Source organism: Pelobates fuscus, chromosome 12 (genome assembly GCF_036172605.1).
Source record: "Pelobates fuscus isolate aPelFus1 chromosome 12, aPelFus1.pri, whole genome shotgun sequence".
NCBI lineage: Eukaryota > Metazoa > Chordata > Amphibia > Anura > Pelobatidae > Pelobates > Pelobates fuscus.
This window is the reverse complement of record NC_086328.1, coordinates 63,098,988-63,243,166: the sequence shown is the minus strand read 5'-3', so window position 1 is coordinate 63,243,166 and position 144,179 is coordinate 63,098,988.

Here is a 144,179-nt window from a genome sequence, read left to right as displayed (position 1 = left end):
GGTGTTATGGAATCGGCTAGCTGGATTCGTGAATGTGGATTGGAGCAAAAGGCAGACTCAAAAACATGCGCTGAGAATCTGACGTCAAATCGCAAGATACAAGATGGCCAATGCAAGCACCGGTTTGTCTGATATGTTCTTCCGTGGGCCTGGATGGGGGGGGGAGGGGAAATAGGGAGGAAATACCTTAATGCTCCCTTTACCTAAAATAAAAAAACAAATGAAAAATTGCAGAGGAGGAGGCTGAAGAGGAATAGTTGGCAGAGAGGTAGCAGAATGTCAAAGCATAGGAGAAGAACAGTAACCAAGAGTGAAACACAGAGCAGAAAAGGGTGGGGAAAACAATGCAAACAAAACACATTCAAAGGAGTATAAGCAATATATTTATATATATATATATATATATATATATATATATATATATATATATATATATATATATATATATATATATATATATATATATATATAAAGGGGAATCAAGAACAACCCACAATTGATGCAGGAAGCAGTTGTATTCTGACCTGTGCTGGTGAGGAGCAGCAAAGAAAAGTGCTTGGTAAGGGATTGGAGCTTATATTGCATTTTCCTTGTTTCTGATTGGTTAAAGGTTTTATTGTATAACTGTGTTGCTGTGGCTTAAACAATATAAGATGCCTCCTGTTATGTGATACTGTGTTTTGGAAAAAATCCAAAAGGTAGCTGGACAATAAGAAACAAGTAAGATTCACAAGGGCCTCTAAATCTGAAATTATTTCTTCTTGAACTTTCTTCTAAGTCAATTTCAAATTATAGACATCTAAGGGAGTTGCAAACACTTAAGGAAAACTACATGAATTCACCACAATTTTGTCCTAAATGAGACTGGTGTGGCTAATCAGTAGGATATTACCAGATCTATCCAGGGCATGTTCCCTTATTAGTATATAAAATGAAGTATAATATTGTTTTGACATAGAGACCTTCAAAGCAAAAGTCAAAGAGATGCAGAATTTCTTCAGAGAAAAAGGATAGGCTAATAGGTGTCTTAAAAGAGTTTATAATAGAGCACTTATTATAGATAGAGAGATCCTTATGCATGAACATCTAGGGTCATCAAGTCAGGACCACCATCTGAGAAATAAACTATCCCTACATGAGGCAATTACAGTTAGAAGGGTCAAAAATTGAAAAGATCTATTTGCAGATAGCCATTTTCAGCCGAGGAATCCTCCAAGAGCATGGCTCTCTAAACTAATTGCAGGCACATATTGCTGTGGGAAGTACAAGGCCTGTAAAATTATCCCAAAAAGATATCTAGCAGTGACAATATTAAGGTCAAGTCATTTTTTTTTAACTGCAAAACATTGGGAGTGGTATATTTACTTACATGTCAAATCTGTGGGCAAAACTTTCTGCCACTTTAAACACCAGATGAAAGAGCATGTCAGTTCAGTGAATGGAACCAGATAGATAAATACTCCAATATTCAGACATTTGTATTTACAACATGGGGCTAACCCCAAGTATTTGAGATTTGCCAGAGTCAAGTGAAATTAGACTAAAGTCAAGTGAAATTAGACCAGAGTCAAGTGAAATAAGACCAACTTGGATAAGAAGCTTAGGAGGAGATAATCCATCTGGATCAGTAGATATCTATCTCTCTCTTGGGTTTCAATTAAGAATTCACATTTGCAATACTTATTAATGACCATTAATGACATAGTGGTGTTCCTATTGACACAGCTATACAATTACCATTCACATACTAATTTGTATTAGAGGTAATGGATTAAGTTTATTTTTTAATCTTGATTTAGATGCAAACATGTGTCTGTATAAACTTTATATTCACACTAACAGTACTAGAAATCAGAATTCCAAGATACATTGGGTACACTAATATTCTATCTAGTTATAATTTTATTTAAAAGCATACAATTGGATGTATTTTTTCATTGGGGATATATCTAAAAATCAACTTGCAAAACCTGCAGTTCTCTTGTATGGTGCCTTTGCAAGCTCTCTTCTTCTAACCCCACTCAGACGTGCTGCCAATCACACACTTCCCAATACAGCTCAATGAGAAGTCTATGTAAGTCAACTGTTATGCCACTTTGGCAATACATCGTTTTGTGGCAATTAAAGTTCTTATTGCCAGACATTGGAAACAAATAGAAGTTCCATCTAAAGATCATTTTATAAATCAATTGCTTTAACAGCTCAAAATGGAGAAATGGATCAGTATATCAAATCCAAGAATAAACCGTAATCAAATATCAAAGTACGAAGAAAAAAAAAATCTAAAGTTGGTTAAGAGTTAACAGAACAGATTATCTGTTGGGCAGGACCAAGACCCACAAGTACTAGAGTGTTGTATCAATGAAAGGAAATTTAGCTCCACAATCTTGATGCCTAACCCGAAGGGAAAGTTAAAGATAACAATATTATAAACTTCTGGGAAGATATGTAGAATTAATGATTTTGTTATATGTATGATATATGTCAGTATTTAAAGTTTTTATATGTCTGTTATCTATTTAATTGTGAAAAACAATAAAGAATATAAACTTAGTAAGGAAAGAAAAAAAGGTAAGAAAAAAAGGTAAAAAAATAATAAATATGACTGAGAGGCTGAATAACGACTAACATGATTAAGAATCAACTCCTCAGTGCTGGATACTCCCTAAATAGTTAAATATATATATATATATATATATATATATATATATATATATATATATATATATATATATATATAAAAAAACACACACACACAAATCCAAACAATTCACAAATAAAAAAAAGTAATGGAAAAAGTAGCACATTTTTCAAAAAAAGTAATAGAGATAAATACACATGGCATCACACTGTAACAACAATCCTTGTGTATGCTAAGGTAGTTCCAATATCATATGTACAAAATAGTATCAAGTGTGTAAAATAACACAGTATCCAAAGAAAAATTAAATCTAACTACTGAGTGAATGATTTACCAGCAGCTACTTTTCAGGGGAGAAACCACCTAAGAAGACCACCCAGAAAATGGTAAGTGACACTCTGGACGCATTTCACAACCCACCTGGTGCTTTCTCAACAATTTCCAAAAGTGCCAGTTTCTATTGAAATCTGCACGTTTTGCAAAATTACAGAATAGGCTGATGAACATTAGTCATTTAAATCTAGCAGTGACATTGCATTGCACAACTGCAATATAGGATATAGGATTACTGTAACAAAACCCCTATTTGGCTTGCCTCAGAGTCATTTTCCTACTCAGTTCGGATATTTACCTAATAGTTTATTCCCCCATTTTGCTATCATTCGAGGATATTAAGTACCAAACGTCAACCACCCCCCTGGCTCATTAAGTTCAAAGAAACCACAAGAATTCAGTGCTCTCTTTGTGTGGCCGGCCATCTTGTAAAACAAAAGCAGGCAGCGGGACTTAGTGGTCGATTGTGAAACCCTTCGAATGCCAGCTTCTGTTCGTGGCAAGCCAGGAGCGCGCTGTTCGGCAGGTTTCTTCAACTGGATCTCCCAAACAAACACTGCCCATGAGCCAGGGGACCCGTTCACCTTTTATTTGGCTAATAACTCTCAAACTAGACCGACCGCTACCTCTGAAACTTTGGAACTATTTTGGGCAAACATCTCAAGAGCGGTTGGTCAAATCTTCACCTCAGTGGCAATTTGACTATGTTCGTGGGATCTGAGTGCTTTTCGGATATGTTGGGTACTCAGATCCAAGCTATCTGGGGATGTGTAGACTATGGGGGTTCAGTTATGCGAAATATGACCTTATGTATTTTAAAGTATGTAACAGACCGTTTTGCACACAAGAGGTTAAAAACAGTTTAGGCGATATTCCCCTTTTCAGATGCACAGACAGCTACTGCAATCACCAATCTCCCGAACTGCAAACACATGAATTCACCAATCTCCCGATCTGCAAACACATGAATTCACCAATCTCCCGAACTGCAAACACATGAATTCACCAATATCCCGAACTGGAACCAGGGGAATGCTCCAAACAGGAAACACACGAATGCTGTAAACAGCCGAACAGGAAAAACCATACGAACAGTTTACACTCCTGGCAGTCACACTGTAACAGCATACAATCCAATTCCCCCCAAGAATGAGACGACACTTCATTTGAGGGACAAGCAGAACTGATTTACTGGGGCTACCTGCCCAGGTTTTTATGCAGGTCTTCCACCTGGTGGACACTCCCCTAGGGGATCAGATGGAAGACTGGGAAACATATTGGACATTGACCAATCACAAGCTTACAATCCCACAATGCATCACAATCCCTCCTCTCTGTCCTGGAGATAATTGGGAAGTAATCAAATTATCTCCAAGGACAGAGGCAAAATTCCATTAACCACATGGCAGACAAAGGACAATAAAAGACATTAAAATGCATACTGTTACATTTATCACATAGAGCATACACATTCTACCTATCCCCAGATAGCTTAGATCTGAGCGCACATTATTACCGAATGGCGCTCAGATCACATACATACAGTTCAATCGCCATGGAGCCAAAGTCTTTCATACAGTCTTTCAATATACAGCTGGGCTCCATGGCATAGCTATCTGGGGTAGCATGGGTTAAACAGTATAGTACCGAATGGACCATTGTTCGGATAATTGACTGCAGGTAGGAGAAGGGAGGTCGGCGGCTCAGCGGCGTTCGTGATTTTAACAGTCCGCAGAAAGGCACGAATCAGCCGTTCTGCAGGGAAAAAAGAACAGTGTTAAACATGGGGCCATAGTCCAGCAGCAGGAGGCGGGCGACCATGCTCCTCCAGTGGCCAGTGGCGAGGTTGGTTCTGCCACAAAGTATTTTTTGAGTTTTGTGAAAAAGTTAATGTTTTCTGTACCTGGAGATAATTGAGTTTAATACAGTACTTAACCCAGTTATCTCCCAGGTACAGAGGAGGGATTATCCTATGTTATGGGGGAGTGTCCTGAACCTGAGAGCCAATGTCATTGGGTGATTGTTTTGTACTGTTGTCCCCTTTCAGGTCCAGAGGGCAGTGCCCCTTGCATGGGGACCTGCATAAAAGGCCAGTTGTGGCTACCATTAAACACATTGTTTTACCCCTTCATGAAGTCTTGGCTCATGTTTGGGGGATTGGGAGTTATAATCACTACAACTTCTTCTATGCTTGGACTTCGGGAGATTCTTCACGGATATACTCAGTCGGAGTATAGGGGATCCGTTACAATTACTTCTATAATATACTGAAGCATATTTACCAATCCCAGTGAGGTTACAATATGATGATATTGTAACCTCCCTGGGATTGGTAAATATGCCACAACCTCAGACTACAATATATAAGAAGGGATTATAGCATACGCCCTGTGGCAGACTACTGTAGTATCACCGCCAAGGATTCCCTTTTCCATAGAATTATAGCTCCTTCTATATGAAGTAGTTATTATTACTGGTGTAGCTTGCCCCCATACATTAGTTGAGACCTAATGCTGGGAGTAGATCTGGTTTTATTAGGTTCAACAGGGTCATTTATATACGAACCCACAGCATGGGGTCTCTATTCACAATACAGTAATACCACCCTCGTGCCTCTGAGTCTGGGAGATAATTGAGTTGAGGCTTTTTAAACTAATTATCTCCCAGATCCAGAAAGCACAACACAACACAAAAACACTACCAAAACATCATAAAGCTTACAGGAACCCCACACACTATACATCCCTAGATAGCTTGGATGCAAGCGCTCATGTTGGCAAATAGCGCTCAGATCCATGGAGAGATGACAAAATGTCACCAAGGTAAAGTTTTGACCGGACGCACAGCTGGTTCATGCCCAAAAGAGTTGGAAAGCGATTAGTGCTTTGGCCGGTCAAATGTCGGGAGTTCTTGTGGGTGAATTAAGGGGCACTCCCCCCAGCTCCCAGGGGGCGATTGTTCCACATAGTCTGAGGCACGTTCCCTCCAAAAATTCCCCTTGTAGCTGGTGTGGAAATAGGGAAAAACTGGGTTACAAGTTGGCCGGGAGTTAGGACTAGCCGCGCCCTGACCGGAGTTCCAAACAAATTATACATAAGTCCTGCAACAGTCCTTGCGGTTCTCTTTTTCCTTGGCTTTGCTTCTCTATTACTTCCTGGGGAACGATTGATTATAAGGAGTTTGTCATAGATGTGTAACCCGAGGGTCAAGTACAATCACAGCTCAGAAAAGTGTAGCAGTAGATCAGCTTAATACAGCACAAGGCATCTGAATTTCAGTACTAAAATATGAATGACAGGGATCTAGAGTGTGTTGCAGAGAGAGAAATTTTATGTGCTATCTTGTGTCAAGACTTTTATAAAAGGCTTGACACAAGATAGCACATAAAATTTCTCTCTCTGCAACACACTCTAGATCCCTGTCATTCATATTTTAGTACTGAAATTCAGATGCCTTGTGCTGTATTAAGCTGATCTACTGCTACACTTTTCTGAGCTGTGATTGTACTTGACCCTCGGGTTACACATCTATGACAAACTCCTTATAATCAATCGTTCCCCAGGAAGTAATAGAGAAGCAATGGGATTGGTTGGGAAATAGTGTGTGGGTGGGATTATGTTCTGTGTAAATTAGTGTAAATTAGTGTGGGGGTGCCACTTGGGATTCAGGCCAGCAAACAGCTTCCCTCCCGTATATTTAGTCACAGCTTGGCGGGGGTATGTCCTTGCCAATTGAGTTTGACGGGTTACATTTAAGTATATGGAATGAGATGAATAAGTTTTAAGGTCTCAACCTCCCCTGCTTCAAACGGTTAACATTAGGTTGCCTGAGGTGTCGTGCCCATCGAGCGTGGATAAGGTCGGCTGATGGCGGGCATTGGAAAGATATGATTTTTATGACGAGGGGGGAGGTGAGAGGAAGTGGTGATTAGGAACCACTGTATGTTTGTTGGCAAGGACGGTTGGGTCACTGTACAACACTATGTGTCGAGTCATATATGTATATATGCTAATTTATGCCTATTTATGTCTTAACGTTTTTGGTTACAGAAAAAGAAGAGATTTAATAAATAAAGTTATGGATGTGTTATGCAGTGTTAATTTAGTTTGTGATAATAAATGCTGTGGCCTGTTTCATCCATACTAAGTGGTCTGTCGTTATTGGGGGGTTGAATGGGGTTAGTTTATGTAATAGGCTGCATTGCAATTCCCCACTATGTACATACATGGCTGATACACTTATACAGCAATTTGAGCACGACTGGGAATTATCTTACTCCATATCATGCAGGCATGGATGTGCACACATTAGGCCTCTTGCCCTTCTGGGAGACTTTCCATTGTGTGGTATCAGGAAGTCTAATCTAATGTCAGCCTTTTTTTTACAGCTGAAGCTCCTCCACAGTGAATTTGTAGTGAGATTAAGATTATCCAGGATCCTGGGCAGGATGCCAGATTGAGGCCCCCTGTAGAGCCCTAGACACTTTTCTATTAATGTTGTGTGCAATGGCTGAATTATATATGTGTGTGTGTGTGTGGGGGGGGGGGGGGGGGGTTGGGGGGGCTGAGTGTTGTGTGTGAATTTGTGTAGTAGCTGACTGTTGTGTGTGTAGGTGGCTGTGATACATGTATCCACGATAAATTCATACACTATCCAAATCATTGTGGAGCTGAATAATACTTTGCAGCATTATAATACTTACTGCACAGTGTGGGGCTAAATAACACACATATACAGCAGTGCATATTATACCACTCTACTTATATAACACTCGAAACAGTATTAAACCCATTGATAATTCCTTAATTTAAAAACCAATGTTGAATACTCTCTTCCAATCTGCCAATTGTGCATTTTCCCAATTGTAAGAATAAATTGGGGTTCGAGTTCGGTGTTCGGCGATTTAATGGCGCATTTTTAAATCAACAAGCATTTGACTTGTGTGCCCTTAGAAGCCATCACAGCCATGCCTACTAATGGCATGGCTGTGATTGGCCAGCATGTGAACCAGCCTCTATATAAGCTGGAGTCACATGAGCTCTTATTAAACATGTCTAGTAAACAGTGAGCAGCCAATGGCTGCTCACCGTAACCCCCCCCAAAAAAAAAAAACAAAAAAAACTATTGGCCCCCACCCCTGAATGGCGGGTGGGGGCCCTGAAGTAAAATAAGGGGGGCGGGACCTATTGTCCTCCCCCACAGCCCCCACCTCTGAGTGGCGGGTGTGGGCCCTAAATAACAATGACTCATAACACTCTGATTGGTAGATTAAGTAACCCTCAGGGGTGGGGGCCATGGGGAGGACATTAGCTGCCCCCCCCCCCAATTTTTATTTAGGGCCCCCACTCACCACTCACAGTTGTTCTCAAGGGTGAGAACATTGGGTCCCCCCTTATTCTAATTTAGGGCCCCCACCCACGGGGGAGGACAATAGGTCCCCCCCTTATTCTAATGTAGGGCCCCCACCCACTGCTCAGGGGTGGGGGCCGGGGGGGAGGTCAATAGGTTCCCTCCCCCATTATTTTACTTTAGGGCCTCCACCCACCGGTCAGGAGGGGGGACTTTTTTTTTTTTTTTAACAGTGAGCAGCCATTGACTGCTCACTGTTTAATAGACATGCCCCTACTCACGGTATAGCGAGTTGGTGCATAATTTACTAATACTAAGTAATCTTTACTTAGTATTAGTAAATTTGTCTGAAAGACCAATTCAGGTCTTTCTGCCTTTTAGTATATAGCTCTCTAATACCGTGAGAATTAGGGAGTTATCTACTTATTCATTCCTGTCATTACATTGACTGGCCAAGTAACTTACAATATATATGAATGTGAGTTACTTGATTGTTGTAAGTTTTGCAAATGCTTACAGCTGAATCCTGGCTGTGGCGAAACCAACCTCGCCACTGGGCCCTGGAGAAGCCTGTTTGCTAGCCTCCTACCTGCTGACTATGGCCCCTGGGTTATTTGGGGCATATTGTACTTTATATTGCTGCTACTGGCCCTTTAAAATCATCGATGGACATATTGGGACTTTTGGGATACTGTACCTTTAAGACTGTGGAGCATATTACAGTAATACTGCCTTTAGTCCTTTAATATCATGTATGCATTTATGTGTTCAGTTAACCTGGGTTATATGTATGCAGCATTCAGCTGATTGTTCGGTAGAATCACTCCATTCAGTATATTGAGTGAAACTACCGAATAACCAGACCACCCAGGAATAAGTGTGCCTCCAATTACCGTTTGCAACAATGTTTCAAATGGGTAATTGGCAATCAGTGTAATGTATTCTTTGTCCTCTGGGTGGCCGCCATTCGGGAAACGAACACGTGGTGGCGGCGGCCATCTTAAACTCCCGAACAGCGGTGTTTTGCCGTCGAGTGTCTGGAACTAAAATCGGACACTCGACTAGGCAAACACCGCTGAGACCTCCATACTTCCAGAAATTCGTATAGAAACTACCGAATGGCCCGCCGTTCAGTAGAAAGAACCCCACAAACAAGGGAATTCATTCAAAACCTCTCCAGGCTCTATAACACAGGCAATTCGCCTGTTTTCATTCCCTTGTCTGTGACCGACCGCAGGGCCAAAATGCATGGAACTGTTTTCGGATACTTTACCCATGCGGTCGGTCAAATCTTTGGAACCCTATATCTCCCGAACCGTTTATCCGAATGAACTGATTTTTGGATATGTTGTCCCCCTGAATCCCCTGTTTTTGGGGTACATCCAGAACTTGGTTAAAAATGTGTACTGTATAATTGGGTTTACTGTTATCTGAGGGGAAGGGATGTGTGGGCTGAACCATGTATGTGATTGGTTATTTTATGCCTCCCCCTGGGTGTGGCCTGTAAGTGTACAAGTGTAATAAAAGCCAGGCTGGATGAGCCAGTCGAGAGTTCCTGTTTTACCCTCAAAGTGAAGTGTTGTCTCATTATTGGGGGAAGGATTGATTGCATGCTGTTCCAGTTTGACTGCTAGGAGTGCAAACCTATTCGTATGGTTCCTATTCAACTGTCTACAGCATTCAGAGGCTTGAGAGGATTCATATGCTTCTCTGATTCGGTGATTGTGGTGTCGGCTAGAGTGCTTGGAGGCCTCAGGAAGCGCTAGGAGCATCCATTAACGGAGGTACCAAGTCGGGGTGCCAGGCGATCCGTTACACTGGCTATGTTTGTATACTTTTTATTTAAAATTGTACACAGTGTAACATTCTTCTTTTTCCACCGGGTAAGTATATTAGTAAGATGTCTGCTTGTTTTGGGAAGATAGGATTTTATAACATGACAGGAGGCTTCGTATTTGCTTAAGCCTTTCTTTACTTAAGCTTCACAGCAGCCCTTTTTTAACATAGTAACAGGGTAACCAATCAGAAAAAAAGATAACAAGGTATAAAACTCCCTCCCCGTGATGCCACTTCCTCTTTCTTTGCTGCTTCACACCAGTACAGGCCAGAGTGCCACTGTCTCCTACTTTCTGTGGGTTTCTGTGGTTTATTTATTGATTTATCTGTTATCTGTTTTCATTCATATTTATTTGCATATACATTCGTATTATATCTTATCCCTTATGGGTTTTATTTACCTATTTCCTTTCCTAAACTTTACTCACAACTGATATTTATATGTTTTCCCTCATCTAAATTCAACTCATTGGTATTTTATTACATCCTTCTTCTATTCTGTTTTCTTTCTGTTTAATATTCTTTTCTACCTCTTTTTAGCCCGGTTTGCGAGCGGCATTTTGTGCCCTGTTTTCCCGGGCTTTTTGGGCTGTGGAGAACACCTCCAACGGCTCTGAGTGCACACGGCGGCCATCTTGGATCTCGCGCTCCTCCGCAAGATCCAAACGGCCTCCTCCTTTCGCTCGTGCGCATGCGCGAGATCGTGGTGGCCATTTTCTTGGAGCCACGATCTGCACTTACTCCGGCCGTGCGGCGGCCATTATACCGTTTATCGTGGCAGTTAATTCATTAAATAATCATTAAATAATAATTTTTGTTATAATTTTTAGTGACAATTATATAGTATTCTTTATACTTTCCCTCCATTCCTCACTCACCAAAAGGAGTGAGTTTAACACCAAGATATCAATTACATCTCTGTCTCACACTGCCTCCCCCTGGTGGGGAATTGTATATACTGCATACAAATTACTCTTTTCCATTGAATAAACAGTACATCATTCTAATAGTGTTTGCTTGGGTATACACCCAATATCACTCAACCAATAATTTGAGTCACATTTCTTTAGACATTTACCGTATATACTCGAGTATAAGCCGACCCGAATATAAGCCGAGGCCCCTAATTTTACCCCAAAAAACTGGGAAAACTTATTGACTCGAGTATAAGACTAGGGTGGGAAATGCAGCAGCTACTGGTAAATTTCTAAATAAAATTAGGTGCCCAAAAAATTATATTAATTTAATATTTATTTACAGTGTGTGTATATAATGAATGCAGTGTGTGTATGAATGCAGTGTGTGTATGTATGAGTGCAGTGTGTATGAATGCAGTGTATGTATGAACGCAGTGTGTGTGTATAAGTGTAGTGTGTGTGTATGAGTGCAGTGTGTGTATGTATGAGTGCAGTGTGTGTATGTATGAGTGCAGTGTGTGTATGTATGAATGCAGTGTGTGTATGTATGAATGCAGTGTGTGTGTGTGTGTATGAGTGCAATGTGTATGTATGAGTGCAGTGTGTGTGTGTGTGTGTATGAGTGCAGTGTGAATATGAATGCAGTGTGTATATGAATGCAGTGTGTATATGAATGCAGTGTGTGTATATGAATGCAGTGTATGTGTATGAGTGCAGTGTGTGTTTGTGTATGTGTTGCAGAGCCTTGGTGGGGGGTGGGCATTTTTATTATTATTTTAATAAAAAAATTGTTATATTAATATTTTTTATTTTATTATTATTTTAAATATTATTTTTGTGGCGAAACCAACTTCGCCACTGTGAACTGGAGAAGCCTGGTTGCTAGCCTCCTGCCCTGCGACTACGGCCCCTGGACATATTGCTCTATAAACACTATATTTGGGCATGTAATAATTTATATTGCTGCTACTGGCCCTTTAAAATCAGCGATGGACATTTTGGGACTACTGTCCCTTTAAGACTGTGAAGCATATTCTATTGTACTGCCTGTATATTGTATATGTATTTATGTATGCAGTTAACCTGGGTTATATATATATGCAGCCTTCATCTGATTGTTCGGTAGAATCACTCCATTCCTTGTATTGAGGAAACTACCGAACAACCAGACCACCCAGGACTAAGTGTGCCTCCAATTACCGTTTGCAACAATGTTGCAAACGGGTAATTGGCAATCAGTGCAGTGTGGTCTTTGTCCTCTGGGTGGCCGCCATTCAGGAAACTAACACGTGGCGGCGGCCATCTTAAACTACCGAACAGCGGTGTTTTGCCGTTGAGTGTCTGGAACTAAAATCGGACACTCAACTAGGCAAACACCGCTGAGACTTCCAGAAATTCGTATGGAAACTACCGAATGGCCCGCCGTTCGGTAGAAAGAACCCCACCAACAAGGGGATTCATACGAATCCCCCTTAGTCTCTATAACACAGGCAATTCGTCTGTTTTCATTCCCTTGTTTGTGACCGACCGCAGGGCCAAAATGCATGGAACTGTTTTCGGATACTTTACCCATGCGGTCGGTCAATACTTTAAAGTCCCATAACTCCCGAACCGTTTATCCGAATGGGCTGATTTTAACATATGTTGTCCCTCCAGACTAGGGCTATCTGGAGATATTGGATTTGTGGATGTACCCCAAGTATTTAGGGTACATCCAAAACTTGGGTAAAAATATGTCCCTGTTAATTGTGTTAACAGATATGTTGGAGGGAGGAGATGTGTGGGTTGTACCTTAGACTGGATTGGTGTACTGTAAACCCCTCCCTTGCATGGGAGAATCTCATATAAGCCTGTGTGTGAATAAATCAGTGTTGTTGCTGTTTAACCCTGAAGCTGGAGTGTGTCTCTTTCTTGGGGGGAAAGGGGACTGTATGCCGACTGCCAGGAGTGTAAGCTGTTCATATTGCTTTTCCTGTTCGGCTGCTTCCAGGGTTAGTGTGTCTGCTGTTCAAGAGTTGGTGAATTCGTGCAGTTTGGGAGTTCGGGAAGTTGGTGCTTATGGTAGCTGCTGGTGTATCTAAAAGGGATTATCGCCTAAACGGATTTTTCCCCTTTTATGCTGAAACGGTCCGTTACAATTTTATTATTATGTATATATATTTTTTTCGTCCCCCCCCTCCCTGCTTGATACATGGCAGGGAGGGGGGACTCTCACTCCCTGGTGGTCCAGTGGCATTGGCAGTTCAGTGGAGGGGGGCTGGCAGAGAGCGCTTACCTCTCCTGCAGCTCCTGTCAGCTTCCTTCTCCTCCGCGCCGGTCCTGTCAGCTCCCTCTGCAAGTCCCAGTGTAAGTCTCGCGGCCGCACTATGACCCCGCGGCTCTCGCGAGACTTACACTGGGAGCTGACACAGGAGCTAACCGGACCGGCGCGGAGGAGAAGGGAGCTGACAGGAGCTACAGGAGAGGTAAGTAAGCGCCCTCTGCCAGCCCCCCTCCTACACAGCCACATTGTCTGTATTATGGCAACGTAAATTGCCATAATACAGACATTGACTCGAGTATAAGACGAGTTGGGGTTTTTCAGCACAAAAAATGTGCTGAAAAACTCGACTTATACTCGAGTATATACGGTATATTGAGTAAATTCTCAAATATAATTTATGATTGATACAACCCATGTTTACACTCTGCATGTGTATAAGGTAAAATACCTAAATATAATATATGATTGCTGTTAACCTATACAGCCCATGATTGGCCCGCTTTGCCTGTGCCACTATACCTCTATACAGCTTTTAATAAGAGTTCCAGGAGGTGATTTACATTGGGTGACCCCCAATTACAGCTTGCACTGTGGAATTATAACATATTGTAATATATGATATGGCCTTAAAATACATTCTAATGCTGGCCTATTCTGCCCCATAGGTACCAACACTGTTGCTATGGAGGCTTCCAACAAGACCAAAACTTGAGGGCAATTAAAAATGCGGCTGTTGCCGCTTCACTAGAAAAGGCCCTGGCTTGGGTGCTGCCCATTGAGCCCAAGGATCTTAACATTTCTGAACCTCCACTTTCTGAGGAAGACGCGGATGATTCCGATTCCACAAAAATAACCTTTCCAAATCCAATAAACGATATTGGAAAGGGGATGGGCCAGAACCATTCAAACGCAAGGGGAAAGAACCGGCGAAACGCCCTAAACAGGCGGACGCTAAAGAGAAACACTCCGTCCAGCCTACTCTGTCGGAAGAGGAGAAAGACTCTTTCGACTTACACCCCTTGGCCATTCTAGATGAATGGCAATCTGATCACTCTTCAGAAGACGAAGAGGACTGGCCTGAGGCATCTTTTAGAAGAGCACCTCTTCCTCAAACTACAATAGGAGACCTCACAACCAAAGATACGGTACCCGGATCTAATCCATCTGGGGAAGCTGAATCCTTTCTGGATACGCTTGGTCAACCTCTATTTGACCTGAGACAGATTAGATATCCTCGGTCATCTGAATGGTCACTCCCAGCCCACCTCTCCCAGTATATCCATTTCTGGATCAGGAGACCCCTAGACCGGGAGGTCGCAAACGCCTAAGAGCCGAATGTCCTAGACCCACTCTGCCGGACAAGGTCGCTGTGACCCCGGAGTTTGATACGCTGCTCTACACATTTCTAGCCAGATCTGGCCGTGACCCAAAAAAGGGCATTGAACGCAGCCTATGCCTCACCAAGGACAAGATGTTAGATATCCTTGGGCCCCTGGCTAAAATTCTGCTACTGGCTGATGAAACCCTCTCTAATGAAGGTCCTTTAGACCCATCTGTGATCAGAGAATGGGCACTACGCTCCATTTGCATGCTGGGCAACGCAAATACATCCCTCTGTACGGAGCGTAGAAAATCAGTGCTGCTGCGCATGGATGCCAAGCTAGCCGACCTGGGAACTAAAGAATTGGGCCCCAAGGCTAAGGGTCTGTTATTTGGAGAACCCTATATTAAAGATTTACACAAACATGTAAACTTATACGCCACACTAAACAAGGTGCAGTCATCCATGAAAAGAGTTTTTCATCATCAACCCTCACGCGTTTTTGGCAGGGCTGGCCATACAAGGGGTCGTGCAGTCAGTCGTTTCTGGGCCACAAGCCAACGCCAGAGAACCCCCACTTCATAGTTTTTTCCCAACTATCAATCAAGGGGCTTTTACACCCAAAAGGCGGATAAGGGACGAGGATACAGAACCCATGGACGCAACAGATACCAGACAGGTGAGATTTCCTACCTTTCACCTTTCTACTGTTTATCATGTGGGCAGGTTGTCGCATTGTGTAGACATGTGGAAGACGCTGTCGTCAGATACCTGGGTTCTAGACACAGTTCAGGGTTATTCCATAGAGTTTTATTCTCTCCCTTCTCAAACAGGTTATCCTCATTATCCGACAATGTCAAAATCTCAGAGTCTCCTTCTCGATTCAGAACTACGTTCACTACTAACAAAAGGAGCCATTCAACTCTCCCCACACGACAAAGGCTTTCTCAGCTCCATCTTCTTGGTCAAAAAGAAATCAGGAGAATTCCGCCCGTTGATCAACCTTCGTCAACTGAATACCTTTGTAATTTACAGACATTTCAAAATGGAAGGATTACATTTGCTCAGAGACATTCTCCGACCAGGCGATTGGTTCACCCGACTGGACTTCAAGGATGCTTATCTCTCTGTACCAGTATACCCATCCAGTCGGTGTTTTGGCACCACCAGATTTTCCAATTCACCTGCCTTCCATAGTTCTGCCCCTTGGTGCTTCATCAAACTGCTCAAGCCAGTCACTGCACATCTTCGAACCAGGGGCATTCGTTGCTTAATCTACCTCGACGACCTCTTGCTACTCTGCGAAGACGCATCCAGACTGCGATCACAGACCAACTACGCATCCTCATTGATCGAATCCTTGGGGTTTGTCATCAACCAAGAGAAATCATCACTGTCTCCATCCCAAGTCGTACAATTTCTCGGCTTCGAGATCAACTCCTTTGCCTGCCTCAGTCCAAGCTAACTGCGATCAGGAAGGAGCTACTCAAGACTCTTCGACAAGCAGAGGTCTAGCTCGAATCGTAGGCCTGTTTTCGGCTTCCATTTAGGCAATCTACCCAGGTCCCCTACACTATCGAGCCATGCAACGCTTGAAAGCTCAATTCCTCCGGACCCATCCATCATACGACCAGAGGGTCCTGATCACTACCTAGGTGAGGGAGGAACTCTGCTGGTGGCTCCGCCACATGTCGGCCTGGAACGGCAAAGCAATTTTCGGTCCCACTCCGGACTTTGTGGTGGAATCAGACGCGAGCCTCCAGTTGCACACCAGACACTGGGGTGCAACTTGTCATACAACCTCCACCGGAGGACCATGGACCGCCACTGAACACTCTCTCCACATCAATTGTTTGGAGTTAATCGCAGGCTCGTTTGCAATCCGCAGCCTGACCAATCACCTCTCAAACTGTTGTATTCTCCTTCGAATGGACAACATCTCAGCCGTCCAATACATCAACAAATTGAGTGGGGCCAGATCCCGCATCCTCTCCGAAGTGACAAAGGACATCTACAGATTTTGTTTCCAACGCAACATTACACTTCGAGCAGAATATCTTCCGTGAGAGATGAACATTACCGCAGATTGGTTCTTCCGTCATTGAAGAGACGGCAGCGACTGGCGCCTACACAGATCAGTTTTCCTCCACATCTCTGAACTCAGGGGCCGTTTTTTTGGACCTGTTCGCCTCCCAGACAAATTTTCAAGTCCCACAGTTCTTCAGCTGGCTTCCAGACCCAGAATGCTTGGCAGTAGATTCTTTCCTTCAGAGGTGGCCGGCGACAGGAGCCTATGCCTTCCCTCCATTTGCGATGATTCCCAGAATCCTTCTTCAGATTCGCAGAAAACAGGTCACACTTGTACTTCTCACCCCACTCTGGCGGGGCCAGGCATGGTTTACGGATCTTCTGGACCTCTCCTGCCAACATCCTCTCCTTTTGCCCCCATGGCCCAATCTCCTAGAGGACCCTCAAGGGAACCCTCATCCAATGATAATACAAGGCCACTCCACCTAGTAGCTTTGACTCATTCAGGAGAACCTGGCATTTTGGAGAATTATCGCTGAGATCTAATGAACTCCTCTGGAATTCGTGGGCCCCTGGAACCAGAAGATGCTACCTTTTCTCCTGGGGTACTTGGTGCAATTGGTGCCTGGAACGGAATACCGATCCCCTTACAGCCCCTAGACAATTCATATTGAATTTCCTCTCATCTATTCGACCTAGGCCGATCCTACCGATCCATCAACGTTGCCCGGTCTGCCATTTCGGCAGCCCATGTCCCCCCAGACGGTGCTCCAGTTGGCCAGGACACGCTAGTTTGTAGACTATTACGGGGCATCAAACTGGCTCGCCCTCCAACACAGAAATGCCCCCACCTATGGGACGTTCAGGTCATGATTCGTTTCCTGGAAGATTGGCTGAGCAACAAAGTTCTCTCCCTTCGCCAGCTCTCAGCGAAATTAACCCTGTTACTCTGCTTAGTGTCTTTCCGACGAGTATCGGATGTTTGAGCTTTTGACCATGATGCCATCAACTTTTCCCCAGAAGGTGTCACCTTCGAACTCCTCTTCAGTTTTCTACCCTTATTTCACTAACCATCCAAAATTGTGCATGGTTTCACTCGTTTCTCGTTATTTATTACTCACCTCCACTCTCCGTTCAACCTCTTCCAGCCAACTATTGGTCTCATATGTCCGACCACATAACCCGGTGTCAACCACGAGCCTTGCCCATTGGGTCAGATGGTTACTCTCTCTGGCCGGGATTGAAGCCTCCTTCGGAGCCCACTACATCAGAGGAGCGGCAGCATTGGGAGCGCTCAACGCTGGAGCCTCACTTCGAGACATTCTTCATTCAGAAGACTGTTCCCGGGAACAGACGTTCTGCAATTTCTATTTTCGTCCGACTGTGCATGCTTCCTTAGCCCTTCTAGGGGAGCGTTAAAACAGCAAATACAAAGCCTCCTGTCATGTTATAAAATTGTAGATTATGCTAGCTTTAGTGTACCTATAATCTTAATTTTATTGACAGGAGGCGAGTATTTCCCACCCTCTGTTTCGTTTTTTCCCCCCCTAAGAATGCCTCTGTAGGTAAGTTTGTCTATGACAAGAGTAAATACACAATGTTTTTTGTTTCTGGGTTCCTGGAAGTTACACCCTATGGGGGATGGATTAAGGCTATGTGACAGTCGGGCTATAATATATGGGCTTTTTTGTCTACTGGAAAACATGATTTTAAAAGTCCAATTCTCAGATTAATCTCTGGTTTCGACTCTGCTCTCTCGTTTCAGCATAAAGCTCCTTCAAGAGGACAAGCCTAGTTGCGGTTCCAACTCAAGCATCATCTCTCTCAAGTGGACATGCTTAACTACCGTTAACTCTCAAGCATCAACTTTCTCATCTGGCATTCTGAAACTGTCATCTGGATCATGTACCATTCACTGTTCCTGTTTGTTCGCAGCCAGAAAGAGGAAGTGACATCACGGGAGTTTTATACCTTGTTATCTTTTTTCTGCTTGGTTACCCTGTTACTATGTTAAAAAAAATTAAGATTATAGGTACACTAAAGCTAGCATAATCTACAATTGTTATCCCTATTGTGTTACATACAGATTCTTGATGTTTTACAAGCAGGTCATCCTTGCATAGTACGCATGAAGCAGAAGGCAAGAGGTCATGTATGGTGAACAATCATCCATGATGATATTGATCATTATGTTTTAGGTTGCACTGGCTGTCCACAAGCACAGTGTGACTTGCCACATGGTGCAGTACAACCTGGCCTCTATCACCTCTGTGTATGAGTGTGGGCCTGTGAGTGTATGAGTTTGCGTATTGTGATGTATGGGTGGATTGGTGGTTGTTGGCGGTGGAAAATGCATTTCCTTTCCCTTGGTTCCCCACTTCCTGTTTCTGCCTGTTGGCAGCTGGTGGAATGTTCTAGAGATTTGAAATGGTGGCTTAAGTACCTCTGTGTAATAAGGAAGCAATATAAGGAACGAGTTGTATATGTATTAATAAAGTGAGTTTTGGTTATACAGAAATAATTGACTGTTTTGTTCAAGGAACATTGATGCAATTTACTAAACATCACACTTATCATAGTAAGCATAGTGTACAATAGCAATCACATAGTAAACATAGCCAAAGTAGAGGAATTTGACAATTGACAAATGGACCAATTTGCTCAGGCTTTACAGACTGTGTTAAAATACAGCTAATTTGTCTCGAGAGTCAAGCTTCGGTGCCACCTACTCAAATAGCAGTCATGGGGAACCTTCTGTGTCTTATCAGTCCACCTCTCACTTCCCAGATTTATTTGTGATATTATGACCATCAGGTTTCCTTAATCATGTAGAAAAAAAAATTCAAAAAAATATCCTAGATCCTTGTAACAGATCACCTGGCACCCAGACTGGGTACCTCTATTGAAGGATGCTCCTAGCGCTTACAGAGGGCTGCAAGCGCTCCGCCAGACACCACAACCACCGTAGACCCCACAAACCGCCGCAGCTTGGTTGGGGTCTCGCCGTCTCCTACCCACCCTAGACCTACGACAAGGCTCCAGGTTCCAGTGGGTGAACCTCTCCTCCAAGAGAGTGAAGCAGGAACAAGCTCTTACAAGAGCTCAGTGATTATAGCAAGGGAATATGCAGAGCATAGCAATCCCTTGTAGCAGATTCTCCCAATAAGAGACAGGACTCAGATTGAGGGTGAAGTAGAACTGACTGTACTGGCACATACAGCCTCTTTTATTCACAATCCACAAACATTAGAGATGTCCCGAATAGTTCGCTGGTGAATAGTTCCTGGCAGTGTGCCAAAAGAAACCCAAGCCCAACACCCACCTAAGTACAACTGCTTTGCGAAGGCACATGATCGCACATCACAAACGCCTATGGGATCAACACATGAGTACAAGCAGCACACAATCTCAAAGCCACCATCCTCCTCCTGGTCCAGCATCTTCAGCCACGTCAACCACTGCTTTCCTCCTTGCCCCCTCTCAACCATCCGCCACTCCGTCTCTCGCCTTGAGCAGTTCCTGTTCATCTGCTTACAGTCAGGTGTCTGTCAAGGACATGTTTGAGCGTAAGAAGCCAATATCATAAAGTCACCCCCTTGCCCGAAATTTCTTTGCACAAAAGGCAATCCCCAACCTGTACTCGATTCTGCAAAAGGAAGTAATGGCATGTCTGGCACACAGTGTTGGGGCAAGGGTCCATCTGACCACAGATACCTGGTCTGCAAAGCAAGGTCAGGGCAGGTATATCACCTACACTGCACATTAGGTAAACCTGCTGACGGCTGCCAAGCATGGAATGCGTGGCTCTGCAGAGGAGTTGGTGACATCGCCACGACTTGCAGGCAGGCCTGCTGCCACCTCCTCTACTCCTCCTACTCCATCCTCTTCCATAACCTCCTCGGCTGAGTCCTCTTCTGCTGCTGCGTCTTGCTCCACATCAACGGCACCCCCCCCAGCTCCCCAGGTACTATTCCACATCCCGGATACGGCAGTGTCACGCCGTCTTGGGGTTGACTTGCCTGAAAGCAGAGAGTCAAACGGGACCAGCACTCCTGTCCGCCCTGAACGCACAGGTGGATCAGTGGCTGACTCCCCACCAACTGGAGATCGGCAAAGTGGTTTGTGACAACGGAAGAAATTTGTTGGCGGCATTGAATTTGGGCAAGTTGACACATGTGATGTGCATGGCACATGTGTGTAATCTGATCGTACAACGCTTTTTGCATAAGTACCCAGGCTTACAGGACGTCCTGAAGCAGGCCAGGAAGGTGTGTGTCCATTTCAGGCATTCCTACACGACCATGGCGCACTTTTCAGATATCCAGCGGCGAAACAACATGCCAGTGAGGCGCTTGATTTGCGACAGCCCGACACGTTGGCATTCAACACTCGTAATGTTCGACCGCCTGCTCCAACAAGAAAAAGCCGTTAACGACTATTTGTATGACCGGGGTGCTAGGACAGCCTCTGCGGAGCTGGGAATATTTTTGCCACGTTACTGAATGCTCATGCGCAATGCCTGTAGGCTCATGCGTCCTTTTGAGGAGGTGACAAACCTAGTCAGTCGCACCGAAGGCACCATCAGCAACATCATACCATTTGTTTTCTTCCTGGAGCGTGCCCTGCGAAGAGTGCTGAATCAGGCCGTAGATGAGTGTGAAGAGGAAGAGGAAGAGTTGTGGTCACCATCACCACCAGAAACAGCCTTATCAGCATCGCTTGCTGGACCTGCGGCAACGCTGGAAGAGGATTTGAGGAAGAGGAGTCAGAAGAGGAATGTGGCTTTGAGGAGGAGGAGGAAGACCAACCACAACAGGCATCCCAGGGTGCTCGTTGTCACCTATCTGGTACCCGTGGTACAGAAAAATATATTAAGTGGAGCGCTGATTAAAGAAATGTGAGAGGGGTTGACGAAATAGGATACCTAACTACCTATCAAAATACAATATAAATACATAACGAGACTACCCCTTCTCTAGTAGTAGATCAAGAACTGACCTTACTAGCAAACTCAAAATTAAGTATAAAACAATTTATTGTAAAATGCAGAAAAAATATAAAAGAAAGTAATTACTTATACATAAAATATTCCTGGTTCAGAAAATTTAAAAGAAAGCCTTAACAGAGTCCAGACCTTATTCAGATGCTCGGCGTCCCGAGTTAGAATATATGGTGTTGAAAAAATATAGATCGAATAAAAGTCCTTTTATAATCCAAGTGGTGGCTTGTGGTGTTTGGAGTCAGACCTCTCCAAACACAGAGGTCTGACTCCAAACACCACAAGCCACCACTTGGTACCCGTGGTGTTGTACGTGGCTGGGGGGAAGAACATACCTTCATTGAGATCACTGAGGAGGAGGAACGGGAAATGAGCAGCTCGGCATCCAACCTTGTGCAAATGGGGTCTTTCATGCTGTCGTGCCTGTTGAGGGACCCTCATATAAAAAGGCTGAAGAAGAACGACCTGTACTGGGTGTCCACGCTACTAGACCCCCGGTATAAGCAGAAAGTGGCGGAAATGTTACCAAATTAAAACAAGTCGGAAAGGATGCAGCATTTGCAAAATAAATTAAAAAGTATGCTTTACACAGCGTATAAGGGTGATGTCACAACACAACGGGAATCTAACAGGGGAAGAGGTGAAAGTAATCCTCCTCCTCCCACAACCACGCCGGCAAGGACAGGACGCTTTACAGACGTGTTGTTGATGGAGGACATGCAGAGCTTTTTAAGTCCTACGCATCGCCACAGCCCTTTGGGGTCCACCCTCAGAGAACAACTCGACCAACAGGTAGCAGACTACCTCGCCTTATCTGCAGATATCGACACTCTGAGGAGCGATGAACCCCTTGACTACTGGGTGTGCAGGCTTGACCTGTGGCCTGAGCTATCCCAATTTGCGATAGAACTTCTGGCCTGCCCCGCTTCAAGTGTCCTGTCAGAAAGGACCTTCAGTGGAGGTATTGTCACTGAGAAGAGAAGTCGCCTAGGTAAAAAAATCTAGATTACCTCACCTTTATTAAGATGAATGAGGGATGGATCCCGAAGGGACTGACAGTGGGCAATACATTTGACTAAAAAAGGCCTGATGAGGGGGACGTAACAGGAATTAAACTGATAAGAATAGTACTACTTAACACACCACTCCTATGTGGTGGCACATTAGATTTCAAGCGCAGTGCCCCAAATTTGAAGTAGGTGGACCGACCAAGCATCTTTTTCCATCTCCCGGTTCCTAAAATCGATGCCATATACACGTCCCCTGATAGGGGACGTAACAGGGATTAAACTGATAGGAATAGTACTACTTAACACACCTTATAATAATGCAGAGAGAGGCAACACAGAGAGAGGAGTCTGAAGAAGAGGAGTAAGGTGGCTTTGAGGAGGTGGAAGACCAAAAACAGCACGTGTCCCAGGGGGCTTGTTGTCACCTTTTGGGGACCCTTGGTGTTGTACGTGGCTGGGTGGAGGAAGAGACCTTCAATGACATCAGTGAGGAAACGGAACGGGACATGGCTAGCTTGGTATCCAACCTTGTGCAAATGGGGAGTTTGCGGTTGTGCAAATGGACTGTTTGCGGTTGTTTGCGGTGCGTTTGCGGTATGTAATTTTCCATGGGAGTTTTGCCATGGATCCCCCTCTGGCATGCCACAGTCCAGGTGTTAGTCCCCTTGAAACAACTTTTCCATCACTATTGTGGCCAGAAAGAGTCCCTGTGGGTTTTAAAATTCGCCTGCCTATTGAAGTCTACGGCAGTTTTCCCGGTTCGCCCGTTCGCGAACATTTGCGTAAATTTGCATTCGCCGTTTGCGAACGGAAAATATTATGTCCGCGACATTTCTAACAAACATAGTACGGCCCACAGGGTTTTGAAATACAACCATTCAATCCGTACAATACACACAGACACTCCCACCCCAAATCCTCCCCTCTGCCTGTGATATGATTACTGAACACAATGGGTAATATAATTATCACAGGCAGAGAAGTACAGTTTTATAAAACATATCACAGGGACCCCAAAACATGCAGTAACCCATTAAATATATCCTCGGAACCGGGGGATCTGGGTGAACCACATATCCAAAATTCACCCAGATCCTTTCAGTAGTTTGGAAGATACAGTTTAATGCAGATTCCGCAGAACATATACAGGCTATATATATATATATATATATATATAGTTGTATAGTTTAAAACTACTGCACAATGTCTTTGTGCACCAAATACCGGCGAGATGGCACCATGTAGAAAAGCCAAACAGTGTCTGTGAGTTAAAATGGCTGCCATCCATTGTTCTCACCATGTGCTTCATCCATTGTTCTCACCATGTGCCTCTGATACATGAAATGGTGGCCACCCAGTAACTCCACAGTATGTCCCTAGATGGTTCTTAAAGGGCCAGCAGCAGCATAATAAAATACAATATGCCCAAATACTGTACTTAAAGGGCCAAATCTCCCAGGGGCCATAGTCAGCAGGCAGGAGGCGGGTAAACAGGCTTCTCCAATGCCCAGTGGCGAGGTTGGTTTTGCCACAGTACCCATTGAGCATTGATGCCCCTGGTGCTTTGCTTCATGCAAGTAGCAATTAAACTCAAGCCTCCACTGAGGTGTTGAAGCCAATATGTGACGTACCACTGGTCTCACGGGCTCTGACACAAACCATTTTTTGAACCTCAAGCAGGAGCTTCCATGGTGGTAGCACAGAAAGTGCTGTTGCTGGTGGCTAGTACCTCAGCAAGGTGAATGTGTGAACTCCAGGCTTGATCCTGTGAACCCCCATTCACTAATTTTGAACAGGATATGGTTGACTTGCATTTGGCACCTGAGATCCTGCAAAAGGGGAAAGCTTATTAATGCCATTCTCTACCTGTGCCGAAGGGTATCAGGGCACTCTCCACTCATGCTGTTGCAGCATCGTGGGCTTCCATGGCAATGGTTTCTGCTGACACTTTTTGTAAAGCTAGCATTCGAACCTCTTTAGACACGTTTATCCGGCATTTCATACGGTTCGTTAAAGCAGTCAATGAGGCACAATTTGAACTGAGTTAAGTACTTGACGTCCAATCTTCTATGTTGAATTGTTCTGATTATTTGATTGACAGTTGTGTATGTTTCTGTCCCTCCCTTTGTTAGCTTGGGTATTCCCATGTTGTATATACTGCCATGATTAGCCAGCAAAGTGGAAAATGTATTCATACTTACCATAATTTTCTTTTCCTGGCTATTATTCATGGCAGCATATACTACTACCCACCCATCAATGTCTCTATTTATCTACTGTAGAGCTTGTTACTGACTGAGGACCTTAGGAATGGAGCCTCCTTTTAAAGCCTTTTCTGGTTTTCCTGTCCTATCGGCTGTAAGGGATGGAGCTAACCCATGTTGTAAATGCTGCCATGAATAATAGCCAGGAAAAGAAAATTACGGTAAGCATGAATACATTTTCCACTATAGTTATTATATATATTGTATATATACGTGTGTAATTTTACTCTAAGTGAATTTTAAATTAATATATGTATATATTAATAAAAAATACACTTAGTATGACGTTATATATAAGATATATATATATATATATATATATATATATACTGGATTTGATTTGGGGGGAGATATGTGATGAAACGCTTTTACGCCGTCACTTGAGCATTAAGGGCTCCTTTGTTTGGGTGGACTCTGGTGGGAAGCAGCCATTTAGACCACACAGACTTAGACCTAGCCACAACATGGAGAGACAAGTTGGCGCCGAACCAGAGACTGTGTGACCACGTGGGTGGGGGCTGGGACTTTCCACTTTGTGACTCAGGGAGCTGAGTCACCTATTGTTGACTGTGTGTTAATCCCTTTACCTAATGCATAATGTTTCCTGTGTATGCAAAGTACGTGTTCTATGATGGGTTGTCCTATTAAAACATAGAAACATAGAAACATAGAATGTGACGGCAGATAAGAACCATTCGGCCCATCTAGTCTGCCCAATGTTCTAAATACTTTCATTAGTCCCTGGCCTTATCTTATAGTTAGGATCAGGGCCGCCATCAGGGGGTGACAACCGTGACGATTGTCATGGGCCCGGCGGCCCTGGGGGGCCCGGACTGCTCTGGCAGTCCTGGGCCCCACTTTCCCTCCCTGCACACATAGATAGGGAATATCGCGATCTATCTGTTCAGCCGCGGGCCCCCGGCTCCCTGTTACCGCAGAGGGGCCCAGGCAGCACACAGCCTCTTCTCCTCCCTGCTAATAACTCTCGCGAGACCCGGTTGCCATGGCAACGTTCCGCGGGTCTCGCGAGAGTTTTTTGAGGAGAGAAGAGAAGAGGCTGTGTGCTGCCTGGGCCCCCTCTGCGGTAACAGGAAGCCAGGGGGCCCCACCATGCCACCGGACCACCGGGGATGGAATCTCCCCCCTCCCTAGACACAGGTAAGCAGGGAGGGGGGAGAAACAATTTAATTAATTATTATTTTTTTAAAATAATGTTAAAATGCCCCCCCTCCCCCTCCTCATTGGACATTTACACACACACACACTACATACACTGACACAACACACACACTATATACACTAACACAACACACACACACACACACTACATACACTAACACAACACACACACACTACATACACTGACACAACACACACACTATATACACTAACAACACACACACACACACACTATATACACTATCACAACACACACACCACATACACTGACACAACACACACTACATACACTGACACAACACACACTGCATATACCAACACAACACACACTGCATACACTAACACAACACACTCTGCATACACTGACACAACACACACACTGCATACACTGACACAACACACACACTGCATACACTGACACAACACACACACTGCATACACTAACACAACACACACACTGCATACACTAACACAACACACACTCTGCATACACTGACACAACACACACACACTGCATACACTAACACAACACACACTGCATACACTGACACAACACACACACTCTGCATACACTGACACAACACACACACTGCATACACTAACACAGCACTCACTGCATACACTAACACAACACACACTGCATACACTAACACAACACACACTGCATACACTAACACAACACACACTGCATACACTGACACAACACACACTGCAAACACTAATACAACACACACTGCATCCACAAACACACACACTGCATACACTAATACAACACACACAGTGCATACACTAATACAATACACACACTGCATTCACTAATACAACATGCACTCTGCATACACTACACACTAACACACTCACTGCATCCACTATACTGACACACACTCTGCATTCACTACACATTACCACACTCTGCATTCACTACACTAACACACTCTGCATTCACTACACTAACACAGACTCTGCATCCGCTACACACTAACACACTCTCTGCATTCACTACACATTAACACATTCTCTGCATTCACTACACATTAACACACTCTCTGCATTCACTACACTAAGACACTCTCTGCATTCACTACACATTAACACACTATCTGCATTCACTACACATTAACACACACTCTGCATTCACTACAAATTTACACACACACTACATTCATTACACTGACACACACTGCATTCACTACACCCTAACACACACTCTGCATTTATTACACACTAACACACACTCTGCATTCACTAAACTATGCACACACTCTGGATTCACTATACTGACACACACTCTGCATTCACTACACTAACATACACTCTGCATCAACTGTACACACAGCATCCACTACACAAACATCCTGTATTCACAGTACACACACTACATCCACCACAAATTTAAACATTCTGCATTCACTATACACAGACACTGTGTCTAATACACACACTACATCCACTACAGACACTGCATCCACTAAACACATTTCATCTAGTACATACAAACACTACATCCACTACACAAACACACACTACATCACTGTACACACACTACATCCACTACTCAAACACTCTCTGCATTCACTACACATTAACACTCTGCATTCACTACACTAACACACACTCTGCATCCGCTACACACGAACACACCCTCTGCATTCACTACACATTAACACACCCTCTGCATTCACTACACATTAACACACACTCTGCATTCACTACACATTTACAAACACTCTGCATTCACTGCACTAACACACACACTACATTCATTACACTGACACACTCTGCATTCACTACACACTAACACACACTCTGCATTCATTACACACTAACACACACTCTGCATTCACTAAACTATGCACACACTCTGGATTCACTATACTGACACACACTCTGCATTAACTGTACACACAGCATCCACTACACAAACATCCTGTATTCACAGTACACACACTACCTCCACCACAAATTGAAACACTCTGCATTCACTATACACAGACACTGCGTCTAATACACACACTACATCAACTACAGACACTGCATCCACTAAACACATTTCATCTAGCACATACAAACACTACATCCACTACACAAACACACACTACATCACTGTACACACACTACATCCACTACTCAAACACACTATGCGTTCACTATACACACTGCATCCGCTACACTAACACACTCTGCATTCACTGCACAAACAGTATCTAATACACACAAACACTACATCCATTACACATATTCTAATTCACTTCCACTATACACACCACATTCAGTCCCGCATCGTCAGCAGACTAGGTAGGGAGTGGGCGGGCCCGGGAGGGAGGGGTCGGGGGGGGGCAGACCTAGTGCTTTGTCAGGGGCCTCAAAATTTCTGATGGCAGCCCTGGTTAGGATAACCTTATGCCTATCCCACGCATGCTTAAACTCCTTGTGACGGTAGTAGAAAATATCCCCGTCAAGCATTCCCTTCTTCCAATAAAAGTAAAATCACCCAATATTCCACAAGTAGAAATATCCCTGGAATCGCCGAATAATCCACACATGAGCCAAAACTTCATGCTGGAACAAGACTGATTTACTGGCACACAGAACTCACAATTTATGCAACACAAAACTCCTCCTCTGGGCCAGGCTAGATAATTGAGTTTTAGCAATATACATAGCTCAATTATCTGCTGGCCAGAACATTTACAGTTTAACATACTTTTTACCTAACATTCATAACTATAAAACCATACATCACATTCACATTCACAAAAATATTACATATTCACAATCAATCCACTCAGGGGAACAACATATTAAAAAATAGCATGAATCAGACCAGGGGTTCAAAAGTTACTAAAAGTATATTTTGGTCCCTGGCTGGCAGCATGGCACTGGTTTAAGCAGGTTTTATAGAGGCCTCTATCCTGGAGACAAAGGGGAAAGTAATCCAATTATCCAGGGCTAGAGGCAGACTCCATTAACCACATGGTTACAAAAAGACATAAAACACTTTAAAATACATTCATTCTTGACATTTGGAACCGAACAATATAGACCTTAAAATAGCAGGGAGAGAATTAAACTGAAGCATATAGGCAATTGCATAAAAGTCCTTCACAATGGCCCCCCTTTTTCTCCCTGCTCCGGCAACTCGGTTGGACCTTTCCTGGTCCAGTAGGGTTGACGGGTTCAGAGCTTTTAGTCCGAGGTTAAATCCGTTTGGTGTGACAATCCATCGGCATTCCCGTTTTGCTTGCCTGGGCGATAATGAATCGTAAAGTCATAGGGCTGTAAGGCCAAGCTCCAGCGTAGCAACCGGGCGTTGTCCCCTGAAACCCGGTTAAGCCACACCAAGGGGTTGTGATCGGTGATGAGAGTGAAAGCCCGGCCATGAAGGTAAGGTGTGAGTTTTTTGAGTGCCCATACTAAGGCCAAACACTCTTTTTCAATGGTGGCATAACTGACCTCCCTTGGTAACAGCTTCCGACTCAGGTATGCCACCGGGTGCTCTCCTCCATCCTCCCCGATCTGGCTTAGTACTGCCCCCAGTCCAAACATTGAAGCGTCTGTGTGGACAATAAATCTTTTGTTAGGATCTGGGGTAACCAACACCGGAGCATTAACCAGAGCAGTCTTTAGTGCTTGGAAAGCCACCTCGCATTCCGGGGACCACAGGACTTGTCGGGGTAGCTTCTTTTTGGTCAAGTCGGTCAGGGGTTTGGCCAGGGCGCTATAGTCGGGTACAAAGCATCTGTAATAGCCGGCTGTGCTCAGGAAAGCCATGACTTGTGTCTTGGTATGGGGAGTGGGCCAATTGGCAATGGCCTCGATCTTAGCCGGCTCCGGCCGTTGCTTACCACATCCTACTCGGTGGCCCAAATATTGTACCTCCGCCATACCCAAATGACATTTGTCGGGTTTCAGGGTCAGCCCGGCCCCCCTGATCCTATCTAATACTACCCCTACGTGCTCTAGGTGCGCTTCCCATGTATCGCTGTGGATGGCGATGTCATCCAGGTAAGCGCATGCGAAGCTCTGGAGACCCCCAAGTAACTGATCCACCATCCGTTGGAAGGTGGCCGGGGCGTTCTTCATCCCGAATGGCATAACCCGGAATTGGTATAGACCGAACGGGGTGATGAAGGCCGACTTGGGTATGGCATCTTCTGCTAGGAGAATCTGCCAATATCCCTTGCATAGGTCTATTGTGGTCAGATACTTCCCTGCAGAGATACGGTCAAGCAGCTCGTCCATCCGTGGCATCGGATAGGCGTCCGTAACTGTCTTGTCGTTGAGGCGCCGGTAGTCTACACAGAAGCGGGTTGTCCCATCCTTCTTTGGCACTAAGACTACCGGCGAGGCCCAAGGACTTTCTGAGGGTTCGATTACGCCTAGCCGAAGCATCTCATCTATTTCCTTTCCGCATCCCTTCCCGGACTGCTTCGGGGATACGGTAGGGAGGCTGTCTCAGGGGTGCCTGTCCTGGAGTCTCTACCTTGTGTATGGCTAGGAGTGTGTATCCAGGCTCCTGAGAGAATGTGACCCGTTTTGTTTTTAGTAAGCGGACAGCTTGAGCCCGCTCTTGCGGCTCCAGCTGTTCACCTAGTTGGACTTTCTCTATCTGGGTCATCCCTTCGTTACTGCCCAATAGGTAAGGAAGGGGTAGGGTCTCTGTGTCTTCTCCTGCTGGTGCACAGATAGCGGCTACCTCCTCTGCCCGTTCCTGATAGGCCTTGAGCATGTTGATGTGAAAGGTTCGTTTCACATCTTCATCCTCGCAGCTGGCTATCGTGTAGGTAGTGTCGCATATCTGTCCTATAACTTTATAGGGGCCCTGCCAGGCGGCCTGGAGCTTGTCTGTTCGGACCGGCCTTAATACCATGACCTTTTGGCCTATCTGAAAGCTCCGGTGCCTAGCCCGTCGGTCATACCATACCTTCTGGCGCTGTTGGGCCGCCTGGAGGTTCTCTCGCACTGTCTGGGCTAATTCCTCCATGCGGTCCCTCAGCTCCAGGACATAAGGTACAACCGGGGTCCCCTCAATCTCTGTCTGCCCCTCCCAGTGATCCTTGATGAGATCTAAGGGCCCCCTCACCCGCCTCCCATAGAGAAGTTCGAAGGGTGAGAATCCGGTTGATTCCTGCGGCACCTCTCGGTAGACAAAGAGAAGGTGTGGCAGGAATCGCTCCCAATCCTTGTACGCCCCGTGAACAACTTCAACATTTGCTTTAGCGTTCCGTTTAAGCGCTCGCACAGGCCATTAGTCTGGGGGTGGTATGGGGAGCTAGTCAGGGATTTAACTCCACAGGTTTTCCATATCTGCTGGGTTATCTCGGCCGTGAATTGAGTACCTTGGTCGGACAGAACCTCCTTGGGAAAGCCTACTCGGGAAAATACGTTAACTAGGGCCTCTGCTACGGTCTCAGCCTGTATGTTCGAGAGAGCTACCGCTTCGGGGTAACGGGTGGCGTAGTCTACTATGGTGAGTATATTCCGCTTGCCGGAACGGCTAGGTTGGGCCAGGGGCCCTATAATGTCCACGGCTACCCTTGTGAACGGTTCTTCAATAATGGGCATGGAAACTAGTTTAGCCTTTGGGTGGTCTCCCTTTTTACCTATACGTTGGCATACCTCGCACGTTTGACAATACGCCCTGACGTCGTCGGATACGCCAGGCCAGAAGAAGTTCTGGGTTATCCGATACCCTGTCTTGCGTATTCCCAAATGGCCTGCCAAGGTTACGTCGTGCCCAATCCTCAACAACTCCTGCCAGTATTTCCGGGGAACTACCAGCTGGCGTTTTTGCTTAGGCCCTGGTGCATTACCCCGGGTCTCGGTGAGCCTGTACAAGCGGCCTTTCTCCCAGATAAATTGCTCCTTCTCCAACCCCCCTTGGCCCCTCCTGGCTTTCTCTCAATACTTTCTGAGGGAAGGGTCTCTGGTCACCTCCCGCCCAAAGTCTTCTGGGGTGTCCCAGGGTAGGGGTTCTACAGTCAAGGGTAGGTTGGGTTGGCTTACCTGGGTCTCAGTAGGAAGCGGATGGCTCTCGGCAGCGCGACTTTGTGCTCTGGTGGTTACTGCGAACGTCGAAGTCAGGGGGCCAATGTCGTTGCCCAAGATGACTTCAGAAGGTAAGTCTTTCATGACGCCCACATGAACATTGCCAGCTCCCGCACCCCAGTCTAGGTGTACCTGTGCAGTAGGAATACGGTATACTGCCCCCCCTGCCACTCTCACAGCAATTGATTTCCCCGGTCTTTCTGATGCCTTAATACGGTGTCTTTGTACCAACGTGATGGTCGCCCATCTGTCTCTTAATCCCCGGGCGTTTTTTCCGTTAACCATGACCAGCTGACAATGGTGTTTCCTGTTGTCCGTAATAACAGATTGTACCATGAGGGCTTCATAAAGGGTGCCCAATGGTTCTTCCTGACCCAGCTCCTGGGGATCCCAAGCCGAGTCTACACAATGGGCTGCTGCTGGTGGGCGGTAACCAGATCGAGACCAATTTGACCTGGTGTTGTTGTCCGTGGGGCAATTCTGCTTGATGTGACCCACCTTTTGGCACCGGAAGTAGCGTTGTTCCTTGTCCTCCTGGCGTGGATAGCGAGGGTTAGATGTCACCGGTCTGTTAGGAGGTCGGTATCTAGCGGCTGGTGGGTGGTAGGGCACCGTTGGTCGTGGAGGTTGTACCCGTGGCGTGACTGGTAGAGTCATGGGCCTGCGATCTCTCACCCAGTCTTTGACATCCGTCTGGATGTTATCGTAAAATTGCTCCAGGAGCATTAGTTGCAAAATGTCCTCTGCGGTGGTGGCCTGGCTGCTGTTAACCCAGTTAGAGGCCGACAGGGATAACTGGCATGCCCATTCCACGTAAGAGTCTTTTGTGGTTTTGCGTGAGTCCCTGAACTTTTGTCGGTAGGACTCTGGGGTTACTGTATAACGAGCCAGGAGCACTTCTTTAACCCTGGCATAGCTATGGATCTCCTGCTCTGGCACGGTCCGGAAAGCATCAGAAGCTTTGCCTGACAGTTTGCCGGGCAATATTGAAACCCACTCTCCTCTATCTATTCGGTGCAGGTTACATTGTCGCTCAAAATCTGCCAGGTAATTATCAATTTCACAGTCTTCTTCATTAAAAGCTTTAAAAGCGCTAAACGGAATCTTCCTTGTGTCTGCTGTGCTGTACTCACTGTTTGGAGAATGTGTGGCTGCTTGTTGGACTGCTGCCAGTTCTAACTGTAGCTTTGCGTCTCTTATTTGTTTAGCCTCCTCCGCTAACAGGTTCATCACTTTCAGCACCACATCCGCTGTTGGGTTCGGACCGAACCATGCTAGCTTCTCTCTCATTGCCTTGTTGGCTGGTGATTCCTCCTCCAGAATCACTGGTGTCTCCATCTCTTGTACTGCTGGCGTTGCTGCAACCAAGTTCTCCTGGTCTAGCTCCATTAATTCTGCTATGACGACCCGCTTGGTTTTGTTGCTAGCAATCCTTCCACGGACTTCCAGTAGTTCTTTCAGTGTATTTCTTTTAAGCAGGGTGTACCAGCCTTCCATTCACTGTTCCCAGTGTCTGCTTGGAATCCGCTGCCAACCAGTTGTGACGGTAGTAGAAAATATCCCCGTCAAGCATTCCCTTCTTCCCATAAAAGTAAAATCACCCAATATTCCACAAGTAGAAATATCCCTGGAATCGCCGAATAATCCACACATGAGCCAAAACTTCATGCTGGAACAAGACTGATTTACTGGCACACAGAACTCACAATTTATGCAACACAAAACTCCTCCTCTGGGCCAGGCTAGATAATTGAGTTTTAGCAATATACATAGCTCAATTATCTGCTGGCCAGAACATTTACAGTTTAACATACTTTTTACCTAACATTCATAACTATAAAACCATACATCACATTCACATAAAAAATACATATTCACAATCAATCCACTCAGGGGAACAACATATTAAAAAATGTCATGAATCAGACCAGGGGTTCAAAAGTTACTAAAAGTATATTTTGGTCCCTGGCTGGCAGCATGGCACTGGTTTAAGCAGGTTTTATAGAGGCCTCTATCCTGGAGACAAAGGGGAAAGTAATTCAATTATGCAGGGCTAGAGGCAGACTCCATTAACCACATGGTTACAAAAAGACATAAAACACTTTAAAATACATTCATTCTTGACATTTGGAACCGAACAATATAGACCTTAAAATAGCAGGGAGAGAATTAAACTGAAGCATATAGGCAATTGCATAAAAGTCCTTCACACTCCTTTACTGTGTTAACCTCTACCACTTCAGCTGGAAGGCTATACCATGCATCCACTACCCTCTCAGTAAAGTAATACTTCCTGATATTATTTTTAAACCTTTGTCCCTCTAATTTAAGACTGTGTCCTCTTGTTGTGGTAGTTTTTCTTCTTTTAAATAAATTCTCCTCCTTTACTGTGTTGATTCCCTTCATGTATTTAAATGTTTCTATCAGATCTCCCCTGTCTCGTCTTTCCTCCAAGCTATACATGTTAAGATCCTTTAACCTTTCCTTGTAAGTTTTATCCTGCAATCCATGAACCAGTTTAGTAGCCCTTCTCTGAACGCTCTCTAAAGTATCAATATCCTTCTGGAGATACGGTCTCCAGTACTGCGTACAATACTCCAAGTGAGGTCTCACCAGTGTTCTGTACAATGGCATGAGCACTTCCCTCTTTCTACTGCTAATACCTCTCCCTACAACCAAGCATTCTGCTAGCATTTCCAGCTGCTTTATTACATTGTGTACCTACATTTAAGTCATCAGAAATAATCACCCCTAAATCCCTTTTCTCAGATGTTGAGGTTAGGACTCTATCAAATATTCTGTACTCTGCCCTTGGGTTTTTACGTCCAAGATGCATTATCTTGCACTTATCCACATTAAATGTCAGTTGCCACAACTCTGACCATTTTTCTAGTTTACCTAAATCATTAGCCATTTGGCTTATCTCTCCTGGAACATCAACCCTTTTACATATCTTAGTATCATCAGCAAAAAGACATACCTTACCATCAATACCTTCTGCAATATCACTAACAAAAATATTAAAGAGAATGGGTCCAAGTACAGATCCCTGAAGTACCCCCCTGGTGACAAGCCCAAGCTTCGAATATACTCCATTGACTACAACCCTCTGTTGCCGGTCACTCAGCCACTGCCTTACCCATTCATCAATATTGGAATCCAAACTTAAATATTGCAGTTTATTGATAAGCCTTCTATGTGCAACAGTGTCAAAAGCCTTACTGAAATCTAGGTAAGCAATGTCTACTGCACCACCCTGATCTATAATTTTAGTTACCCATCAAAAAAATCAATAAGATTAGCTTGGCATGATCTCCCTGAAGTAAACCCATGTTGTCTCTGATCTTGAAATCCATGTGTTTTTAGATGTTCAACAATCCTATCCTTTAACATGGTTTCCATCACTTTCCCCACTACTGAAGTAAGGCTTACTGGACTATAGTTGCCCGACTCCTCCCTATTACCTGTCTTTTAAATGGGCACAACATTCGCCAACTTCCAATCTTCTGGGACTAATCCTGTTATCAATGATTGGTTAAATAAATCTGTTAATGGTTTTGCTAGTACACCACTAAGCTCTTTTAATAGTTTTGGGTGTATTCCATTGACTTATTTGTCTTTACTTTTGACAGTTGAAATAGAACATCTTCCTCTGTAAACTCACGTTTAATAAATTACTAATTTATCCTTTTTCTTAACTGAGGTCCCTTTCCTTCATTTTCATCTGTAAATACTGAACAAAAATATTAATTTAGGCAGTCAGCTAGACTTTATCCTCTTCTACATACCTTCCTTCCTTTGTTTTTAATCTAACTAATCCTTGTTTTACTTTTCTTTTCTCATTTATGTATCTAAAAAAAGTTTTGTCCCCCTTTTTTACTGACTGTGCTATTTTATCTTCTGTGTGTGATTCGGAAGCTCCTATAACTTGCTTAGCCTCTTTCTGCCTAATCTTCTAAATCATTCTGTCTTCCTCACTCTGGGTTTTCTTATAATTACTAAATGCTAACTTTTTGTTTTTTACTATTTTGGCCACATCTGCGGAGTACCACAGTGGTTTCTTGAATTTTTTGCTTTTACTGACAAGCCTAATGCAATTTTCTGTTGCCTTCAGTAGTGCAACTTTTAAATAATTCAATTTCTCTTGGACTCCATTTAAATTGCTCCAGTCTGATAATGACTCCTTTACACATATTCTAATTTTAGAAAAGTCTGTTTTTCTAAAGTCTAAAACTTTTGTTTTTGTGTGGTGTGACTCAGTCACTGTTCTTATATTAAACCACACTGACTGATGATCACTGGATCCTAAACTTTCACCTACAGTAATATCGGATACCAAATCTCCATTTGTTAACACTAAATCTAGTATGGCCTCTTTACGAGTTGGCTCCTCAACGACTTTTGGTTATTAATGGGCTTAGTGTGATTGGCTGTTTATTTAGGCCTAGTTTGATTGGTTGCTGTTCCAAACCTTTGTGTGTTTACTAATGAGTTTACTTGTATACAAATACCTGGGTGTGTCTAATAAAAATAATTTCCTGTTCTACCTCAAGCTGTGTGTGTCTGCTGTTCTTGGGGGAGAGGTGTTAACTGACTGAATCTTCATGATGTATCTCTTTTGAATAAAGAATTATGCCTCCCAACAATCCCTAAAATCGGTCTAGGCCTGCCCCTATACATGTGAGTCTGCTCCTTTGGCCAGCACCAGTGATGTAGTGTGCATCACTGTTTTCCTCCCTGTTAGCTTACCCCTGTAGGGATTATGGGAACGTTTTACAATGTCAGATCTGATCTTCACTTTTGTGTGGCGTCAATCTCAGTAATGATGCTAAAACCTGTAGGATACATGAGTATTATAAAAGGGGCAAGCTATTTGAGCTGTTGTCTGTTCTCAGTGTTGTCACACCTGTACTATAGAAATGTTATTACAATATTCACAGATTTGCACCACACTACACTATCCCTGTATGCACAAGGAGGCATACATTCATTCTGACAGCACACAACATGACACAATTATTTACAGAATAAATCATTTTAGTGAGGTGAAAGTGGTTTCAATTGTTCCATCCTGGAATAAATTGAATGTAAATTCTGCAATACATTTCACTGCTACCAGGTAAATAAGTATAGTTTAATCAAAGTGATTAGCACTTCTGTATTAAGAGATATATAAATCTTTTAAGATTGCATTAACACAATATATATATATAAATAAATCCAAATAGGTTATGGTGGGGAAAAATTGTGATTGAAAACCCCTTCCACCTGAAGTCTGTGGATAATTAATTAATTAATACAATGTTAAACATTGAATATATATATACACGTGTGTAATTTTACTCTAAGTGTATATTTATATTAATATATATATATATATATATATTTTTAATTGATTACATTTTATTTATTTGTTTTAAGTTTTTTCACCAGCAAGGGGACTGCCTGTCATTTCAGGAAGCCCCCTGCTGGCAGCACTGTGGATACCTATTGCAGCCATGTAACCCCCTTTAGAGAGGTCACTGGAGGTCCTAAATTGTAGCGGAGGGACTGTCTGGTCTGAGCCCAGAAAGTCCCCCCTAAGAAGAAGACTGATCGCCGACGGGGGAATGGCAGCGATCGGTAAGTACATGGGGAGGGAGAGGGTGGGAGGGTAGGAGTTAAAAAAAAAATAATGAATTAATTATTTCATTTATTTTATTTTTTTGTTATATTTACTGAGTGCCTTGACCAGTCAAGGCACTCAGTACAGGCAGAGCATGGGAAGCCTTCCTGATGGCTTCCGATGCTCTGCCTCTCTGCCGGGCTCCACGTGGAGCAATCCGGAAGGGATTGCTCCGGGGGCAGCGATCACCCGGTGTTCTCCGGCGGCCACCGACAGCGAGGGGGTTATTGCAGCGATGCCTCAACATCGAAGCATCACTGCAATACCATTAGAGGTGCTGGAAGCGAGCATGATCGCTTCCAGCGCTCTAATTCCCTTAAGGACTGTTTCCTTAAGGACCTTTTTTGTCGGACCTACCTGATACGTCCATGGTCACTAAGGGGTTATTTAAGTAATTAGGATTAATTTCCAGTCATGGCAATCCATAACCAGGAAGTTAAAGATTATTCAGATCCAATGAAAGCTATAGAAAATGTTTTAATATCCTACTTTATTGTAACCACCTCTTGAAGCTTAGAGATTGAAGATACTCTCACTTTCTAGATTGCAATTAGATTTGGATTAGCACAAAGTGAATTTTGTGTGAATATCTGCAAAAGTTCAGAATTCAGAAGCTTCTGAATTCCGAATTTGGCAACATCCAAAATAACTAAATGCCAAACATTTTGGAATGAATCAATCTGAAAATGTTCTGATCTATACGTTTTTATAAGGATAGCAAATTATCGACTAAACTATTAAAGGACCACTATAGTGCCAGGAAAACATACTCGTTTTCCTGGCACTATAGTACCCTGAGGGTTGTGCCCTCCAAAAATGTATAACTTTAATATTATTCATATGATTGTGAAAGTACCGCTCAGATTCCAGCGTAAATAGCCGAATGCCGCACGAAACAGACGTTATTATACATTCACCTTAAAAGTACAGAATACATAATGGGGAATAAAATACCGAAGGACCGGTGCTCCCGAACGGTCTGGAAGTCCAGCGGTGTTCGCACCGTCGAGTAGCCGATTTTAGTTCCAGGCGCTCAACGACCAAACACCGCTGGGCTAACAAAGAATCCAGGATGGCCGACCGCCGCGTGGTCGGTAGCCACACAATGTTGCAATCGGTTGCAATCGGTTAATGGGAGCCACACGACCCTTTGTGTGTGGGCTTCCATTCGGTACTTTATTCGTTTCACGAACAGTGTGTAAAGTCACTGTTCGTGAAATTACCATAGAAATGCTAGCGGCTTTTGGCCGTTAGCATATGAATGCTCTCTGTTACAGAGATACACGAATACATACATACACAGCATTAAAGCAGCTTTTTACAGACAACCTTCAGACTTTAAACAGTACAAACTAAAGTGGCTAGGTTTGCCACAACCCCCTCTTCAGTCAGAGCATTCCAGATCCTTATTGTTCTTATTCTAAAAAAAATCCTCTATTTTGCCTTAAACTAAATCTCCTTTTTTCCAGTTTAAATAGGCGTGTCCTACGTATAGTCCTGTCTATGAATAGATTGCCAGTCAATGTTTTGTATTCGCCCAGAATATATTTATAAAATGCTAACATATCCTCCCAGAAGCACAATTTTTTCAAAATAAAGAGATTTAAATTTGTTAACCTTTCTTCATAACTAAAATGTGTCTGTCAAGGTTAATATTCCCCAACATGCAAACCAGAGAACAATAAAGGCGAACACAGATAGACGTATTACCGGACCTTAAGGTGGTCGGGCTTAACGTAGGAACGAGAGCAGGGCCGGCGCGCCCATAAGGCGGCACAGGCGGCCGCCTTAGGGCGCACCGGCTCTGGGGGCGCAAAATTCCAGTGACCGGCAGGAGGGAAGTGCTCCCTCCTGCCTGGTCACCTCCTGGATCCCCGAAGCTGCTGGGAGGCGTGCGGCTGAAGTTGATTAGGAGGCGGCGAGGGAGCTCTCTGATCTCTCTGACCGGCTCCCTCGCAGGCTGTTTTCTGATGCCGCGGGAGCCGGAATATGACGTCATATTCCGGCTCCCGCGGCATCAGCAAAAGGCGCGCGAGGGAGCCGGTCAGAGAAACCAGAGAGCTCCCTCGCCGCCTCCTAATCAACTTCAGCCGCACGCCTCCCAGCAGCCTCACTGGACCACCAATGAGAGACCCACGCCAGCACTCCAGGTAGGGAGGCTGGGTGGGACATTTAAATGTAATTTATTATTAATTACTTTATGAATTACTGTGTGTGTGCATGTGAGTGTGAGTGTGTATGTCAGTGTGTATGTGTGTGAGTGAGTGTGTGTGTGTGTCCGTCAGTGTGTGTGTCAGTGTGTCTATGAGTTTGTGTGTGAGTGTGTCTGTCGGTGTGTGTGAGTGTGTATGTCAGTGTGTATGTGTGTCTGTGAGTGTGTGTGTGTGTCTGTCAGTGTGTGTGTAAGTGTGTCTATGAGTTTGTGTGTGAGTGAGTGTGTCTGTCGGTGTGTGTGAGTATGTTAGTGTGTGTTCGAGTATGTGTCTGTGAGTTTGTGTGTGTGTGAGTATGTATTTTTCTGTATGCCTGTCTGTATGTATGTATCTGTATGACGGTATGCCTCTGTATGTATGTATGTGTCCGTATGCCTGTATGTCTTGTACGTATATTTCTGTATGTCTCTGTATGCATGTAACTGGATGTATGTTTGTCTCTGAATGTCTGTATATATGTCTCTGTATGCATGTATGTAACTGTATGCCTTTATGTCTCTGTATGTACGTATGTGTGTGTCTGTGTGTCTCTGTATGCCTGTATGTCTTTGTATGCATGTTTCTGTATGTGTGTATGTGTCTGTATGACGGTATGCCTCTGTATGTATGTATGTGTCTGTATGACGGTATGCCTCTGTATGTATGTATGTGTCTCTATGCCTGTCTATATGTATGTGTCTGTATGACGTTATGTCTCTGTATGCATGCATGTATCTGTATGTGTGTGTATGTCTTTGTATGCCTGTATGTATGTATGTATGTGTCTGCATGCCTGTATGTCTCTGTATGTATGTTTCTTTATGCCTGTATGTCTGTATGTATGTACCTGAATGTCTTTGTATGTATGTTTCTGTATGCCTGTCTGTATGACGGTATGCCTCTGTATGCATGTATGTCTTTATATGCCTGCATGTCTCTGTATGCATGTATGTCTCTGCTTGTATGTCTCTGACTGTATGTGTCTGTATGTCTCTGTATGATTATTGCTGTCTTTGTATGACAGTGTACCTGTATGACTTTGACTGTGTGACTGAAAAATGATGCCTGTGTGACTGTGGCTTGGGAGGAAAGACACACAGGTGAAGATGCATTTTTTTTTTTTTTAATGAGGGTTGGGGGCGCCAAAATGCATCTTCGCCTGTGTAACTAAAAATCCTAGCACCGGCCCTGAACGAGAGATAAGAATAGTCAAACACGCCAAGGTCAGGAATACAGAGATACGGGAAAGCGAATAGACAGAGCCAAGGTCAGGGAGCCAATAACCGATAAACAAGCCGAAGTCAGGAACCAAAAAAAATTCAACTATTCAGAACGCACTTTCGGGCTATAATAAACCACAACAGGGCAAGGAAGTGATGTCAGAAGTAGGTATATATAGGGTAAGGTGAATACTGATAGGCAGGGACAGAATTGAGGGAGGTATAAAAAAGGGTAGTAGCAATTGACTACTCTCACTTTAAGAGATGATTAAATGCTACCCCAGATCAGTGGCCGACTATGCTATCGAATTTCGTACCTTGGCCTCTGAGCTGACTTGGAATAATGTTGCTCTGACAGCTGTGTTTTTTGAGGGTTTTAATGAGTCCTTACAGGAGGAGGTGGCAGTCAGGGATTTACCAGAACTGCTAGAAGACCTTATACAATACATGTCGAATATTGATATCAGGGTTAGACAGAAGCATCTTCATCTTGGTAGACAAAGGAGGGCTTTAGGGAGAACCACTCCTCGTTCAATGATAACCGGATTACCCGCTTTGCAAGCCCCGGAATCTGATTCTGAACCCATGCAACTAGGTAACACAAGACTCTCTGAGGCTGAGATATCTTACAGAAGAAGGGAAGGGTTGTGCCTATACTGCGGTCGTAAGGGGCATTCTCGTAACAACTGCCCATCACATCCGGAAAACTCTACAGCCTAAGCTCGTTCAGGGGACCGGCCTTGGGTGTAATGTCTCTGTCCCCTAAAACGCATTCTTACAGGTGTGTTTTGCCTGTAACCCTATGTGAAAGACTTTGGCTCCATGGCGATTGAACTGTGTGTATGGGATCTGAGTGCCATTCGGTAATAATGTGCTCTCAGATCCAAGCTATCTGGGGATGTGTTGAATGTATCTATTGTGTTCAGTAGTTCTTGTATTTTGTATTTTTATGTGTTTTCACTATTCTGTATAAAATTGAGTTTGGCCTCTGTCCTCGGAGGTAATTGAGTTACTTCCCAATTATCTCCAGGACAGAGAGGAGGGTCCTATACTGCAAAAAGAGAAGTGTTTATGTCTTCCACCCTGTGATTGGCTAATGTACAATATGTGTCCCAGTTTCCACCAGGTCCTCTAGGGGAGTGTCCACCTGGTGGAAAACCTGCCTAAATACCGGGCAGGTAGCCTATATTAAACCAGATTCCTGCTGACCCTCAATACGGAGCTTTGTCTCGTACTTGGGGGTATTTATTCATATGGTGATTCTCGTTGGGCCGTTTGGAGAATGTATGATTCGTATGGTTCCTGTTCGGCCTCATTGAGCAGTCTGCACTGTGCTCTTGCAGTCATCTTTACAGGACGGCCACTCCTAGGGAGAGTAGCAGCAGTGCTGAACTTTCTCCATTTATAGACAATTTGTCTTACCGTGGACTGATGAACAGCAAGGCTTTTGGAGATACTTTTATAACCCTTTCCAGCTTTATGCAAGTCAACAATTCTTAATCGTAGGTCTTCTGAGAGCTCTTTTGTGTGAGGTATCATTCACATCAGGCAATGCTTGTGAAAAGCAAACCCAGAATTGGTGTGTGTTTTTTTTATAGTGCAGGGTAGCTGTGACCAACACCTCCAATCTCATCTCATGATTGGACTCCAGTTGGCTGACATCTCACTCCAATTAGCTCTTGGAGATGTCATTAGTCTAGGGGTTCACATACTTTTTCCACCTGCACTGTGAATGTTTACATGGTGTGTTCAATAAAAACATTGGCGACATTTTATTCTGTGTGTGTTATTCGTTAAGCAGACTGTAATTGCATATTGTTGTGACTTAGATGATTATCAGATCACATTTTATGACCAATTTGTGCAGAAATCCATATCATTCCAAAGGGTTCACATACTTTTCCTGCAATTGTATGTAACCCTGTACGTGGGGGGTACGGTTTTACTCGGTAGATTTCGCTTAACATAAATATTAGTATTGTCAGTGAAAGTGAAGTTTTTTTCCTTTTTCCACATAGAAACGGCACTTTCACTGATGATATCATTGTTGTAATACCTTTTACTGTTTTGAAACTCTAATATTTGTGTTCAACAAAGTCTACTGAGTATAACAATACCCCCCATACAGGATTTATAGTGTTTTTGAAAGTTACAGGGTCAAATATAAGGTGGATTTTTCACATTGAAATTTGCCAGATTGGTTATGTTGCCCTTGAGAGCGTATGGTAGCCCAGGAATGAGAATTACCCCCACGATGGCATACCATTTGCAAAAGAAAACAAGAAAGTAGAGAGGGGGAGAGTATTAGTCTCCCCTATTGAGGGCGCTAATCACTGTGACGAAAATGATATGGTATAAAAAGTTACAAATTTATTAATAACAATTCATATAAAAATCATGATTATGAAGCAGTACAATATCAAGACCAATAGTAAAAGCCACTAAACACCAACCACTAGCTCACAAGTATAAAGATGTTACCAAAAAGCCCTAGGTCGCGACTCTATGGGCTGGGTATACTTGCTGCTTTTTTGTGTGGTCGTGATGGTGAAGTGGACGGTCTCTGGACTGCTATAAAAACGGGAATCTGGCTCAACGCGTTTCGTCCCGCGCTTTTCGGGACTTCCTCAGGAGCTGTGGATGCTGCTACTTCTCAACCGGCTTCACTTTTAAATCTTCGGAAATCTTCCATCTTCGCGCCAAAAACGCCGTCGCGCATGCGCACAACGACACGGAGTTCCGTTCAGCTACGGGTACCCTCAAGGACCAGTAGCTTTCGGGAAGTCATCGGTGCGCATGCGTGGCCGATCTTGAACGCACAAAACTTTATTGGCACTGAGTATTCGGACACAATGTAACATAGCTAAAGTTACAAGTGATCCTAAACTCATCACATGTGTGCCTAGTTATAACATTATAGAAAGCCTAGAGATTACCACAAATTTAGCAGATAAAATAAATTCAGCACATAAAAAAGAAAACTAATATCTTAATTATAGACATTAACTAAAAGAAAAACTATTTGGATCAGAAGATGTTGGGTGTATATTGCATTTGCAGTAATCTTTACAGCCTAGGTGAAATTGTATACATAAATCAATCTTAACAAATTGTTAGATGGAATAAGTAGGGTAAAACAATTTAATTCTATTGACCCCTTAGTATTTACACAAAAGGACATAATATAGACCAACGATGGATGTACTTATAGAAAAAGTCTTTTATCGTAATATAGATTCGTAAAATGGCTAATTAGACAATAAAACTAATAACATCATTCAAATAACAAATACATATAGTAAATGCATATGTGAAGAACTGAAGATGGACAACAATGCATAGAAGGATATATCGAAAAAATTGGAATATGAATAAATTGGAATATGAATAAATTAAAAATAGAATATAAATAAATAAAAATAAAAATAAAAATAAAGGAAGAATGCAAACAGTCATATTATTAGTGATAAAACATTTCATAACTTGCAGTAGTAAGAACGTTGTTTATTTACTAGAATGTGTATTCGGAATACAATACATAGGCCGAACTATCCGCAAATTGCATGAAAGACTCCTAGAGCACTTAAATGGTATTAAGAAAAGAAGTGAAAAACACAGTGTACCTCGACATTGTAATGTTTGTTCTGTTTTTTCTTTGAATAATTTCATTTGTATAGGTATTGATCTAGTCGTTCCACATTGGAGAGGCGGAGATACTACTAAAACTTTGGCCAGAAAAGAAACAGAATGGATCTATAAAATGAAGTCTTCTACCCCCCTAGGTCTGAACACAGACCTAGATATTCTGGCTTTTATGTAATACACTGTACTAATAATATGACCGTTTGCATTCTTCCTTTATTTTTATTTTTATTTATTTATGTTCTATTTTTAATTTATTCATATTCCAATTTATTCATATTCCAATTTTTTCGATATATCCTTCTATGCATTGTTGTCCATCTTCAGTTCTTCACATATGCATTTACTATATGTATTTGTTATTTGAATGATGTTATTAGTTTTATTGTCTAATTAGCCATTTTACAAATCTATATTACGATAAAAGACTTTTTCTATAAGTACATCCATCGTTGGTCTATATTATGTCCTTTTGTGTAAATACTAAGGGGTCAATAGAATTAAATTGTTTTACCCTACTTATTCCATCTAACAATTTGTTAAGATTGATTTATGTATACAATTTCACCTAGGCTGTAAAGATTACTGCAAATGCAATATACACCCAACATCTTCTGATCCAAATAGTTTTTCTTTTAGTTAATGTCTATAATTAAGATATTAGTTTTCTTTTTTATGTGCTGAATTTATTTTATCTGCTAAATTTGTGGTAATCTCTAGGCTTTCTATAATGTTATAACTAGGCACACATGTGATGAGTTTAGGATCACTTGTAACTTTAGCTATGTTACATTGTGTCCGAATACTCAGTGCCAATAAAGTTTTGTGCGTTCAAGATCGGCCACGCATGCGCACCGATGACTTCCCGAAAGCTACTGGTCCTTGAGGGTACCCGTAGCTGAACGGAACTCCGTGTCGTTGTGCGCATGCGCGACTGCGTTTTTGGCGCGAAGATGGAAGATTTCCGAAGATTTAAAAGTGAAGCCGGTTGAGAAGTAGCAGCATCCACAGCTCCTGAGGAAGTCCCGAAAAGCGCGGGACGAAACGCGTTGAGCCAGATTCCCGTTTTTATAGCAGTCCAGAGACCGTCCACTTCACCATCACGACCACACAAAAAAGCAGCAAGTATACCCAGCCCATAGAGTCGCGACCTAGGGCTTTTTGGTAACATCTTTATACTTGTGAGCTAGTGGTTGGTGTTTAGTGGCTTTTACTATTGGTCTTGATATTGCACTGCTTCATAATCATGATTTTTATATGAATTGTTATTAATAAATTTGTAACTTTTTATACCATATCATTTTCGTCACAGTGATTAGCGCCCTCAATAGGGGAGACTAATACTCTCCCCCTCTCTACTTTCTAGTCTTTGTCTATAGGCTTTTTGGGGTGTGCCTATTATGAGAGGCAGCTTTTCTACTGTTAGATTTATTCGTAGAGCCCAGAGTCTGGATCTCCTTTTCATTTTTGCAAAAGAAAACAACCCAAGATATTGCAAACAGGGTATGGGGTCTTTTTAAGTAGCCAATTAGTCACAAACACTGGGCAAAGTTAGCATTCATAATTGTTTTTAGCATTTTTAACACACAAACAAATATAAATGCTAACTTTGACCAGTGTTTGTGACTAAGTGGCTACTAAAAAAGACTGGACATACCCCATAGTGAATACCCTGGGTTGTCTACCTTTTAAAAATATATGGTTTGATGGGAGTAAATTGGTCGGCTTCAAATATTTCCCAAATAGGACATGGGTGCATGATGATCAGCTATGAAAGTTCCAAGTTTGAAAACTGCAATGCACACCCTCCAAATAAGGTCTTTTAGCCCCCAGAGAACCCGACACACCAATACATGGAAGGTATCACTGTACTCAGGAGATGTTGCTAAACAAATATTGGGGTGGTTTTTGGCAGTAACCCTTAAAGTTCTCAGTACATGTTTTCTTAAATTGCTACGTGTGTCAAAAAAATCACCAAATATTATTTTTCTTTTTTTAAATTTGGCATAGATTGGTGGTAAGATTTTTGCATGAAAAAAGTCAAAATACCCCAAGTTTAATACCCTAGGTTGTCTTATTTTAAAGAATATATACATGTGAAGAGTTATTCATGGATTCCTGACAGATATCAGTGTTAATATTGAAAAAAAAATGGTTTGGAAATAGCAAAGTGCTACTTGTACTTAAAGCCCTATAACGTTCCACAAAAAAAAAGCTAAAAACATGTTAACATTGGATATTTCTAAACTGAGGACAAAATTTTGAAACTATTTTGCATGGGTGTTTTTGGTGGTTGTAGATGTGCAACAGATTTTGGGGGTCAAAGCTAGAAAAAGTGTGTTTTTTTGTAAAAATAAATCATATTTTATAAAAAAAAATTATAGTAATTTATATGATATGAAAATAATGGTCTCCTTTTAATTTAATAGCTACAAAAATGGTATATAATATGTGTGGGTACAGTAAATGAGTAAGAGGAAAATAATAGCTAAACACAAACACAGCAGAAATGTAAAAACAACCCTGGACCCAAACGGTAAGAAAATGTAAAAGCGGTCTGGTCACTAAGAGGTTAAGCCAATGTTCTACCCAAGAACTTTCATCTAAACCATTTTTTTTTTGTTTAAAACATATAACCTATTGTGAGAAACCGCATTAAACGCCTTGGCAAAATTCAAGTCGATCACATCTACTGCAACACCCTGATCTTACTTACTTCTACTTACTTCTTCATTGAATGCAGTTAGGTGAGTTTTACAGGAGTTATGTTTCATAAAACCATGCTAATTGGAATTTGTAACAGATCCCTACCAACCTCTGGTGGATGTGAAACAAACAAGGGGATTACAACTTACACATCCATTCGTTCCATTCCTCTGTTCGTCTGGTTCCGTGCGAATTTCACGTGTAATGCAGAGGTGGCCGCCATTTCGGGACTTTCCACGTGTTCGCGGCCATCTTGTGTGCGAACAGCGGTGTTTGCCTGTAACCGCATGGAACTGAAAACGGATACGCAAACAGGCGAACACCGCTGAATCCTCCAGACCTCCATAAGTTCGTACGGAAACTACCGAACGTCCCCTCGTTCGGTAGTTATATGCAATCATCTATGGGGATTCCAGCGAACCCCGCGATTCGCATGGATGGCCAGAGTATCATACCTTTTTACCGTGCGAACGGAGACCGACCGCAAGGCCAAAACTCATGGAACTAATTTCGGCTAGTTGGTCTGTGCGGTCGGTCAAAACTTTGGAACGTTGTATCTCCCGAACTGTACATCCGAATGGGGTGATTTTTGGATATATTGTCCCCCTGAAGGAGAGCTATCCAGCGCTACCGGATTTAAAGCTGTACCCCCTGTTTTTGGGGTACATCCAGAACTGGTGGAAAAATGTGGACATTTTAATTGGGTTATGTAGTTATCTGAGGGGAGGAGACGTGGGGGTGTTACCATCTGTATTATTGGTTGTTTTCATCCTCCCCCTGGGAGTGTTCTGTGTGTATCTATTTCTAATAAAAAGCAGGCTGGGTGTTCCAGTCCTCAGTTCATCTTGACCCTTCAAAACGTAGCCTCGTCTCGTTCTTGGAAGGGGATTATTTGGGAATATTATTCTGCTCCTGTTTACAGCTGAACCTGCTCCTCACTCTGGATATCGTGGATGGGATTACAGCAGCCTACTTCTCCACAGCAGCTTGCAGGGAAAAAGGACGTCTTCAACGGCAGAAACCCTCTCTCTATCTGGGTAGCCGTTACATTGGTTGGCAGCGGTGGGATGGTTCTTTTGCCCAAGGAGCAAGTGCTGAATGGAGTCTCAGTATGCCAAGCTGAAAAGACCCACACTGAAAGATCTATTGGAAAATCGTGGTAGGAGTGCTAGTAACAGACCAAGGAGAGAGCTGATAGCTGACCTACTGGAGCTGGACGAAATGGATAGATCCATGGAGGTAACTGAACCTATTGCACCGGTCAGCGAGAACGATGTACTCACTGCTATTGTACAGCGAAGATTAGCATTATATCCGGAAAAGACCACGGAGCTATTAGACAGACTGTTCAAGAACGCAAAAGAGGAGATCGAGACTAAGAGGAGGCAAGACACGGAACATGTATTGGCGCAACAAGCTAGTACACATATAGTTCCTACTCCTCCTCCCGTTGCTGCAGGGAGGAAAATACCATTTACTGCATTTAAAGCGTTTGCAGAAAATGAGGAAGAGATTGATGGGTATTTGGCAGATTTTGAGCGGCAGTGCTCACTGCACCAGATACCCCCAGACCAATGGGTTACTATTCTGGCTGGGAAACTTTCAGGAAAAGCAAATGAGGCTTTTCGGGCACTCACGGCCGAAGATATCACACAATATCAGCGGGTGAAAGCCGCACTACTCACCCGATACGCAGTCACCCCAGAGGCGTATCGCCGTCGCTTCCGGGAGTCCAAAAAGAAGGCAGCGGACTCCCACATGGAATGGGCAAACAAGCTACAAAGGGTGGCATCACATTGGATGCAAGGGTGCAATGCTAACACCGGAGAAGAAGTGCTACAATTGTTCTTGATGGAACATTTCTTCCAAGATTTGGCGGCAGATACACAGGATTGGGTGAGAGATCGCCGCCCAGCCAACTTAAATGAGGCAGCACGACTAGCAGACGAATATGTGGAAACGAGAAAAGTGAGCCAAGGTACTACGTGACCAGCACCTAGAACAGAGGCCCGCACCCCAACCTACGCTGCACGCACAGAATTCCGGGCCCCGGTACCCCCAGGACCTCCACGTCCTCAAGGGTCTAACAACCAGCCCCGGGAATCCTACAGAGTGACGTGTCATCGCTGCGGCAACCTGGGACATATTGCCCGTGTTTGCCCGTTGGGATCAGCCAATAATAATTGGAGGCGCACATCTAACACCGAAAGCCCATCTTCACGCCCCGCTGCTGCTCATTGCCTGGAAATTGAAGGGAGCCCTGAGGAATGCCTGGGGATATTATATGAGGCCAACCCCATACAAGCGGCTTCCCCAGATAATCGCCAGCACCACCGTCAGGAGGTGCGTGTAAATGGACAGATAGCACAAGGCCTAAGGGACACTGGCGCTACCATCACTTTAATACAAAAGCATCTGGTGAAACCAGAGCTTGTGTCTAACCGTACTGTTGCTGTTCGGGTCGCAGGGGGGGCTGTTTTTCGCTTACCCACCGCCCGGGTACACTTGGATTGGGGAGTCGGGTCAGGAAAGACCACGGTGGGCATTATGGACAACCTACCCGCTGAGGTCGTGTTGGGCAATGATATTGGCCCTCTAGCCTCGGCCTTTTTACCCACTACTGCTGCGGCTTGCCCCGTGACCACCCGCTCACAGACCCGTATCGAGGACGATCCGCCAACAGGTCGGGAGACCCAGGTAAGCCACCGACAGACACCTAGCAATGACACTACAGATAGACCGCTAGCTTGGGACACCCCAGAGGAGTTTGGGAGGGAAACTAGACAGGACCCCACCCTCCGAAAGTACCGAGAACTAGCTGACAATAGAGGGGATGAGCGGGAACGTTTTATATGGGAGGGGGACCGATTATACAGATTAACCGAAGGCAGGAAGAGAGGCTGTGCTCCTTCGCAGAAGCGCCAATTAGTGGTACCTAGAAAGTACCGATTGGAGCTTCTCCGAATTGGCCACGACATTCCGTTAGCAGGACATCTAGGGGGTAACCGCACAACCTACAGAATCACTCAGACCTTCTTTTGGCCAGGAATCTCGAAGGACGTGCGCCGTTACTGTAGCACGTGTGATGTATGCCAGAGGGTGGGGAAGAGAGGGGATCATCCGAAAGCTCGACTGTCCCCTATGCCTGTGATCGAGGAACCATTTAGCAGGGTGGCAGTCGATCTAGTAGGACCCCTACCTAACCCCAGTCCCTCTGGTAAGAAATACATTCTTACCGTGGTGGACTATGCCACCCGCTACCCAGAAGCCGTCGCTCTGACGAATATCCAGGCTGACACTGTCGCCAGTGCGCTAGTCGGGATATTCACCAGAGTAGGATTTCCCCAGGAAATCTTGTCGGACAGAGGGACCCAGTTTACCGCAGACTTAACCCAGCAGTTGTGGAAGGTCTGTGGTATTAAGCCCCTACTTAGTTCACCGTACCACCCCCAGACTAACGGTCTCTGTGAACGCTTTAATGGTACCCTAAAGCAATTGCTACGGACCTTTACGGCGGAATACAGAGACTGGGAGCGATTTTTGCCACACCTCCTGTTTGCTTACCGGGAGGTACCGCAGGAGTCCACTGGGTTCTCTCCCTTTGAACTGCTCTATGGACGGAGGGTGCGAGGCCCTCTCGACCTCATCCGAGAGCACTGGGAGGGAGAGACGGAACACGAAGGTGTCCCCATCGTACCATATGTGCTAGAAATGAGGGACCGTATGGAACAGTTAGCCCGGATGGCCCGGGATCATCTCCATGCGGCCCAGGGTCGGCAGAAACATTGGTACGATCGGAACGCTAGGCTGAGAACATTCCAGGTAGGACAGAAAGTTCTAGTACTTAAACCCGTTCGAGGAAATAAATTGCAGACCTCCTGGCAAGGCCCCTACAAAGTAGTAGCCCAGGTCTGTGACACCACCTATATCATTGCCAGTAGCAAGGACGAAAAGATACAGAAGTCCTTTCATATAAACCTATTAAAGGAATACCAAGAACGGCCCGAGGACATAGCCGCCATATGCATCCCCGCCTCTGAGGACCCTGACAGTCTCCCCATCCCTGATCTATTAGCCAACCCCGAGTCCAAAACGCTGCTTAATACAGTACAGCTAGGGGAGCGATTAACTCCCACAGAACGAGAACAACTCCAGCAACTACTAGTTGAAAAGAGATTAACCTTTTCCCAGGAGCCAGGTTACACACCTGTAGCGACCCATTACGTAGAAACCCCAGGCCAAGCCCCGCTCCGACAAACTCCCTATAGAATTCCCGAGGCTGTAAAAGAAGAGATGAGGAAGGAGATTCAGGAGATGTTAAAACTAGGGGTTATAGAGCCATCCGACAGTCCCTGGGCATCTCCCGTCGTCCTAGTCCCCAAAAAGGACGGGACGACCCGGTTCTGTGTCGATTACCGACGCCTCAACGACCGAACTGTGACAGACGCATACCCCATGCCCCGAGTAGACGAGCTATTGGATCGCATTGCCAGGGGACGCTATCTGACCACCATTGACTTGTGCAAGGGGTACTGGCAGATTCCCCTGGCCAAGGACGCTATCCCTAAGTCAGCGTTTGTCACCCCGTTTGGCCTGTACCAGTTTAAGGTCATGCCTTTCGGGATGAAAAACGCCCCAGCTACTTTTCAGCGCTTAGTGGACCGCCTCCTTGATGGCTTCCAGGACTTCGCTTGCGCATACCTGGATGACATTGCGATCTATAGCGAGACTTGGGGGGAACACCTACAACACATAGAGACTGTGTTGGATCAGATTAGGGCCGCCGGCCTAACTCTAAAGCCGGAGAAGTGTAACTTTGGCATGGCTGAAGTCCAGTATTTGGGACACCGGGTGGGGTGTGGGAAACAACGACCAGAACCCGCTAAAGTAGAGGCCGTAGCCAATTGGCCCACACCCCACACTAAGACACAAGTGTTAGCATTTTTAGGGACGGCAGGGTACTACAGGAGATTTGTCCCTGACTACAGCGCCATCGCCAAACCCTTGACAGATTTAACAAAGAAGAATTTACCTAGAGTAGTCCTGTGGTCTCCCGCCTGTGAAACAGCATTCCAAACCTTGAAACAAGCCTTGATCAATGCACCTGTCTTATCTGCCCCCGTCCCTAACAAAAGATTTGTCGTCCACACAGATGCGTCCATGTACGGACTGGGGGCAGTGCTAAGCCAGGTCGGCGAAGACGGGGGCGAACACCCTGTCGCGTATCTCAGCAGAAAACTGTTACCTAGAGAAGTGAGTTACGCGGCAGTGGAAAAAGAGTGCTTAGCCCTGGTCTGGGCCCTAAAGAAATTAACCCCATATCTGTATGGTCAAGAATTCACCTTAATTACTGATCATAACCCCCTTGTATGGCTGAACAGAGTAGCTGGAGATAATGGACGCTTACTGAGATGGAGTCTCGCACTACAGCCATACAATTTCTCCATCCAATACCGCCCTGGCAAGTTTAATGGGAACGCGGACGGTCTGTCCAGACAAACAGAACTATTGCCCTAACAAAGGACCGGACAGCCCCAAGTTGACCCGAAAAGGATCAATCCGGGTCTGCCGGAGTGTTCCACAAAAGGGGAGCAGTGTAACAGATCCCTACCAACCTCTGGTGGATGTGAAACAAACAAGGGGATTACAACTTACACATCCATTCGTTCCATTCCTCTGTTCGTCTGGTTCCGTGCGAATTTCACGTGTAATGCAGAGGTGGCCGCCATTTCGGGACTTTCCACGTGTTCGCGGCCATCTTGTGTGCGAACAGCGGTGTTTGCCTGTAACCGCATGGAACTGAAAACGGATACGCAAACAGGCGAACACCGCTGAATCCTCCAGACCTCCATAAGTTCGTACGGAAACTACCGAACGTCCCCTCGTTCGGTAGTTATATGCAATCATCTATGGGGATTCCAGCGAACCCCGCGATTCGCATGGATGGCCAGAGTATCATACCTTTTTACCGTGCGAACGGAGACCGACCGCAAGGCCAAAACTCATGGAACTAATTTCGGCTAGTTGGTCTGTGCGGTCGGTCAAAACTTTGGAACGTTGTATCTCCCGAACTGTACATCCGAATGGGGTGATTTTTGGATATATTGTCCCCCTGAAGGAGAGCTATCCAGCGCTACCGGATTTAAAGCTGTACCCCCTGTTTTTGGGGTACATCCAGAACTGGTGGAAAAATGTGGACATTTTAATTGGGTTATGTAGTTATCTGAGGGGAGGAGACGTGGGGGTGTTACCATCTGTATTATTGGTTGTTTTCATCCTCCCCCTGGGAGTGTTCTGTGTGTATCTATTTCTAATAAAAAGCAAAGGACGTCTTCAACGGCAGAAACCCTCTCTCTATCTGGGTAGCCGTTACAGAATTCCATATGTGGTATCCTTACATAAAGAAATCCCACATGAGGGTACCAAGTTAGGGAAGCTATCTACTAAACAGCCACTGAATTCGGTATCCTACATTAGTTAATCCCACATAAGGGTACCAAATTAAGAGAGATATTTACTAAACAGCTCTCTAGCTTGGTATTCACACCCTATAAAAGTGATGGCTAACCTTGACACCATAAATTGTTTCTGGATTACATTTCCCATGATGTTCAGCTAGCTTTTAGAAAAGTTGTCTGAGCATCATGGGAAATGTAGTCCAGAAACAATTTATTGTGTCAAGGTTAGCCTTCTGCTCTATAAGGAATAATAGACATCCCAACTAAATCCCCTAAATGTTTTTTAGGATGCATTTCAGTTCATTCCTAATTGATAATTATTGAATTTTTAAAGATTCACAGAAACAAATACAAAAACAGGCAACATGTCTTCATTGTATCATGTAATGGATCCATTCGAATTACACCTATGAATCTAGAAACACCCACCTCCATACACTTATACAAAAATACACAAACAAATAAATCTTATAAGTGCCCTTTGAGGTGTAAACAAGGTTAGGTGGCTCTTGCAGCACTGTGGTCAGGGCCAGATTAACATAGGGGCTGATGGAGGTGCAGCTCCAGGCCCAGGCCCATGGAATAGGCCCATTGAGTAAAAAAAAACAAAAAAAACATTTTTTTTTCTTCTTCACACACTACTCCTAGGATTGCCGGGTATTTCTCATGTATTTCTTATGGTTGCCAGGTATTTCTCAGAAGTATTTCTCAGGTATTTGAGGCTGCTTAGCCGGTGCCGGTATGGCAGTAATACCGGCAATACAAATGTCTCAGTATAAACAGAGATTATTCTGCAATACCAGCGCGGGCCAGTAGGGGTCGCTGTTTGTGTGGAGAGAGGCAGGGAAAGGAAGTTACAGCATCTCCTTCTCTACTCACTGATCAGTGGGAGAGTCCAGACAGCAGCTCCAAGCCTGCAAGACAGGGGGACGGTGAGAGACATAGGGACACTGGGGAACATGGGGACCCTGAGACACTAGGGGCACAGTGGCCCCATGTCTCCCAGTGGACCCTAGTGTCTCAGTGTCCCCATGCCTCCCAGTGTCCCTGATTTTTGTCAATGTCCCCGATTTTTGTCAGGGTCCCCATGTGTCCCTGGTGTCTCTGTGTCCCTGGTGTCTGTGTCCCTGGTGTCTCTGTGTCCCTGGTGTCTCTGTGTCCCTGGTGTCTCTGTGTCCCCTATTGTCCTAGTGACATGGGGACACTGGGAGACATGTGGACACAGACTCTAAGGGACACTGGGAGACATGGGGATACAAACACTAGGGGACACTGGGTGACATGAGTACACTGAGAGACATGGGGACACTAAGAGACATGGGGACACTGGGCGACTTTGAGACCTGGGAGACATGGGGCACTCCCAGTGTCCCCATGTCTCCCAGCCAGTGTCCCTAGTATCTCAGTATCCCCATGTCTCCCAGGTGTCTCTCACTGTCCGTAGTGTGCCAGTGTCCGTAGTGTCAGTGTTTCCTAGTCTCCCAAAGTCCCCTAGTCTCCCAGTGTCTGTGTCCCCTAGTATAAAAGAAAAATCTCAGGCACTCACTTTGATGGATTTAACCCCTTAAGGACCAAACTTCTGGAATAAAAGGGAATCATGACATGTCACACATGTCATGTGTCCTTAAGGGGTTAAGCAGGTTTATTGGACACCGCAATGTACCAACCTGTACCCATGTCTTTATCAAGTCTCCAGTGTCTCCTATGTATCACAGTGTCCCCTGTGTATCAGAGTCCCCATGTCTCCCAGTGTCTTTGTGTGTCTAAGTGTCCCTAGTGTCTCAGTGTCCCCTAGTCTCTCAGAATCCCCTAGTCTCACAGTGCCCCAAAGTGTCTCAGTGTCCCCTAGTATAAAATAAAAAATCTCAGGCACTCACTGTGATAGATTTAACCAGGTTTATTGGACACTGCAACGTTTTGACCTGTACCCAGGTCTTTATCAAGTCTCCAGTGTCCCCTATATATCACAGTGTCTCCTATGTATCACAGTGTCTCAGTGCCCCATGTTTCCCAGTGTTCCCAGTGTCCCCATGTCTCCCAGTTTCCACAAAGAGTCCCAGTGTCCCCAGGCCTCCCAGTGTTCCCTAGTATCTCAGTGTCTCCATATCTCCCAGTGTCCCAATGTCTCTCAATGCCCGCTAGTGTCCTAGTGACATGGGGACACTGGGAGACATGGGGACAGAGACACTAAGGAACTGAGGAACTGAGAGACATGGGGACACAGACATGCCCCCTTTTTGTGTATGTTCACCCCTTTCCCCTGAGGAATATTGTGCTCCCACTGGCCAGCTTTTCCCTGCTGTTTCAATAGAAGGGATTCTAGCCAGAAATAGGAGCATACAGCTTAAAAGACTTATTAGGACTGTTTCACCCACGGATGGTGGTTCAAATTACTAAGGACTGTTACAATTTTCACAACTTATTGTTACAATTTACACATTTCCATCTGGTTTGCACATATTGAAGATTTGAGCATTATTATTGCTACTGTGATTTATTTATTGTATAACATTGTTTAGCAGACCCACCACTGTTGCTAATTTCCTATCCCATTCTAAATACTGTGGTTTTGAATATGCCTATTCTATTATTATAAGTGTTAGTAACGATCTCCTGGTCTCAGCAATAGGAATCTTTCCTTTTGCTATCTTTATTCACACAATTAGGATTATTTAACCATCTTGCACTATGATAATTGAAGTAGCCTGTCATTCAAAGTTTGTGTGAGCACCACTGTGGCTGTAACTAGGCAATACAGACTTTGTTTCTTTTTACTGAACAACATACTCCCCAAAATAGATTTACTTTATACAAATACTCAACAAAGACAAAAACTGTAAATTGGTAACCTAGTCTCACACTTCAAATGCCACACTTCACTTGTGTCAAGTGCCACTGACAGACAGTAGCCATACAAATAGCTAGGTAGATACAACAGTACCTTAAACCTCACACTAGGATCATTGACCCAATAGCAATGTCCAATTTCAAACTCAAAGTTACTTAAAATGCCACTGGCATTTAGCTAGGTAGATTAGCTAGGTAGATACAGCAGTATGCTAAACCTAGTCTAACACTAGAGACTCTCTCATATTCCCACATAGGCACAGCATTGGTAAATCACACAGTATCACTGCTGGTCTGTCCTGAATTGGAGGATGGAGGTGACCCAGGGACCCTTTAAACTGCTGTCACTTGGACTAGGTACCTTTGATCTGGGAGCTCTTTTGACAGTGGGTAGCTAAGTGGGTGAGATACCCAGGAATTTATGTTGTATAAAGGTGCTGCATTGGGAAAGGTTGTTTTGGATCTTGGATCACCTGTCACTTCTGTCTGTAGAGAACACAATGGGTTGGAGATGTCATTAGTCCAAACTGATCTCATTAGTGCTTATCAGCCTAGACACACTGGCATTCGGCTGGAGCGAGAATCTGCATCTGAGTGGTATAAATATATGTGGTGTGTGAGCAAAAAAAGCGTGTTCTGTTTTATCCCTGCAAAAACCCTGTGCTAATGTTTGGGGGAAAAGGGCTATATATAGAGTAATATCTAGATTAAGGAACAGTGCACACATACAAATACAGTTTTACATTTTATAAGACTACGTTAAATCATCTATCTCAGCTATCTCAGCAAGCAAGTATGGGAATTCAGTTCCACCATATGGCCATATTGTGTTAAGCCCACCACTACTTCACAGTACCCAAATATCGGTGGATTCTACACTCATCAAGGGAGACAGATTTAATAATACTAAGGCTAAACAAGCTAAAGTGTATTTAAATAGGCTGTTGTAAGAGCACTGTAAATATAAATACGTAATGTAAAATGAATGTGCCAGAATAAAAACTCAATACAAAGAAATGCAGTGTCAAAATTAAACAATTAAAGTCATAGTGCTTTGATGTATATACTCACAATACATATAGGATTTGAAGTGCATTGAATCCATCTGAAGTGACAGATATCCCCTCAGCAGGAATACCAAGACTGAATTTAAAGAGTATTGGATCATCCCAATGGCAACAATGAAGCTGATCTGGTGGAGATACTCAGTCTGACTTCAAGAGCTTGGTTAGAGAGAGTGTAGCAGTTCTGTTACAGAGAATGTGTTCTTGGCTTCATTAGTGAGACCCAACCCAATTAAGCATGGTTATCTTTTCATTGCATTCCATCAGGAGCCAGAATTGCTTTAATATTATGTCTTTCACTATGAATATATGTGTTAATATGGCTAAATCCTATATGATCATACTGATACTGTGTATCTGGTATAATATTTTTATGTAGACCTGCTCCATAACTCTATAAAATATTTCAATAAAATAGCACCTACTCTTATATAAATAATCCATCTTACCTTCTTTTCACTCTATTTGCAATTATATTTTAGTATTGTGCGTATTTGCTGCTACTGCGGATGCAATGATGTCACGTCAGATTTCAATAATCAATGGGAGGTGATGACCATCATCTGTTTTGTGTATATCTGAGCTGACACAGGTAAGCAGGTGATATTAATCCCTTGAGAAAGGCACTTGTGCCAAAATGTTGGGGGTCCTTTGATAGGTGTCTGCTCTGGTTTTCTGTTTTTTTTTTTTTTTTTGCTGCTTTGTGAGGATATTTATGGGGTGATAAGTTATAAAAATAATATTTTCATAAAAAGTATCAAAAATAAATGTAATAATTTTCATGATATCAAAATTTTATATGTTTGCACTGTTTCCCCGATTAATGATTTAAAGCTGAGAATTATCCACTATTTTAATTCTCCTAGATCCTAGAGGAAATTTCATTAAAAGATTTTATCTCACACATTAATCACAAATAAACTATAAAAAATATGATTTATTGTGACAATAATCATAATAATAATAATAATAATTAACATGCGTGACAATAATCAGTGAATATTTAGTTATAACATAAGTATACAATATGGCAGTGGTTTTAACACAATATAGTTCGCTAAATAGCAAGTTATATGCAACAGTTGTATGCAGTTTAACAAGATTTACGGCAGGACAATTTACTTTGAAGTCAACTTAACACAGAGCAGCATCTCACAGCAGCACAGCGTAAAGCAATAAAAACTTTGGCTGACAGTCAAATCCCACTGAATTAACTCTTTTACTGCTAGCTACAATTCTCATATGCAGAATATCCTATTATATCACAATTTTACAAATACAATATTTCTCATACCAAATCATTTCCCATTCATAAGTCGATCCAATAAGAATAGTTCTAACCAGATTTTACGTTTGCAGAATTGTAACTTTCCTAATTAAGATTCACTATCCTTAATTTCAGAACAAGTCAATACCTCTGGATAACAATTTGGTATGCTAACATTTGGCAAATTTACCATTAATATATTGTTATGTTTATTCCAACTGCAGGAATGGAATTTTATAACCATATATTCCTTAGCTAATTATGATTTCTAATAATAGAAATCTGACCAACATTTATCCAGATATATATTCCTGCTATCAGTAAAAAGTAATTCAGTTAATTTAATTAAATAAAACCAGCATAATTACTGGTTAGGTTGTAGATTTTCTATCAGATGTGTAGATATATCCCAGGAATTTTGAATGCAAGTAGGGTGAGAGAATTGTATGAAAATATATAAAAGTTTTCAGAATTCTGAAGTTATGTTAGTTGGAAAAAAATACTAAGAATCACGTGTGTCCAGCTTTGGATCCAGATGTCAGATCTTATATGTTAAGTGTGGGTCTTGAGTTTATGTCTAAGAGTCAGAGTCCAAGAGTGATTTTAAGTGTAAGAGAGTCTCCTCTCTCTCCTTTGTCCTTAATTTTTAAAGGAGAAATTCTCTGTACGTCACTAGTTATAGTGACCAATAGAGAGCTGTGGGTGTGTCTTCCCTACAGACTATCATCTAGATTTTGGTCAGTAGATGGCGCAATTACATCACCGGGTCTTGTCAGGGGGTCCATTTACTTTTTTGTATAATGGGTTAACTGAATTTCGTGCTGCATTTGACCTCAACTGGGTTATCTTTATGGCTACTATCCATCAAAGAAGCTGTCAATCTTCAAAGCGTTTGGTTCACTCTTACCCAGACTTGTGTCTGCATTTTAGTGTCATAATTTAGAATTGGAATGATGTAGCCTTTATTTCACCCTTCCTTACAATGGAGCTTTGTAAGATTATGTTAGTTTTTAGAAAGTAAAATTAATTACTTAGTGTTATCTGTCATTGGTGTCTGTCTGGTTTTCTTGTTTACATTAGTCACATTCCTTATCTCAGACTTGAATGAATAGAGTTACAGAGAGAAGTAAAAAAATGTGTCTGTCTTTACATTCTGTTACAAAATGGAGTCACCTCTGTTCTGATGGTGACTTACAGTATACACTTTTAATTTCTGTCTTAACACAAAATGTCTGCCAGAATAAATAAACTGACAGCTTAGTACTATGTAGTTTTGATAATTTTATGCGTAAAGGTAATGCAAAATGTGTATTCATATAAAAAAATCATATAATTATATTGTAATTTAATTAATAAAGTATGTTTGTAATTATATTTGCTGCTTTGGTGTACATTCTTTGTTGTTTTGCAATAGATTGTATTAGATACATAAGGGGAGTATCTCAATAGGGTAGCACCCACTTAGGTCATCAATTATTTGTATTCTTGTTGTTCTTTTGTTAATTAGTTATAATATTCTAATGGGCCCATCATATCATTGCTTTTTCATATCATATAGTGTAACATTTTTTCATACTTACTGTAATTTTCTTTTCCTGGCTATTATTCATGGATGGGAAGTATATGCTGCCATGAATAATAGCCAGGAAAAGAAAATTAAAGTAAGTATGAATACATTTTCCACTTTCCTGGCTAATCATGGCAGCATATACATGTAACGGACCGTTTCACTCACAAGAGGATAAAAATAGTTTAGGCGATAATCCCCTTTTCCATAGACCAGCAGCTACTGCAATCACCAATCTCCCGAACTCCAAACTGTACGAATTTACCAACTCCCGAACTGGAAACCCATGAACCCTGGAATCAGCCGAACAGGAAAAGTATACAATCCGCTTACACTCCTGGCAGTCAGCATACAATCCAATTCCCCCAATAACGAGACGACACTTCGTTTTGAGGGTCAAGCAGAATCTGATTTACTGAGGGCTACCTGCCCAGTATTTATGCAGGTCTCCCACCTGGTGGACACTCCCCTAGGGGACCAAATGGGAGACTGAAACAACAGACAGACATGTATCATTTTAGTACACACAGCCACAAGACTTTCCCACAATGCATCCTGGCTTTCTCCCCTCTGTCCTGGAGATAATTAGAGAAGTAATTCAATTATCTCCCAGGACAGAGGCAAGACTCCATTATGCACGCGGTGACACAGAAACAGTATATAACTTTAAAATATACAATAGGACAAATGGTTCAGTAAATATACACATTTTACATATCCCCAGATAGCTCAGGTCTGAGTGCACATTATTAGGTGAATGGCACTCAGACCACACGAATACAGTTTAATTGCCATGGAGCCAAAGTCTTTAATTACACGAACAGGCTCCATGGCATTGCTATCTGGGTTAAAGCATTCCTCCAACATAAAATACCGATTTACGTGCATTCGCTCAATTCGTACGAATTAGAACCAGGGGCTGGAGGTTCAGCGGTGCATGCACGTAAAAGTGTTTGGGTTTGGTGCATGAAAGCCGGGCACACAAGCGCTGGCTGCCCGGGGAGCTCCAGAACACCGCCATCGTGTGGCGGCTAAGTGTAACCGCGACCACCCAGTAACAATCAATTAAGCTGCGGTTAACCGCAGCTACTGGGTGGTCAATTGCCGGCACACGCTTGTTAAGCCGCGATTAACCACGGCTTCAGGGAGGTAAATGGAGGGCGCACTCCAGCTTCTGGGTGGTCCATTAACAGCGCCGGCCGGCTTCCCACGGCTCTGGGGAGGTTGAAAAGAAGCTGTTTGCTCGGTAGACAGAATCTACCGAACGGCTGTGCAGAAAGGGAGAAATAAATCCTTCTGCATAGTAAAATTAACCCTTTAGCTGCCGGTCCATAATCCAAAGGCAGCAGGCAGGCAACCAGGCTCCTCCAGTTCACAGTGGCGAGGTTGGTTTTGCCACAATACACATGGGGAATACCCAAGCTTACAAAGGGAGGGACAGAATAGCCAATCAAATAATCAGAATAATTCAACATAGATAGAAGAATGAACTGAGTTAAGTACTTGAGTACCAAATTGTGCATTATAGACTGTTTTAACGAACAGTTTGAAATGCCAGACAAACGTGTCAAATGCTAGCTTACAAAAAGTGTCAGCAGAAACCATTGCCATGGAAACCCACGATGCTGCAACAGCATGAGAGGAGAGTGCCCTGATACCCTCCAGCACAGGTAGAGAACGGACATGACGTCCAAATTGTGCCTCATTAATTGCTTCAATGTCCAATATGTAATGCCGGACAAACTAGTTCAAAGAGGTCCAAATGCCAACTTTACAAAGTTTCAGCAGAGACCATTGCCATGGAAGCCCACGAGACGCTGTAACAGTACTAGTGGAGAATGCCCCAAAATCCTTTGGTACAGGTAGAGAATGGCATTGAAAGGTTTTCACTTTAGGCACGATCCCTGCTGCTACATGCAAGACAACCATATCCTGTTGAAATTCAGTGAATGGGGTACACAGGATCAAGCCTGGAGTTCACACATTCACCCTGCTGAGGTACCAGCCACCATCAACAGCAAAATCTGTTCCAACATCATGGAAGCTCCTGCTAGAGGTTCAAATGATGGTTTAGTCAGAGCCAGTGAGACCAGTGGTACGTCACATATTGGTTTCAATACCCTCAGCGAAGGCTTGAGTTTAATTGTTGCTTACATGAAGCAAAGCACCAGGGGCATCAACGCTCAAAGGGTACCCTTCAGTACAGGTAGAGAATGACATAGATAAGCATTCACCATAGGCAGGATCTTCAGGTGCCAAATGCAAGACAACCATATCTGTTGAAAAATAGTGAAAGGGGGTTCACAGGATCAAACCTGGAGTTCACCCATTTTCCTTGCTGGGGTACCAGCCAACAGCCCTTTCTGCGCTACCACCATGGAAGCTCCTTCTAGAGGTTCGAATAATGGTTTAGTCAGGGCCCGTGAGACCAGTGGTACGTCACATATTGGCTTCACCACACTCAGTGGAGGCATGATTTCAATCAATGCCTATATGAAGCAAAGTGCAGCGAAGTGCTCCTCTAGAGTTTTATAACAAGGCCTGAACAAGGAGTAATTCCAACAGACAAAAGCATGTCAAGCTTTGTAAAGCCTGTATAGGATTGTAAGAGGATCTCAATGACCGTCTCAGGGATGCCTATACCAATATGGACTCCTGCATCAACACCAGAACTTGAGGATCCTGGTGTGTCAAGGGGCCTTGTAATAGGTCTGGACGTACTGGAATTTCCCTTGGAGGTTCCAGAATCATCTTATTCATCATAGGAATTAGAGTCAACATGGTCTTCCACTTTCACCTTTTGCATTACCTTTTTAGGAAAGTCAAAAACAGGAAAATATGTACATCAGACTAAAATTCGAAATTTGAGTCAGTGTATCCTGAACCTGAGCATTCTTGTCCTAGCATGTTAAAAATACTTCTGGACCTGGTAGTTCCAAGAAATGGCCATCAGATCTATGTAGGGTATCAGACAAATCTGTGTCCCTGAGGATACATGACATGGTTGCCAATCCACCTTGTCCACAGTTATTCGGCTCAAGCAAACAGCCATTGTATTCTGAGCCCCTGGTTGTTCTTTTGTGCCCTGATCATTATGGGCTGGAATTCCATCAATACGTATCTGTGAGACCCATCTTGATAGATATAGGATACAGTTGCATTGATATTTGAGCAAATTTGGACTCACTTGTTCTTCAGCAAGCCTCTGAAGTGAAGAAGAGCCTTGAAAATGACTCGTAATTCCAAACAAATGAATGGAAATATTGTGAAACATGGTCCAAACACTGTGCAACCAATGTTCTAAAAACTGGAATTCGAGCTAATAATTGACTGAGGTTCCGTTCACTGGAAACTCAGAGATCTAATTCCTCTTTTCAGCTACCAGGTATGGTGTAACTCCACTGATGGGGACGTAGTCAGTGGCTGGCTCCAATAATCTTTCTCTTGTTAAACCAAGATAGGAAGGATATGTGAGGAATCCATAGATGCCATTGGGCCCATCTGACAAGTCTGCTGGTGGAAGCCAGGATTCCTAGTAGTTGCATCTATTTTCTTGCTGTTGCCAAGCATAAATGAAGAAACTGGGAGAGAAAACCTTCACAATCTGTGGAACTGTTCCTGAGATAGGGAAAAGCAGAGCATAGGATTTTCCACTCGGGAATGTCAACCACTGAGCTGGTGTGAAACTGCTTTTCTTAATATTCATCAAGCAGCCAAACTTTAGGAGTGATGAAAGCACTATATACCTCTGTGTGCCTGCCTTCTGAGGGTCTAAGGCTATCAGAAGTAGATCCTCCAGATAATGGAACCAGGTGGAGTTCTGGACTCTCAATAACACTATAAACACATATAAAGATTCTTGGGGCCGCATTGAGGAAGTTCTCTTCTGAGCTAATGCCGAAGATCTCTGCAGATTGGACTGAAAGGAAGCATTCTTGGGATATATAGAGGTAAGGAAGACTCTGACATTTAGTCTCTTGTTGGCCCCTCTTAGGTCCAGTGTAGACTTCCATGTGCTTTTCCTCTTAGCACCAGAAGAGAGGCAAAACTTGTTCCTGGAACTGCTCTTGTTCTGGGACCTAAAAAAAAAAAATCACCTCTTCAGAAGCACTGAAGGAAGAATGCTTCTTCCTTCAGTGCTTTACCTTTTGATTCATTGGTCTTAATACTCCTGTTGGTATGGAGACTCATGTGCCTGAAGAAAAAACTCCAGTCTATATCAATCTGGACTATGGATACCACTCAAGCCTCCAGAGTATGACAAGCCCAGGTATGTGTGATCAGAAAAATGAGGCTCCTAGTACTGGAGGAGACATGTTCATTGCTGAAGAGCAAAATGAATGCTTAATAGCACCATTAGAACCTTGAAAGGCAGGTTTACCAACTGCCATGAGTTACCTCTGGAGTATACCCTGCAGGGTCAGTAGCTCCATGTATCTCAGAAATACTGGTCACTGGAGGTTCTCCGATCAAACTATGAGGAGCTGGGATCCTTGGAACTTCCGTCCTGAGGTACAATTATCTTGCAGCCCTCATTCGCCTTTTCAATTGAATAATCCAAAGTTTTCCAAAACAGCACCACCCCTTCAAATAGAATGGTGTAGCAGGCAGACTTGGAGGATGAGTCATCATCCCAGAAACATAGCTGCTATAAATAAAGCCATTTGATCCAGAGAAAATCCTAGTTACATCTAGGGAAGTTTCTGTGAAGAAGTCAGTTGTAAACTGAAGACTTCAGACTGCCTCTTCAATCTTGGCTTTTAATATCTCTCTCCATAGTACCCTTTAGATCTTTAATCACATATTTCATGTTTGTAAAAACAGCAGCTGAAGTCACAGCTGGCTGGCCGACCTCCTGCAATGGTAGGCGTAACATTTTGGACAAGTCTGCGTCCACCTATGATCCATAAGTTTGCAACTTAGGTGGTGTAGTTCTGGGGTTGGAAATAGCTTAGTCCACAGGATAAAGCCTGGCCTCTTTTCTTACCCCTAAGGCCTCTGGAACATACTTTATAAGCCCTACCCGCATGTCATGTGGCTGCACAGTGATAGGTCATGCTGAAGCAACAACCTTCTGGAGGCAGTCAGTGCATAACCAATTTCTTCCACTGTTTTCTCATCATAACCAGATCCTGGTGAAGAATCAGACATCTGACAAGTAATAATAACTAAATATTACGTGTGGTAAAGTATTAAGTAAAAATGTGCACTGTTAGATTCTATAAGAAACCAGTGAAATAGCTTTAAAACAGGCTGAAGAGGGGTGTGGCCAAGACACGGAGCGAGCTGGACACGTGTGAGTGAAGCTCCGCTCCGAATACACCGCTTAAAGCCCATAACAGCAATCTGAACGGCGCAAAAAGCCCACTAAAGCCAGGAAATGGAAAAAAGAATAACTAAGAAGCCCCCTAAGAAAACCGCTGACCCGGGTATGTCCGTAGCGGAGCTCTTTGCAAATTCCCGCCAAGGCCCGGCAGGCCCGCAAGATGGCGGCGGCGACGTGGAAGCGGGAGCCCCGCAGACACCAATGAGGCCGGTTACAACAACCACGACACAGGGGAGACACCCACAGACCCCGGACACAGCGCAGATCTTATCCAAGCTATTGGAGGTCAAAACCTACCTGGCCAACGAAATCGAGCGCTCCACACAGGTACTCCGCGGCGAAATCCAGTCTCTGGGAGACCGCACCACGAGGCTGGAACAACGCCTCGAAACAACTTCTGTTGCACACAATACAGCAGTCAAACAAGTGAATACCCTTACAGACAGGCTCACCGCGGCAGAACTAGCTATTGAGGACATGGCTAATAGATCCCGCCGAAACAACTTACGCCTGCGGGGAGTGCCAGAAACACCAGGAGAAGGCCCAATGGCGGAACTGGTGACCCAAATTATAAAACCATTGTTGCCAGAGATCCCTGATCACCTTTGGATCATAGAAAGAGCTCACAGGGCCTTACGCAAGAGAAGGTCTGACATGGGCACCCCCCGAGATGTGGTAGTGCGTTTCCTGCACTTCCAAACTAAAGAAGCTATACTACAGAAGAGCAGAGAGGGCCCCATTCGCCACCAGGGCAAGGAGATCTCCATATTCCAGGACCTAGCTCCCGCCACACTCCAGAGAAGGAGGGAGTGGAAACCAATTACGGATTCCCTAAGAGAAAAAAAACACCAAATATGCATGGGGATACCCCTTCAAACTGCTCGTGTTTCACAACAACAAAACGCATGTCTTGCAACCAGGGGAAGATGCAGCTGCCTTCCTACAGGGGCTGGGGATCCAAGCTCCAGCAAACCTCCCCCCACCGTGACCACCCAGGGAAGATTACAGGATCTACCACTGGAATGGCTGCCAGCGAGAGAGTAAGGTACCAAGGGCCGGTGACACTAATTACGGGCGGGACATCCAGCGACTTGAGGGCGGGGGGCAAGGGGGACTAATAGCAAAACACTGGGACTCAGGAACTTACTGAACATTCGGGCGTACTGAGCCCGCTCACCCGGACTGGGGACAGAGTCTTGTGGGAGGGGACAGGGAAGGGGACCAGGGACATAAGCACGAAGGGCATGGCAAGCCGGTGCGAATACCACCACAGCACGGCATTAGAGGGCTTAAATACCCCGACGTAACGGCCTCTCACAGCGCACTGGTTATGGCAGAGAAATAGGGGCCAACATGAAGGTACCCCATGGACCAGAGAGACTCTGAATCAGCCGGGCACCAGGCCCAGCATGGGGCGGGGCTGAGGTAGGCCAAAGGCTAGACGAAACTACCACCGACACGGCCCCCCTGCACTAAACCTTAGCGAGCGATCCGCAGCCCCAGGGGTGTAATCATAATGGTCCTTATGAGTGTATACCTGTGACTCTTTATGAGGGGTACTGGGGAAGGTAGAGGCCACAGCCGACCTGAAGCGGGAGAGGGGGAGAGAGTTTATTATTTTTCTTTTTGTTATTTACATTTGGTGAGGACTAGATAGGAAGCACTGGCCAGTGGCCTGGTGGTTGTCCCTCGCGCCACCAAGGGTTACTAACTATCTGCCTGCTGGCTGCTAGTGGTCTGGACAAAATTCAGTTTCAACAAAAATGTCAGAATTTTTGAGGTTGAAAAGAAAAGTTTCATAGCAAAAATATTTAATGAAAAGAACCACAACATTCTTTCAGTGCACATGTCCATTTACTAAGTTACTGAGGTGTATAAAACGGTACACTCACTCAAGTAGTATTTCCTAACATTGTTTAATGCTACACACAAAGACAACAGAAGCTAGGATACATTAACAAATTATATTACAGGGGATGAAGGGAAGAGACGCGGTAAGCATCCTGCCACGAGGACAGACCCCCAGGGAGCTTACAGGTCGCACAAAATGCAGGTCCACCAAGGATGGTAATACGGCCCACGACCCCCCCACACCGGGTAGAGGGGTGATGAACACGCAACCCCCCTATCTAGAGGAGGGAGGAGTTAAGGGAATTAGGGTACGACCAACGGACGTACATAGCGGACCAGACGGGGATAGGATCAAGACCCACCCACTCGCCCCACCCACGGACCCAGAACCCCCCCCACCTTGATACGACAACACCTAAGGCCTACCACCCACCTGACAGGCGCCCAAGACCCTGGGAGACCCTCTTCACACAAGACATGACCGAGAGCAGAGACAGTACAAACTCACCGCCACACCGCAGCCCATACAAAAATGGGAGCGGGCTAGAACACGGGATAACCCCAATTTCTTTAAGGTTACAAGTTCAGTACAGATACCTAATTTAGTAAGCGGTGCAGGCACACCCGGTAGTACACGCTCACAGAACGTCTATCCTATGTTCAGGAAGATGAGACCGGGACCCACACCCCATATACTTCTGGCGCTAGATAAGACCAGAATCTACAAGTTATTATGTTACAGTTACCGTTCTGTTTTTTCTCTACTTTCTTAACTACTTCTCATCAGGTATGGAGAGTTCCAGGAACCAGGAGCCGAGACGACTAAACGATAATCCGAAGAGACAAAGACAGCTAGCATCCCAGACTGAACGATGGCTCTAAAAGTGATATCTATTAACGTCAAGGGTCTGAACGCACCCCGGAAAAGGAGGGTGATGTTTCGGGAGGTGAAACGGATGGGCGCTGATGTCGCCTTCCTTCAGGAGACACACATATCGAAACACACAAAACTCAAAGTAAGTGACCGCATTTACACTACAGCACATGAAGCTAGATCACTACAGAAGAGGAACGGGGTGGCTATCCTCATTCGCAACACATGCCCCATTACTGTAACAGCGATAGATGCTGATCTGGCAAGGAGGTACATCATACTATCGGGCACTATACACATGCTCAACATTTACGCCCCAAATACTCCAGAACCAGAGTTCTGGGGAACACTGCAAACTAGCCATGCCGCATGGCATAATACTCATGGGGGTGACTTCAACGCCGTCCCGTGTCCGGCCGCTGACAGGAGCACTAAGAGGGGACAACTACGCTCGCATGGGAGAGGGCAACAGGACAAAGCCCTTCACGAATTCCTCACAGCAACAGGATTAGTGGAGATTTGGCGTGCTCAACACCCCGGTGCAGTGGACTATACCTTCTACTCCGCCCCCCACGGCACATACTCGCGGATCGACTTCTTCTTGGTGAACGATAAAGGAATGGCGAGAGTGGTGGACACATCCATCGGGTCCATCACGTGGTCGGACCACGCGGAGGTCACAGTGACACTGGGGAACTTATGCACCGCCTCGCCGTGGAACTGGAAGTTGACCCCCGGCCTCCTGCGGGACCACCAAACACAGGAGGCAATCAGAAAAGAAACCCGACAATATTTTGTAGAAAATGCAACAGAAGATGTGGCACCTGAAACAGTATGGGCCGCACACAAGGCGGTGATCAGAGGCACATGTATCCGTCTAGCCACCAGGGTCGGGCTGGGCCGGGGGGCAGGGAGGCAATTGCCCCCCCAGGCCGCCCTAAATCCTTTTACGACCGGCCGCGGCGGGCCGTCCCTTTAAATGCTGCAGCCACCTGAGCGCTCTGTAAAGAGCGCTCAGGCGGCTGCCGCACTGCCTCACCTCCCCTCCCCTGTAGCGTGGCCGAGCTGCTCTCCGGTCCGCGGTGCCGGCCGAAGTGATGGGAAGGTGCACGCTCAGTGTGCACTTCATTTCAGTCCAGCCGGTTACAGGAAACAGAAACTCCTGTTCCGCGCGGAGTTTCTGTTTCCTGTAACCGGCCGGATTGACAGAAAGTGCACACTGAGCGTGCACCTTCCCATCACTCCAGCCGGCACCGCGGACCGGAGAGCAGCTCGGCCACGCTACAGGGGAGGGGGTAAGAAGAAGAGGGGAGGGGGGGAGTAAGAACTGAAGGGGGGGGAGTAAGAACTGAAAAGGGGGGGGGGAGTAAGAACTGAAGAGGGGGGGCGTAAGAACTGAAGAGGGGGGGCGTAAGAACTGAAGAGGCGGGGGGAGGGGGGAGTAAGAACTGAAGAGGTGGGGGGAGTTAGAACTGAAGAGGGGAGGGGGGAGTAAGAACTGAAGAGGGGAGGGGGGGAGTAAGAACTGAAGAGGGGGGTAAGAAAAGAAGAGGGGGAGGGGGGAGTAAGAAAAGAAGAGGGGGAGGGGGGAGAGTAAGAACTTAAAAGGGGAAGGGGGGAGTAAGAAGAGGGGAGGGGGGAGAGTAAGAACTGAAGAGGAGAGGGGGGGAGTAAGAAGAGGGGAGGGGGGAGAGTAAGAAGAGGGGGAGAGTAAGAAGAGGGGGGAGAGTAAGAAGAGGGGGGGGAGTAAGAAGAGGGGGGGAGAGTAAGAATAGGGGGGGAGAGTAAGAATAGGGGGGGAGAGTAAGAATAGGGGGGAGAGTAAGAAGAGGGGAGGGGGGCAGTAGGAAGAAGGGAGGGGGGCAGTAGGAAGAAGGGAGGGGGAATAAGAAGAGGGGAGGGGAAATAAGAAGAGGGGGAGGTGGGAGTAAGAAGAGGTGAGGTGGGAGTAAGAAGAGGTGAGGTGGGAGTAAGAAGAGGGGAGGTGGGAGTAAGAAGAGGGGAGGTGGGAGTAAGAAGAGGGGAGGTGGGAGTAAGAAGAGGGGAGGTGGGAGTAAGAAGAGGGGAGGTGGGAGTAAGAAGAGGGGAGGTGGGAGTAAGAAGAGGGGGGAGTAAGAGGGGCGGAGTAAGAAGAGGGGAGGGGGGAGAGTAAGAAGAAGGGGGAGTAAGAAGAGGGGAGGGGGAGTGAGGGGAGGGGGGTGTAAGAAGGAGGGGAGAAAAGAAAGAGGGGGAAGAAGAGAAAGAGGGGGGAAGGGGAGTAAGAAGGAGGGGAGATAAGAAAAAGAGGGGGTAAGAAGAAGAATGGGGGAGTAAGAAAAAGAGGGGGGAAGTAAGAAGAAGAAGAGGGAGTAAGAAAAAGAGGGGGAAGTAAGAAGAAGAAGAGGGAGTAAGAAAAAGAGGGGGGAGTAAGAATAAGAAGAGTGGAGAGTAAGACGAAGAAGGGGTAAGAAGAAGAGGGAAGTAAGAAGGAGGGGAGATAAGAAAAAGAGGGGGGTAAGAAGAAGGAGGGGGGAGTAAGAAAAAGAGTGGGGAGTAATTAGAAGAAGGGGGTAAGAAGAAGGGGGAGTAAGAAGAAGAGGGGAAGGTAAGAAGAAGGGGGAGTAAGAAGAAGAAGGGGTAAGAAGAAGAAGTGGGGGTAAGAAGAAGGGGGAGTAAGAAGAAGTAGGAGGGTTAAGAAGAAGGGGGGAGTAATAAGAAGAAGGGTGGAGTAAGAAGAAGAAGAAGGGGGGTAAGAAGAAGGGGGGAGTAATAAGAAGAAGGGGGGAGTAATAAGAAGAAGGGGGTAAGAAGAACAAGGGGGGAGTAAGAAGAACAAGGGGGGGAGTAAGAAGAACACAGGGAGGAGAGGGGTAAGAAGAACACGGGGGGTGAGGAGAACACAGGGAGGGTGGGATGAGAAGAGCACAGGGAGGGTGGGTGAGTGTGAGAAGAGACCGCTAGGGGAGGGTGGGGGAGAGGAAAGACCACTAAGGGGCAGGGGAGAGCTCTATAGGACAGGGTGCTCTTTCACAACACACACACACACACACACACACTGCATCGCCATACATACACAGAAACACAACATGCTTCCCTTACACACAGAGAAACCTACAATGCATCCATTACACACACACACAATGCAACCCTTACACACACACACAATGCATCATTTGCACACATACACAGAAACATACAATGCAAACCCTTACACACACATGCAAACACACACACTGTTTTTCTTACATACACACAGAAACACAATGCATCTCTTACACTCAATGCACACACATACAGACACACACCTTGCATCCCTTATGCATACAAACACAGATTTACACAATGCTTCTTTTACACACAACCAGAAACACATAATACATCCCTTATACACAAATACACACTGCTTCCACTACACACAAACACACTGCATCACCTGCACAAACTGGTATCCCTATACACTACATACCATAAGCACACATATTAGATCCTCTACAATAACACATCCCCTACACACTCCACTCCCTGTGAGCGAACTCATGGGTGGGTGGAACATATAAGTGGACTTATGAGTGGGCCTTATGGGCATACCCACCGTCAGGCCCTGGGGCCCAGACCTGTGTAAGAGGCCCCCAAAAAATGGAGCTGCTTCCAATTCTCCCAGAACATTGAATTTTGTGACCACAGTTGCAAACAGCCTCCAGAGATCCTGTTCTACACCAGACCAGTGGAGCCAAACTGCAGCCCATCATCATCCTCATCTAATCAGGGCCGGTGCTTGGATTTTTAGGTACATAGGCGAAGATGCATTTTTCCGCCCCCCCCGCCCCCCCCCTAAAAAAAAACATCTTCACCTATGTGCCTCTTAACCAGCCCCTCCCTGGTCCCTTCCCTGTCCCTTAGTGTTCTTCTCCCCTCCCCCCTCTTTTCCCTGTCTCTTGGTGTTTCTCTCCCATTCCCTCCCTGTCCCTTGGTGCACCACACGCCCCTTTAGTGGTCACACTCCCCTTCCTGGTGTGTCAATGTGTACAGAGTGGAGCGGAGCGGAGCGGAGCGCGGTACAGGAGCTTCAGTTTTCTGTACCCGGCCGAACTGACAGGGAGTGCTTTCTCTGTGAGCACCTCATGTCAGTCTGGCCAGGTACAGGAAACAGAAGCTCATGTACCGCGCTCCGCTCCGATACACTCTGTACACACTGACAGTCACACACTCAATGACAAACACACAGATGTCACTGACAGACACAGACTCATTGACAGACACACTGATAGTCACACACAGACTCAATGACAAACATACTCTCACTGATTTGACAGACACACACTCATACACTGACAAACACACTCATCATACACTGACAAACACACTCATACACTCACATGCACACACACAGACGCACTCACTCGCACACACACACGCTGTCACTCGCAGACGCACACGCTGTCACTCGCAGACGCACACGCTGTCACTCGCAGACGCACACGCCGTCACTCGCAGACGCACACGCCGTCACTCGCAGACGCACACGCACACGCCGTCACTCGCAGACGCACGCGCCGTCACTCACAGACGCACGCGCCGTCACTCACAGACGCACGCGCCGTCACTCACACACGCACGCGCCGTCACTCACACACGCACGCGCCGTCACTCACACACGCACGCGCCGTCACTCACACACGCACGCGCCGTCACTCACACACGCACGCGCCGTCACTCACACACGCACGCGCCGTCACTCACACACGCACGCGCCGTCACTCACACACACACACACACACAGACACTCACACACAGACACATGCACTCACACAGACACATACACTCACACTCACACACTGACACATACACTCACACACACACAGACACATACACACACACACACAGACACAGACACATACACACACAGACACAGACACATACACACACACACACAGATACATACACACACAGACACATACACACACACACACACAGACACATACACACACACATACACACACAGACACATACACACACACACAGAAACATACACACACACACACACACACAGACACATACACTCACACACATACACTCACTAATTATTTTACAAATAAATATTTTCCACCCAGCCTCCCTACCTGGAGAGCTGGTGTGGATGATGATCCTTCCCTGGGGTCCAGTGGGGCTGCTGGGCGGCGTGCGGCTGTGCTGTAATCAGACGCGGCGAGGGAGCTCTAACCTCTCTGCTCTGCTCCCTCACGCGCTGTCTGCTGATACCGCGGGAGCTGGAATATGACGTCATACGAGGGAGCAGAGCAGAGAGGTTAGAGCTCCCTCGCCGCGTCTGATTACAGCACAGCCGCACGCCGCACCGGGGGCCGAGATGGTGGCCCGGCAGGAGGGAGAGCTTCCCTCCTGCCGGTCACTTAAATCTTGCGCCCCCAGAGCCCGTGCGCCCTAAGGCGGCCGCCTGTGCCACCTTATGGACGCGCCGGCCCTGCATCTAATTGTAAGTAGGCAATCTAGTATATTATTAGTGACACTAATCTATAATTTACCTCACATTAAAGGGACACTATAGCTTAATTAAGTGGTTCTGGTGTCTATAGCCTGCAGGCTTTTTAATGTAAACACACACTGTGTGCAGCACTGGCGTTAGTTCATATGGCAGATCATATGGGTGGGGCATTGTGATGTCACATGGGGGGGCGGCAAATTTATATTTTGTCTAGGGCGGCAGAAATCCTTGCACCGGCTCTGATCCTGGGCAGGTGCACCAGTCTACTGGTGACCCACAGGAGGGGAGTGCACTGATTGCACTGCACTCTCCTCCTGCCCAGACCCGTCTTGACCGCAGTGCAAATGCCCTCTGCCCCTAATTTACAGTGGCTCACACTCACAACAAGCAGTGCCTGGAGCCCTTTGCAGAGACGGAAACAAAGAGGTTCTGCGGCAGCTGGCCGTCCTGCAAGCATTACATTAAACAGCTGTCCCCCATGCAGCCACAGGTGGCGTTGTGCTGGGAGACTGATTACTCTTCACTTTCTCCCAGCCTACAGAGCAGCGCATGGGGGAGAGAGAGGAGGAGGCATGATTTAATCTTACAATAAATCCTCTAAGCAAACCTTTATAAATTTGGGGGGGGATCAGCTCTGTTTCCACAGTTTATTGGTGTTTACTCTGATGTCTGTATTAATATTGAGGGATGTCTAAGTAGTAACGTCAGTGTGTGTCAGCAGGGCCAGCCGTTGGGGTGGGCAAGCTATGCGGTCACGCAGGGTGCCATGACAACAGAGGCACCCGGCAGCCAACACAGCTCACAAGTTGGGGACACCAGCATATTTAATTTAAACGATTCGCTGGTGGTCCACTGGTGCGCACCAGCAGTAGGTGCAGTCAGATCATATCCTCTCCCTCGTTTTTGCGGCGCTCAGTTAGTGAGTCAGAGCACAGGCTCAGAGATTCTCAGCCTGTGCTCTGACAACATTGAAAGTCAGAGCCGTGAAGGAGCGGGTATGGCAAAGAGCTACTGATTAGCATAACATCAATATCCGTTATAAAACCAGGAAAAGGTGGGCATGGATGGTGAACTGATTTGGTGGCGCAATGGGCCACTTGACTGGTTTTGCCCCCCAGTCCTAAGTCTGCCAGCCCTCCCCTGCTAGCCACTTATTGGAAAAAGCAGAAAACGCAACAACTCCAACGCTTACTAGAGAAGCTCCGATCCACGGAACAAAAGCATAAAACAGCACCAATGCCCCAACTGACACGAACTGAAAGACACCAGGAGATCAATAACAGAACTCCTACTAGACGACGCAGCTAGAGATATCCTTTGGTCCAGGAGAAACTATTATGAAAAAGCGAACAAACCAGATACCCTACTTGCACGAGCACTTAGACCTCGACAGCGGAGATCTCACATAGGAGCACTGCAAAACACCGACGGCACCATCAAAAATACACCAGAGGACATCGCCCAGATCTTTACGGATTATTACAGATCGTTGTATAACCACACACCCAAAACCACGAGCCAACTGCACGAGGTGGACGACCGCATGCACGCCTTTCTCCGTGGTATCAAACTACCGAAGCCAACGACTACAGCGAAACAAATGTTAAACAAAGATATCACGGGAGAAGAAATAGACAAAGCTATAGCGGCGATGAAGAGCCACAAAGCCCCGGGCCCTGATGGCTTCGACGGGGGATACTACAAAACATTCAAGGAAGAACTGACTCCTCAACTCACACTACTCTTCAACCACCTGATGGCAGGAGGGAACCCTGAGAAGGAAATGTCCCTGGCCAATATTCTCATCCCTAATCCAGGCAGGGTCCCGTGAGGCCAGCGAACTACAGGCCCATATCCCTGATTAACCAGGACGTCAAGATCCTCGCAAAGGTGCTAGCAGAACGTCTGAACCCCATCTTGAAATCCCTAATACACCCAGACCAAGTAGGGTTTATCATGGACCGCCAACTCTTCGAGAACACCAGACGGAATATAGACATAATATGGAGCCAAAAAACAGCAAAGGTCCCTACCCTCGTGGTGTCAATAGACGCGGAAAAAGCGTTCCACAGAGTCAATTGGCCCTACCTGTTTAACCTCTTAACATACTTAGGCTTTCCTGACAAATATGTAGCTTCCATAAAAGCTATGCACAACAACGCAACTGCCCAAGTCAAAATGCCAGGCACGAGACCCCAACCCTTCCGCCTGGGCAACGGTACAAGACAGGGGTGTCCCCTGTGCCCACTGCTGTTTGCACTCTCGCTAGAGCCCCTGCTACAGGCAATTAGAGAACACCCTGGAATCCTAGTGTCTGCTTATGCTGATGACGTTTTGCTCACAATCACGAACCCGAGAGCATCAATGGATGCACTAGCCACGTTCCTCACACAATACGGAGCCTTTTCTGGATATAGGGCAAACCTAGACAAGTCCAGCGCCCTCCCGGTGGGAATGTCGGCGGCGGACACGGAGGCGGTGGGAACTGCCCACAATTTAACCATAGCACACAGCCACATCAAATACTTAGGAATCCAACTACCAGACGACCCAGGTAAACTACACCGCCTGAACTACACACCCCTTATAAAAACACTCATTACTGATATGGAAAAATGGATAGATAAACCTATCTCGTGGATAGGGCGTATCCACGCAGTAAAAATGAACATATTGCCCCGCATACTGTTCCTCTTCCAAGCCATACCCATTAAAATAACCAAAACCGACCTAGCACCACTACAACAAGCCATAGGAAACTTTATCTGGCAGAATAGGAGGCACAGAATCTCGAGAAACATCCTCTTCCGACAAACAAATGGGGGGGCTGGGAGTACCACATGTACACTACTACTACACAGCAGCACAACTCGCACAGGTAGTGATGTGGCATACACCGCCAGACGAGAGGAGATGGGTGGACCTTGAGTCCCTCATGACAGGACCAGACTTACCCCAATACTACATTTGGGTTCCCAAGCAGCATAGACCCTTCCTACGTACTACGTGCCCAACAATCCTCAATTCCATGAGAATATGGGACGCCACGGCCAGTAAGTTTAACCTAATCTCCAACCCAACACCGCTGATACCCCTGCTGAGAAACAGAGCCTTCCCTCCGGGGATGACGGCAAGAGACTTTGCTAACCTAGAAACAGCAGGTCTGCAGAGGATATGCCACATGTACAGGAATAACAAGTCAGTAACATTTGAGGAGTTAAAACAGACAACACACCTCACACCGGCAGACTTCTTTAGGTTCCTACAAATAAAAGACTACATAAGCACCACACACCTACAACAAGCAGCGACAGGGCGCATGTCCTTTCTAGAAAGGATGCACCTCCAAGAAAAGATGCAGACAGGGCTTATCTCCAGACTCTACTCTCACCTAAGCTCAGAGACTAAGGAATGGGGCACGCTCACATACACCGACCTATGGGAAAAAGAATTAGGGGAGGAACTCGAGGGAACAGACTGGAGGGAGATATGGGAAGCCAACTCCTCGATATCCATATGTGTGTCTCTCCAGGAACAAGCGGTTAAAACGCTCCTCAGATGGTACACCACACCAGTAAAATTACGGTAAATGGGGAAGACCCCGACAGATGACTGCTGGAGGGGATGTGGCCAGAAAGGCACATACCTCCACATGTGGTGGGAGTGCCCCAGGGTACAAAACTTCTGGAGGGATACCAAATCGCTGATATCACGACTACTCCCCGACGCACCAGCCCTGAACCCATGGACATACCTCCTCAACAGGCCCCTAGATAACTGGGCAAAGCGAGAGCAAAAGTTTTTACATAAGATAACACTGGCGGCGAGGAGAGCATTAGCTCTCACGTGGCTAAAGGCAGAAACACCCCCACAGAGTACAGTCATAGCAAACATCAAAGACGTGTACCTCATGGACAGGTTGACGGCCAAAGTCCGCGGAACCACGTCAAAATTTGAAAAGATGTGGGAACCCTGGACCTCTAGCGACCTGGCCTAACGTGAATATTACCAGAACAGACCCAGCGTAGCACACATCCCACCCCTCCCCCCCCATCCCAACAGACCCCAGAGACAAAAACAGAGCCGTACGAACTGACGGATATCGAAGCTGACGATCCTGATGAACCTACTCCACTACCTATACCTCTAATCTACTCTATCCTCTCTCTTCATTTCTACCTCTATTTGATTCTGGGGACTGGGACCAGTCCCACAGATGGAATCCTTGTTGTATATATGTTAGATCAAATCACAAAACTAGGAAAGTATGCTGACTACCTGAAACGCCGATTTATAGATCTTGCGGCAACGTAATACGTATATGATGTTTACTGACCACATGTATGTAACTTCGGCAATGTCTACCATATGTTATTTGTATATCATGTCACATGCTTTTCTCAAAAATAAAGAATAAAAAAAAAAACAGGCTGAAGACAGCACTTATCCATGTCTGGAGACCCTGCAAATACTTACCAAATAAGTGTGGTATGTTTAATGTAATTTTCCCTTTATTTTAGGAACTTTCTGGCAATTGCCCTTATCCAAGATGGCTGCCACAACTTGTATTCCCACAATGCAAGTCATCTGTATTAGGCCCATTAAGGCACAAACTGCACACATGTGGTCCTATTCCGAGTGTGTTTGCGGTTTAGAGACCAGGGAGAGTACTCGGTCTGAAGCCTACATGGCCCCTAAACACCCAGGGTACCGGGAATAAATCACAGGGGCCGAAGGGAAGCAAAATAGATATTAAAAGTGCCTGCAAGGAAGTTTAAAAGGCAACCAGGTGCAAAAAGTCAAAGTTTAAAGGCACCACAGTCTAAAGGCCTCAAGGTATAAAAGGTAACATTTTTCGAAATGTATCACAGTTTTCAAACGCACTGCAGTCTACAAATGCACTGCAGTTTCCAATGACTTGCGGTCTTACATGCAACTTTAAATGAAACCGTTTTAAATGCCACACAGCTTAAATGCAACACAGCTTAAATGCAACACAGCTTAAATTCTTCCTAGTAAAAGCACAACCTCATAATGTACCACAATCTTAAAAATAAGGTACAGCTGTATAATGCACTAGTTTAAAGATATCAAAGCTTAAATGCATCACAGCATAAAAGCACAACTGCATAATGTACTACAGTAAAACAGGCAAATAAAGTAATAAAGATTAAAAAAAACATACATGTCAGTAAGTAAAGGGAGCAAATTGCTCACGTCCTAAGGGCTGTAGGACAGGAAAAAAGACTGAGGACCTTAGGGATGGAGCCTCCTTTTAAAACCTTGGTGGTTTTCCTGTCCTATCGGCTGTAAGGGGAGGAGCTAACCATGTGTATATGCTGCCATGATTAGCCAGGAAAATAATATTATATTGATCTGGAATTGAAGAATGTAACATTTGGGGAAATGTGTTTTTTAAGAGTATATGAGATTGTTTGTTTGTTTGTTTGTTTTTAATTAAGTGGCCCTGAGTCATAATAAATGTGCAAAAAGTGTATTGTTTGCTTGGGAATACCCACAAAAACAGATACATATTGATAATGTTTTAGCATATTCATCTTTCATTGCTTGATGCTCTCTAACAGTCTTAGGGAACACTTACAGGGTACTTAAAAACCCTGCTTATACAAACTGCTCTCTTAAGATTATATTTCAGATGATGCTTAGTCGTTGTAATGCCTTATGTTGTATATTGACGTCAGGCAGTGCTAACAAATTCAAATCCTACTAGCCAGACTTTGAAAGATTCTTGCCACTGCAAGTCTTCAGTGTATATGTCACACTCACTAGGGGGGAATTTCCAGTCGCAAAACGCTAGTGGTGAATTGATATTTTTAGTACTGATGTGAAATATATATTGCATTGCATTACCAGTTCCTGTAGCCTGAGATACATAGATAGTTATCTAAGTGCAGGCAGTCTGGTAAGTGGACAACTTCTATCACAGAAAAATCATATATGCACACAGGGGCATGGCCGTATATTTGAGGAGATACAATCCCTGCTGTGCTCTGTCTGCAATTCAACTGTGCTAGATATAGTTTATTCTTTGGAGATGCAGGTGACAAGATTATTCTCATCCTCCTCCAAAAGAATTTGACATTCAAGTTGCAAGATATGATTTGTTGTATATTTAACGCGTGTTTCCTAGATGATCAGATTTCATAATATATACTGCTAGACCACAGAGAGGAGACACCAACAAAATATAGAAATGGGACATGTTCATTTTATTCTTTGAGGTATTATACAGAATGCAGGAAATGTATCAACAAACACTGGTTATACATCTGGAAAACGAGAGTAAACAGGGAGCATTGGGATTAGAGAATGTATTAATTCAGTATGTTCCAATTTTTAAAGACTATAATTCAAAATTATCGTACTTTATTTTACTTTCTCTAACATAATAAAAAATGAAAAATAAACTGTTAAATGATCAATGATTTTCATCTTCAAGAAAGAAAATCATTGTTCATGACATAGTGAATCTATGGCTCCTTCAAACATCAATTATTTGACAGGGGGAATCCAACGGTGTTTACTACTTTTATAACTTGTAACATATTAACTGCTGAATGCAAGGATAATTTCGTAGTAAATTCTGCATCATTTGTGTCAGATTTATTACTATAATATAAAAGCTTTTTCAGTCCTTTCATTATACTACTATATGGATATTGTTAAAAATATAGCAATAGCATATTGTATAATACATGATTTATTCACTATAAAAGCAGGCCTGTGAAAACTCTAAAAATAACGTTTGCCATCATGAATTTTAACTAGACAAGTGGTTCCAGTTGGCCTCAGTTATTCACTGTTCCCTTAGTGAATCATTCATTTTACATAAAATCAACAGAGGCTGTCCTAACAAGGTCTCCTTTAAATAGTTTACACACACAAAAAAAAAAAAACATCTTCTACTGCAGAAGCACTGTAAAAACAAAAACTGAGCTGGCAGCTTTGTCATTCTTGATAGGATGAAAGCATTCCCTATTGCTGAATATCTCAAAGTGGTGCAGATGGAAAACGAGATGTTTTAGAAAATGTATTTTATCATAACAAGGGTTATTCCTTGAAGTGAGAATGGTCAGGAATACAATGAAAATCATAGGGATTTTCAAATTTGAGATGAAAATAACCTGACATGGAAAACAAATTGAAGTCAGCTATAATTTCAGTTCAGCTACTATGGACTTAAATTTACAATTCGCTGAGAATTCATGACAATTCTTTCAATAAGGGTTGCTTTTTCCATATAAACATGAATCAAATATATTCTGTTTACTTCTCAGTCCTCCCGAGGGCCCTCCTTGTCCTACTAGTAATTTTTATTTGCCGTGTATGCTATCCAGTTGGCTGCTTTTTCTCTAGCTTTAAAGCTCTTGTGCAGGTCAGATAAGAGACTTGAGGTTCTTTATTTTGAATCTTTGGCACGTTTAAACAAGGTAACAAAGAGAGTATCAGGATAAAAAGGGGAAAGGAACGATAAGGACAAAGGGAGAAAGCAGAACCTATAAATGAGATTACAAGTATCAAAATTAGAGGAAAACCTACAAGAGAAATTATAGGCTAGAGAGAAAGAAGAACCACCTATAAACGGGATTATAGGATGAAAGAAGAAGGCGAACCTATAAATGGGATTACAGGTAAGTAAGAAAGAATAGTTGTAGAAATAGAAATTTAGGCAATAGGCAATATGCCACAAAGCAGGTTTACAGGAAACAGGGAAACCTATGAGAGAAATTATAGGTAACAGGTAAAATAGAAAATACTGAATGTTTGGAAGCAGTTTAGGGAGCCAAGACCCAGGAAGGATCTCTAACAGCCATCTGAGGAGTGGCCAGTGAAGTTATCACTAGGCTGTAATGTAAATACTGCATTTTCTCTGAACAGACAGTGTTTACAGCAACAAGCCTGAAGGTAATGATTTTACTCACCAGAACAAATTCAATAAGCTGTAGTTGTTCTGGTGACTATAGTGTCCCTTTAACATATTTAGAAATTATCTTGAAATAAGCATTGAGTCATGTTTCAGTGTTTGCAGATGACACAAAACTTTGTAAAGTAATACAATGTGAGCATGATATTATGTTGATGCAGATGGATTCAGATAGACTGGGGGACTGAGCTCTCAAATGGCAGATGAAATGTAATGTAGAGAAATGCAAAGTTATGCACTTCGGGGTAAATAATGCACAAGTAACTTACACTCTAAATGGGAGTGAATTAGTAATAACCATACACAAGAAGGATTTGTGAATTGTTATAGACAACAAACTAGGCAACAATGTGCAATGTCAGCACGGAGTAATCCCTTTTCATTTGTATATATATATATATATATATATATTTGTGTACGGGATTATGGAAGGGGCGCATATTAAAGTGTGTGTAGTTTTTAATATGTAAGAGTCGGTTAAGGTGTGCCGTAACCGACCCGAGGTTAGGCCTGCAAAAAGAGGGCCCACCTGGATATAATGATATGAAAAGAGGGTGTGGTGGGAGGGGAATTTCCGGAATCGACGAAGACAGGTAAGCAGGGGGTTTGCTGGGTTTATATAGGCCATAAATCCCTCCCACAACTTCAGGCATACGCCTTCTATATATATACACACATCGTAGTAGCTTGCATTCCATAAGACTTTTGTAGTGCCCGGTGCTGGTTGTGGCAAAGGTAGATATGGGTGTAGAAACAATCGCACTCCTGGGACTTGGTTGAAGTAGTAAAATTTAACTTTTATTTATTCCATATAAAATATCAACGTTTCAGCTCCAACATGGATCAAGAGCAAAAAACATATGTGAGAAAGTCTGAAATGATGGACACATCTCTTTTCAGCCCATGTAACTATGAAGGTATATGTCTCAAGAGTGCTGTTCACTGTAAATAGCATGGTACTCAGCCAAGTGCAGTCTGAGAGTATAACTTTAGCTCTTTTTGTACTCTAGAAAACATATGTATGTCCCAATAAAATACAGCAACCAGCCCTGCTACTATTCATATAAAATTGGAAGCAACATTTTAACATTGGCAGGGTGATTGACTATTGATATTTCCGTGTAGCTGATAACTTCTTGCCAATTTCTTAGTAAAAGTTGTGATTAGAACGATGAAAGAGCAAAGGAAAACTGAATTTCTAAATGAAAAGTGTGTTTTCTAAACCATTTGAAATGGACTGGGGATTTTTTAATTTATTCCTATCGACTGAAGCATCTTAACAGCTTGTTCAATCAATAGCTTCTCAAGTTTCATCTGAGTCCATCAATAACCTAGGGATACTGCCCTTGAAATTATGTATGATGTTCTGTGTGGTCTGATTGCCACAGAGAAGACTGATGTACATACATTGGGCCTTTTTTTATTTGTGTAATTTACCAACATTTAAGGTCACACAATTTTATTATTATCTTACAAGAGTAACGTGAATAGAAAAAAAACAGGTGGAAAATGTATTAAAATTATTTGTATTTGCAATAGATATTGGTTCTTTAGCTGCACTAGAACAACTTTTATCTTGAATCAAAATGAAATTGAGAATGAGTGATGACATGCTAATGGTTTTTTTTTTTTTAATCAAATCTAGTGGTCTATTTCTTATTTTTTTTTGTATTTATGGGCTTGCTAACTCCACTTATGGTGCAGGCATCAACCACAATGCCACAAAATAGTTAGAATGTGTAATGTGCTTTCCTACTCAGAGGTGGGAATATATGACAACCTTTAATTGTCCTGCATCAGTAACTACATTAAGGTAAATATCCTAACTGCATCATCCTAACTGTATCATGTGTGGGCCTCATGGATTCAAAAGTGCCTTTCTGCATGAACTTTTGCTAAACAAGAGGCATTACCCTTGCATCAAAACGTATAATTTATTATTCACTCTATGGTACTGGATCACAAAGGTAAATGTATTCTATACATTAACAAACACAATCTCCTGAATATGTATGCCCTCAACCAATCCAACTCCAATTTTTGTTTGCCAACACCACACCTTTCCTGCAGAAACTTTTGTTTACTTGAGGTCATTTAACACACTGCAATCATAGAAAGAGGAATGCATTTCTTTGTCAGAAGCCACTAATAACTGTTTAATGTAAAAAGACAAAATAAAGTATATACACTAAAGGTGAAAGACGTATAACTGGAAGTGATCCCAGGTGTACTTCACAGCCACCTAAGAGAATATACACATAACCAAGAAGTGGAAACCACCCAGAGTACGTCAGAATATATATAAAAATAGAATGACCTGTATAAAAGCGGGTCCTCCAAAAATGTGTTCTGTATAAATAAATTAAATGGCTAACATAGCGTAAAAAAGTTTAAATAGGAAATATAAATAAATGTGATATGAGTGCACTCACAAACAGACGAGGAAATCAAGCCTTTCACCCACTCAGGGGTACTATGATGAGTATGGGATGCAAGATGTAATTTTCTTCCAACCAGATATGTATAAAAAAATAAAGGAATCAAATATAGTGAAAGTACGTTGTAAAAAAGGTATAATACATTTATTGGTCGCACTTACACTTTAAGAAGTAAAAAACAGCATGTCTCCAGATAATATGGACCTTTTGTAGTGTTCCAGAGTAGTAGTACTGGGAGTCCAAGGCAGTTATAAAATATAACACAATATAAAACAATATCAATTAAAAAGTTCACAAGAACAAGTATCCAACGCGTTTCGTCCGTGAAATATTGGACTTCATCAGGGCTTTCTAGATGTTCTTCCTTGTGAGTCTTTTATAGCCGATGAAATCTTCAATTCTTCCGCACAGCTGAAATTCCGGCGTGCGTTTCATAGGTGGAACGCACAAAGCGCGCCGAGTGTCCGGAATGCTGGACTAGTGTTTCCGGGTATGAGGGCGCATGCGCGCAAAACGCGCATGCGTGAGACCAATGAGGACCGCAACCTACGAGGGACATAAAACATAAGGCGAAAATCGCCTGAGAGACTGGTACAGAAAGTGGAATTATTTAATGTGGTCACACTAGAACCAACTATATGTCAAAGGGAGCATAGAGAGCAAATGGATTAAGCATATAAATATATAAAGTATAAAAAGTTAATGACTGCAATTTAAATAAGTATCTCTACATGTATATTTACACTGTGGCAATAGTTCCAATTGGCATATGTGTTCTACTGTGACCCATCAAGTACCTATATATATTTATTTTCACATACAACCACATATTGGACCAAACATTTTGGTTCAATTAACAATTTTTTCTGCAAAGATGTGGCGTCGCCATGGGGACCAAATTTGCCCCCAGTTTTGCCAATCTGTATGTGTCCCATTGGGAACAGCAACAGATCGTATTGGGCTATCAGAACGGGGCAGTTTGGTCCTATGGCGACGCTTCATCGATGATGTGTTGATCATTTGGGATGGCACAATAGAGGATCTGGATTTATTTTTGAGTCAAATTAACAATAATGAGTATAATTTGAAATTTACCCATGAGTCTAATGCTTCCACCATAAATTTCCTAGACCTAACTATATATGTGGATAATAACCAATTAAAAACAAAAACCTATTTTAAACCCACGGACTGTAATACAGCCATTGAATATTCAAGCAGTCATCATCGTCCGTGGCTTTCAAATATTCCCAAAAGCCAGTTAACCAGACTTAGAAGAAACTGTACAGACAATCAGATGTTTCTTGAACAATCCACGATTATTAAACAAAGATATGCAGACAAAGGTTATAATATTGAGAATATGGAGAAGACTGAGATTGAGATCTTGAATACTGAGAGAGCGTTATTTTTGGAAGATAAAAACATAAATATAAGTATAAATGAAAATAAAAAAGGGGATGAACATATTATAACACAACAAGATATCAAAAATAAGGCTTTTTTCCAAAATAGGTTTAAAAATAAAAATAAAAGAAAAGAGGTTAACAATAAGTTTGAATTTGCCTTTTTAACCCAGTTTAACTCTAAAGCAAAACAAATAGAAAAAGTACTTAAAAGACACTGGCACATCCTGAAAAGAGACGATATCTTAAAACATATATTACCTGATTTCCCAACAGTTAAATACAAAAAATCCACCAATCTAAAAAATAAATTAGCACCTAGTTTGTTACCAAGTACACCAGCCTGTAAGAATAACTTTCTAAAAGTTCCAATACAAGGTTTTTTTAGCTGTGGTCACTGTTCTACCTGTAAATACCAACAAAGAAAAATTAAAGAGTTTGTGGGCACCTATACTAAAAAGACGTATACTATCAAAAAACATATTCAATGCTCATCTTCTTTTGTCATCTACTTGTTGCAATGTGGCTGTGGGGCCCAGTATGTAGGCCGGACCTCCAGGACATTGCACATCAGAATTCTAGAACACTTTAACAATATTAAAAGAAATAAAATTGATCATAGTGTCCCAAGACACTGCAATGCATGTCCCCTCTTTTGCTGGAATTCTTTACAAGCTTTTGGGATCGATTCTGTACAACTAGGATGGAGGGGAGGAGACAAAATGCAGGAGTTAGTTAGAAAAGAAGCCTCCTGGATTTTTAACCTCAAAACTCTGGATTTAGGATTAAATCAGGAAATTGATTTACAAGGGTTGATTTAAGGTTTTTTGTATTTCTCATAAATGCACTGGAATCTGGATCACTATAATATATAATTTTTTGTGTATATAGATTTTGTGTATAAAAGTTTATTGGGCTATAATGGATTCCACCTCTAAACATATTGCTTGATTAAACCAATGTATTATGTGCCCGGTATGTATGTTTGGTCCAATATGTGGTTGTATGTGAAAATAAATATATATAGGTACTTGATGGGTCACAGTAGAACACATATGCCAATTGGAACTATTGCCACAGTGTAAATATACATGTAGAGATACTTATTTAAATTGCAGTCATTAACTTTTTATACTTTATATATTTATATGCTTAATCCATTTGCTCTCTATGCTCCCTTTGACATATAGTTGGTTCTAGTGTGACCACATTAAATAATTCCACTTTCTGTACCAGTCTCTCAGGCGATTTTCGCCTTATGTTTTATGTCCCTCGTAGGTTGCGGTCCTCATTGGTCTCACGCATGCGCGTTTTGCGCGCATGCGCCCTCATACCCGGAAACACTAGTCCAGCATTCCGGACACTCGGCGCGCTTTGTGCGTTCCACCTATGAAACGCACGCCGGAATTTCAGCTGTGCGGAAGAATTGAAGATTTCATCGGCTATAAAAGACTCACAAGGAAGAACATCTAGAAATCCCTGATGAAGTCCAATATTTCACGGACGAAACGCGTTGGATACTTGTTCTTGTGAACTTTTTAATTGATATTGTTTTATATTGTGTTATATTTTATAACTGCCTTGGACTCCCAGTACTACTACTCTGGAACACTACAAAAGGTCCATATTATCTGGAGACATGCTGTTTTTTACTTCTTAAAGTGTAAGTGCGACCAATAAATGTATTATACCTTTTTTACAACGTACTTTCACTATATTTGATTCCTTTATTTTTTATACATATCTGGTTGGAAGAAAATTACATCTTGCATCCCATACTCATCATAGTACCCCTGAGTGGGTGAAAGGCTTGATTTCCTCGTCTGTTTGTGAGTGCACTCATATCACATTTATTTATATTTCCTATTTAAACTTTTTTACGCTATGTTAGCCATTTAATTTATTTATACAGAACACATTTTTGGAGGACCCGCTTTTATACAGGTCATTCTATTTTTATATATATTCTGACGTACTCTGGGTGGTTTCCACTTCTTGGTTATGAGTAACTGTTTAATGCCTGTAAATGTAAAATGTAAGCACATCCCCTATTTTCAAACAGAAAGGAAGATTCAGTGGGTCATGTATCTACTACAGTCAGGGAGGAGTTAGAGCAAATGGACTCTACTATTTAATTGTCAGCATTTCATTAGCAGTCCAGACATTGATAAAAAATTGCTATAGCAGTTTTAAATACCTTTATTTTGGAAATACATGATTAAACTGCATTTTTGTATGTGGGCATTATGCTCACATGCATACATTCTTTTTAAAGCGGCACTGTCATGCCGAACTTACCTTTCCTCAATCTCTTCCTCTTCTCCCCCTCTCTCAGGATCTGTTATTCTTTTCTTCCTGTCTTCTTTAGTTTTCTTTAAAATCATAAGACAAAGTAGGGACTCTTTGTCTTATGGAGGATTTCTCCGCTTGACCAGCTCAGATCAGCGGAGGAGCAAAGTGTGCTTCATTTCCGCTGGTCAGAGCAATTTTCCCATGATCCCTAGCGTTCCTCCCTGTTCCCACAATGCTTCCTGTCAGTATTGCCGAACGTCCTGTCACTTAGACAGAACGCCGGCAAAACTGCAGAATTGCATCCTAACAGAATGAGCACTGTTTCTCCATTGGTGTTAGGATGCAATTCGGTACTTTGATCGTATCGGAATTTCATTCTAATGAATGAAACTCCGATCATATTCATTGCTGTGGCTGCATCTTGCAGCCGCTTAGTAGATAACTCCCTAATTCCCACGGTATCAGGGAGCTATCTACTAAAAGGCTGAAAGACCTAAATTGGTCTTTCAGGAAAATTAACTAATACTAAGTAAAGATTACTTAGTATTAGTAAATAATATGCCCCTACTCGCTATACCGCGAGTAGGGGCATGTCTAGTAAGCAGTGAGCAGCTCACTGTAAAAAAAAACAAACAAAAAAAACAACTAATAAACACACCCCCCCTGGACCTGGACGTACTGTCCTCCCCCCTGGCCCCCACCCCTGCGCGGTGGGTAGGGGCCCTAATAAAACAATAAGGGGGGGGGACCTACTGTCCCCCCCCCCCTGGCACCCAACCCTGCGCGGTGGGCGGGGGCCCTAATAAAACAATAAGGGAGGGGACCTACTGTCCTCCCCCCCGGACCCCACCCCTGAGCAGTGGGTGGGGGCCCTAATAAAACAATAAGGAGGGGACCTATTGTCCTCCCCCCGGCCCCCACCCCTGCGCGGTGGGTGGGGGCCCTAATAAAACAATAAGGGGGGGGGACCTATTGTCCTCCCCCCCGGCCCCCACCCCTGAGCGGTGGGTGGGGGCCCTAATAAAACACAATGGGGGGGACCTACTGTCCTCCCCCCGGCCCCCACCCCTGCGCGGTGGGTGGGGGCCCTAATAAAACAATTAGGGGGGGGACCTACTGTCCTCCCCCCCGGCCCCCACCCCTGAGCGGTGGGTGGGGGCCCTAATAAAACACAATGGGGGGGACCTACTGTCCTCCCCCCCGCCCCCACCCCTGCGCGGTGGGTGGGGGCCCTAATAAAACAATTAGGGGGGGGACCTACTGTCCTCCCCCCCGGCCCCCACCCCTGAGCGGTGGGTGGGGGCCCTAATAAAACAATTAGGGGGGGACCTATTGTCCTCCCCCCCGGCCCCCACCCCTGAGCGGTGGGTGGGGGCCCTAATAAAACAATATGGGGGGGGGGCCTACTTTCCTCCCCCCGGCCCCAACCCCTGCACGGTGGGTGGGGGCCCTATTAAAACAATTAGGGGGGGACCTATTGTCCTCCCCCCCAGCCCCCACCCCTGCGTGGTGGGTGGGGGCCAAAAATGAACCCCCCCATCAAGGTGACTAGGGGTCCCAAGCCCCTAGTCACCCACCCCCACCCAAAACATTCTATCCCCTACCTACCCCCCTCACCCTAAAAATAGTGAGGGGGAATAAAATAACTAACCTGTAAAAAAAAAAAATTAAACTTACCATTTGACGTCTTCTTTTTTCTAAATTCTTCTTTCTTCAGCCCCCCAAAAGGCCAAATAAAAATCCATCATACCCGTCGCACTTAAAAAAAAAAAAACGAGCGCAAACAAAAATTAATCCATCTTCACCCATGGAGGGCACGCCGCGTACTGAGCTCCGCAGGGCGGGTCAAGGCTTATAAAGCCTTGCCCCGCCCTGCAATTAGGCTTAGAACACACTGATTGGTTGGTTTAAGCCAATCAGAGTGCTCTGTGTCATTTTACACAGCGTGGGAAAATTCAAAAGAACTTTCCCACGCTGTGTAAAATGACAGATCACTGTGATTGGATGGTTTTCAAGCCATCCAATCACAGTGCTCTGTGTCATTTTACAAGCGTGGGAAAATTCCAAAGAACTTTCCCACGCTTGTAAAATGACACAGAGCACTGTGATTGGATGGATTTCAAACCATCCAATCACAGTGCTCTGTATCATTTTACACAGCGTGGGAAAGTTAAATTTTCTACTAAAAGGCTGAAAGACCTAAATTGGTCTTTCAGGAAAATTAACTAATACTAAGTAAAGATTACTTAGTATTAGTAAATAATATGCCCCTACTCGCTATACCGCGAGTAGGGGCATGTCTAGTAAGCAGTGAGCAGCTCACTGTAAAAAAAAACAAACAAAAAAAAACAACTAATAAACACTCCCCCCCCCCCTGGACCTGGACCTACTGTCCTCCCCCCTGGCCCCCACCCCTGCGCGGTGGGCGGGGGCCCTAATAAAACAATAAGGGGGGGGACCTACTGTCCTCCCCCCCGGACCCCACCCCTGAGCGGTGGGTGGGGGCCCTAATAAAACAATAAGGAGGGGACCTATTGTCCTCCCCCCCGGCCCCCACCCCTGCGCGGTGGGCGGGGCCCTAATAAAACAATAAGGGGGGGGGACCTACTGTCCTCCCCCCCGGACCCCACCCCTGAGCAGTGGGTGGGGGCCCTAATAAAACAATAAGGAGGGGACCTATTGTCCTCCCCCCGGCCCCCACCCCTGCACGGTGGGTGGGGGCCCTAATAAAACAATAAGGGGGGGGGACCTATTGTCCTCCCCCCCGGACCCCACCCCTGAGCGGTGGGTGGGGGCCCTAATAAAACAATAAGGAGGGGACCTATTGTCCTCCCCCCCGGCCCCCACCCCTGCGCGGTGGGTGGGGGCCCTAATAAAACAATTAGGGGGGGACCTACTGCCCCCCCCCGGCCCCCACCCCTGAGCGATGGGTGGGGGCCCTAATAAAACACAATGGGGGGACCTACTGTCCTCCCCCCCGGCCCCCACCCCTGCGCGGTGGGTGGGGGCCCTAATAAAACAATTAGGGGGGGGACCTACTGTCCTCCCCCCCGGCCCCCACCCCTGAGCGGTGGGTGGGGGCCCTAATAAAACAATTAGGGGGGGACCTATTGTCCTCCCCCCCGGCCCCCACCCCTGCGCGGTGGGTGGGGGCCCTAATAAAACAATAAGGGGGGGACATATTGTCCTCCCCCCCGGCCCCCACCCCTGAGCGGTGGGTGGGGGCCCTAATAAAACAATATGGGGGGGGGCCTACTTTCCTCCCCCCGCCCCCACCCCTGCACGGTGGGTGGGGGCCCTAATAAAACAATTAGGGGGGACCTATTGTCCTCCCCCCCAGCCCCCACCCCTGCGTGGTGGGTGGGGGCCAAAAATGAACCCCCCCATCAAGGTGACTAGGGGTCCCAAGCCCCTAGTCACCCACCCCCACCCAAAACATTATATCCCCTACCTACCCCCCTCACCCTAAAAATAGTGAGGGGGAATAAAATAACTAACCTGTAAAAAAAAAAAATTAAACTTACCATTTGACGTCTTCTTTTTTCTAAATTCTTCTTTCTTCAGCCCCCCAAAAGGCCAAATAAAAATCCATCATACCACTTAAAAAAAAAAAAACGAGCGCAAACAAAAATTAATCCATCTTCACCCATGGAGGGCACGCCGCGTACTGAGCTCCGCAGGGCGGGTCAAGGCTTATAAAGCCTTGCCCCGCCCTGCAATTAGGCTTAGAACACACTGATTGGTTGGTTTAAGCCAATCAGAGTGCTCTGTGTCATTTTACACAGCGTGGGAAAATTCAAAAGAACTTTCCCACGCTGTGTAAAATGACAGATCACTGTGATTGGATGGTTTTCAAGCCATCCAATCACAGTGCTCTGTGTCATTTTACAAGCGTGGGAAAATTCCAAAGAACTTTCCCACGCTTGTAAAATGACACAGGGCACTGTGATTGGATGGATTTCAAACCATCCAATCACAGTGCTCTGTATCATTTTACACAGCGTGGGAAAGTTAAATTTTCTACTAAAAGGCTGAAAGACCTAAATTGGTCTTTCAGGAAAATTAACTAATACTAAGTAAAGATTACTTAGTATTAGTAAATAATATGCCCCTACTCGCTATACCGCGAGTAGGGGCATGTCTAGTAAGCAGTGAGCAGCTCACTAAAAAAAAAAAAAAAAAAAAAAAACAACTAATAAACACTCCCCCCCCCTGGACCTGGACCTACTGTCCTCCTCCCTGACCCCCACCCCTGCGCGGTGGGCGGGGGCCCTAATAAAACAATAAGGGGGGGGACCTACTGTCCTCCCCCCCGGACCCCACCCCTGAGCGGTGGGTGGGGCCCTAATAAAACAATAAGGAGGGGACCTATTGTCCTCCCCCCCGGCCCCCACCCCTGCGCGGTGGGTGGGGGCCCTAATAAAACAATAAGGGGGGGACCTATTGTCCTCCCCCCCGGCCCCCACCCCTGAGCGGTGGGTGGGGGCCCTAATAAAACAATATGGGGGGGACCTACTGTCCTCCCCCCCCGGCCCCCACCCCTGAGCGGTGGGTGGGGGCCCTAATAAAACAATTAGGGGGGGACCTATTGTCCTCCCCCCCGGCCCCCACCCCTGCGCGGTGGGTGGGGGCCTTAATAAAACAATATGGGGGGGACCTACTGTCCTCCCCCCCCGGCCCCCACCCCTGAGCGGTGGGTGGGGGCCCTAATAAAACAATTAGGGGGGGGACCTATTGTCCTCCCCCCCGGCCCCCACCCCTGCGCGGTGGGTGGGGGCCCTAATAAAACAATAAGGGGGGGGACCTATTGTCCTCCCCCCCGGCCCCCACCCCTGAGCGGTGGGTGGGGGCCCTAATAAAACAATATGGGGGGGGGCCTACTTTCCTCCCCCCGGCCCCCACCCCAGCACGGTGGGTGGGGGCCCTAATAAAACAATTAGGGGGGACCTATTGTCCTCCCCCCCAACCCCCACCCCTGCGTGGTGGGTGGGGGCCAAAAATGAACCCCCCCATCAAGGTGACTAGGGGTCCCAAGCCCCTAGTCACCCACCCCCCACCCAAAACATTCTATCCCCTACCTACCCCCTCACCCTAAAAATAGTGAGGGGGGAATAAAATAACTAACCTGTAAAAAAAAAAAAAAAAAACTTACCATTTGACGTCTTATTTTTTCTAAATTCTTCTTTCTTCAGCCCCCCAAAAGGCCAAATAAAAGTCCATCATACCCGTTTTTTTTAAAGTGCGACGGGTATGATGGATTTTTATTTGGCCTTTTGGGGGGCTGAAGAAAGAAGAATTTAGAAAAAAGAAGACGTCAAATGGTAAGTTTAATTTTTTTTTTACAGGTTAGTTATTTTATTCCCCCCTCACTATTTTTAGGGTGAGGGGGGTAGGTAGGGGATAGAATGTTTTGGGTGGGGGGGGGGTGACTAGGGGCTTGGGACCCCTAGTCACCTTGATGGGGGGGTTCATTTAGGGCCCCCACCCACTGCGCAGGGGTGGGGGCCAGGGGGAGGACAGTAGGTCCCCCCCCTTATTGTTTTATTAGGGCCCCCACCCACCGCGCAGGGGTGGGGGCCAGGGGGGAGGACAGTAGGTCCCCCCCCCCTTATTACCATTTTTTTTTTACAGTGAGCAGCCACAGGCTGCTCACTGTTTAGTGGACATGCCCCTACTCGCGGTATAGCGAGTAGGGGCATTGGGGAGATTTTAATCTCCCTTATGCTATTACGGGGGTCATATTGACCCCCATAGAGTGAGGGGGGACATGGGGGGCTTATGAAGTGGTGGGGAGCACTGCTCCCTGCCGCTTCTATAGTTACATATTACAAGGAGGGAGCTGCATGCCGGTAGCTCCCTCCTTGTAATAAACTGAACGAACAAACTAACACTGATACACAGTGTTAGTTTGTTCATCTGATTTTTTTATTCATTCATTCGTCTGTCTGATGAATGAATGAATAGATGAAATTCCCGTTCGCATGTCCAGGTGTTTCACTGGGCATGTGCGGGAATCTCACAGTCTGTCTAGTGTGGGCAGATGACGTGTCCCACAGGGACTTCACCTACCCACACAAAGATGGCGGCGCCCTGAATATAGATCGGGGCAGAAGATAAAGAATAAAAAAAAGGTAATGTGGGGGGCTTAGGGGCATTTGGGGGTGACTAGGGGGTCGATTGGATGTAGTGGAGGCGGGAGGGGGATTAAAAAAAAAACGGGATTCGGCATGACAGTGCCGCTTTAAGTTCTGTTGCCATTTTAGTAAGCTATACTGCTACTAATGCCTTCAGATTTCTTGAAAAGATAGTTGACCATTTTTATTTATTTATATTTGTCACTTTTACTTTATGTGAGAAAAATTTAATTTTTCTCACATACAGTGACCCTGTGTTTCCTATGGGAAAGCATTGTGATTGTCTGAGATCGCACCTCTGATGATGTCAGGCAAGGAGGCAGATCCTCATCGAGGGGCAGAGCCAGCACTAGCAGACTGGAATAAAGCTAAGAATTTACTATATTTAGGGGAGCAAGGGGGAGCCACTGGGAGCTAGATAGTGTTTTAACAGTATAGGGTCAGGAATACATGTCTTTGTCCCTGACACCACAGTGTTCCTTTAATAAAATGTTTAAAAAAGAGACACATAAGAGAAGCCTGAAGAAGTTCCCTTACCAATTTCTGTCCAACCTAATCTACGCACTGTGTCTTTAAGCCATATGTTCTAACCAAGAACAAGAAATGATATCTAAACCAATTGTTTTCAGTTTGTACTGTAACCATTTTTGTAAAACTGCATCAAATGTCATAGCAAACTCCAAGTAGATCACATCCACTGCAATATTTATGCTTAGATTTCTGATAACTGCTCCACAGAATACAATTACATTTTATGTGATTTGTCCTGATTCACTAATTCTACACCAGCTTACCTAAATTCATGCGGGTGAATATCATATGGTCTTGGGGCTCTGTTTACATTAACTTTAATTGTTTTAATACTGTACCTTGTGTCAGCTAATCATATTTTTTCTGCAAATTGTTTGTAACCGTTATTAGGAAATTATTTGAAATCTGAAATAGATTATTAAAGATCAGAAAATGACAGAAATTGCAAAGGCCCGGGCTTTTAGGTGAAAGTAGCAAGACGAATTGTTAGTGTAGGACTCGATATGCAGGGAAAAAACAAAGCAAAGTCTCTGAGAAATATGTCACAGTTGGTACAGTAATCCAGGGGCAAGGCCATGCAGCAAAATGCCAAGTCCAGAAAGCAAACAGAATGTCCTTAGCAGCATAATCCAAGCAGGACCAGGAAGCAAACAGAAAGACATTTGCAGGTGATTCCAAGACAGATAGGCAAGGGTTAATACCAGGCAACAGGTTTCAGGATCAGGAAACAGATTCAGAGTCTTGAGCAGGATAATCCAAGGCAGGATCAGTCAGGCAAGGTCAGGCCAGGAATCCATGGCAGGATCAGGCAGGTAAGGGTTACGTCAGGAATTCAAGGCAGGATCAGGCTGGCAAGGGTTAAGTCGGGAATAAAAGGCAGGCTAGGGTTAAGTCCTTGAAAATTGTAGGCAACTGTAGGCTTGTAACCTCTAGGGAGATTACAAGACATCTGAGCAAAGAACTTGGGGTGGCCTGGGTTAAAATAGGGGAGAGAAAGGGTAAGTCCTCCCATGAGGTTGGCTCTACATGCCTATTAAGTAGATGGCCACCCATAGAGAGTAGGCATTCATACCTTATTTGTTGGCGGGACACTATGTCAGATAGCCAGCTCAGGAACATTACTACCTTCCATAAACATGTGCTGCTCCACACTCTGCTCCCATATATGCTGAGTTGGATCTCATTAGGGTATCCTGGAGCAGCATGGGGAACAGCACACATGGAACCATAGAGAATGCCTGCCGGAGGAAAGAAAAGATGGAGCGGCTGCAGGGGCCGGTGAGTGAAGAGAAGCATGGTGCACCTAACACTTGTGGCTCACAGACCTTGGGGCCATCGAGCAGGCACAGCCTCTCTCTCCTGGGATTCCTGAAACCATGTGGAGCCTCTGCCCAGTGAGTGAATGCGGCGTCATGACAGCTTTGTTTAATGGGGCTGGTGAGCTTGCAATTTAATGACTATTGGAGTGGTACTAAAAAGCTCATGTTATTTAAATGTGCACAGGGATTTGGGATTGGGATAGTGTGCAGGAAACCTTTTATTTGCATGTTTCTATGGATTTGGACTGATGTATGGACACAAGTGGAGGACAGTGATTTACCCACCCCTCTGCAACAAACAGGTAGCGGGGGACTGCAGCACACTCTCACTTCCCTTTCCAACAGCTCCCCTGTCTATGGGTTACCATGGCAATGCTCCGCGCAGTACGCAGGGTGCGAGAGTTAGACAGGGGAGCTGCTGGGAAGGGAAGTGAGAATGTGCTGCGGGCCCCCTATGCAGAATACAGTGGCTGGCTCAGAGCACCAAGCCACCGGACCACCAGGGAATGTGATCCTCCATCCCTGGCCAGGTAAGAAGCAGGGAGGGGAGAGTAAAATAAAATGTTAAAAAATAAAATATTTTTAAAAGAAATTGTAAAAAAATTTAAATTTTACACACATTACATACCTACACAAACACACACTACATCCACTACACACACACTGCATGCACTACACAAGTGATGTAGATTAATTTAGAAATAAACAAATATGTTTAAATATCTATCTGTTCCTGTCCAAATCTGAGATGATTAAATTGCGTATACGCAGAAGTAAATTCACACTGACACACGGAGTTCAGGTTAAAATAACTTCGAGAAAATTTAATGGCATCTGATTAAAAGCGGGCTCGCAGACCCTTATAAGAGCAAAATTACATCATCATTGCATATCAAGATATCAGTAAATAAACATCATTAATTGGATTAAATGTTAAGTGGTTATGTCAATGTCCACCCATCAATATTATTAATTGGCTCAAGAACTAAGTGGTTAGCTAGGTGTCCTCCCACCGGGAGGTGGTATTGTTCTGGACACGGGTGTGGACAGATGGCTCAAGCGCCATCTTACCCAGCACGAGGCTTACTCGGTGGGAAGGGGGGCTTGGGCGTCATTTTGGGTAGTTAGTGATGTCAGACTCGTGGTCAGATTCAGGTTTCTTTTATGAATAGAACATTTCATTAGGCCAGCTTTCCCATGGCCTTGGCTATACTTTGTTGCATGTTACAGGAGATTCAATAATTCCGGTTTGTTAGTCATGTCTTTCTAGAAAATACAGTCTTTATTCATTATACTAAATGCTTGTTAGGAAATTCTGTCATGTAATGTAGTTAAAATGGAGGATCTGTCAGGTAATGTGGTAAAAATGGAGGATCTGTCAGGTAATGTGGTTAAAATGGAGTTAGTGCAAAAAATCAACACAGGTTCAATACAGGTTTTTAATAATTCTACATCACAAGCACACACGACACATTCCCTATACACATTGCATCTAATACACACAAACAGCCTTCACTATACACACTTTGCATTCACTAAACAAACTCTGCCTTCACTACACAATCACACTCTTCATTCACTACACAAACACACCCTACATCCCCTACACAAACATACACTCTGCATTCACTACACTAACACACTCTGCATTTACTACACACACACTACTTCTACTACACAAACAGACACTCTTCATTCATTATACACACACTGCATGTAATACACACAAACACTACATCCACTACACAAACACAAACTCTGCATTCACTATACACACCACATCTAATACACACAAACACTACATCCACTACACAAACACACACTCTACATCTAATATATACACCTCATACATTACACAAATGTACAATCTGCATCCACTATGCACACTGCATCCATTACACACACACCGCATCCACTTTACACACGCACTCTGCATCCACTACACACATTCTACATCCACTATACACACACACCACAATCGGTACACACACTGCATCCCTGTTGGCGGACGGTAGCCCTGTGGACAGACTCTGGGGACGAGGGGGGAATGTTTTTTTTATTTTTTATCTCTTACGACTCATGTCTATCAATTCTTTAATTCAACACCTTTGCACATTACTGATACGCTGGGGAGACAGACAGTGTGATTCTCTCTAATCAGCTGTTTCCCGGGGTATTTTTTTTAGGGAGGTACACTGTTTTAAAATCAACTGATGCAGGAGAAGTGTAACTCCTACCAGGGGCGGACTGACCGGTCGGGCACTTCGGACATGGTCCGAGGGCCCGGCCGGGAGGGGGCCCGCCATCAGGGGGCCCGGCCGCCCCTTTAAATGCTGCAGCCGCCTGAGCGCTCTCCTAAGGGCGCTCAGGCGGCTGCAGCTTCTCACCTCCCCTCCCCTGTAGCGTGGCCGAGCGGCTTTCCGGTCCGCGGTGCCCGGCCGGAGTGATAGGAAGGTGCACACTGAGTGTGCACCTTCCTGTCAGTCCGGCCGGGTACTGGAAACAGAAACTCCTGTTCCGCGCGGAAAGCCGCTCGGCTACGCTACAGGGGAGGGGGGGGGGGTTAAAAGAGAGAGAGGGGGGGTTAAAAGAGAGAGGGAGGGGGGGGGGTTAAAAGAGAGAGGGAGGGGGGGGTTAAAAGAGAGAGGGGGGGGGTTAAAAGAGAGAGGGGGGGTTAAAAGAGAGAGGGGGGGGTTAAAAGAGAGAGGGGGGGTTAAAAGAGAGAGGGAAGGGGGGGGTAAAAGAGAGAGGGGGGGGTTAAAAGAGAGAGGAAGGGGGGGTTAAAAGAGAGAGGAAGGGGGGTTAAAAGAGAGAGAGGGGGCGTTAAAAGAGAGAGAGGGGGGTTAAAAGAGAGAGGGGGGTTAAAAGAGAGAGGGAGGGGGGGTTAAAAGAGAGGGGGGGGTTAAAAGAGAGAGGAGGGGGGGTTAAACGAGAGAGGGAGGGGGGGTTAAAAGAGAGAGGGAGGGGGGGTTAAAAGAGAGAGGGGGTTAAAAGAGAGAGGGGGTTAAAAGAGAGAGGGGGGTAAAAGAGAGGGGGTAAAAAGAGAGAGGGAGGGGGGGTAAAAAGAGAGAGGGAGGGGGGTAAAAAGAGAGAGGGAGGGGTAAAAAGAGAGAGGGAGGGGGGTAAAAAGAGAGAGGGGGGTGTAAAAAGAGAGAGGGAGGGGGTAAGAGGAGGGAGGGGGTAAGAAGAGAGGGAGGGGGGTAAGAAGAGAGGGAGGGGGTATGAAGAGAGGGAGGGAGGGTAAAAAGGGGGAGGGGGGTAAGAAGAGAGAGGGAGGGGGTAAGAGGAGGGAGGGGGGTAAGAAGAGAGAGGGAGGGGGTAAGAGGAGGGGGGGTAAGAAGAGAGGGAGGGGGGTAAGAAGAGAGGGAGGGTAAAAAGAGGGGGAGGGGGTTAAGAAGAGAGGGGGAGTAAGAAGGGAGGGGGGAGTAAGAAGGGGGTAAGAAGAGGGGGAGGGGGGAGTAAGAAGGGGGTAAGAAGAGGGGGAGGGGGGAGTAAGAGGAGGGCAATTGCCCCCTTCCCTGTCATACACTGCCCACCCATACACACACAGCCCCCCATACTAACATTGCCACACACATACACAGCCCCCTCGTACACACATTGCCCCACACACCCTACACATTCACACACTACACCCCCTCACACACACTGAACCTTTCACACACACACTGCACCCCTTACACATTGCACCACTGCTCCTATACCCTACTACAGCCTCATATCCCAGCAAACCCCAGGTAAGTTGTCAAACTGTTCTTAAACGGTTTGACTACTTACTCTAGGAAGGGGGCCCGGCCCTCCTGGCACCATAACGACTACACAGAGCAGTAGTGGTTATTGTGCATGGATTATTTCTTTAAATAATCTACAAGTGCCCCAGTAGCCAGCCCACAGGCCAGCCAGCCCACAGGCTGGCCAGCCAGCCCACAGGCTGGCCAGTAGCCAGCCAGCCAGCCCACAGGCCACCAGTTAGGCTTAAAGCCAGCAAGCCACAGCCTGCCAGCCAGCAAGCCACAGCCTGCCAGCCGCAGCGAGCAAGCCCACAGCCTGCCGGCAGTAGCCAGCAAGCCCACAGCCTGCCAGCAAGCCCACAGCCTGCCAGCCGCAGCCAGTAAGCCCACAGCCTTCCAGCAAGCCCACAGACTGCCAGCCAGCAACCGTAATTAAGGTAAGAGGAGCCAACTTGGCCTAGGTATCAGCGAGCTATGTTGTGTTGCTATATTGTGAATAGGAACCAGAGTGTTGGAGAGACCCCCCTCCAGGCCCCATTAGACTCCATTGTAGTCTTTAATGGGACCTGGAGGAAATTCTTTCTAACACACTCTCTAAAGGACACTGAGATAGCCTCTGCTAGAATTCTCCCCCCCCCTCCATGGCCCATTAGCCCTCAATTGAAGTCTCTACTGGGGCCGGGAGGTGACTGTTTCCAGCAGGGACACTGAGATGGCCTCTGTTAGAAAGACCCCCTTCCAAGCCTATTAGACTCCATTGTAGTCTCTAATAGGGCCTGGAGGGTATTCTTTCTAACACACTCTCTAAAGGACACTGAGATAGCCTCTGCTAGAAAGACCCCCCTCCATGGCCCATTAGCCCTCAATTGTAGTCTCTACTGGGGCCTTGAAGGGATTATTGCACTTTTGTTCCTTGTGTCTAAAGATTGTGTAGGGTGTGGCTGGAGGCGGTGCATGGAGGCGGGACATGGGTGGCGCTTGCTGCGGAGTATGGGTGGGGCCTGTAAGGGGGCCCTTGATTTATTTTGCCCGGGGGCCCTGAGGGTTCTCAGTCCGCCCCTGACTCCTACTAATCTCAGCCAGACTTGTGCTGGGCTACAGTTAAGGTCCTCTGCATTACACCGCATTGCTAACAATGTGCAATATGTGTTTATGTAGTGCAATGTGATGTTACTCTCCATTTTAAAACAAGGGGCTGGCTGCACTCACCTAAACATGCTTAAATGGGGTGCTGCTGGGGGCCAATAAGTACAGTAAATATAGTAAAAATAGAAATCCAGCGCACTCACTTATCAACTAAACAGCTACTTTGATGCTTACAGATTTGACTAGTTTTATTAAAAACACCTAATATAGGCAAAAAAATAATGGGGGTTTAGTTACACTATATGATCATACATTGCATAAGCCTGCCACAAACGTCAATGTACCCCATCTTTGGCAGATCCTACTCTCACTGCCAACTGTCTACTAAATGAGCTACTCACTTGGGGAAATCCTTCCATCTCGAGTTCTCTGCAGTACAAGGCTTAAATAGGGTCCTGAGATGAGACACCTGTGACAGGGGTGGTGCAAAACCAAGGAGCTGGCTAGACTCCTAAATATATATATGGGAAAACAAGGGGCTGGCTGCACTCTCCATTTTAAAAACATGATATGCCAGTTGCAACATAAGGAAGATCATATTTACAGGGATACACTGTTGGACAGGTGGGCAGACAGGCACACAGGCAAATCATTTCACCTTGCATGTTGCAAGCCAGTGAGAAGTTGGTGAAGATATACTTATCTGACATTATATCTTCACAACTCCACCATGTTTCTTCAGCTTTTGGTGGCTTCTATGCCAGGTGCCTCACCCAGTGTGGTTTAAGAGGATGCTTGTTCAGCTACAGTGGCATCACTAGGGGAGGTGATGCCCCCTCCCCCACATCATGCAGTGCCCCCCCCCCCCCCCCCCATTGAGATTGAAATCGGGAGCACTGCATCTCCCTTCTCAACTTGCAGCAGCACTGTTACTGGTGGACCTTTCCCACTTGCGGCCAGAGGGGGCGCTGTGCTGGGAGGACTTCCTCCTGAATCATAGAGAGCAGCGTAGGGGAGAGACAGGGAGAGGGAGCTGAGCTCTGCACAGAACAACAAGCATTCAGGCAGCTGCTGGTAAGTGTTTCTCAGTCTCCGTGTGTGTCATGCTCCTGATCAGGTCAGAGAGGAAACGATTGCAAGGGTTATTGGTTAAAACTTTGTCATTTTAGACAAAGTGTGGGTCATTTAAGTTTTCCGGAGTCATCCTTACGAGCCAGCTGCCATTGGACTTACATAGTCAATTCCAGACTGGACTATTCCCACATCAACGCTGCGTATTAGACCAGTTCATTGTATTGTACGGCCTTACACAGCATCTAGGTTTTAAGTAATTCCAGCTTACAAGGACAACCATGACCTTAGCATACTACCGCCAAAGTTATTCACAACCCCACTCTTCATACGTGGCAAACGACCCACCAAGGGCTACCCACTATAGTATACTGGCAGCCCCTCATTTGGGCTAGTACATACAGCATAGGAGTTACAATTTTGCAATTTTGTCACACCCTACCACAGCAGGCCTCTACACGTGGCCTTCACTAGGCCATCACTCTCACGTTACGTACGACCCAACGCGAGCAATTCTACGAATCAATTCTCTCCCACAGGGGGCAATTACATACGACCATGGTCACATTAGACCACTCAAGTCCTCCCTATACGGACCCTTTTTTCGGCATTTACAACTACAGTCACAGACACTGGTAAACTAGTAACGTCCCACATACTTCATACATATTTCAGGTTCTTCTAGCGGAAGGATGCCTAGCTGGAACTCACCAGGCACAATATATTTAGGTGTCTCTTCCCTATACACACACATATATATATATATATATATATATATTGTGATGAAACCAATCTCGCCACATTGTATTGGAGGAGCCTGGTTGCCCGCCTGCTGCCTTTGGACTATGGCCCTGGGAGATTGGGCCCTTTACAAACAGTGTTCGGCCCTTTGATTACTATGGGAGAAGAATTGACACTTTTTATAGGGCATTTCGGATGCAGCCGAAGTGCCGAAGTTACCGAAGTGCCGGAGTTTCCGAAGTTGTCGAAGTCGTCGAAGTGACCGGCATCGGACAAAGGACCACGTGGCGGCGGCCATTTTAACTCGAACACCGCCGACCCATACCATCGACTTCACTTCGACACTTCGACTAAAGTCGAAGTACCGGCCATACTTCGAACGGGACTTAGCCGTTTTTATGCTAGAAAGTGACCGACCGTACAGCCCAAATCCATGGAACTGTTTTGGGCAAGAAAAGGTGCTTGCGGTCGGTCATAAAAGGACTTCTGTGTAACTTTTTATTTACTGGAGGGATTTGTATGATTTTTGAGAGTGGTTATGTTTAAAGTATGCTGAGTTTGAATATGTGATTGTTATGTGGATACGATGTATGGTTGTAAAGTTATGAAAGCTATGTAAAAGTCTATTTTGAACTGTACACATAATGGGATTAAGTGTCACACTAAGGGGAGGGGATGTGTGGGAGGTAACATCTATGTTATTGGTTATTTTATGCCTCCCCCTGGGTGTGGCCTGTATGTGTACTCATGTAATAAAAACCAGGCTGGGTGCTCAGCACCTCAGACCACTGCTTGACCTTCAACACGGAGCCTTGTCTCGTTCTTGGGGGGATTCACTGTATGCTGCTGGAGATTGACTGCTAGGAGTGTAAGCTGATGTCTGCTTTTCCTGTTCGTCTGCTAGCAGCTATTCGTGAGGTTCCAGCTGGAGTGCTACCTTATTCCCTTGTATGCAGTTCGGGAGTTTGGTGCATTCATTTATATCCGAATTCGTGAGTTTTGGTGCTTTTACAGTAGCTGTGCCTTGTTTGGGAAAAGGGGATTATCGCCTAAACGGATTTTTCCCCCTTTATGCTGAAACGGTCCGTAACATATATATATATATGTCTTTAAACTAGGGTAATCTACATATGTAATCACCCCGATGCAGTGGCTTACACAGGGCTTGCTGCAAGCTCAGGGGACAGTTGGCTATGGGGTAGGTAGCTGGGTAAGTAAGCAGATCGAAGGTTCCTTAAAGAACTCTGCATGCCTACCCATCATAGCCGCAGCAACATGGGGTCATTTATGGGCAAGCAGACCGGTTCGAGGTCTCTGACAATTTGTCAATTGGCCACATCATAAACCAAGCCGGTCTTGTATCCCTTATTATGAATTCATCAGAAAATGTAGGGAAGACTAATGTAGGGGAAGCCGGTCACCGATTTTATCTGGTATGTTACCACGTACCAGGCGTACCAGGCATTTACAATACAGCTGCTGACCAGTTATCTAGTCGTCAGGTTCAGGCGCTCAAGAGGTCCCTAACAACTACCTCACTGATAGCCACAATTGCTCCCCAGCTACAAGCATACATATGGAATAGAAGAGTTGCTAAGTTACAGCAGGAATTCACACGGTTGGCCCTCAAAGAATACCCACACTGATATGACAGAGCTTACTGCATATATTGAAGTTCATGTCAGATCACCACCTTACAAACTGGTTCAAGAATAAACGATTGGGGGGCTTTCGCCACTTTTGCCACATCAAAATAAATGTCACACAACACTATTAAGTTATATCTCCCGGGCATGCAACACCACAGGTTCCCAGTTACAAACACCATTCTCAAAGCTGTCATTTACTTGGCTTATTATGGTTCCCCTTATTATGGTTTCCCCAGAAAATTTACCATCATAGGGCAACACGATTCCAAGCTTTGCCTACGATATTCTAACCGGTACAAATACATGATCGCTACGTATTAACTTACCATCAACCAAAGACCAGCCAGAGGGGTCACGAGGTACTGATTCAGTACTACCCCTCCAACAACGCATACCTCAGCCGACACAGGAATTAAGGAATGCATTTGTGATATGTCATCGTAAGACGCCAACTCCATGTCTTGTGTTTTCGTAATAAACATCTGTGATTGCACTATATGGGTATTCCTTTTGCCCACTTATTTACAGGCCTACCACACATGTCGGTTTCGGCACACCTCTACCGACTTTATTTTTGTGATAAGTATACTCACTAGCTATTTCATACTATACTGAAATGGCCCCCGACTACAAATTGGAAGGCAGGGCCTGACGTTGTGGGAGGGGCTATGACCCTTTAAAAGGGACTCCCCCTCCTACCTAACTTACCTACTGGTCCAGACGTACTTTTGACCCACCCTCCTCTCCCTCTATTCAATACTATTTAAGGTAGGCCCACTTATTTACAGGCCTACCACACACGTCGGTTTCGGCACACTTCTACCGACTTTTTATTATTGTGATAAGTATACTCACTAGCTATTTCATACTATACTGAAATGGCCCCAACTACAAATATATATAAACATGTTTTATAACGGCCCCCTTCTTTTGTCCCTGACCCCACTGTTCAGCTAATGATAAATAACATAAGTGAAGACTTTTGTCACATTTATTTTTCCTTCTTTGTTTTAGTATATTTTTATTACATAGGAAATATGTAGCAATTGTAACACTCAATAATAGGTTTTAATAAAGAAGCTCAAAAGTGACAATGCAAGTTTACAACAACTGGGGGATGGATTTTATCATCCATGACCTACAGTAAACCTTTAAGGAATTTATCAGGCATGTTCTGGTTATTGCACACTGTATATTTAGTCACTGTGGGTTCTTTATAATTTGTTATATTTTAAGCACATTTTCAATATTTTAGCATTGATCATGATACAGTAAAAATCCAGTTATTTAACAATTTTAAAAGATTTTCATAAATATACATTATGTAAATATTTTGAACTGTCAAACATCAAATGAATTCTACCCTATCATGATACAATTTCTACTTGGTTTTCCAGTGATAATAAAACATAATCAGTATATTGTCTTTCTCTGTTTCCTCAATATCTATAGTAAATCAACAATTATAAAGGAATGAAACTAAATACAATTAAACTTAACAGTAGTTGCAGCTGTTTTTAATTGACAATACGATGTAGCAGGTGTTTTCAGCACCAGTAAACTATATACTGGTGGCAGATTTAATAGCATTATAGTACAACAGCCATTAGTCTATAATTTACATGAAATGAACCCACATTTTTACAACAACACAAACCTGCATATTGTTTTTTTATAGCAGCAATTAATAATGTACAGAGCATGAAAATAGTTTAAAGCAATATTACACTGAGTGAAAACAATATATGTAGCTAAATTAAAACAAATGTGTCATCCTCAGATCACGAGGACGACAAATTCTCCTTCAGATACAGACACATGTAAAGGATTATTTGTTTATGTCAAAGTAAGTGATTCAAGTAAAAACAGCCGAACTGGAAATAGTATCCAAGTTAGCTATGCTTCCAGTTTAATAATACACATGATAAGTTATCAGTGCAGGTTGTGTGAATAAAGGTGAGTATATAACATATGGAATTGGGTTGTGTGAATAAAGGTGAGTATATGCCATATGGAATTGGGTTGTGTGAATAGAGGTGAAGATATACCCTATGGAATTCTCATTGAATGTGACTAAAAAGAAAAAAAACATTACCATCGTAGCGTAATACAAGCTGAACATATATGGACAAATAGGTGTTTAAAACAAATATTGTGGTATCAAACTCACATTTTACTGTGCCTTAATATACTGGTTCAAGTATTTCAGCATGGGTACAAGTATTGGATCAAAAACAGGTATTCCTCCAGCCGACCCTCCAGAATAAGAAAAGAAGGCATCACTGATTAGAACAAGGTAATACAATTTATTTCAACAAACTTAAAAGATATTACATTTAGGTAAATGTATTGCCACAGTACCAGTCCCACAAGTATGAATGCACAGTGTGCTGCAATTTCCCCGTTTTCCTCAGGTGCATGGAATTATGGGAAACAGTGTGGGATTATAAAGCCAGGTTCCACAACCTTTTTCTGAGTAATTCAGCCTACATCACTTCCGTTGTTCTCATTGAATCACTACACCATTTATAACTGCCATATTGATCCTCATATGGACATGTAGCATAATTTCCGGTTCTGCCAGAACATAAAATGTAACTGGATATGACTATACATCTATGTACAGCTTGTATTGCACTGATGGCTATGCTTTTTAATTTACCGTATATACTCGAGTATAAGCCGACCCGAATATAAGCCGAGGCCCCTAATTTTACCCCAAAAAACTGGGAAAACTTATTGACTCGAGTATAAGACTAGGGTGGGAAATGCAGCAGCTACTGGTAAATTTCTAAATAAAATTAGATCCTAAAAAATTATATTAATTGAATATTTATTTACAGTGTGTGTATATAATGAATGCAGTGTGTGCGTATGAGTGCAGTGCGTGTATGAGTGCAGTGCGTGTATGAGTGCAGTGCGTGTGTGAGTGCAGTGCGTGTATGAGTGCAGTGTGTGTGTGTATGTGTATGAGTGCAGTGTGTGTGCGTATATATTGAATATTTATTTCCAGTGTGTGTATATAATGAATGCAGTGTGTGTGAGTGCAGTGTGTGTGAGTGCAGTGTGTGTGAGTGCAGTGTGTGTATGAATGCATTGTGTGAGTGCAGTGTGTGTGAGTGCAGTGTGTGTATATGAATGAAGTGTGAGTGTGTGTGATGCAGTGTGTGTGATGCAGTGTGTGTTTGTGTATGTGTTGGTGGGGGTGGGCATTTAATATATTAATAATTATTATTTTTTTATATTATTATTATTTTTTTGTATTATTATTTAATTATTATTATTATTATTATTTTTTTTATTATCTTTTTTTTTCGTCCCCCCTCCCTGCTTGATACATAGTGTCATTGGTAGTTCAGTGGGGGGAGAGGGGTGCTGGCAGAGCTGTACTTACCTGTCCTGCAGCTCCTGTCAGCTCTCTCCTCCTCCGCGCGGTCTGTGCAGCTCCCTCTGTCAGCTTCCAGTGTAAGTCTCGCGAGAGCCGCGGCTCTCGCGAGACTTACACTGGGAGCTGACCGAGGTGCTGAACGGACGCCGCGGAGGAGGAGAGAGCTGACAGGAGCTGCAGGACAGGTAAGTACAGCTCTGCCAGCACCCCTCTCCCCCGGTCTGTATTATGGCAATGCAAATTGCCATAATACAGACTATGACTCGATTATAAGCCGAGTTGGGGTTTTTCAGCACAAAAAATGTACTTATACTCGAGTATATACGGTAAGTCACATTTAAAGATGATTTCATATAGTATATGTCTGCATGCTTTATATACTTACCTTTATTCACACATCATTCGTATTTGATTTGAATTCTTTGATTAAATTTAGTGGTTGATTTCACAGTATTTCTAGTTGTATTTTATTTATTTTGAATTTGTGATACTTTCAGACTCAGTACAATATAAACAATAATTGATTGCATTGCCAGACACATTGAATATTTATCTGTTTAATTATATGTTTTCAGTTTGACTACTTTGGTTTTAAATTCACTTTAACTTCACTTTGAAATCTCACTTTAGTGATTAACCCTCCTACACATTCAGTATATGTGTTTTGCTGGCAAAACATAAACATTAAGAGAAATGCAAATGGGAGACATAAATGCCGCCTTCCTCCAACTAAAATTTATATAATCCTGTAAAACCTAGTGTGTGGGAACACTCGAGCACTTGTGGGATGTTGTCACGTCACTTAATCAAGCTCCATTTGATTGTCTTTCACCTAAGGACCAAAGCAATGTTTGCTACATGTGTGTTCAACTACCATCTTCCATCTTTTTCATTTATCGCACCAATGCCATAGATTGTAAGCTTGTTTGAGCAGGGTCCTCTTCAACCTATCATTCCCGTAAGGTTTTTTTTAATTTTATAACATGACAGGAGGCTTCGTATTTGCTTAAGACTTTCTTTACTTAAGCTTCACAGCAGCACTTTTTTACTTAGTAACAGGATAACCAATCAGAAAAATTTAACATGGTATAAAAGTCCCTCCCTGTGACGTCACTTCCTCTTTCTTTGCTGCTTCACACCAGTACAGGTCAGAGTGCCACTGTCTCCTACTTTTCTGTGGGTTCTGTGGTTTATTCTTTATTCTTTATTCTTTATTTTTTACCTATCCGTTTCTGTCATAATTCCACTTTATATATGGTTTTTTATTCCTAGGCGTTTGTTTCCTACCCTATCTTATTTTTTCCCTAAGTTTCTCTTAACTTAGTTCTCATTACCACCTTATTTTTCTTTTCTCATTCTTACAGTTACATTTCTGTTTTGTATATCTATCGAATGTATTATATTTAAATTTTCAAATATACCGTTTTTAACAGTCCGGGTTGCGGTCGGCATATTTTGCCCCGTTTTCCCGGGCTTTCTGGGCCGTGGAGAACGCCTCCAGCGGCCCCGAGCGCGCACGGCGGCCATCTTGGATCTCGCACACCTCTGCGAGATCCAAACGGCCGCTTCTCTTCCTTGTGCGCATAAGCACGATCGCGGCGGCCATTTTCTTGGAGCCGCGATCGGAGCCCAAATAGCCGCACGGCGGCCATTTTAACTGCACTTCAGCAGTTCCTTTATTTCTAACACCTGGATAAAGATATATATATATTTTACACTACTATTTTTCAGATAATAATAATATTACCTCAGAGTAGGCTTGATTTCACTCCCCTTGGAAATACCTCACTCTGTAATTTCAATTTGATGAGTTACTGGCTTATACTACTCCCCCTGGCGGTGAATTGAAAGTACTACTTGGAACCAAATATTTATATTTCGGTTTTATATTCAACATCTCATTACTGTTGGGATTACCCCATTACCATTCAACCTGAGTTTTTCATCACATTTATACTGATTTATTGTAAGGTTAAATCCCTAAATATATTTATGATTGCTGTTATGATATACAGCCCATGATTGGCCCGCTTTGTCTGTGCCGCTATACCTCTATACGGGTTTGAAATATTACTCCCTGAGGTTATTAAGTCTGGGTGACCCCCAGCTACAGCTTGCACTGTTTTAAAACATTTTAATAAAGTTTTGTGTTATTTCGGACGGCCTCAAATACATTCTAATGCTGGCCTATTCTGCCCCATAGGTATCATCACTATTGCTATGGAGGCTTCAATCCAAGACCAAAACTTACAAGCTGTTATAAATGCGGCTGTTGCCGCTTCACTGGAAAAGGCCCTGGCTCGGGTGCTGCCCATTGAGCCTAAAGACCCAAAAACTTCTGAGCCCCCGCCTTCTGAGGAAGAGGCGGATGATTCAGATTCCACAAGAAGGAACCCTTCCAAACCCAATAAAAGATATTGGAAAGGGGATGGGCCAGAACCCCTCAAACGCAAGGGGAAAGAACCGGCAAAACGCCCGAAACAGACTGACACCAAAACTAAACATCCCGTGCAACCTACTCTGTCAGAGGAAGAGGACGACTCCTTTGATTTACACCCCTTGGCCATCCTAGATGAGTGGCAAGCCGACCACTCTTCTGAAGATGAAGAAGACTGGCCTGTGGCTTCTTTTAAAGGGGCACCTTTCCCTCAAGATTTTAATAGAGATCTCACAACAGCGGATTCTGTACCCGAACAGAACCCTTCGGAAGACGCCGAAACCTTTATGGATACACTGGGTCAACCCCTATTTGACCCACGGCATATCAGATATCCTCGGTCTTCGGAATGGTCACTCCCATTTCATCTCTCCCAATATATCCATTTCTGGATCAGGAGACCACTAGACCGAGAGGTCCGCAAGCGCCTAAGAGCGGAATGCCCTAGGCCGACCTTGCCGGACAAGGTAGCCATGACCCCGGAGTTCGATCCAATGCTCTGCACATACCTAGCCAGAACTGGCCGTGACCCTAAAAAGGGCATTGAGCGCAGCCTACGCCTCACCCAGGACAAGATGTTGGATGTCCTGGGGCCCCTGGCAAGAATTCTACTATTGGCTGATGAAGCCCTCACTAACGAGGGCCCCTTAGACCCATCGGTTATAAGAGAATGGGCACTACGCTCCATTTGCCTGCTGGGCAATGCAAATACTTCCCTATGTACGGAGCGTAGAAAAGCAGTGCTGCTGCGTATGGATGCCAAATTAACTGATCTGGGCACCAAAGAATTGGGCCCCAAGGCTAAGGGTCTATTATTTGGAGAACCCTATATCAAAGAGTTACACAAGCATGTAAACTTATACACTACTTTGAACAAAGCACAATCATCCATGAAAAGAGTATTCCACCAACAACCCTCTCGGGTTTTTGGAAGGGCTGGCCGTTCAAGGGGTCGTACAGTCAGCCGCTTCTGGGCCTCAGGCCAACGCCAGCGACCCCCCACCTCATCCTTCTTCCCCAACTACCAGTCAAGGGGTTTCTACACCCAAAGAGCAGACAGGGGAAGAGGAAGCAGAGCCCGTGGACGCAACAGATACCCTACAGGTGAGACTTCCTACCTTTCATCTTACTACGATTTATCATGCGGGCAGGTTATTACATTGTCTAGATATGTGGAAGACGCTGTCTTCAGATACCTGGGTTCTAAACACAGTCCGGGGTTATTTGATAGAATTTTATTCTCTTCCTACTCAAACAGGTTTTCCCCATTACCCGATAATGTCAAGAGCTCAAACCACCCTCCTCGATTCGGAACTACGTTCCTTACTAACAAAAGGAGCTATTCAACCAGCTCCACACGACAAAGGCTTCCTAAGTTCCATCTTCCTAGTCAAGAAGAAATCAGGGGAATTTCGCCCAGTAATCAACCTTCGTCAGTTGAATACTTTCGTGATATACAGGCATTTCAAAATGGAAGGGATTCATCTACTCAGGGACATCCTCCGACCAGGAGATTGGTTCACCAGACTCGACCTCAAGGATGCCTACCTCTCCGTACCGGTACATACATCCAGCCGACGTTTCCTCCGCTTTCTTTGGCACCACCGGGTCTTCCAATTCACCTGCCTTCCATTCGGCCTGAGTTCCGCTCCATGGTGCTTCACCAAACTACTCAAACCAGTCACCGCGCATCTTCGAGCAAGAGGCATTCGCTGCCTAATCTACCTCGACGACCTCTTACTACTCTGCGACGATGCATCCAGTCTACAGTCACAAACGAACTACGCATCTTCATTGATCGAATCCTTGGGATTCGTCATCAACAAGGCGAAATCCTCACTGACTCCATCCCAAATTATTCAATTTCTCGGCTTCGAGATCGACTCCTCTACCTGTGTTCTCCGCCTACCTCAAGCCAAACTAACTGCGATCAGGAAGGAACTACGCAAGACGCTTCGACAAGTGGATATCCCTCTCCGAGGTTTAGCTCGGATTGTAGGCCTACTTTCGGCTTCCATTCAGGCGATCTACCCAGGTCCCCTCCATTATCGGGCCATGCAACGTCTGAAGGCTCAGTTCCTCCAGACCCATCCATCATACGACCAGAGGGTCCCGATCACTACCGAGGTGAGGGAGGAACTCAACTGGTGGCTCCGCCACATGTCTGCCTGGAATGGCAAAGCAATTTTCGGCCCCACTCCAGACTTCGTGGTGGAATCAGACGCGAGCCTCCAAGGCTGGGGCGCAACTTGTCATGCAACTTCCACCGGGGGACCATGGACCGCGGCAGAACACTCTCTCCACATCAACTGTCTGGAGTTAATTGCAGGTTCGTTCGCAATCCGCAGTCTGGCCAACCACCTCTCAGACTGCTGTATCCTCCTTCGAATGGACAATATCTCAGCTGTCCAATACATCAACAAACTGGGAGGGGCCAGATCACGTACCCTATCCGAAGTGACAAAGGACATCTACAATTTTTGCTTCCAACGCAACATAACAATTCGAGCAGAATATCTCCCGGGAGAAACGAACATTACTGCGGATTGGTTCTCCCGGCATTGGAGGGACGTCAGCGACTGGCGCCTGCACGAATCAGTTTTCTTCCACATCTCCAAGCTCCGAGGACCGTTTACTCTGGACCTTTTCGCCTCCCGAACGAATTTTCAAGTCCCACATTTCTTCAGCTGGCTACCAGACCCAGAATGCTTGGCGGTAGATGCCTTCCTTCAAAAGTGGCCGACAACGGGAGCCTACGCCTTCCCTCCCTTCGCAATGATCCCGAGAGTCCTTCTCCAGATCCGCAGACAACAAGTCACGCTGGTACTGCTCACCCCGCTCTGGCAGGGCCAAGCATGGTTCCCAGATCTCCTGGACCTATCCTGCCAACATCCCCTCCTTCTACCTCCATGGCCCAACCTGCTAGAGGACCCCCAAGGAAACCCTCATCCGATGATAATTCAGGGCCACCTCCAACTAGTGGCTTGGACTCTTTCAGGGGATCCTGGAATTTCGGAGAATTATCGCAGAGAACTAAGGAACTCCTCTGGGATTCTTGGGCACCTGGAACCAGAAGATGCTACCTTTCCTCCTGGGGTGCTTGGTGCAATTGGTGCCTGGAACGGAATACCGATCCCCTTACAGCCCCTAGACAGTTCATTTTGAATTTCCTCTCACATCTATTCGACTTAGGCCGCTCATACCGTTCCATCAACGTTGCCCGGTCAGCAATTTCAGCGGCCCACGTGCCTTTAGAGGGAGCTCCGGTTGGCCAGGACCCTTTGGTTTGTAGACTATTGCGGGGCATTAAACTAGCTCGCCCCCCAACACCGAAATACTCCCACCTATGGGACGTTAATGTCATGATTCGCTTCCTTGAAGCTTGGCCGAACAACGAGGATCTAACCCTACGTCAACTCTCAGCAAAATTCACTCTGTTACTTTGCCTCATCTCCTTCCGAAGAGTATCAGACGTTCGAGCATTCGACCATAACGCTATCAACTTCTCCCCAGAAGGTGTCACCTTTTCCGTATCCAGACGCACAAAATCAAACTCCTCTTCAGTTTTTTACCCTTATTTCCCTAACCATCCAAAATTGTGTGTGGTCTCTCTTCTCTCTCGTTATTTATCAGTCACCTCCTCTCTACGTTCAACCTCCTCCAGCCAACTATTGATCTCATACGTCCGACCCCATCATCCCGTATCAACCACAACCCTTGCCAGATGGCTTAGGTGGTTGCTCTCCCTAGCCGGGATTGAAACTTCCTTCGGAGCCCACTCCATCAGGGGTGCGGCGGCATCAGGAGCATTCAACGCTGGAGCCTCTCTTCGGGACATCCTTCACTCAGCAGACTGGTCCAGGGAACAGACGTTCCGCAACTTCTACTTTCGTCCAGCTGTGCACGCTTCCTTAGCCCTCCTGGGGGAGCGTTAAAACAGCAAATACGAAGCCTCCTGTCATGTTATAAAATTGTAGATTATGCTAGCTTTAGTGTACTGATAATCTTAATTTTATTAATGACAGGAGGCGAGTATTTCCCACCCATTCACCTTCGTTTCTTCCCCCCCCTTAGGTTGCCTCTTTAGGTAAGTTTATCTAAGATATGAGTAACACGCTATGTATATTCTACCAGGGGGGGCTAAGGATTTTTCTCCATGGTTATATAAATTACACTTTAGGGGAGGTGGTCTATTATATATGATTTTTTCTAATTACTGGACACCATAATTTTAGAAGTCCAATTCTCGGATTAATCCTTGGTTTCGACTCTGCTCTCTCGTTTCAGCGTAAAGCCCCTCAAGAGGACAAGTCTAGCTGCTGTCTCATCTCAAGCTTCATCTCAGCTCTACTAGAAGTCATGTTTTCGTTCCTGTTCCCTCTCAAGCATCAACTTTCTCGTCTGGCTTTTCCGGATTTCTCATCGGTTCCCTTTACAGTTTTCCCGTTCCTTTTGTTCGCAGCCAGAAAGAGGAAGTGACGTCACAGGGAGGGACTTTTATACCATGTTAAATTTTTCTGATTGGTTATCCTGTTACTAAGTAAAAAAGTGCTGCTGTGAAGCTTAAGTAAAGAAAGTCTTAAGCAAATACTCGCCTCCTGTCATTAATAAAATTAAGATTATCAGTACACTAAAGCTAGCATAATCTACAATTGTCCTATTTATAGTTAAATCCCCCCCTCTTATAATATTGTAAAGTGCTATATAAATGCCAATAATAATAATAATATGGATTCTACACTATTTTTAAAGGAAAAGAGGGGTTTTCATTTGATACGAGATATACATATATAAATTATTATTTATTATTTTAAAAAAATACATAACATATGAAAAAAACTAATGAAAAAAACACCAATTGTTTTTCACAGTTTTGGCAATATTAATGTGTGACTAATTAGTGCAGCTTATGAAAAGTAGTTCAAATTAAAATGTTTCCTTATTTAAATTTATTCCTTATTTACATTATATGTCCTAGGATTTAAGTTTATTTTAGTAGTTACAGTCACAAAATACGAGGAGTAAAATAAAATTTCAATGTGGAGTGATTCTAGAATTTGGTACGTAAGTGTAACAAACCACTGGGGTTATGTTCAGTTCTAGAACTTACAAGCACAATCCACAGAGATCCTGACATTGGGAACAGGATTCTGTTGGTTCAGTGATGGCACGGGGGTACTAATAAAAATAACAGAAAAAATCCAAGGCAAAGGTATCCAAACAAGTGTCAGTCATAAATCAGAGTCGGGTGGCCCAGAGGTCAGGGCTGGCGGCAATCAGCAAAATCCAGAGAGCAGGCAAAGTCAGGAAACCAGTAAGAAGAGGAAACACAGGGAAAAAAACGCTAAGAGTTCTGAGGCAGGCAACAAAACAACCAAGCACTGTCTGAATGGTGTGTTCTACTTATAAAAGAGTGGCTCAATCACATAACCTGGTCTCACCTGTAGGAGGGGTTATCTGAGGTCAATGTGACTGACTGTGGGACTCAGCCCAATCTTAGATGCATCATTGTCCTGGCTCCGCCCCTCAACCACACCTCCTCCAACCTCTGACCTGCAGACCAGTGTCCTCATGCTGCGGCTGCCATCTTGGAACACTGGAGCAATCAGTTTCCTGACTGTGAATTGAGGTACAGAAGATGCAGACTGGGGTGCAGCAGCCTATAACCGCTGTAGACTGACCTCCAGGTCACGTTGTGAATGCCCTGGGACAGGTGAGTACCATCAGTGAATGTGACAGTGAGGTAGCTTAGTGGGCTAATGCACCATCAGTGGAATCTGTTCAATTTGCGGCTGTCAGGATCGGGACAGGGATCCAACACGCAGAGTACAAAGTGTAGTAGGTACGTATACCGGACCTTAGAATGGCCGGACTTAACGTAAGGAGTAAGTAGAGAATGGTCAGAGACAAGCCGAGGTCGAGGGAACGAGAAGACAGGTAAGCGAGAGACAAGCCGGGTCAAAGGATAACAGAGATAAGCAGAGTAATACAAACAAGCCGGGTCAGAACCAAAGAGACAATAGACATACAAGAGCACTGAGTGACTAGACTGGCTAGAACCACGACAGGGCAATGAGCAAATGCGGGAAGCTCTATTAAATACCCCGGTTCTAGGAGGTAATCACACCCCCGACGAGTCCTGGTTCGTGTTCAGGGTTTGAGTGACAGGTCGAGCAGGCTTGGCGTCATGACGTCGGCTACTGAGCGTCACGTCATAAAAGGGCGTGAATCCCTCGCGGCCGGCGTGTAACCGACCGGAGGAACCGCGAGGAACGGAGGAAACAGCCCTTCTGAACGGGAAAACGTCTAAGTCTCTCCTCTTATCAGAGGTAGAGACTACAGGTACCCTGACAGTACCCCCCCTCTCAGAAACGCCCACCGGGCGGAAGCAACCGGGACGAGATGGAAAGCGGGAGTGAAAAGCCCTGCGGAGGCGAGGAGCATGTACATCCTCCTGAGGTACCCAAGTCCTCTCCTCAGGACCATATCCCTTCCAGTCGACAAGATAGTGTAACCTCCCTCGAGAAATTCGAGAATCGATGATGGAGTTGATCTCGTATTCCTCCTGACCCTCAACCTGAACAGAGCGAGGGGAGGAAACAGTGGAGGAAAATCTGTTGCAAATTAACGGTTTCAGCAAGGAAACATGAAAAGAATTAGGGATGCGTAAGGCAGATGGAAGTACTAGGCGATACGCAACCGGGTTAATACGAGTCAGGACCCTGTAAGGACCAATGTAACGAGGAGCGAATTTCATAGAAGGAACCTTTAAACGAATGTTTTTTGTGCTCAACCATACCCTATCACCAGGAACAAAAACAGGAGCCGCCCTTCTGCGTTTATCAGCGTGTTTCTTGAACAACATGGAATTATGTAGGAGAATTTGTCGAGTCTGATCCCATAACTTCCTCAGATTGGCAACATGAACATCAACCGACGGTACCCCTTGGGAAGGAGAGACCGAGGGAAGAATGGAAGGATGAAAGCCATAATTCATGAAAAAGGGGCTAGAGCGAGTGGAATCACAAACAAGATTATTGTGTGTGAACTCTGCCCAAGGAATCAAACCGACCCAATCGTCCTGATGTTCGGAAACAAAACAACGCAAATATTGTTCAATTTTTTGATTGGTACGTTCAGCAGCTCCGTTAGACTGAGGATGATAAGCAGAAGAAAAATTCAATTTGATGCCTAATTGAGAACAGAAGGATCTCCAGAAACGTGAAACAAATTGGGAACCTCTATCAGAAATAATTTCGGAAGGTATCCCATGTAAACGAAAAATTTCTTTAGCGAATATTTCCGCCAATTCAGGAGAAGTCGGACGTTTAGGTAAAGGCACAAAATGAGCCATCTTAGTAAACCTATCGACTACAGTGAGAATAACAGTCTGTCTTTTAGAAATAGGCAAATCAACAATAAAGTCCATGGCCAAACAGGACCATGGTCTCTCTGGAATGCCCAAGGGCTGTAATAGACCACATGGAAGAGTATGAGGTTGCTTAGTCTTAGTACAGATCTCACACACTGCAATGAAATCCTTAATATCCTTTCGTAAAGAAGGCCACCAGAAATCTTTACAGATTAAGGAATATGTCTTGCGAATGCCAGGATGCCCCGCCACCTTACTCTCGTGAAAACACTGTAAGAGCTCCCGTTGGAGTTCAGGAGGAACGAAGTGTCTTGCCACAGGAGTCTGCCCAGGTGCCAGATGCTGCAACTTCATGATTTGGTCAAGCAGAGGAGAATGAATTTTAAGACTTGTGTTGGCGATAATATTGCACTTGGGGACTATAGAGGATAACACTGGCTCAGATACAGTAGAAGGTTCATATTGGCGAGACAAAGCATCGGCTTTAGAATTCTTAGAACCAGGTCTATAAGTGAGTACGTAATTGAAATGGGTGAGAAATAAAGACCAACGAGCTTGCCTGGAGGACAATCGCTTGGCCTCCCCAATATAGGACAAGTTCTTGTGGTCCGTCAAAATAGTAACAGGATGTAAGGTCCCTTCCAATAAATGTCTCCACTCCTTTAAAGCCATGATAACTGCTAGTAGTTCCCTGTCACCAATGTCATATCTGCTCTCCGGGCCAGATAGCTTTTTGGAAAAAAAACCACATGGATGTAATGGTTTATCCACACCTAACCTTTGGGACAGGATAGCGCCTACACCCGTCTCTGAGGCGTCTACTTCGAGTAGGAAAGGCAGAGTAGTATCAGGGTGAACTAAAATTGGTGCGGAAGCAAAAAGTTCTTTGAGAGTTTTGAAAGCAAGAAGTGCTTCAGTAGACCAATTCTTAGTGTCAGCCCCCTGTCTGGTCATATTGGTGATAGGAGCAATAATTGATGAGTAACCCTTAATGAAGCGCCTATAATAATTGGAGAATCCAATAAACCTCTGAATGGCCTTGAGACCCTTAGGTAAGGGCCAGTCTAAAATGGACTGGAGTTTATCCGGATCCATCTTAAACCCTTCCCCAGAAATCACATAACCAAGAAAGTTTGTCTGAGACTGATCAAAACTAAATTTCTCCAGTTTGCAGTACAAGCCATGTTGAAGAAGTTTGCGCAAAACCCTTCTGACTTGTCTGTGGTGAGTCTCAATGTCCCTAGAATGTATAAGTATATCATCCAGGTATACAATAACACAGTCATGTTGAAATTTCCTAAGAACTTCATTGATCAAGTCCTGAAATACTGCCGGCGCATTGCAGAGACCAAAAGGCATTACGGTATACTCGTAGTGCCCATATCGAGTGTTGAACGCCGTCATCCACTCGTGACCCTGCTGAATCCTCACCAAGTTATATGCCCCTCTGAGATCTAACTTGGTGAAAATCTTGGAACCCTTTAAACGATCAAAGAGCTCGGTAATCAAAGGAATCGGGTAGGCATTTCTAACGGTTATTTTGTTCAAACCTCGGTAGCCAATGCAAGGTCTCAGCGTACCATCCTTCTTTTTAACAAAAAAAAACCCAGCCCCGGCAGGGGAGGAAGATCTCCTAATGAATCCTTTGTCTAGATTTTCACGAATATACTCCTCTAGGACTAAGTTCTCTTTAGTAGACAAAGGGTATACATTGCCCCTGGGAGGCATAGTACCAGGGAGTAGATTAATCTTACAATCAAAGGTCCTGTGTGGAGGTAAAGTATCGGCCTTCTTTTTGTCAAATACCGCCTTTAAGTCCAGGTACAGTGGCGGTATTTGTACTTCTGTAGAGTCGGTAGACTGAGTGGATGTATTAACTATGCAAAGCGGTGAGACTTTCTGTAAACACTTCTCCTGACAATTCTGACCCCATGAGATTATCTCCCCTAATTCCCAATCAATAATAGGGTTATGTCTCTTTAACCAAGAATACCCCAGGACTATGGGAACAGAAGGAGATGAAATGAGTAACAGAGATATGTCTTCCTCGTGTTAAATACCAACAGTTAAGTTAACGGGTATGGTTTCATGAAAAATCACAGGCTCAACTAAAGGTCTACCATCTATGGCCTCAACGGCCAAGGGCGTCTCCCTTAACTGAGATGGAATAGTGTGTTTAGTGACAAAAACTTGGTTGATGAAGCTCTCAGCAGCTCTGGAATCTATCAATGCCACAGTCTCTACTACTCCCCTCTCCCAAGTTAAGGAAACGGGTAGCAGAAGCCTATGATCTTTATAATTATGAGTAGAGGACAAAATAGAAACACCCAAGGCCTGTCCTCTAGAGAAACTTAGGTGCGAGCGTTTCCCGATCGATTAGGACAATTTAGGCGTAAGTGACCTCTGACTCCACAGTACATACACAGCCCCTCCCTTCTCCTGTACTGTTTCTCCTCTTCTGAGAGATGAGTATTGCCTATCTGCATAGGTTCTGGAAAAGGTAAGGTTTTGGTCTCAGGACTTAGAAATGAGGGAGCTAGTTTGAAGGAAGGTCTACAGGTTCTATCTCGAGTGTTCTGCCTCTCTCTTAAGCGTTCATCAATGCGAGAGATAAAAGAAATTAAATCCTCCAAATTCTCAGGAAGCTCTCTAGTAGCAACCTCATCAAGTATTACATCTGATAATCCGTTTAAAAATACGTCTATATAAGCCTGTTCATTCCACTTAACTTCTGCCGCCAAGGACCTGAACTCTAGTGCATAATCCACAAGTGTTCGGTTATCTTGTCTAAGGCGCAACAATAATCTGGCTGCATTGACCTTTCTACCAGGAGGGTCAAAAGTTCTTCTAAAAGCAGCTACAAAGGCATTATAATTATATACTAACGGGTTATCGTTCTCCCACAACGGATTGGCCCATCTCAGAGCTTTCTCAATGAGTAAGGTGATAATAAATCCGACCTTCGCCCTATCTGTAGGATAGGAACGGGGTTGTAATTCGAAGTGGATACTGATTTGGTTTAAAAAACCTCGACACTTCTCAGGAGAACCACCATAACGTACAGGTGGGGTAATACGGGAGGAGGCACCTACAGTGGCTACCTCTAAACCTGAACTTACAGGAGAGATAGAATTATTACGCATCTCTTCTGGTGGATTATTAGGACGAGATAATAACGCCTGTAACGCTAAGGCCATCTGATCCATTCTATGTTCCATGGCGTCAAACCTAGGATCGGAAGGACCAAGCTGACTACTTGTACCTGCAGGATCCATTGGCCCTGTCGTAATGTCAGGATCGGGACAGGGATCCAACACGCAGAGTACAAAGTGTAGTAGGTACGTATACCGGACCTTAGAATGGCCGGACTTAACGTAAGGAGTAAGTAGAGAATGGTCAGAGACAAGCCGAGGTCGAGGGAACGAGAAGACAGGTAAGCGAGAGACAAGCCGGGTCAAAGGATAACAGAGATAAGCAGAGTAATACAAACAAGCCGGGTCAGAACCAAAGAGACAATAGACATACAAGAGCACTGAGTGACTAGACTGGCTAGAACCACGACAGGGCAATGAGCAAATGCGGGAAGCTCTATTAAATACCCCGGTTCTAGGAGGTAATCACACCCCCGACGAGTCCTGGTTCGTGTTCAGGGTTTGAGTGACAGGTCGAGCAGGCTTGGCGTCATGACGTCGGCTACTGAGCGTCACGTCATAAAAGGGCGTGGATCCCTCGCGGCCGGCGTGTAACCGACCGGAGGAACCGCGAGGAACGGAGGAAACAGCCCTTCTGAATGGGAAAACGTCTAAGTCTCTCCTCTTATCAGAGGTAGAGACTACAGGTACCCTGACAGCGGCAGGGTTGACTCAGTCCTTATCCTTCAGAGGTAGATAAAATGGGTACCATGAAATTGGGTAATAGTAACATCCCCTGGATGTTGGACAAATGTAACATCCCCAGGACGTACTTCAAAATCTGAATGTACCTGTCATGGCCTCCCTGGCACCCTAACTGGTTGCCTCTGCCAATCAATGCTTCCCAATGCTCACCGATTACTCCAAGGACTCCACCAGACACCATCAGCACTGTAGACCCTTAGCCGCCACAGCTTAGCTGGGGCCTTGCTGTCCTCCACCTACCCTGGACCCAAGACCAGGATCCAGCTTCCAGAGGGTAGACCTCTCCTATTCCAGAGAGTATATCAGGATAGATCTTACAAGAGCTAGTGATATAGCCAGTAGAGTAATCTAAAGCAGGTATAGCTGTTCCCTACAATCATGAGACAAGGCTCTGTGTTGAGGGTAAAGTTGAACTATTTAATGGCAGCGACAACTGGCCTTATATGCAAGTGCCCAAGCAAGGGGCTTTCCATAACACATTCCAGGGGCATTCCCCACTGGACCTGAGAGGGGACTGTGACAAAGTGCACATTGTAATTACATTGGCTCTCAGGTCCAGGACACTACTACACAAAACAAGATAATATACATAGAGAGCCTGAAAGATAATTGAATCAGGAACTGTACTAAACTCAATTATCTCCAGGCACAGAAAACATATATTTTACAATACCCCAAAAGTACTCCCAATATACATGGAAAACCCAATAAAGTCATATCCCCTTAGATCCCCGATCTGGAGGACCAACATACCCAAAAATCACCCAGATTGGTTCAGGGGTTCGGGATTTCCATGGAAGTCATAATTTTGACTGACCGAGCACATGGTTCTATGCCCAAAACAGTTCCAGGGAATTAGGGGCCAACGTTCTTTCTTTCTGGAGTACAAAAGTACATAAATCACATACGTTTTTAAAGGGCCCATAGTCTTTTGGCAGGAGGCTGGCAAGCAGGCCCCTCCAAGAAGACGTGGCAGAGGCATTTCTGCCACAGTACCTTTTCTGGTTAAATAGTTATTATTTTCATTGCCTTGTAAGCTTAATAGCCATCTCAGAAAACAAAATTACCACACAAAAGTATATATTTACATAAAGTAGGCTACTTATCTATGGGTATTTTGACATTTTTAAAATTTACATGTAACTGCCAATCTCTGCAAAAATTGTAAATTGTGTTGTTATAATTTTTTTTCCAGATTTTTAACACATATTTCAAGGTTTTTTAAATGTGTATTTCATAAACCTGATGTGTGCTACTCTTGAAAAAAAAATAAAAAATATTGTGTTCAGCTACATCTTCTGAATACAACAAAAGTCCCAATGTATATCATAGATACTATCCTGTGAAGCTACAGTGCCAAAAAAAACATGACCATTTCAGTTTTTACAGTTAGAACTTTGATTAATGGATTTCATGGGCCCATGTCTTATTTTGAAGAATTATAGCAATTTAATTGTTCATATAACCCCAAAAATGCCTGCCAATTGTGAAAGTGAAAAACATTCCAGAGTATCTCTTGTGGTATATTGTGTTCCTTTTTACCACCATTTTTCACCAGTTAATCTCAACATTTGTGGTAAATAATTATTATTATTTTGTGTTTTACATGCATGTTGCATTTTTATTTTTGCTATAGGTGTTTTGCAAATCTGATGTGTTCCACTGTGACAAACCCCATAAACAAATTTGGAGACTTTTGAGAACCTAGTTGAGAAAGATTTAGAAAAATGGGTAGGAATGAGCAAACGAAAGGGAGGAAATAGATCACAAAATCTGACCAAGGGGGAACAATTAGCAATAAACAATTTAACCTCAAGGGAGGATATTATCATCAAGGAGGCAGATAAAGGTGGAGCAATAGTGATCATGTCGGAGCAATATTACCGACAAGAAGCCTTTAATATTTTGGCAGATGTCAAGACATATAAAAAACTTGGGAGTGATCCCACACTAGCCTTCAATAGAGAACTTAAAACCCTTTTGGAAGAAGCTAGAACTGAAAGTATTATTTCTGATAAGAATTTTGAATATCTTTGGAACCCTCACCCAGTCATTCCAATCTTTTACTTTATCCCGAAAATCCATAAAATTTGAGAAACCCGCCATGACGCCCAATAATCAGTGGCATTGAGTCAATTACAGCTAATTTATCTACTTTTTTGGATTTTCATTTACAGAAACATGCGCAAAAGGCATTGTCATACACCAAAGACACAACATCTTTTTTACAAGAGATTGAAAATTTGGAATGGCAAGAGGACTACAGCTGGGCCACACTGGATGTGACCTCGCTGTACACGGTCATTAGCCATGACCTTGAATTGGAGGCAGTTGCCTATTATTTGGATAAAGATGGAGATATTTCTCTAGGCCTCAAAACCTCCAAAACCACCAAAACGGAAATCGAACAGCTGAAAGACCTTCAACATTTAATTGGGATGTATATAAAAAGACTGAGGGAGGGTTAGTTTTTATTGCTGTTATTCTTATTGCACTTTACTTCACCAAGTCCCTGAGGAAGTCCAGTTTAGAGGACGAAACGCGTAGGACGCTTTATGGTGACATGCTGTTTATTTTATACTTGAATGTAAGTTATTAAATTATATTTTTTATTACACTCTGGAAGTGCACTACATTTTTGTATATATTTTTCTCTTTTGAGACTTATATACCTATTCGTTGATGAATATGTGAGGAGGGACAACAGATTGGACACTGAAAGAAAAGATACCACTCAAGGCCTTTTTAATTCTACAAATCTGTGAGTGACCAATTGTTATTACATATCAGTGCCAGTCCCCACACAGTTATACGCTAGTTTTTTTTATTTCATTTGCATTTAGCAGATTGTCCCCTATTCTATTCGTATATACCTATTGAGGACAAGAGGAAGTCTTCGGGGATTCACCTAGATACTTTACCCGAATACAGGGGAAGTCCTGGTTTGCTTTGTATGATATATTTCTTTTCACTGGGGTTGTGTTCACATATACTGTTGTTTTAGTTTGCAAATATTATTTGAAATAAGAAAAAGATTAAATCATTAATATTGCAAGAGATAATAGCTTGTGATGCATCTTGTGCTGATTTATGATTATATTGAATTCAAACTTGGATAGGAAGTTGTTGCATTCAATTTACATTTTTGATGATTTATTAATTTGGTTAGATGTAGAGGATATATCATTGATATTATTATCATTATGATTGTTATTGTTTGTATGCAATTTTTAATAGCCCTTTCGTTCAGGTTTACCAAGGTACCACCACTGTGTGTATTAATAGTGGCTTCCAGGTTGTATCCTTGCGATCATGGTGGAACGCACGGCCATGTTTTTTTCGAGTGTGGAACGCACACCGGTCACGTGATAAGAACGTAATGCGTGACATGCGGAAGTGGTAGAAAATAATGCCGAAAGGATTTGAAATCATCGGTGAAGGAGCTACACCTGGAAGAAGATGCTGGGTAACGAATGAAAGTTCAGAAAGGAGAAGACACCCACTATTCCACCAATGACTTGAAGGCATTAGCCCTATATAAGACTTTGTTTGGTAGCGTTTTTAGGATGCCTTGTCAGTTATTGTACATGTGATTATTGGTTTTATTGAAAGAGGTCCCTGCGGAAGTCCTTTTGCACAAGGACGAAACGCGTTGGACCGGTGACCTTTTTATATTTGTTTTTATTTCACTATTTTTGTACACCTCCTAATTTTATGAGTGAATAATTTGCCTTTGAAGTATTCATTCAGTTGGAGTTTTTTGGATCATCTCGCTGACCCTGATACCCCATCGGCTATCACTTGAGGAGGGACACCTAACAACCCCCTAATTACATCGTGGGGAGGCACCCATAACGCTTTACCATCTTGGAATTTGTGAGTGCATATAAACCAGTATATTATTTTGAGTACAAAACAATATTTTCACATGTTTTATCCTCTATTTTAGGTACAGCAGCAGAATCCCTAAATATCCTATCATTCACACAGTTCTGTCAGATGGTTATCAGCTGGGAAATAACCTTGGGAAGCTGTGTACCTATAAGTTAAGTTCATTTTTTACACAAATCACTTTGTTCACGGGTGGTTGTGTGTATTTGCATCCCCCAAATTATGCTCAGCTACATATTTTGTATAAAACTATATACCCAATGTATACTGTAACGGAGCTTCCTGTACCCAGGTCGGGTACCTCCGCCGACGGATGCTCCCAGTGCTCACCTAGGGCTCCAAGCACACCACCAGAAACCATAAGCACTTCATATGAAATAAATCTGCAGTGATCCTCTGGGTAGCGGTATAAACGGCAGTGTACATATATATAATATTGGATGTCAGCCGTCGCAGCTTGGTTGGGGTCTCGCCGTCCCCTATCCACCCTGGACCTACGAAAAGGCTCCAGGTTCCAGTGGGTGAACCTCTCTTCCTCCAGAGAGTCAAGCAAGAATAGCTCTTACAAGAGCTCAGAGAATCTAAGGGAGTAAAGTGATTATAGGAATCCCTTGTAGTGATATAGCAGTTTTCCCCAATAAGAGACAAGACTCTAGTCTGTTTAATGGAAGCCACAGCTGGCCTTTTATGCAAGTTTCCCAACAAGGGTGATGCCTAGGTGGACCTTGTTGGGTACAGGGACACAAAGTGTACAAACCAATGAAAACAATGTGACAATGACTGACACTCCCACATACAGTACACAATCCCTCCTCTCTGCCTGATATATAATTTAGGCAGTTAATGCATTAACGTAATTATCCCCAGGCAGAAAAAGCACACATTTTGACAAAGTCCAATAAGTACCCCAAAATACAACATATCCCCATAAAAGTCCTGATGTGGGCGAACAACATATCCAAAAATCACCAAGATCAGAGCAGGGGTTCAGGAAATTCTTGGAAGTCTCTTTTTGACTGGCCACATGGTTTCTTGCCCAAAACAGTTCCAGGGAATCAGGGCTTGCGGCCGGTCTAGTTCGGTAGTTTGCAAACGAACAAACTACTGAACGGAGTCAATAAACTTACCCTGGAGCTTGTTCCAGATGAATGATCTCACCGAACAGTGCCCTTCTAAGCTGAATAGAAACAAACATAGGCGATGATGGAAGTTCAGCGGTGTTTAGGAGTTTCTGTATCTGATTTCAGTTCCATGAGATTCATGACCAAACACCGCTGCCTGCGTTCATGCAAACAAGATGGCCGCCACCTTGTGGTTGTTCATAGGAATCGCGGCCACTAAGACGAACAATTAGAACACGTTCCAAGTTGTTAATAGGTGTTAACAAGCTCCAAGGTGGTCTCTGTTTGTGTGGTTGTTCGGTAAACGAACTATATAGTCCCAATTGAGCCTGTTTGAAGTATATTATTGAAGGGGCCATTGTCACAGGGTATTGCAGGGGCCATTGTCACAGGGTAAAAGGCTGGCAAGTAGTCCCCTCCTAAAACCAGTCGCCCCATATACCATGGATACAATCCTGCTATTTCACATTACCTCACAAAGTTCTACCATTTCTTAAAGAAACCTCAGAGTGTCTCAAATGGCATATTTTTATTTTTATTGTGGGGACATGTTTTTTTGCTAATTTGTACCAAGAGTAGTGGGAATAAGTAATTTTTTTCTCCCTTTTTGACACACTGATTGAGATTTCCTTGCATATTTTGTAAGTCGTATGTGTCCTGTGGCAGTATAACACCTAATATGTTGCTCAGCTATATCTTCTTAGTACAGCAATACTCCCACGTGTACTTTTGCCAGGCATATGTGAATGTTGAAGACACAGCCATTTCAGTTTTTTTAAACTTTGCATTTTTATGATGGGTCTATGTCCCACTTCGGAGCAGTTTATCAGGTAGCTTGTTTAAACTACCACACAAAGGCCTACAATTTCCTGGCTAATCCATGGCAGCATAATGATAGGGTTAGCTCCTCCCCTTTGGCTGTTTAGGACAGGAAACACTTTACAAATAGACCCTCCTTACCTGGTATCATCAGTCTTTTTTCCTGTCCTCTTGGCTGTGGACATGGTTTCAGGTAAATTGCATTACCTTTACTAGATTTTGTTTTAGTTTATCTCTTCTTACCCAGGAGAGTTCAGCCTCTCTCTCCTGAAAAACCTAACCGCTGTGAGCTTTTAATGTGACGGTGAAACTAAAGCCATATATCCTTACCATTGGAAATAATTCCAAGAGTGATCTTTTTATTAGCAGTAATATAATGGGTATATTGTTATGAAAAATTGTATCCGCTGTGATTCTAAGGCTAAGGGTAGCGGTTATTTATGTGTGACTCATGCATTAACACATTATCGTAGCGATCCTATGGGCAGCGGTGTGTGATGTATACACGTTTTAAACTAAGATAATTCCACAGTGATCCTCTGGGTAGCGGTTATTATGTGTGACACATGCATTATAACATTCAGCCTATTGCCGCAGCGATCCTATGGGTAGCGGTGCATAGTGTATACACATTCTTCATATGAAATAAATCCGCAGTGATCCTCTGGGTAGCGGTATAATATTGATACCTGCAACCATTTTGGAAAAATATATGCCATTTTTCAATTCCGGTGGGGTCCTCCTTAAAGGCATTGCCTGTGGTTTCTTGCACTCACCTTTCTCATAGGCTTCGTTCGGTAAGAATTATGTTTCAGCCCTAGTGGCTTGTAGACCAGCAGTTGCTATGACCTCTGTGGCTAAAGTCCTTATGAAATGACTATGCCTTTTAGAGGAAGATATTGAGAGGGGTGTAAGTAGACCATCTCTATTGCAATCTTTTTCTGAGCTTAAATGGGAAACTGAATGTTTATCGTTTGCCTCTCTGGACATAGTCAGAACTCTAGCTAGTAACCTGGCCTTATCAGTATCAGCATGCAGAGCACTCTGGTTGAAAGCCTGGAATGCTGATTTATTCTCTAAAAAGAGTTTAGGGCAATTATTGTTTGGCAAACAATTGGAGGAGACCTTTAACCCCTTAAGACTGCAGCCAAATGTACAAGTTGTGATTAAAAAAAAATGTAAACAAACCACAGAATTTTACTATGTCTGTTCAACAATAATTTACCTCTTTCATACTAAGTGCACCCACACTTATTATATATCATTTTGTTCAGGGGAAACAGAGCTTTAATTTCATATCAAACATTCACATATGGAACTCCATTTTATATGAATAAAATCAAACAAACTTGAAAAATTAAAGAAATCTTGTTATTTTTCAATTTCAGCATGGCAATTGAACTGTTAATGTCAGAATACTGTTTGGTTTTCCTGCAATAAAACATAATATTTGTATTCAGAAATGTCTCACGATTAAAACAGTACCCCCCATGTATAGGTTTTTGGGGGTTTTGGAAAGTTATAGGGTCAAATATACGGCTTGTCCATTTGTTTTATTTTCTACATAGAAATTTGACATGTATGTACGTAGTGGGGAATCGCGATGCAGCCTAGAACAAAATCTAACCCCATTAAACCCCCCAATAACGACAGACCACTTAGTATGGATGAAACAGGCCACAGCATTTATTATCACAACTAAATTACTGCATAACACATCCATAACTTTATTTATTAAATCTCTTCTTTTCTGTAACCAAAACATTAGACATAAATAAGCATAAATTAACATATATACATATATAACTCCACCCATAGTGTTATACAGTGACCCAACCGTCCTTGCCAATAAAAAACATGGAGTGGTTCCTAATCACCACTCCCTCTCACCTCCCCCCTCGTCATAAAAATCCTTCCAATGCCTGCCATCAGCCGACCTTATCCACGCTCGATGGGCACGAGACCTCAGGCAACCTAAAGTTAAACCTTTAGAGCAGGGGAGGTTTGAGACCTTAAAAGACTTGTTCATCTCATTCCATCTACTTAAACGTAACCTCAAACTCAATTGGCAAGGACATACCCCCGGCTAGCTGCGACAAAATATAGTATAGGGTGGGCGGGAGGGAAGCTGTTTGCTGGCCCGAATCCCAAGTGGCACTGAGGTAAGACCTCCCCCACACTGTCTTACACAGAACATAATCACACCCACAGATTCTTCACAACCAATCCCATGCATCTATCCCCACACTCCTACATGTGCCCTTGTCCGCTTAGCTGCGCTATCTCCCCAGGGCCTGATTGGTTTGAGTGGCCTAGGTTGCCTTTGAGGCCGTATCGCAGCCCAGAAATGAAAATTACCCCCATCATGGCATACCATTTGAAAAAGTAGACATCCCAGGGTATTCAAAATGGGGTATGCCCAGTCTTTTGTAGTAGCCACTTGGGCACAAACCCTAGCCAAAGTTAGCGTTATTTTTTATTTTTTTTGCATTTTTCACATAAAATCTGTACTTTCACTGATAATATTATTGTTAGTATATAGTTTACTGCCCTGAAACACTTCTAGTTCTGTTCAGTGATGTCTCACGAGCGCCATGGTACCCCCCATGTATAGGTTTTATGGGGTTTTTGAAAGTTACAGGGTCATATCTGAGGCTTATCCATATATGCTTTTTCACATTCAAATTTGTCAGATTAGTCTGCTGTGACAAGGCCGCCTTTGAGACCGTATGGCGGCCACAAAATGAAATTTACCCCCATCATGGCATACCATTTGAAAAAGTAGACATCCCAGGGTATTCAAAATGGGGTATGCCCAGTCTTTTGTAGTAGCCACTTGGGCGCAAACCCTAGCCAAAGTTAGCGTTTTTTTTTTTTTGCATTTTTCACATAAAATCTGTACTTTCACTGATAATATTATTGTTAGTATATAGTTTACTGCCCTGAAACACTCCTAGTTCTGTTCAGTGATGTCTCACGAGTGCCATGGTACCCCCCATGTATAGGTTTTATGGGGTTTTTGAAAGTTACAGGGTCATATATGAGGCTTATCCATATATGCTTTTTCCCATTCAAATTTGTCAGATTAGTCTTTGGAAAGTTACAGGGTCAAATATCCGCCTGTCCATTTTTGGTTTTAAACATTGAAAATTGTCAAAGCGATTTTCTGGGCCTATTTGCCTTTGAGAGAGCATGGCAGCCTGGGTAATAAAATTTCCACTATTATGGCATACCATTTTCAAAAGTAGGCAACCCAGAGTATTTCAAATGGTGCATTTTAAGATGTTTGGTCTAACCACTTTATCAGAAATGAAGGGCCCACATAGCGATAATAGATTTATTTGTGCTTTTTTCCACACATGAACTCACTTTTCACAGGACATTTCCTATTCCTGGTATGAGTTATTGCAACAAAGCCTCGCTATTTTTTTTTACATTGTCTCCTGAATATAACAGTACCCCCAAGTACCAGATTTTCTGTTTTCTGGGGGGTAGTCACAGGGACAAAATATTAGATTTCAAAGTTGGAAATTTGGCAAAGTGATATTCTGGGCCTATGTGGCTATTCAGAGAGCATGGCAGCCTGGGTAATAACATTCCCACCGTTATGGCATACCATTTTCAAAAGTAGGCAACCCAGAGTACAACAAAATGCAGACCTTGAAATGTTTGGTCTAGCCATTTTAACAGAAATGCTGGGCCCATGTAGCGATATCTACTTTTAGTTTTGTCTTTTTAATCACATAAATTGGATTTTCACTAGAAATGTCATAATCCTGGTATTAGTTAGTGCACTAAAACCTCAGTATTTTGATTGAACACGGTCTTCTGAATAGAACACATGTAAAATGTTTCAAGGTTTTTATTATATCACAGGAATAGAACAGTACCCCCACATACACTTTGATCTGGAGGCAGAGAGAGGCAGAGAGATTTTTCATCTCACATAGAGAGTTACTGTGTGAAAAGCTGAGAAGTTAAGGAAAAAAAAAAGTGATTTTATTAACCCTTTCAGTGCTAATCACAGCATTAACCCTGTGATTAGTTTTTTGCTTTTTTTTTTGTGAAGGCACATTTCAAATACTACAATTGTAGTAATTTGAGTTGTTTGGTGTAGCCACTTTAGAATGGCTAGCGTAAACAGGGACAGGCCAAGGTCAGGGGAATCCAGAAGTAAGAGTAGTCGGTAAAGCAAGCCAATGGGTCGGTACAGGCAGCTAACAAAGCGTAGTCAGGACAAGCTGAGGTCTGTAATCCAGGTAAATCAAGCAAACAAACTGCCAAAGTCCCATGCAGAGTGATTTAGAAGTTCAGCTCTGTATGGTAGACTTTGAAACAGTCTGCTATGCAGAGGCCGGGTTGAGATGGACAGGTTGGGCAATAATAACTAGAGTCCTTTCGGACCACTTTCGTATAGCAAACACGGCACCTTTTTTGGGTATTTATTTTACGGGCGGTGGCAGGGATTCGGGAAGGGAAGTGTTTGCCACAAAGTCTTTGGAGATCTTCTGATCTCAAAGTGGGATTGGGGGGCTGGGTAAATAATAAATGAGACAAAAGGCTAAGAGTGAAGTCTAGGAAAGGGCAGGGCTTACCTATGACCTCTTTTTTATAGAGGACATAAGCATTGAAAATTGCAATCTGGGTCACGTAGATTGCAATTTTCTTGTACCAGGTCCTACTTTTCTGGTTCACTAGATAGGGCTGTATGCATTGGTCAGCCAAGTCTACTCCCCCCATAAACTTGCTGTAGTCTACAATGCACTTCGGCTTTTCCAGACGCTCAGTGCTACCTCTCACAGACACTGGCACTGTACTTTCGTCATGCATTGTAGACAGCATGTATACATCCTTCCTATCTGTGAAACGAAGGGCAAGCAACTCATCCTGGCGGAGGGCTGAAGAGGAACCTCTACTACTTCTGCCTCTTGCCAGGGTTTGGGGGAAACCCCTGCGATTCTTCCTCACTGTGCCACAGGCTAGGGTTTCAAAGTAATATACATTTTTAAATAACGGTACACTGGTATAATAATTGTCAACCCATAGCCTATATCCCTTATTTAACAAGGGAAGGATTAGATCCCAAACAATCTTGCCACTTGTACCCACAGAATCAGGGCATCCTGGTGGGTCAAGATGGCTATCCTTCCCATGGTAAATGCGAAACGCCCATGTGTAACCAGTACAGGATTCGCATAATTTATAAAATTTAACGCCATATCGGGACCGCTTAGAGGGAATGTATTGCTTAAATAGCAGTCGACCTTTGAATTTCATAAGGGACTCGTCAATTGAAATATCTTTCTCGGGGATATAATTTTCAGAAAATCTGTCTGACAGGAGTTGGATAAAGGGCCGAATTTTATAGAGCATGTCAAACAGTGGGTCATTTCTAGGGGGACACAGTGAGTTGTCATTAAAATGAAGGCGTCGCAGATAGCGATCCCTCTGCATAACCTCAGGGAAAAGAGGTGTAGCCAGGATGCGTTGCTTGCTCCAGTAGTGTCACGATACCTTACCTGACCTCCTCGGACCCATGCAACACAGCGTCCTCCTTCACTGAGCGGCACGGCACTTCTGACGCCGGCCGCTCACTCAGCTCGGAATTTCTAGGTTCGGCGCATGCGCGCCACTGCCGTCGGCTTGAAGCCGACAAGGTCCTGACGCGGCCACGCCCCCGGACCTTTTGGGGGCGTGGTTTTAAGGCTACACACACCACACTATAAAAGGGCTGCCCTGACAGCAGTAGGACGCCCTAGTGTGGTTCTTGCTGGTTCCCCTAGTGCTACTTTCTGTGATATTTGTATTCTACCCTGGTATTTGACTTTTGGCTTCTCTATTCGACTACTCTCTGGTTCCCTGTACTTTGGCTTGCTTATCGTTATCCCGTCTTCTGTAATCCCTTGACCTCTGGCTATCCCATTTGACTACTCTAACGTGAGTCCGGCCATTCTAAGGTCCGGTATACGTTCTATAGTTAGGTTACACTCTGCGAGAAGGGGTCACTGTCGTTACATTACACTAGGGCCATGGACCCTGCAGGTGTTAACCCTCTTGGGCTTGGTACTGACAATAGGTTTGAGGAACTGGACCATCGTATGGACCAGATCGCTCTCGCCGTACAGACGTTAATTAACCGTACTGCTTATATCCAGCCGGAGGAGCAGACTCCTAGTCAGAGACCCCAGGAACATCCCATGGAAGTGCCGCCTACAGGCACTTCCAATCAGGCTACAGCGCCTCTCCGGTATGGGGGTGATCCTAAGGGATGCAGGGGGTTCTTGAACCAAATAAGCATCTATGTTGAACTCCATCCTAGAGCGTACCCTACCGATAGGGCTAAGATTGGGTTTGTTATCACCCTGTTAGTAGATAGGGCCTTAACCTGGGCTAATCCCTTGTGGGAAAATTACAACCCAATTGTCTTTAATTATATCAACTTTGTTGCAGCTTTCAGGAGAACTTTTGATCCCCCAGGCAGAAAGACTAACGCTGCCAAATCCTTGTTACGTTTAAGACAAGGTACCCGTTCTCTAGTAGACTATGCTTTGGAGTTCCGTACTTTAGCTGCAGAAGTCAGATGGAACGAACAAGCTTTCGTGGATGTCTTCCTGAATGGAGTGTCTGACAGAATCTTAGATGAAGTTGCCACAAGAGATTTACCAGACACTCTAGAGGAATTGATAACATATTTGGCTCATATTGACGAACGCCTTAGGTATAGGCAGAATACCAGAGAGAGACCTAGGAGGGTGCCGGAACGTCTTGCTCTGACTTATCCCTCGTCAGAAACCCCAACAGTTACCCCTCCAGAACCCATGCAATTAGGGGCTACAAGATTGTCTGAGACAGAGAGACAATACCGTAGGAGGGAAGGTTTATGTTTATATTGTGGCAGGAAGGGACATACACGAGTAAATTGTCCTAGCCGGCCGGAAAACTCTCGCACCTAAGTCCGCAGGGGGGACAGGCCTTGGGTGTTATGTGTATGTCCTCCTTCAATGATAAAAAAGATCTCCGGCTTCTTCTACCTATTACTCTAGAATGGGAGGGAAAGAAAGTATCCACCCTTGCTTTAATTGATTCTGGGGCTGCCGAGAATTTTGTGGATCACTTGTTCGGGCAGAAAAATACTCTCCCGTTCCAAAAAAGATCTGCACCCTTGGCCGTTGAGGCCATAGATGGTAGACCACTGTCGATACCTCTTATTACCCAGGAAACCATTCCCCTAGTATTATCTACAGGTCTCCTTCATAGGGAGGTTATCACCCTGCAACAGATAACATCCCCTATTTTTCCTGTAATACTTGGGTTTCCTTGGTTAGCCCAGCATAATCCTTCGATTGACTGGGAAAAGAGGGAGATTATTAAATGGGGAGAATCTTGTCACAGTAAATGCATTACTCCGATCAAACCAGTGGGTTTGATCAATATACCTACTATGGAACCATTGACCACCCAAATACCCAACCAATACATTGATCTTAAAGCTGTCTTTGAACCTAAAGAGGCAGAAAGATTACCTCCTCATCGTCCCTATGATTGTTCTATTGAATTGTTGCCCGGCACTATGCCTCCACGAGGTACAGTTTATCCCCTGTCGATAGCCGAGAATAAAGTATTGGAGGAATACATTACTGAGAACTTAAAGAAGGGGTTTATCACTAAATCTTCATCGCCTGCGGGCGCTGGGTTTTTCTTTGTATCTAAGAAAGAGGGGGATTTAAGACCCTGTATTGATTACAGAGGGTTAAATAAGATTACTATACGTAATGCTTATCCTATCCCCTTAGTGACTGAACTATTTGACAGGTTGAAAGGAGCTACTGTCTTTTCTAAACTGGATTTGCGGGGAGCATATAATTTAATCAGAATAAAAGAGGGGCATGAATGGAAGACTGCTTTTAATACTCGGTATGGTCATTATGAGTATCGAGTTATGCCCTTCGGGTTATGCAACGCCCCAGCAGTCTTCCAGGACTTCATTAACGATGTGTTACGAGACTTTTTACAAAGGTTTGTAATAGTATACTTAGATGATATCCTGATTTACTCTAAAAACATGAACGAACACTATGAACATGTCAGATTGGTTCTTTCAAAGTTATTAGAGAATGGTCTCTATTGTAAATTGGAGAAAGGTTTGTTCCACAAGGAAGAAGTGCATTTCCTGGGATACATCATTTCTAGTACGGGTTTCCAAATGGAGCTGAAAAAGTTAGAGGCCATTCAGCAATGGCCCTTACCAGTTGGACTTAAAGCAATCCAACGCTTCTTGGGGTTTGCCAATTACTATAGGAAATTCATTAAAGGATTTTCTTCAATAACAGCCCCTATTACTGCTATGACTAAGAAGGGAAGGAATCACAGGGAATGGTGCCCAGAAGCTAAGAGAGCTTTTGATTCATTAAAAGAAGCCTTTTCTTCAGCGCCAGTATTACGACATCCTGATCCGTCCCATCCTTTTATACTGGAGGTAGATGCATCCGAGTCAGGGATAAGAGCGATACTATCTCAAAGACCTTCGGATGATCAACCATTGCACCCATGTGGGTTTTTCTCTAAGAAATTAACAGAAACTGAGAAAAGATATGATATAGGGGAGAGAGAGTTGTTGGCAATTATTTCTGCCCTTAAAGAATGGCGATACTTGCTTGAAGGGTCACCCATCCCTGTTACCATTTTTTTTTTTTTTTTTTTTATTCTTTATTTTTGTATGTGCATATGAGTTACAGACAATCTTGCAGAGCCACAACAGCAACTGCAGGCATATTCTTGGCATTACAATGAGTGGCATTCAGAAACAGCACATTTTTATATATGAAAAGAGCGAGTTTTGTTACATTCTAAGCAGACGTATATAAATGGCAAACTGATAGGTGTCGCTTAGTGGCCCTTCAACTGAGACAATTATTGCGATAGTAACGTATTTAAGTGGCATTATAGATGATTACAAGTTTTAAGTGCATACTCATTGTGACAAGAGGAACTGCACACATTTTAATTGAGAATGTAAAGCAAGAACTAGTTGCTGCGTCAGTGTATGCATACATGTCTAGTCGAGATGGCCTTGGGTGTTACATCGCAGCATTAAGGTCTGAGACATGGCTTGCCAAGGACCTACATTATTACCGACAACATTAATAGGCTATAGCGAACTTACAAGCTGTTATTACCGCTGGGAGACCAGGTCCCACCGCGCTAGTGGTTAGGGCACTTTCACACAATAATTTGAAACGCTGTGGTGCACTGAGGGCACAACATTTTGTGGAAGTCTAACGTTGTACATCTGTACCAGACTTAACATCCGCGTGAGTCTCCGCTCCACCAGAGTTCCCCGTGTGTCCCTCAAGCTGTTGCTGCATGCCGGCTGTCAGATGTGGTGGTCAGATGAGTTTCACGGCTCCTTTATGGCAGGTTGGGGATGACAGACTTGCTTTGCGGCAGGGATATGCAGCTCTGTGTGTCGGAGACCAGTACCTCGTTTTGGGGGGAAGGTAGTGTTTCATCTGCGGAGCGTTGCTTGTAATGCTGGCTCGTTGTGTCCCCTTGGCTTCTGGCCTGCTGAGGTGCTGTAGTTGGTTCCTGGTCAGCACTTAGAACAATGCTGTCGGGCTTAGTGGTCCTGTCCTCTGCCGTCAGCGCACATGGCGTCCGCCATTTTGGATGAGGCTCCTTGCTTGTGCCGCAGCGGTCGGTGTCCCAGGGCAAGGACCGGGATCACCCCCCCGGTCCAGAGGGGGTGGGACAGGGCCAGTTCCACTCTGCACTGGGCCTTCAGGTTAGGCATCTTGAGGCGGGATAGTGGGGCAGCGGCCGTCTGTCCCGCTCACCGCCGGAGTAGGCCCCATCTGGGGCTTCAGAGATTCCTCCTCCAGGGGACTGTAGCTCGGGGAGCCAGCCTCTCCCTGGATCCAGTGCCTCCTTTGGGCCGGTGATCTTGCTGTCGGTCAGCTTTTAAGTTGTAATTAGTAGTTTTAGGAGCTTATAATGTGAATAGTTGCAGGAGCTGTTCAGTTTTGTGACCGTCCCGCTCGGCGGTCCGGCCCCGCCCCCCCTGTTACCATTTTTACAGACCATAAAAACCTCTCTTACTTCAGTGAAGCCAAGAAAATGTCTGACAGACAAGTAAGTTGGTCTCTATATCTCAATCGTTTCAATTATATTGTTACATATAGGCCGGGGTCGAAAAATATTAAGGCTGATGCCCTATCCCGCCAATATGAACCTTTTACATCCTCCAACGAAGTTATGTCCTCTTTAATCCCTAAGAATCGTATTGTCGCCACTGTCTATGCTAGAGTCTCATCGGGATTAATAAAGGAACTCTCTACGTTCCAAGATCGCACTACCTTGACTGTTTCACAAGGAAAACTATATGTGCCATTGGCTTATCGGGACAGAGTACTATCCCTCATGCATGATTCCAAAATGGCAGGGCATCAAGGGATACATAAAACCACATCATTGCTGGTGGAACAGTTCTGGTGGCCTTCCTACAAGAAGGATGTTCGTGAGTTTGTCCTTGCTTGTGGTATTTGTTCCGCTACTAAATCCCCTAAGGGTCATCCTTTAGGTCTCCTCATGCCCTTGCCTATTCCGGAGACTCCGTGGTCAAGTATTGCCATGGATTTTGTAGTAGACCTACCTCCTTCTAAGAACCACACTGTCATATTAACAATAATTGACAGATTCTCCAAGATGTCTCATTTGGTCCCTCTTTATAAATTACCTACCTCTTCTGAACTGGCCTCTATATTTATAAGGGAGGTTGTCCGCTTACATGGGGTACCCCATGATATTGTCTCTGATAGGGGCCCTCAATTTATTTCTCGTTTCTGGAAAGCGTTTTGTGGACAGTTGGGTATCAACCTTAACCTTTCCTCTTCTTATCATCCCCAATCAAATGGTGTTACGGAAAGGATGAACCAATGCATGGAACAATACATCCGCTGTTTCACTTCGGTTCATCAAGATAACTGGGCGGAGTTGTTACCATGGGCAGAATTTGCCCACAACCATCATGTCCATGAATCCACTTTACACAGCCCCTTTTTTTTTTTATCAATTATGGGTTTAACCCTACTACTCTACCAAGTTCCGTCCCTTCTACGGGAGTGCCAAGTGTGGATGACACTGTCCGGAATATGAGGGAGACTTGGCTAGGGGTTAAACAAATCTTGACTCAAAGGGTTAGTGTGTACAAAGCCAATGCGGACAGGCATCGGAGACCTGCTCCCACGTTCATGGTCGGGGATAAAGTGTGGTTAAGTACCCGTAACATTAAACTTAAGGTCCCGTCTATGAAATTTGCCCCCAGATTCATTGGCCCGTTTCAGGTTCTCAAGCGTGTCAACCCTGTTTGTTACAGTCTTCGTTTACCCTCTAATATGAAAATACCGAATTTGTTTCATGTCTCACTTCTCAAGCCATTAATCTGTAATCGGTTTACTCGTAGTACCCCTCCTCCTCTTCCTGAAGTTGTGGAGGGACAAAACGAATATGAAGTGAGGTCTATTTTGGGTTCTCGTTTTTCTAGGGTTATGGTCCTGAGGATCGTTCGTGGGTGGACACTTCTGATGTTCACGCCCCTCGCCTGGTTCGTTTATTTGAAAGGAGGCGTTCTAACCGCCCTGGGGGCGGTCCTTGTGGGGGGGTACTGTCACGATACCTTACCTGACCTCCTCAGACCCACGCAACACAGCGTCCTCCTTCACTGAGCGGCACGGCACTTCTGACGCCGGCCGCTCACTCAGCTCGGAATTTCTAGGTTCGGCGCATGCGCGCCACTGCCGTCGGCTTGAAGCCGACAAGGTCCTGACGCGGCCACGCCCCCGGACCTTTTGGGGGCGTGGTTTTAAGGCTACACACACCACACTATAAAAGGGCTGCCCTGACAGCAGTAGTGTGGTTCTTGCTGGTTCCCCTAGTGCTACTTTCTGTGATATTTGTATTCTACCCTGGTATTTGACTTTTGGCTTCTCTATTCGACTACTCTACTCTCTGGTTCCCTGTACTTTGGCTTGCTTATCGTTATCCCGTCTTCTGTAATCCCTTGACCTCTGGCTATCCCATTTGACTACTCTAACGTGAGTCCGGCCATTCTAAGGTCCGGTATACGTTCTATAGTTAGGTTACACTCTGCGAGAAGGGGTCACTGTCGTGACAAGTAGGACCTGATACTGGGCTTTTTAACAATACCCATCATTAGGGTTAAAGCCCAAAACCGCTTCATCTCTGCGACATCCGTGGGTCTCCACATATTCATGCGATTATGATGGGACCCCGGATGTGCAGACAGATACTGCATAGCAAACAAATTTGTTTGCTGAGCCATGAGCTCAAATACATCAGACATAAAGAGCTCAAAAAAACTAATTGGCTCGCAGTTGTCCACTGTTACAGTGATGCCAGGTGTAACAGTGAACAGCGGTATTTCTGGTGCCATCATGTTTGAAGGCACCCAGTCTCCCTCTGGCATTGGGCATTCTGAGCGTCCTCTTGTGAGTGGTGGTGGGGCACCATCACTTGAGGTCTCACTCAGAGGCTCAATGTCAAAGGCAGTGATAGTGTCACTGTCTTGCAGAGTGTCACTATCACTGCCTGCCAGAATGGCATACGCCTCCTCGGCTGAGTAGCGACGTGCCATTCTAGGGGGAAAAATTAATTAAGTGAAAGGGGCTAACTAAGGGGCTAATTAATTAACTACCTGCCTAACACGCACTACCCACCCTCAAAAATAAAATAAATGTACTGATCACAATATAGGCAGCTGCGATCAGTACTAAAAGGGTTATTTTTAAGTTTTGAAAAAAATTAACCCTAAAAAAAAAAGTCAGCCTGATCAGAGAGCCCTCTGATCACAGTGATCACTGATATAGTACCGTACAGCAGATATACTGTACAGTACAGTGATCACGGCAGCGGGGAAAGGGTAATGGAGATTTGGGTTGCTGCAACTGACACAAAGGGTCAAAAAAAATTAGAAATTATTTTTTTTGACCCCAAAAAAATTAATAAATATAGTAACAAGGGTACTAGATGCCCTAATCAGGTTGATCACAGTAATATGCTGTGATCAGCACTGAAAGGGTTAAATAAAATAATTTTTTTTAAACTTTTAGAAAGTAATAAAACTTTTTTCTTTTTACAGGAGCTGGAAAACAACGATGTCTCTGCCTCTCTCTCTCAGATCGAAGTGAGGTGAGGAGAGGGGCAGAGACAATGTGTCAGCCAGTGACCTGAGGTCATTGGCTGACACATGCTAACAGTGATCACAGTGACTGGCTGTCACTGTGATCACCTCCTCCTGGGGGATCATAGCGCCTGTTACATGTATCAGCCATTAGGCTGACACATGTAACACTGATCGCAGTGAGAGGCTGTCACTGCGATCAGAGTGCTTTGAGATCGCAGTGACAGCCCGTCACTGCGATCAGACTTAGCAGATCGCGGTCACTGACCCCAGGGGGACTGCCTGGGGGTCCATGTAAGTCCCCCGACCGCGATCTGCACAAGGGGAGAGCCGCCGCCACGTGTGTCAGCCGATTTGAAATCGGCTGACACACGCTGAATACTGATCGCAGTGACAGCCTGTCACTGCGATCAGAGACTACAGATCGCGGTCACCGGCCACAGGGGGGGTTGCCCGGGGGGCCAGGCATCCCCCCGACCGCCATCTGCAGCGGGAGAATACCGACGCCATGTGGGCGGCCATAACAGCGAGGACGTACTATTACGCCCGCCGGCATTTAGAGCCGGCTCCTGCAGGGCATAATAGTACGTCCTCCGGACTTAAAGGGTTAAACATGCAGCTGAAGGCAAGAAGGTGTTTCTGCCTCAATATAAAGGTCATATTAGCCTGGAAGAGAATTTACCAGAGGATCAACTTGGAGAGGAGGCCAGTCTGGAAGAGGTATCAGAGGTAGATCCTCAGCTGGGGCAAGAGCTGCAAATAGAGCATTCTAAAGGCTTGAAGCCCATGGTCTCAGGGGTAGGAGCACGCCTCCACCTCTTTTGGGGAACCTGGGTCAAGCAAGTCTGGATCCCTGGGTTGTTTCAGTTCTCAAGGAAGGGTACAGACTGGAATTCCAAGATTTTCCCTGTCACAACGTGTTTATGATTTCGAAAACTGCAGGTGTTCCAGAAAAAAGGTCTCATCTGAGACATTTCCAATCTTCTTCAAGGTTGGGTCATCTTAAAAGTTCCTTGTCAAGAGAGATTTCAAGGCATCTATTCAAATCTCTTCCTGGTCCTGAAACCTTCAGGAGATTGGCGTCCGATCCTAGATCTCCACAATCTGAATCGATCTCTCAATGTCCAAAGGTTCAGAGTGGAGTCTTTGTCATTGATAATCTCGGTGATTCACCCAGGAGACTGGATGATCTCGATAGATTTAAAAGACGCCTATTTTCACATACTGATAGCAAATCACCATCAAAAGATTCTCAGGTTCACAATTCTAGGAGAACATTTTAAATTCAGGGCGGTTCCCTTTGGCCTAGGTACAGCAACAAGGACCTTTTCAAAGGTCCTTCTGGCTCTAATAGCGATGATGAGACTGCAGGGCCTCAATATTTATAATTATCTGGACGACATTCTTCTAGTAGAAGAAACAAGGACAAAACTTATAGTTTAAAGGGACCGGGCTGTGGCGAAACCAGCTTCGCCACTGTGAACTGGAGAGGCCTGGCTGCTAGCCTCCTGCCCTGCGACTACGGCCCATGGACATATTGCTCTATAAACACTATATTTGGGCATGTAATAATTTATATTGCTGCTACTGGCCCTTTAAAATCAGCGATGGACATATTGGGACTTTTGGGACTAATGTCCCTTTAAGACTTTGTAACATATCACAGTAATACTGTCTTAAATATTATGTAGGTATTTATGTGTTCAGTTAAACTGGGGATATGTAGAAATGTGTGTTTTATGTGTTAAATGTATCAGTATGTAATTTTATGTCTTTTACTGTCTTTTTGCAACCATGTGGTTAATGGAGTCTGACTCTAGTCCTAGATAATTGGATTACTTCTCCAATTATCTCCAGGGCAGAAGGGAGGAAGCCGGGATGCATTGTGGGGGATGTTTTACTTCTGTTTGAGCCAGATTGTGCCATGCTGCAAGCCAGGGCCCAAAAGATACTTTTAGTAACTTTTAAACCCCTGGTCGGATTCATGCCATTTTTTAATATGTTGTTCCCCTGAATGGATTGATTGTGGATATGTATTTTTATGTGAATGTGATGTATGGTTTTAAAGTTATGAAAGTTGTGTAAAAGTATATTTTACTCTGTATGCATAATGGGATTATGTGTCACACTAAGGGGAGGGGATGTGTGGGAGGTAACATCTATGTCATTGGTTCTTTTATGCCTCCCCCTGGGTGTGGCCTGTATGTGTGAGTTGGAAATAAAAGCCAGGCTGGATGAGCCAGTCCAGAGTTCCTGTTTTACCCTCAAAGTGATGTGTCGTCTCATTATTGGGGGGGGAGGATTTATTGCATGCTGTTCCAGTTGACTGCTAGGAGTACAAGCCTATTCGTATGGTTCCTATTCAATGGTCTACAGCATTCAAATGCTTGGGAGAATTTAAAGGTTTCTCGGATTCGGTGATTGTGGTGTCTGCCAGAGTGCTTGGAGTCCTCAGGAAGCACTAGGAGCATCCATTAACGGAGGTACTCAGTCGGGGTGCCAGGCGATCCGTTACATTGGTGGCAAGCGGTGGGATGGCGTCCTAGTGCGAGGAGAAGCAGCTCAGAGACACTGGTAACGTTTGGAATTACAAATTGAGGGCAACGCTAGTATCCGTACAGCGCCCCTGGCTACAGCAGGATGGAATCAGCTAGTTTTTGGACAGCGTTCCATGATGAGGAGGAGGAGGCGGCCGCGGACTACAGGGATGCAGACAGAAAGGAAGTCTGGTATGATGCCCTGGAAGACGCCCAGTGGCGGCGAGGTGAGAGTCTCCCCAGTGATGAGCAGCGGCTACAGAAGCGTGTGGCGATGCGCATGTATCTATTGGGAGAGCAGCCCCTGGATGAGTGGGTGACAAGACTAGAGACCCTGGTATGGCGAGAGATCTGGCTAGACAACGCATACCAGGCCCTCTGGTGGCATACCATTCGACTTACCCCCTGGACGGCCGAGCACGACTTACCGGAGGGGGATGATTATGATGGCCCGGGTTTATTATGGGATGCCTTGGAGGACGACATTGATCTTGGCAGCACGGAGGGGTCTAGGTTTTGGGACATCTACGACTACCGGATGGGCATGTATGTCTGGGCTGACGAATGCGAGGTGAGCAAAGACATGACCCACCTGGTAACAAGGGAGTGGGAGCTGGAGCAGGACTACCAACACCTGCTCAGCTTCGTGCAGCTCCAACCTACCCGACAAGCAGAACCAGACGTCATAGACTGGTCCTGGAGAGACCCACAGATGGCAGGTGGAGATGGGATCGAGGTCTCTCTACTGGCCCTACAGGGATGCTGGGCAGTCGGCCCAGATCCCCAGCGGCAGGTTACAGTTCAGAGAGAGGAGCTTGTTACACCCTCTCTCCA